The sequence below is a fragment of the Zootoca vivipara genome, chromosome Z, assembly GCF_963506605.1.
Source record: "Zootoca vivipara chromosome Z, rZooViv1.1, whole genome shotgun sequence".
NCBI classification, from domain to species: Eukaryota; Metazoa; Chordata; class Lepidosauria; order Squamata; family Lacertidae; genus Zootoca; species Zootoca vivipara.
Window position 1 is genome coordinate 47,422,977 of NC_083294.1, and position 144,179 is coordinate 47,567,155.

Sequence of the window (144,179 nt, forward strand, 5' to 3'; positions counted from 1 at the left end):
CCCCCCACATCCTGTTTTCTCTCTGTGGTGACCTTCAAGTCGGGATGGCAGCCACAATAACAGATGGTCAATATGTGGACATAATAAAACTGATGCAAGAAAACAAGCAGGAATTAAAAGCATGTACTTCTGAAGTTAAAAAACTTGGTGACTGTTTTAAAGGCTTCAAAGTGAACTTTGAAGAAAAAATGGATACAGAAGAAAAACAGCAAGAAATGGACAATGGAAGGGAGGACGCAGAGGTCAAGAAAGTTGATGACTGTTTCAAAAACTTTAAAGTGAACTTTGAAAAAAATGGCTTTAGAAGAAAATAAGCAAAAACTGCAAATGAAAGACTGTGCTTTCAATGAAGAAAGAAAAGTGTATTTTCAGTTGAGAAGAAAAGAAGAATGGGCAAGGGAAATAGGAAGGGGCTCTGTCAGGAGTGGGTTGGAAAGAATAGAGGTTTGGCAGGGGAGGTGGCGACGGGAGGAGAACAGGAATGAGGGGGAGACGAGACATTGGAGAATGGGAGTGGGGTGAAATATGTGAATATTAATGTGTTAATTGGGAGAAAGTAATTTGTAGTTATGAAGAGGATGGATAAAATTGGAAATAGTCTGAAGGGAATTTAATCATATATACTAAAATTTAGTGAATATGAAAGAAATTTGGAAGTGATGTACTGTATAGGCTAAAGGAAGAAAATATTTTTAAGATTGTGTAAATGAAAAGGAAAAAATAGGTAATAAATTAGAATAGAATAGATTAATTATGGTATTAGGGAATAATGGAGTTCCCTTGTGTCCCTACTCTTCACCCCTCGTCTTGGACCTTCTGGTGGTGGGGTGTGTGTGCTGGGATGAGGGATGGGGTGGGGGTGGGGGTTCAATGAGAAAAAGGACTGCCTTCTCCTCCGTCCTACTACACCTGAGGATTCCTTGGTGGGAGGGGGATCTTTGGGAAGGGGGTGGGGGAGAGGGAGTATAATACATGTAAGAAAAATTGAGTTAAGGATTGGAAAATTTTGATAAAAGATATTGCTAAAGAAGGTTATAAATTGAAGATCAGAAAGGGGGAAGAGGGGAAGTCTACAAGATAATGATTTGAAAAATGTATGTTTTAAAGTTTGTTTTTTCTTTTTTTCTGTTTTTTCTATTTTCTATGTATGTGTTTGTTGGTGTATTTGTTATATTGTATGTTTATTTGCTTAATTGTTTTTTAAAAATCCAATAAAAATTTGTATTTAAAAAAAGAGTGTGGTGGAGTCTCCCTCTTTGGAGGTCTTTAAGCAGAGGCTTGACAGCCATATGTCAGGAATGCTTTGATGGTGTTTCCAGCTTGGCAGGGGGTTGGACTGGATGGCCCTTGTGGTCTCCTCCAACTCTATGATTCTAGTTTCTGAGATCAGATGAAATCAGGGTCATGTGGCCATAAAATTTCTGCATCAGTTGTGGTATTTAGTTGTTGCTGTTAGAAAAAGGCCTCACAAAAATCGGCAGCCCTTTAGGATGCTATACTCCTGATAGGTACAGTTTGCACATGCAATTTTGCCTAATACAGTGGTACCTCAATTGCCGAACGTAATCCGTTCCAGAAGACTGTTCGACTTCTGAAACGTTTGACAACCAAGGTGCAAAGGGCAGTCGGTAAAGTCAATGGTGAAAATTGGGGGGGGGGGAATGCAGTGGAAGCTGTTTAACTTCCAAGGCATGTTCAAAAACGGAAGCATTTACTTCCACGTTTTTGGTGTTTGAAAACCGAAAAGTTCGGCTTCCGAGATGCTCAAAAACTGAGGTACCACTGTATGAACATTTTTGCAAGATTTTTTTCTGATACAAAGTACTTTTGTACATTATTTTCAGCAATATACCCATTTTTAATGCAGAATACTCACCAATATACAGTATGCATTTTTGTACACTTTATTTTATTGGCTAGAGAATTGCATTGCAAAATTTGGAGAGGTGCAAGTTGTTTTTCATACTTTGGGGAAACATGAATTAGGCATACACAAATTAACATGCCTCAAATTACTCAAATTAACATGCCTCAAATTACTCAAATTAAGATGCCTATTTTGCTTTCCAGTATTTTAAAACCCAACTGCTACAAATCACAGCTGCATTTCACTCATGCCCCTCACTCCTTCCTTGGCTGCAATAAATCCAGCAGAAAGCATGAACTACAGTGCCTATTGGAAAGTCAAAATCCAAAGAGGCAAATGGGTATCACAGCTGAGGAAGCCCCAAAAAGGAAGCAACAAGGAAAAAACACAAGCTGTGTGTCATGCCGATTGTCGGCAAAACACTTGGAAGTGGAAATCTGGAGCTTTGAAGCCTTGCATCTGTCGTTGAAGATAAAATGAGGGGTTGGAAATGCCTTGATGGAAATCAAGTGCAACAGTGGCAAACATAGGCAAATGACAAATAAGTGTGAAAATGGACCATAGCTCTTAACCAACACTTCTAACTCCTCTGGGTAGAGGCTGTAGCTCAGTGGTAGAGCACCTGCTTGCAGAAGATCCTAGGTTCGATCCCTGGCATCTCCAGGTAGCGATGGGAGTGTCACCTGCCTGACACTCTGAAGAGCTACCATACCTTGCCTCTGAAGCAAATTCAGAAACCACTGCTTAGGGGAGGCATTCCATGGTAGAACATCTATTTTGCATGCAGAAGGTCCCAGATTTAATCCTTGATGACATCCCCAGGTTGGACTGGGAAATACTGCCTGCCTGAAACCATTGAGAGCCACTGCCATTTGGTGTATCGTTTCCTCAAACTTGGGTCCCCAGCTGTTGTCCCTATCACCCATGACTACTTGTTCCACTAACTATGGTTGATGGGAGCTGTAGTCCAACAACAAATGGAGACCCAAGTTTGAGAAACACTGCTAGGTAATACTGAGCCAGATGGGCCAATGGTCTGAGTTAGTATGAGGCAGCTTCCTCTGTGCTTATGAGACTCATCTTTGAGTCTTTCTGCTGTAATGACCACACCACAAACCACCCCAGGCCACCAGAGTGTGTGCTTTCCTTTTTTTAAAATCCAAAGCATATGTTGTGGACTGGTTGGACCAGAGAAATGGTGGGAGGCACCAGTTGGGGAACCACGAAGGGAAGAAAGGCTCAGAGCCTGGGAGTGGTGGTGGGACAACAATGAGAAGCCTGGAAGGAGGAGGTGTTGGAAGCTGAAGAGGCAACGGGATTTAGCAAGCTGGGAGACTCTGTGGCAGAGGAAGAAGCTGGCTGATGAGTCAGGCTGGTGAAGAGACAATGGTGTCTCATCCTCCTGCTGCAACAAGCTCCCCTCCTCCTGGTTTCCCAGAACCAGAAGAGGCATGAAAAGGACAGAGGAGAGGATGGCTGCACACAGCCACTGTCTCCAATTGCTTGGGAAAGGCCCTGGAGAGGAGAGGTTGTGAGGAGGTAGGGACTTTCAGTCTCAGCAACTGATTTTAAAGGAATAAGGCTACTGGGGATGAGCTGCTCTGTTCATTGGGCCCGCCACTCAACCAAGTCTGTGGAGATAATGTTTTGCTAATAATTAGTTAACTCCAACTTTGAACTGTGTGATTACTGATTAGCACACTCCTGTGACAGCAGTCTTCCTCAACCTGCTGGCTTCTAGATGTTTGTTTGACTCTTACTCCTGTCAGCCCAAGCCAGTTTTAGCAAGGATGATGTTAGTTCAGAGTCCCCCAGTTTGGAAAAGGATGCTCTAAGATAAAGAACTTGCTTTCCTATCAGCCAGGGCTTCACATCCAGCCAGCATGACCAAGGGTAAGGAATGATGACAGCTGGTGTCTAAAGCCATGAACAAGCTAGGCTTCACATTGTGGTTTGTTGGCACTAAATAAGCCACATTTAAGCCTCTGCGGAAGGTTTGGATGATCAAACAAAATAAACCGTAGCTCAGTGTACTTTGTGAACCAGACTGTTTTCCCTATTGATTTATTTGCTCTCTTCTCTCTCTCTCTCTCTCTCTCTCTCTCTCTCTCTCTCTCTCTCTCTCTCTCTCTCTCTCTCTCTCACACACACACACACACACACACAGCTTTAACTCAATTGTGTTTGACACTTACTGAGTCATGGATTTCAAGTTCAAGAGGCCTGAGGGTAAACATTATTAACACTTTTGTGCTACGTTGTAATATCATAAAACTCATCCTTAAGGGACAGTTAATATACAGTGGTACCTCTTCTTACGAATTTAATGCGTTCCAAACGCACATTTGTAAGTAGAAAAAATGTGTAAGTCGAATCCCATAGGAATGCATAGGGAGAAAAAAATTGTAAGTAGAAACAATCCTATCTAAACCGCATCCAAGATGGCGGACAGAGCTCCATTCGTAAGTAGAAACATTCGTAAGTAGAGTTATTCGTAAGTAGAGGTACCACTGTAGTTGCATTTCCCCTCTTTAAAAAATCAATTTAAAGTGAAACAATCCCGCTTTTAACTTTTTTTTCTAATTAAGCAAAAGCAGCATCCAAAGAGTCACGATATGGCGTAGGACTACAATTCTAATCATCCCTAATGGTAGGCCATCTTGGCTAGAGCTGATGGGAGTTGCAGTCCAACAAGATCAGGGGTGGACACAGGTATTCCTCATTCCTCAAATTACTAGATGCAGCCAAACCCGGGAAATTTCATAGAGAGCCAGTGTGGTGTAGTGGTTAGAGCAGGCACCCCCAAACTTTGGCCCTCCAGATGTTTTGGACTGAAATTCCCATCTTCCCTGACCACTGGTCCTGTTAGCTAGGGATCATGGGAGTTGTAGGCCAAAACATCTGGAGGGCCACAGTTTGGGGATGCCTGGGTTAGAGTGTCAAATGAAGGACTGGGAGACTAGGGTTCAAATCCCCACTCAGCCATGATGCTCATTGGGCAACTCTGGGCCAATCACTGCCCTTCAGCCTAACCTACCTCACAGGGCTGTTGTAGGGATTAATTGAAGAAGAGGAGAACCATGCGCGCCACCTTGAGCTCCTTGAAAAAAAGGTGGAATAGAAATGCAATAAACGAGTAATGAATAAAATATTTTTTGCTGCCTAAGGCAATGGAAATGATGGTACTTCCCCGTTCAATTTACTGAAACCAACTGAACTCGCAGCTGAATTGTAATTTGGCACTGGTCGTGAAAGGCTTGCTTGGAGGGTACAGGACACAGAGCTCTGTTCTCCAATCAGAGGGGAACAACAAAAGTCTCAGGAGGAATGGTGGGAAGGGGTGGACACATCCACCTGTGCTCCTTTCCTTACCAATCAGCCCACTCTGCCAAACTGTACAACTAACTCTAGACATAGCTCTGTTTTGGATATTGGTGGAATTGAAGACCAACACTATCCCATTCCAGGTAGGAAATACGTGACACACCAACAAGTGAATGAAGGTTGAAGCAAAGCTGTAAAACCCACTTGGCTGCACCCCATTCTGTCAAATAAAAAACAAGCAAACCTGGATGTCTGCACATTCCCCATGTGTTCAAAATGGAAGACCAGCTACCAGCATGCAAATCCCATCATTCCTGACTACTGGCCATGCTTGGGTGGGGCTGTTGGGAGTTGGAGTCCAAGAACATCTCTGGAAAACACAGGTCCTCTCACTCCTGCTTAAGTGCCTCTTTGCACCTAATATTTATCACTGCCCACCTTAAGCTGCTTAAAATTGTAGCAGCTGAATGTGCCAAACACCTGAATGCTCCTCAGGGGAATGAGGATTGAATGATGACAGGCAACCTGGATTTGCCCTCGGAAACATGTGAAAATGGTGAAAGGCTGACTTTGGCAAGGATGCCCAAGATACCCCTTCCTAACAAGAGTGCTGAATCCATAACCCACTCAAGAGATTCCCTGTTCAGTTCTTGCCAATGGTTCAGTACTAATACAATTGACTCCAACTGTGTAAGCCAACAGTTAGTTTTTATCTGCTGCTCTCTGTACCTCACCATCTATTAATTAACATACTTATTTAATTAGTCCTTCAGGAATTGCGCGCTACAGAAAACATTAAAGGATGTCAAATGCAAGTTGTCCATTAGTGCAAGACATTACCAAAAAAAAAAAAAAAAGAAGAAGAAGAGAAGGTTAAATGATAAACACTGCGGAGGGCAGTGACTTAATTGACTTGGGCTGCTGATGTAATGGGCTCATGGCACTGACTGACACAATTTATGTTAACATATTAAAAAAGGGGAGGGAGAGGCTTTTGAGAAGAACATGGTGTCCGAGCAAATGCTTGATGCAGAAAATGCTTAATTGACTTCATTAGACTCAACAGAAGAGAACTAGATTTCCTTGTGCAAAGTGGAGCATCACTAGAAGCAAATTATGTTCTCCAGGATAATGGTTTTCAAGTGGGGAAACAAGCCCCCCACTCCCTTGCATAATGGAATATGTTCAGAGATGCACACTTTTAGGTCAGGTAGGGGGGGAAACCATCTCTCTCTCTCTGTGTTAAGCATTTTTGCTTATTAATAGTTTTGTAGCAAAGTAATTTTAGACCAGGGGACCCAGGTGGCGCTGTGGGCAAATCCACAGAGTCTAGGGCTTGCTGATCAGAAGGTCGGCGGTTCGAATCCCTGCAGCGGGGTGAGCTCCCGTTGCTCGGTCCCAGCTCCTGCCAACTTAGCAGTTCGAAAGCACATCAAAGTGCAAGTAGATAAATAGGTACTGCGACAGCGGGAAGGTAAACGGCGTTTCCGTGCGCTGCTCTGGTTCGCCAGAAGCAGCTTTGTCATGCTGGCCACATGACCCGGAAGCTGTCTGCGGACAAACGCCGGCTCCCTCGGCCTATAGAGCGAGATGAGCGCCGCAACCCCAGAGTCGGACACGACTGGACCTGATGGTCAGGGGCCCCTTTACCTTTACCTAATTTTAGACCAGGCTTCCTCAAACTTGGCCCCCCAGATGTTTTTGGTCTACAACTCCCATGATCCCTAGCTAGCAGGACCAGTGGTCAGGGATAATCGGAATTCTAGTCTCAAAACATCTGGAAGGCCGAGTTTGAGAAAGCCTGTTTTAGATCCTGGACTTTAGTGGCCCTGCAGAGGGTGTGGAGCATTTCTGAAGCACACAATTTGCATATCTCTCCTTTCATCCAGCCTGTCCCCAGTTCTACATTCCAGGTAAAAGGTAAAGGTAAAGGGACCCCTGACCATTAGGTCCAGTCATGACCGACTCTGGGGTTGCGCGCTCATCTCGCATTATTGGCCGAGGGAGCCGGCGTATAGCTTCCAGGTCATGTGGCCAGCATGACAAAGCCGCTTCTGGCAAATCAGAGCAGCACATGGAAACGCCGTTTGCCTTCCCGCTGTAGTGGTCCCTATTTATCTACTTGCATTTTGACGTGCTTTCGAACTGCTAGGTTGGCAGGAGCTGGGACCGTGCAACGGGAGCTCACCCCATCACAGGGATTTGAACCGCCGACCTTCTGATCAGCAAGCCCTAGCCTCAGTGGTTTAACCACAGCGCCACCTGTCCCCACTTCTACATTCCAGGTACGTCACAGCAAAAGGATCAAGAAAAGAAAGAAAAGAAAAACAGCTTGCCAATCCAGATTTTTGTTTTTTAAAAGAAAGGTATGTGCACTTTGGCATTTTAATCTCATACAAATCATAGCACCATCATCACTAACGGAAGAAAAACAGGTTTGCTATAGATGCTAAGCACATTTATTGGGGAATAAGCCCCATCCCGTTGTGGAAAAGGCTAATAAGTTCTTAAAGTAAGAATAACAAAATCAGAATCTGTAACCATGTATGTACCCAGCCTCTGGCTACAATCTTCTTTTTAAAGGAAGGGAGGGAGGATGTTGTGCCAACCAGTGCTGGTCCAATTGAGCATTGCCATGCCTAGGCTAGCTCTGGTGCTAAGGCTGGCTAGTTTGCCACTGCCGCATCACCAGCTGCTCTCTAGTTGGTCACCTGAGACCTCCCTAGCCCAAGGGATCCTGGACTTCTCTCCAAAGTCCAGCAATCAGTGCAATTCAAAGTGTTCTAGGATCTCAAGCCATTCACAGCTATCTTGGGAGACACATCACTTTCGTATAGCCAGCGCTAGCTGTTACTTGTGTGATTGATCACTAACCATACTGAGCATAGTTAATGTTCTACAAGCTTAGGTCCCCAGACGTTATTGTTGGACCCCAACTTCCATAATTCCTAGCCAGCTTAGCTGATGATTGGGGTTGTCAAAGTGAAGGGACAGTGGTAGCTAGGGATGGGTGAATACATATGTTTCTGTTATTTTCTGTTTTTTCCAACTTTTTCTCTCCATATTTCTGCATCGGATTGCATTTCTTTGTTTTTAACTCATCATGAATACCTATTAGCATTTAGGGGCAAATTTCTGCCATACACATTTTTATATGCAATCTACCTAATATACACATTTTTCCAAAGCAATTTCCCCTAGTTATAATGCATCCTTGTATGCTATTTTTTACTAACACATACATTTATATGCCCACTGTGTTCTTGTATGTGCATTTTTGTACACATTGTTTGACTGGAGAACTCAATGCAAAATTCAGAGAAGTGTGACTTTCAAAGGATAGTTGTGTTTTGCTTTGATTTGGAAAAGGCAAATTTTCAAAGTTAGTCTTTAACTGTGAACTGAACTGAACTTTCCCCTCATTCCCTAGTGGTAGAGCACCTGTTTTGCATGCAGAAGATTCCATGCTCAATCCCTGGTTTTCCCATATATAGCTGGAAAAGACATGGCTCTGGAACTCTGGAGAGTCACTGCAAGTCGATGTCAGTGAGTCTTCCTCAACATGGTGCCCTCCAGAGGTTCCTGACTACAAGTCCCATTTGCCTCCAGCCAGCACAGGAAATGGCCAGGGGTGAGGTGGGGCAGAGGACCAGAAGCATCTGAAGGATACCAAACTGGAGGCTGGCTTGGGCCCTGACAGACACTGGAAGAATTCAATCTTAACAAAAGGTAGCACATGGTGTTGAAAGGAAGAGGCTGTTTTTAATATTCTTTTTCCTATTCTCTTTCAGATGGCTTTCTTGTAAAACAGGGGTCCCCAAACTTACCCGGCTTTGGGTCGGAGGGCAGGGGAACACACTCCCAAACGTGCGCGCACTCACTTTTTCTGGTGTGGCGCGGCACCGGAAATGGCTTCTGGGCATGCGCAGTTGTCATTTCCGGTGCATTTCTGGGTTGGCGCGGCACCAGAAATAGCTTGTGCATGTGCGTATGGGAGTGCGTTCCTCCGCCCTCTGGCCTGCGTGTGTGCACAAGCTATTTCTGGTGCCGTGCCGACCCGGAGGTGGGCAACCACACCGAAGCGCGATGGTAAGAGCGGGCGGTGGCGGGGGTTGTTGGGGGCTGCACAATTGACTTGCGTGGGCTGCATCCGGCCCCCGGGCCTTAGTTTGGGGACCTTTGTTGTAAAAGATGCTGCAGTCCTATAAGGTTTTAACTGTCTGTAATGTTTTACAAATCTTAGGTAGTTTTATTGAACAATCTTTGCGGGTTTAATTTACTCTTTTATTATTCCAGCAAGTTATTTGGCTTTAAATTTTTTGGGGTGCAGTATGATGATTTTGTAAGATGTTTACTTTTATTTGGTGTGAGTTTTGTAGATTTATTTGCACTTAGATATTGTATAGAAGCACTTTGAGAGGGACACACACACACACACACACACATCTCCCAAGTGGTGAGAGATTTCAGAGGTACCAGGCACTTACCAAGGATTTGGTGATTTCCCAGAAATGAAGGTTAATGGAGACTGTGCTGTCTTTAGGGTATATTAGTTTATTTATATCTACAACCTAAGCTTAGGGTGGAGTGTCTCATTGAACTGACATAGAACAGATCTTGTCTCCCTCATTAGGTTCCCAGGGAAACCCCCATGTCGTAGCTTTTTGGGTCCAGCACAGAAGCATGACAAGCCTCTATGTATCCAGATCCCAATAGCCAAAACCTACATGCACACAGACCCCTTTGGCCTATGGCTCTCCATCTTAGGACAATGTGGCATCCAGCCAAGTGAGGTGTGAAAAGGACAATGTGGCATCCAGCCAAGTGAGGTGTGAAAAGGCTCACTCATTTGCCCCTATGGCAGAAGAACAACATCTTTAAGATGCTGATGGTGGATACTTGGCTGAGCAGCTAAGACGAAAGGAACTGGTTTGACTGGTTCAGCAGGATGCCTCTTCTGGATTCTAACTTCAGAGGTTCAGGTCATGGGCAACTGTGAATGGTGCATACACAGCTGTCAGTTCATTCAGGCTCCAGCACAGTGTCGTCTACACTGACTGGTAGTGGGCCCCAGGGTTTCAGGCTGAAGTCTCTTAGCCTTTTCTTCTCCCAAAGATATCCCACAAGGCAGTGGAGGTTTAGGATCAGAGCTTTCCTTCTCCTAGGTGGGCTCCCTTCCCTGGTACTGGTAGATGAGCCTCATCTGCCCCTCACTTCCCTCTACAGTGCAGTAACTGCCTTCTTCACTATTGGGCCCACTATAGGTATCACCCACTCAAATGCTGGAGCCTGTCTTGCATGCAGGGGAAATTCCTAGCTCACCAGGATTTGAGACCCATCAGCTCTCCTCACCTGGTTTACCCAGTCACTCAAAGCCATTTTCCAGGGTGTAGCTTCTGGGAGCCCCAGCTGAGAGCTGAGTGTGTGTATGTGTGTGTGTGTGGGGGGGCAGAAGGAGCATGATTTGTCCCCCCACCAGAGGAACTTGTTTGGGATTGGGATGTAGACTGATCTTCTCCAATCCTCTGGCCACTGCTGAGATTTCCAAACTTGCTGGCATATTGAGTGTAGCACTTTAACAGTATCATCTTTTACAATTTTCAATAGTTCAGCTGGAATACCTATTGTAGAAGCATACAATTAGCATTCATTCTTCCAGCCACTTTGGCCTCTGGCCCTGCTCACCATTGGCATGCAAACTCTGATGGTTGCTGAGAAGTGAACATGGCCATCAGGCTGAAAAAGTTTCCCCAGGTTCCAGAGATTGAACTTGAGACCTTCTGCTTGCAAAATGGATGCTCTGCCACAGAGCTTTAGCAGTCAGGGTGAACCCTTGTCCAACAGTTGCACATTACAAGGATTTTGGCCCCTGAAACATTTCCTGGGAAGCAGCTTGTCTTTCAGAGCTGAATCTCACCTTTTGAAAGCTGCTTTTCATTTTATTGAATGCCCTCCTGCAAACATATTTTCTTCACCATTTGCCCACATCTCCTCCTCACCACCACCCCACCACCCTACCTCTAGCACTTTTCTCTCTCTATCAAATCAGTATATAAAATCCAGAAGACATCATTTCACATAGAAACCCCTCACACCCTGTGAGCAGACTTTTTGAAGGCAAAGGCCATGTTATTTCTGTTGGGAACAGCTGGAGGAAATGTTCAGAGCTGAAACAAAATGAAAGGCTCCTGCTGGAATCTTTGGGTCATGCTGCTAGGCTTTGAAACAGGAGGGTGCTGAAGGGAATGAGGTGGAGATTGGAGTGGCCTCGTTTCTCCAAACCGCCCCCTTCTCCTCCACCACCTCCTCCAGCACAAGCCCCCAAGCAACAATGCTACAGCTGGTGAAGGAGAATGACCATAGCATTTCAGCTCTCTGTGTTGTGACATTTTAAATGCTGCCATGTTGTATATGGGATGTTAGGAGAGGGGTAGTTCCTCTGAGAACTCCCAGAAGTGCAAGCTGGATTTTGAAGGGGCAGAGGAACCAGAGACCAAATTGCAAACATGTGCTGGATTATGGAGAAAGCTAGAGAGTTCCAGAAAAACATCTACTTCTGCTTCATTGACTACACAAAAGCATTTGACTGTGTCGACCACAGCAAACTACGGCAAGCTCTTAAAGAAATGGGAGTGCCTGATCACCTCATCTGTCTCCTGAGAAATCTCTACAGTTAGAACTGGATACGGAATAACTAACTGATTGGTTCAAAATTGGGAAAGGAGTATGACAAGGCTGTATTTGACTTATACGCAGAATTCATCATGCGAAAGGCTGGACTGGATGAATCGGAAGCCAGAATTAAGATTGCCAGAAGAAATATCAACAACCTCAGATATGCAGATGACACAACCTTGATGGCAGAAAGTGAGGAGGAATTAAAGAACCTTTTAATGAGGGTGAAAGAGGAGAGCACAATATATGGTCTGAAGCTCAACATCAAAAAAACTAAGATCATGGCCTTTGGTCCCATCACCTTCTGACAAATAGAAGGGGAATAAATGGAGGCAGTGATAGATTTTACTTTCTTGGGTTCCATGATCACTGCAGATGGTGACAGCAGTAATGAAATTAAAAGATGCCTGTTTCTTGGGAGAAAAGCAATGACAAACCTAGACAGCATCTTAAAAAGCAGAGACATCACCTTGACGACAAAGGTCCATATAGTTAAAGCTAGGGACCCATATAGTTAAAGCTAGGGTTAAGCTATAGTCCATATAGTTAAAGCTAGGGTTAAACCACTGAGCCTAGGGCTTGCTGATCAGAAGGTCGGCGGTTCGAATCCCTGTGACGGGGTGAGCTCCCGTTGCTTGGTCCCAGCTCCTGCCAACCTAGCAGTTCGAAAGCATGTCAAAGTGCAAGTAGATAAATAGGAACCGCTACAGCGGGAAGGTAAACGGTGTTTCCATGTGCTGCTCTGGTTCTCCAGAAGCAGCTTTGTCATGCTGGCCACATGACCTGGAAGCTATACGCCGGCTCCCTCGGCCAATAATGCGAGATGAGCGCGCAACCCCAGAGTCGGTCACGACTGGACCTAATGGTCAGGGGTCCCTTTACCTTTACCTTTATGGTTTTCCCAGTAGTGATGTATGGAAGTGAGAGCTGGACCGTAAAGAAGGCTGATCGCCGAAGAATTGATGCTTTTGAATTATGGTGCTGGAGGAGACTCTTGAGAGTCCCATGGACTGCAAGAAGATCAAACCTATCCATTCTGAAGGAATCAGCCCTGAGTGCTCACTGGAAGGACAGATCCCGAAGCTGAGGCTCCAGTACTTTGGCCACCTCATGAGAAGAGAAGACTCCCTGGAAAAGACCCTGATGTTGGGAAAGATGGAGGGCACAAGGAGAAGGGGACAACAGAGGATGAGATGGTTGGACAGTGTTCTCGAAACTACCAACATGTGTCTGACCAAACTGCGGGAGGCAGTGCAAGACAGGAGTGCCTTGTGTGCTGTGGTCCATGGGGTCACGAAGAGTCGGACACGACTAAATGACTAAAGAACAACACACAAGGCTAACTTCTGCACACACATTTTTCTATCCTCTGCCCAGGGGAGCAAGAGGCATGATCAAAGCTCAAAGACACATCTCAGTCAGGCAAAACCACTCAAGGAAGGTGCAAGGCTGGACAGAGGGATCTGGGGGCCAGAGGGATCTGGCCAGATCTGGGGGCCAGACAGAGAGACTTGAAAGAGCCACACTCCTGAGTCTTTTGCACCTCAGTATTTATCCAGGTTCCAGGGCCTCAAGGCAGAGAAAAGCCTTTTTAATCACCTATGACTTGAGACCCTTTTAGCTAGAGAAGCAGCTCAGAGATGCAATTTTCAATGTTAATTATTCCACACAGAGATTCACCAGCAGCCACCCACACAAGCCCAGGTGCATGAATACTTCAAGACACAATGGGCATTAAGGGGCCTCTTAATGTCTCCATTGGAATTAAGAGGCTGTTATTCAAAGTTGGAGGTCGGCTGGCAATTTCCTTTACCGCAGATGTTGGACCAAATGCATTTTGGTTCAGAGAGGGACAGGTATCAAAGGGCTTGCTTAGGATTTATTACTGCTGCTGTTGTTTTACAGGTCTCCGCTTCTAATGGGTTTGTCCCAGGCCACCATACAGGACTGAGAAAGTTTATCCACATAGGAAAGTTTATCCTATGCTGGTTCCTTTAAGACAGGATTATTGCAGTACCCTCTATGTGGGGCTTCCCTCATAGCTGCAGTTAGTGCAGAATACTGCAGCACGATAGCTGACAGGAGGAAGGCCCTCTTAACACGTGCTCAGATATCAGCACTGGCTGCTGCTTTGCTACTGGGCCCTATTCCAGTTGCTTCTATTAGCATATGAAGCCATTAACAACTTGGGACCGGTTCACCTATGAGATCTCCTTATCCCCACATGTGCCCAATTGGCTGCTTCACTTAGTGGAATCTATCAGTGTGACAGTACCTCAATTTGGAATTCCCTGCCTATCGACATCAGGAAGAAATCTTCACTGTACTCTTTTTGACACATTTTTGTTTAGAGAGGGTCTACATAGATATCTAGAATACTAATATGTCTTTAGTTTATTCCCAAGTTTTAATTTTCTGAACATTTTAATTGCTTTTACTAATGATTTTTGTTGTTTTTGTAAACCATTTTGAGGTTGTTGGGTTTTGTTTTTTTGTTTGTAATAATCAAGTGGTATGTAAATTTTATGAAATAAAAAACAATCTCATTTTGAACATACAAATGAAAGTGACACTCTTGAGCATGTGCAAAGTGTTTTCCCTTGCTGCAGTGGATGTCCAGATACCCTCTAAGCATATGATTAGGAGGGGGCTTGCACTGAAAGCGGGACTGAACTCTCCACACAACAGCTGATGGATGAAGATTCCAGCCCTACTTTCTTCATGGATTGGCTGTGTGACATATGATGTCAGGTGGATGGCAGGTGAGTACTGTGAGGAGTTTCAGAGCTTATAGGGTTAAACAGCTCTGCTATGACGCCTGGAGGGACCCAGGTGGCGCTGTGGTTAAACCACTGAGCCTAGGGCTTGTTGATCAGAAGGTCGGCGGTTTGAATCCCTGTGACGGGGTGAGCTCCCGTTGCTTGGTCCCAGCTCCTGCCAACCTAGCAGTTCGAAAGCACGTCAAAATGCAAGTAGATAAATAGGGACCACTACAGCGGGAAGGTAAACGGCGTTTCCGTGTGCTGCTCTGGTTTGCCAGAAGCGGCTTTGTCATGCTGGCCACATGACCTGGAAGCTATACGCCGGCTCCCTCGGCCAATAATGCGAGATGAGCGCGCAACCCCAGAGTTGGTCACGACTGGACCTGATGGTCAGGGGTCCCTTTACCTTTACCTTTATGACGCCTGGACACTGGGGGAGGTCCTATATACGGGATCTTGTTTTGTTCCTTTGTTACACTGTTAGTTTCGTTTTTGAGCCGGGAGGATGCAATGGCACCGTGTTCGCCTGGTGAAGGATTTATTGCTTTGTAAATAATCATGTTAGCTTAGAACAGGCATCCCCAAACTTTGGCCCTCCAGATGTTTTGGGCTACAATTCTCGTCATCCCTAACCACTGGTTCTGTTAGCTAGGGATCATGGGAGTTGTAGGCCAAAACAACTGGAGGGCCGCAGTTTGGGGATGCCTGGCTTAGAAAGAAGCTGCGTTGCTGTGATTTATTACCCTGTTGTCCCTGGGATCTGGCAAGCTGATCGCTGCGCACGGATCTCTGCTATATTTCTGGGAGCTACTGAAGGCGACACAGCAAGAAAGGGAAGCGTTGTCGGACCCGGTAATCTTCATGATTTATGGGACACTTCAACCCAATAAATCCTACAAGTACTGTACAGTCTTAGGGAAATGGCCTTGCGGGGCAAAGGAGGAGGCCTGTTAAGCCTGCATGGTGGAGGCACCTCACCCCCGCACCTAAGACAAAGCCTGTGACCTCCAATGAGACCCCACCCTTCTCTTCCTATATACATAAAAAGGCTGTCACTATGCAGTCCCCCTTGGAGGATCTGTGGTGCCATGTCACAATTCTTTATTTGCATGAGGAAATGGCACTGGGAATAAGGAAAGTGAGCTTAGTAGATGCATGGGGTGGCAAGGGGAAAGTTAATATTGGGGACACAGCAGTTGGATTTGTGAGCAACATCAGCAATGGTATAGGCCCATATTCTTTCACTGCATCTAACACCTATGCCTGCAGAACACTCCAAAGGTTCCAAAAGTTGTTTTTTCTTTTAAGGGTGAATTATAGTTTTGCCCTGGATAAAGATTGGGGGGGGGCACATCTGTGTAATTTTCTGTATGTGGTTCATGCTTTGGAGCTGTGGGTTTTATAGTCTCCATGTGGGCAGGAGCGTTGGAGTTCCTTCTTAGGGTGGCATTCTTGGGAACAATAGGGATCATAAAGCAGTATCCAAGCTTCTTAAGCCTGCTGTGCTCTCCCTAGGGAGAAGCGTGAGTTGTTCCAGCAGCAGCTGGGACACAAGAGCCGCAGTAGGTAAGTACATCCCCGCAAAGCGGTAGCTTGGGGTTTTTGGGATGGGGGGTGGAGGACTTATTTCATTGGAACAGTAAATGTCCAGACCATGTCAAAAGCTCACTTTTTAAACATCACTACCTCCCCAAATTTCAAAGCACAGCACCAGGGTGCCTTGGTGGGTGGGTGGGGTGGGGTGTAGTGCTTATAGAAATGCATGCTCAGTGTTCTGCAGGGTGGTGCTTTGGATGCTGGCCAAAAGGGATTGGGAAGCTGCATTCCATCAAGAACTTGGCAGTGTGCAGATCAGAGTGAGATCACTCTATGGCACCCTGCCAAATGAGGTTAGCTAAGGGGAGGAGGGGAAGAATTTCACGATGAGTCCTGGAGTGTGAGAGTTCATGGCCAGAGCAGAACAGGCTCATTAACTGGACTGTGCTGGTGTTGTGACCCATGGTTCAGGGACTTTGCACTGCATAGCAGGGGTATTCAGATGAGATCCAGCTATTCCTCAGAGAGAGGACCACCATAATTGTGCTCAAACCCCTCCCAGCTGGAGAACACAGCCCTACCACCATGCTCTGGCTCAGAAGATGTGCGAATCTTAGTAAAGAAGGCAAAAGCAATGAATCAAGGCCAGGGCCAGCCAACTCTTCCATCCAGCCTACCCAATGCTATGGTTGGCTACTATAGCCTGAGCAGGGCTCCTTGGAGCTGTCCAAGGTCCTGTGCACTTTCTCTGGGAGCTGTCCAAGCTGCATGCTCTCTCTGACTCAATATTGCCTGCCCTCCCTAGGAACCTCTAGCACCCACACAACAGCACACTTGACCCTAGGTTGTAGAGAGCTCCTAAACACAATGCCTTCAGTAGGAGGCCCTCCTCAGTGAGCCAATCTCCTCCCTGATGGCACCCCATGGCCTGTTTCCTGAGGAGAGTGCAAAATAAATGAAGGCTGCTGCTCTCTCCTCACCCATGTTCCTGCTTGCATGCTTAGAAAAGGGCATGTGAACAGGCAGTGATGGCACAGCAAGGAGGCTCGGGGGGTGGTGGTTGATGGTGGTCTTGGAGGACACTGTGGGGTTTGGCAAGTGCTCAGGGATTCCTGTCTTGAATAGAACCCTCATCATCAGTGTGGTGGAGTCTCCTCCTTTGGAGGTCTTTAAGCAGAGGCTTGACAGCCATCTGTCAGGAATGCTTTGATGGTGTTTCCTGCTTGGCAGGGGGTTGGACTGGATGGCCCTTGTGGTCTCTTCCAACTCTATGGTTCTATGATTCCATCCTTTCTGAATGATGAGATTTTTTTATTGAAGTTTTCATAATACAATAAAATAGCTGCTACAAAAAATGCAAGTAGAATACAGAGTCCTGTCTTAAAAGTAATTCTTAGCCGTCCCCACCTACAGAAGAAAGACAGTAACTCCTCCCAGCTCTCACTTGGAGACCGGCATTTCCATGTCTCTCACCCAGGGTGCTTCATCAACAGTTTACCATCCCCATGAATATATACTCTGGACCTTAATAAAGCCCACAAACATGGACTTCAGAGAAAGAAAAGAAAGAAAGAAAGAAAAAAGAGAGAATGAAAGGAACAATAAGAAGAGAAGAGAGAGAGGAAGGACGGAAGGAAGGAAGGAAGGAAGGAAGGAAGGAAGGAAAGAAAGAAAGAAAATAAAACGACAAAAAGACAAAAGAAACTAGAGAAAGCTACCAAAAAGTCCTTCCAATTTTCCATCTGCTACCGTAGTTACATTAAACAAAAAGTTACATTAAACAAAAAATGATTATTGAAGACATTCAGTCCATGCTAACACCCATCTTCTCCACTTCTATTAAACAACATTTCTTTCAAGTCAAGGTGTTTTAGAATCATTCATTTCTTTTTCCCATGAAAAGTCCAAGAGGGGTTCCCAAATTGTTGTTATTATTGGTAAATGTCAACCATATTTTCCCTTTAATATTAACTTTACCTCCATTAATTCCCACCATTGTAACTCCACACTGAGTGATAGTAAATTCTTCCCTCCATGTAAATAATAATAATAATAATAATAATAATAATAATAATAATAATAATAATATATTTTTTATATCCCGCCCATCTGGCTGGGTTTCCCCAGCCACTCTGGGCAGCTTCCAACAGAAGAATAAAATGATCGATTAAAGATTAAAAGCCTCCCTAAACAGGGCTGCCTTCAGATGTCTTCTAAAAATCTGGTAGCTGTTTTTCTCTTTGACATCTGATGGGAGGTCATTCCACAGGGCGGGGGTCACTACCAAGAAGGCCCTCTGCCTGGTTCCCTGCAACTTGGCTTCTCACAACGAGGGAACCGCCAGAAGGCCCTCGGCACTGGACCTCAGTGTACGGGCAGAACGATGGGGGTGGAGACGCTCCTTCAGGTATACTGGACCGAGGCCATTTAGGGCTTTAAAGGTCAGCACCAACTCTTTGAATTGTGCTTGTAAATGTACTGGCAGCCAATGTAGATCTTTCAAGACCGGAGTTATGTGGTCTCAGCGGCCACACCCAGTCACCAGTCTAGCTGCTGCATTCTGGATTAGTTGTAGTTTCCGGGTCACCTTCAAAGGTAACCCCAAGTAGAGCGCATTGCAGTAGTCCAAGTGGGAGATAACTAGAGCATGCCACCACTCTGGCGAGACAGTCTGCAGGCAGGTAGGGTCTCAGCCTACGTACCAGATGGAGCTGATAGACAGCTGCCCTGGACACAGAAATTACCTACGGCTCCATGGACAGCTGTGAGTCCAAAATGATTCCCAGGCTGTGCACCTGGTCCTTCAGGGGCATAGTTACCCCATTCAGGACCAGGGAGTCCTCCACACCTGCCCGCTTCCTGTCCCCCACAAACAGTACTTCTGTCTTGCCAGGATTCAACCTCAATCTGTTAGCTGCCATCCATCCTCCAACCGCCTCCAGGCACTCACGCAGGACCTTCACAGCCTTCACTGGTTCTGATTTGAAAGAGAGGTAGAGCTGGGTATCATCCACATACTGATGAACACCCAGCCCAAACCCCCTGCTGATCTCTCCCAGCGGCTACATGTAGATGTTAAAAAGCATGGGGGAGAGGACAGAACCCTGAGGCACCCCACAAGTGAGAGCTCAGGGGTCTGAACACTCATCCCCCACCACCACTTTCTGAACATGGCGCAGGAGGAAGGAGAGGAACCACTGTGTGACAGTGCCCCCAGCTCCCAACCCCTCTAGATGGTCCAGAAGGATGTCATGGTCGATGGTGTCAAAAGCCGCTGAGAGATCCAGCAGAACTAGGAAACAGGTTCTCACCTTTGTCCTTAGCCCACCGGAGATCATCAACCAGTGCGACCAAGGCAGTTTCAGTCCCATGATGAGGCCTGAATCCCGACTGGAAGGGATCCAAATGGTCCGCTTCTTCCAGGCGTGCCTGGAGTTGTTCAGCAACCACTCGCTCAATCACCTTGCCCAAGAATGGAAGATTTGAGACTGGGTGATAGTTGGCCATATTGGCCACATCTAAAGATGGTTTTTTAAGAAGCGGTTTAATAACCGCCTCTTTCAGCGGGTCTGGGAAGGCTCCCTCACAGAGAGAAGCATTCACCAACCTGCGAAGCCCATCGCCCAGCCCTTCCCAGCTAGCTTTTATAAGCCAGGATGGGCAAGGATCAAGGAAGGTTTCACTCGTCCAAGCAGCCTGTCCACATCTTCGGAGGTAACAGATTGAAAGTGATCCCATGCAACTTGACTAGACAGACCTCTAGCACTCCCTCGCCCCGCCCCTGCTCCCACGGTGGAGTCTACCTTGTCCCGCAACTGAACGACTTTATCTGCAAAAAACTTTGCAAAATCGTTGTAGGAGATCATGTGGCCCGTACTGGGCCCTGATGGAGCAGGTGGTTCCACTAAACTGCGAACCACCTGAAAAAGTCTCCTGCTGCTGTTTTCTGCAGATGCAATAGAGGCGGTGAAGAAAGTCTTCTTCGCCGTCACTACCGCCACTTGGTAGGCTTGACATTGAGCTCTAACACATGCCAGGTCAAGTCCTCCATCCACGATCAAGTCATGGATAGCAGTGGTCTTATTGACCTGGTATTGCACAGCAGTTGACCTGGTATTGCACAGCAGTACCTTCAGGTTGTGTGGGTATCCCTTGCTGATGCGAGTATCCATCCGGTCAGGACCAGACCCGGAGGCAGGGATATTCCTCAGACAATGACTAAGCCTGCCTCCTTGGTAATGACATGGTCTGGTCTTAGCGTAACTCCTCCTCCTACCCATGATCACTAGTTGTCCCAGTGCCACTCCCCCTGTGGAACCTGCCCCAGCCATTTTATTGGCTGGGACCCACTCCCAGGCAGTCCTGAACCCTCCCCCTAAGAACAAATTAAAACACAAAAAACCCAATAGAACAATACACCCCCATTATTTTTTTTTTACAAAAGTAGCAAAATTAAACAAATTCCGAAACCCAACTAAACATCCAACCCCCCCCCCAATGTGTTTAAAATGCTAAAAAGAAATTTTTAAAACATTTTAAAAAGAGTCCTCCTGGACAGCAACAGCGATGGGGGCAACAGTCCCCAGGAGGCCCGAAAGGCCCTGCCCTGGACCAGGTGGTGAGTGGCAGGAACGGGGCCCTCAGGCACTCACACAGGGGAGTCCTCCTGGGCAGCAGCATTAAAAAATCTCTCCACTCTGATCACATACTGGGATAATACTCCATAATTGTTTTTTTATTATATATCTGCATATTCACATTTCATTTCCTGTTGTATTTCCATTTCTATGCCTAGCTTGATGCCAACCCTGTGACCAGGGCCAACTGAACTACCTGCAGGCATCAACGCGCAGATACGAAGCGTCCTCATATTTAACCAAACCCTTGCCCCACCTCCTCCAGTAATGTCCATTCTACCTGAGAACCTGGAGGGCTGTGCCCAGAAAAGGTGGGGAACTTTCTATGGCTCTAAGACCACAGCAGTGACATCAACAGTCTGCTGTAATTCTGAGGAATGCTAGAGGGCAGCACCGATCAGCAGAAATGCTAAAGAAGGCAAAGTGTGATTTATAGCAGAAATACTCCCCCATCCCACAAATCCTGACATCTCAGTTTTTTTAAAAAAAACAATTTCCACCTCTCAAGACATTCTGTGTCTTTAGGGACATTCAAGCCACTCTCCTCCCCACCTTGCTTCATTGTGCACTTTCCATTTGGTTCATAGCAAGATGTCAAGGTCATCCTACTGAAGGCTGGTCCATTAAGGCACCCATCTTAGCCTGCCCCACCTCACCTGCCTCCTTATACTTACAGCTGGTCAGTGGGTGGCTCTTGCTTGTCATTTTGCTCTGGCTTCACTTGCAGTTGGTCTCATTGTCTTCCACACTCCTAGCCCAATAGTCAGTCAGACCCAGAGGTGCTACCCAAGAGGTGTGGGCTGAGTTGATGCATGCAGAGGAAAGGGGTGGGAGAGTCCTGAGGTGGCAGAGTGCACTTCAGACTCTAGCCCTGATGGCTGTTTTACCCCTGCTGCCAGAGGCGTTGTACTTGGAATCACAAGAGGGGAGAGTGCTGTTGCACTCAAGTCATGCTCATTGGGCTTCTGGTTGGCCACTGTGAGAAAAGGATGTTGGACTAGATGGGGCATTGGCCTGATCCAGTAGTGATCACATTCAGGAATGTTCACCTAGGTCAAGAAAACTAGCCCAAACTACCTTGCCTTGCAAGTAAAATAACTAGTTAAAGCCTTTCTCTTTGATGGGCTGTCTTCCTAGCTACAGGGAGCTTCCACACTGAGGAGCAACTTTTACCTGCAGCCCAGCATCGCACATATTAGCACCTCCTGCAGCCCACCTAGAGAAGAAATGAATCCCTCAGCCCTTGAGATGCTGCTGTACTGCAACTCTCATTACCCTCAGCAAGAAGGCCAATGGTCAAGGATGTACTCCAACATCACTTTAAGGGAACCACATTGGCTTGTAGCATCCATTTGTCTCAAGAAACAATGGAGTGCACCTCCAGGGGTGAAGTCAAACTGCTGTGTTAGCAGAACCAAAGTGACCTCCCCAAGGTGCAAGCCTAGGCAATCTGTATGGTGATCCTGGGCTGCCCAGATGACAAGACCCCTCTCTCGCTCTTGCTGAGGTGGTTCAAAGAAAAGCAGAGCAATACATTTGGCACCAGCTTGGCTGCAGGAGTTGCCAGAAGGTGCCAGAAGGTACAAGGCGCCATCCAACCGTCTTAGGGACTCCACTCTGGATTTGTGTATGGTTTACTCCTAAACCTTTTCTTCTCCTGAAGATATATCACAAGCCAGTGGAAATTTAGGATCAGAGCTTTCCTTCTCCTAGATGAAGTACCTTTCCAGGTTGATGAGCCCCATCTGCCCCTCACTTCCCTCTACAGTACACGCAGAAACCACTTTCTTGATTGTTGGACCCATTAGTGGTCTCATCCACTCAATCTTCCAGAGCCTGTCTTGGCATGCAAGGGAAATCCCTAACCCATTGACTCCCATTGGCTCCCCTCACCTGGTTTAGCCAGCAGTCGAAGTCCTTCCTGGAGTGTAGCTGCTGTCACATGCTGATAGCTTCTGGGAGCCCCAGGTGAGAGCTGAGTGCAGGGTGGGACAAAAGGTGGACAAACTACCCTAGAAGGAGCACAATATGTCCCCCACCAAAGGCACTACCCTTCCCCTAACACCTCACACACCCAAATTGGCCACTCCTGCTCTAATCTATTAGGTTCAATGTGCTTCAGTTAATAACTTCATCAGGGCTTCTGTAAAGCAGGAATAACCATTGCTGCCTGCACAGAGCAGGTCTTTTACCTGCAGAAATCAGAGGAGTCAGAAAAGGCTTTAAAAATCCACCTGCTGTCCAGTTAAGGGCTATGTCCTCCCACTCCATCTGGCTTCAACTTGAACAAAGGCAGTGACTTACCGTAAAGAATGGTGATGAGGGAAACTGGCATGACAAGGATGCCCACCAGCATGTCTGCCACTGCCAAGGACATCAGGAAGTAGTTGGTGGCATTTTGGAGCTTCTTCTCCAAGGAGACTGCCATGATGACCAGAATGTTCCCTCCAATGGTCAGTAGGATAATGATCAGGATGAGGAGGGCAGGCCAGTTCTTGTCCCCGATGGACTTCCGAGGGGCTGCTGCCCCCTCAGAGACATTCAGAGGATCGGACGTTGGTGAAGTCTGATTCAGAGTCAAATTGTGGCTCAGTGGCCCGGACATCAGGCCACTATGTGGGCTAAAGTCCAGTGGGACTGACACTGTTGTAAGACCAACAAGAACCCCAGCCCCATTAGTGGCACTCATTATTCATGCCAGTAATTGCCCCCTCTCCTTAAGAGCCCCTCAGTGTTAATCCCTTTTTCATTGGGAATAAGGTCCAAGGCAATAACTGGATCTCATGGCACCAGGGCCTCCAAGGTATTTGGCCTTCCATAGTGGATGAAAGCTTGTAGAAGCCACAGCGGAGTTCTTCCGGGATACCGTGAAGGCAGGACCCCGTGGCTTGAGAGGACCAATGGGCAAGAGGCAACGGGATCTTTGCAAGAACATCCAACTCATACTCAAGGTCAGCATTCTGCAAAGGAAAGACAGAGGCACCCTCATTTTTGCAGCAATCAGAGCAGAGCCAGGGCTGGATCACACATGAGCATTCCATCCTACCAAGCCAGGTGCAGCCCGCAAGCCACATCTCCCAGCTGACACTCAACGATCCCACCTCCTCCTTTTTGCAGTCCCAGGAAGGCAGTGATCAAAAGGTCGATCATGCTTCTGTTGGGTCTCCATCCCTGGCTGAGGAGCTATGTTCAGCACACAACTTCTGCAGGTTAGCCGATGAGCCATGCGTAATTTGAAGAGGACCTCTCTGGTTTTATTCATGTCAAGAGCTCTATCTGGCCCAGGAAACCTTCTGCCAAAATGAACCCGCTGGTCTTCCAAGACCTTCTGCTGTTTCTACAGCAGCAGACTGAACATGCCTGCCACCCCTATGGAATTCTACCCATGGCAGGCAGATTTCCCAAGCCAATTTTGAAAAGGAAGGCAAAAAATAGGCCACTGCCCTAAATGGAAGTGTCCAGGCCCATTTTACACATCTTGGCATGAAGCAGGAGAACTATAAATAAAAGCAAGTGGTTCAGACACATGCTGTCCTGGGGACTGAACTTTGGATAATTTGAATTTGAGAAATAAGCAAACCGAGAAAAGAAAGAAAAACTAGACTTTGGGTGTATTGCATGTTATTTCCTTAAAAGACACAACAACCTTTCCCCCCCTAAACTAAAAGCCCCCCCTTAAGATGGGTCAGAGGGAATTCTATGCTATATAAATTATACATGGTATGGTGAAAGAGGGTATGGGGGTGGGATCTCCTTTTGTCCTATGGCTCATCTAGCCCAGCAGCATGTTCTCAGAGTGGCCAACCAGATGCCTCAGGAAAGCCCCCAGACAGACCAGAGCACTAGAGCCTTCTCCTTTCCTGTGGTTTCCAGCAACTGGTATTCAGAAGCATTACTGCCTCCAGCTGTGGACATTGTAGCCAGAGAGACTTCAGTTGCAGACACAGGTGACACAATTTTAGCCATGGTTGGCAACCCCAAACTTCGCCCCTCCAGATGTTTTGGACTACAATTCCCATCATCCCTGACCACCGGTCCTGTTAGCTAGGGATCATGGGAATTGAAGGCCAAAACATCTGGAGGGCCACAGTTTGGGGATGCCTGGTTTAATTCATCCTGCTTTTGGCCATTGCTGTGTTCAAAAGGAATAGTTCAGCTGCAGTGCTGTGTTTAAAAAAGAGCTCAGCACTTCCAGAGATGAGCAACTGACTACAGCAAGGAAGTTGCTTTCAAGGCACTTGCTGCAACCTGTGTATGTTTAACTGGCCCAGGTAGCCCACAATGCTACACAAAAGATGCCCATTCAGTTCTCTCCCAATCCATCACCCTCTTTATGTCGTTTCACTTGTCTGCAGCCAGAAGCACACACATAATTATAGTCAGAGGGGTGGCCTGGCTGCAGAATGCCAGAGCCCTAATCAATGACAGCATCTGAGCAGCAACAATAAACAATTAACCCCACCCCCCTATTTCCAGGTATGCAGTGGAAGGAAAGAATAATAATTCTTCCCAAACCTGGCACAGCCAGACACTTACTAAGAAGAAGGAAGCCAGGTAGAGAAGTCATTATTAGCTCCAGGTGAAAGTTGCAGGACAATGTCGTCAGAGCAGAAGGGGATCTATTGAAGTAGTAAAAACTCCAAGGGAACTGAAATACATTGATGAGGGTTTATTAAGGCTCAATTACAGAGCTGCTGTTCAGACCTGCCAGATATATTCTTGTGAGGGCTGTGAAAGTGAAACAGCCACATTTACTGGAGAAAGAGAGTAAAAAGACAGGAGGGGGAGCAGATAAATGAAAGAGCTTTCTGAAGACAAAACAGGAATAGAAAATCCAGCATGCTAAATAGCTTTCAGAGCATTTTATGTGGGTGACAGCTCTCTCTCTTCACATACCAGGTACCGGAATGCTGAATGTTTCTGATCTCCCACACAGTTTGTTCCTGTCGGCTTCTGTATTGCTTGCAGTCCATGTGAAAGACGGAACGAGAATTAAGACTCAAGGTGGTGATTGCTGAGGGTTTTTTTCTTTGTAAAAGCAACAACAAAGCACTTCCCATCACCTATTCTGCACTAAGAAAATTCACAAAGAGTGCATTTTAAGAAATGTAGAAAATGCATATATTCTGCACGTGTCAACTAAATTCACATGCATAGTGCACAATCTACATTTGGACCTTATGAAATTCATCTTCTCTCTGAACAGCAATACTTCACCTTGTGGTAAACTATTTATTATTTATTCATTCATTCATTGTTTATATCCCAGCATTTTTTCCCTCCAAGGAGCTCAAGGTAGTGCATGTGGTTCTCGCGCTTCTCATTTAATCCCCACAACAACCCTGTGAGGTAGGCTAGGCAGAGAAGTGTGGGGATTCGAACCCTGGTTTCCCAGGTCCTAGTCGGACACTCTCACCACTACACCACACTGACTCTGATCAAGATTATATATTGCTATCTGCCACACCAATCTTGGAGTAGGGTCCACGCACCTATAAGAGGTTCATGTTTCCTTTGGAAATGAGGTACAGCGGAGACTGTGTCTTTATGATATATGATTTACTGGTACATGTATATACAACCAGAGACTATGATGGCAGAGTTCACAGCATTCACACCCCAAGAGGGTCTTGCTTCTCACATAGACACAGCAGCCATGGATGCAAAAACACACTAGCCTTGGCTCCGCCTCCCTTTAGCTTGCCGCGTTTTACAGACCAACTATTTTCTCCAGCTCACATCATCCCATAACTGCGATCCTAAACACAACTCTGCTTTCAACTCACAACTCATAACAACAGCCCCTAGTATTTTGTACTAGGGGCTACCACCCCTGCTTGCTCCGCTCATCAACCATGTCTATCCCTTTTCCCTTCTCCCACACCTAACCAAACACCCTCCCTTTATCCCTCACCCCCCACCCACTCACAAGAGCAGGCCAGCAGTAAATCCCACCATGTAAGTTGGAGTTAACTCTTTATTAGCAAAACCACAATCAACACAGGAGTGTCACGTCTAATGAGCACAGCAATCATCACCAAGAGGTGTTGTCCCCGTGATAAAGGTAAAGGGTAAGGGGTAAAGGGGCCCCTGACCATCAGGTCCAGTCGTGTCCGACTCTGGGGTTGCGGCGCTCATCTCGCTCTATAGGCCGAGGGAGCCGGCATACAGCTTCCAGGTCATGTGGCCAGCATGACAAAGCTGCTTCTGGCAAACCAGAGCAGCACACAGAAACGCCGTTTACCTTCCCGCCGGAGCGGTCCCTATTTATCTACTTGCACTTTGATGTGCTTTCGAACTGCTAGGTGGGCAGGAGCTGGGACCGTGCAACGGGAGCTCACCCCGTTGCAGGGATTCGAACTACCGACCTTCTAATCAGCAAGCCCTAGGCTTTGTGGTTTAACCCACAGCGCCACCTGGGTCCCATGAAGCAGTTGCTAAAGGTCTCACAGCTGTCTCTCCAGGGCCTTTTTTAAGCAATCAGAGATTAAGCCTGCATGCAACCAACCTCTCCTCTGCCCTTTTCATGCCTCTTCTGGTTTTGGGAGAAGTGGGCAGGGAATCTTTTTGCAGCAGGAGGGGGAGACACCCATGACTCTGTACCAGCCTGACTCATCCCTGCCTCTGGACATCCTGCTCTCCTGCTTCAGCTTCTGCCTCTGATTCTGTTGCAATAGTGGAAGAGAAGTTTAATGCCAGGGTATCAAATGCCAGCATCTCACTTGACCTTCAGTACAATGCTCTGTACATACTCAGTAGAACAGGCTGAACTCAGTAAATTAAAGGAACAAATATTAACGTCTCTTGTAATAAAAGCATGAATTATGCATACATCGCCTCTGCTAGCTGTGAATTCTTAGCTTCTGTTTCATCCTCCCTGGACCGTAAGCCTCCCCTTCCTTTCACTAATATCCAGCCCAATGACTTTTCAATTCATTTTGGATTTAATATGTGGCAGAACTCCGGCAATTAGTTCAGAGCAAGCAAGGGCCCTGCAACAAAATGTTGTGAGGTATTCCTGGTGTGTAGGTGCTACCTGAGGTTGCGGCTGAGAGTGAATCACAAAAGTTAGCATCAGAGATGGGAGTTGCTGCTCTAACTTGGGCCTTCCCTTCTTTGCAAAACATTATTTTAGTATTCTTGATTTTTGAACATTTAACAGTGCAGCCAGGCAAGTCAGTGGAGCACCAGGCTTTTGCTTGTAACTGGGGCCTCTTCCACGCTTCTGTTTGGTCCCTGTTTTATTCCACTTGTTCTGTACTTTCTATGCAGGGGTCTGATGGGCTTTTCATTTGACATCCCCCCCAATTTTTCCAGGGAAACTCACTGTTTACACCTGAATCAGAACAAATATCAATCCACAGTAAACTCAGTTAATCATAGAATGATAGAGTTGGAAGAGACCACAAGGGCCATCCAGTCCAACCCCCTGCCAAGCAGGAAACACCATCAAAGCATTCCTGACATATGGCTGTCAAGCCTCTGCTTAAAGACCTCCAAAGGAGGAGACTCCACCACACTTCTTGGCAGCAAATTCCACTGTCGAAGAGCTCTTACTGTCAGGAAGTTCTTCCTAATGTTTAGGCCGCATCTTCTTTCTTGTAGCTTGAATCCATTGCTCCATGTCTGCTTCTCTGGAGCAGCAGAAAACAACCTTTCTCCCTCCTCTATATGACATCCTTTTATATATTTTAACATGGCTATCATATCACCCCTTAACCTTCTCTTTTCCAGGCTAAACATACCCAGCTCCCTAAGCCGTTCCTTATAAGGCATTGTTTCCAGGCCTTTGACCATTTTGGTTACCCTCCTCTGGACACATTCCAGCTTGTCAGTATCCTTCTTGAACTGTGGTGCCCAGAACTGGACACAGTACTCCAGGTGAGGTCTGACCAGCAGGGCCGGCCCTACGGCGAGCCTGGGGGGCGCAGGGCGACAGGGCGCCTGCCCGCCCGCCTCGGAGCCGCGCCTGCCCATCCGCTGCGCTGTGCGCTGCACCTGCCCGTGCACCTCCGGCCGCCCGCCGCGCTGGGAAACGGGGCAGGGTGGGGGTGCCGGAGGGATCCGTCGCACCACAACGCCAGGGTGCCAAATATACTTAAGACGGCCCTGCTGACCAGAGCAGAATACAGTGGTACTATTACTTCCCTTGATCTAGATGCTATACTCCTATTGATGCAGCCCAGAATTGCATTGGCTTTTTTTTGCTGCTGCGTCACACTGTTGACTCATGTCAAGTTTGTGGTCTACCAAGACTCCTAGATCCTTTTCACATGTACTGCTCTCAAGCCAGGTGTCACCCATCCTGTATTTGTGCCTTTCATTATTTTTGCCCAAGTGTAGTACTTTACATTTCTCCTTGTTAAAATTCATCTTGTTTGCTTTGGCCCAGTTGTCTAATCTGTTAAGGTCATTTTGAAGTGTGATCCTGTCCTCTGGGGTATTAGCCACCCCTCCCAATTTGGTGTCATCTGCAAACTTGCTCAGGATGCCCTCAAGCCCATCATCCAAGTCATTGATGAAGATGTTGAATAAGACTGGGCCCAAGACAGAACCCTGTGGCACCCCACTAGTCACTTCTCTCCAGGATGAAGAGGAGCCATTGATGAGCACCCTTTGGGTTCGGTCAGTCTGCCAGTTACAAATCCATTGAATGGTAGCATTGTCTAGCCCGCATTTTACTAGCTTCTTTACAAGAATATCATGGGGCATCTTGTCAAAGGCCCTGCTGAAATAAAGATAGGCCACACCCACAGCATTCCCTTCATCTAACAGGCTTGTAATTCTCTCAAAAAACAATGTTTGTTATGATTCCGAGGTAAACAGTGGACTCATGCCGAGAAAACATGGTACAAGCAGAAGTGTGGACGAGGCCCAAGTGCTGGATTTGGCTAGCGAAGAGTGATTGAAGTGTTGCCAATACTGAAGCAGATGCACCAGTGTATAAGTCAGCTCTCCTATGCCCTGAGAAAGTGGGGATCTACAAGTCCCTCCCTTGCATCCACCCTGCCATGCCATGCCCATAATACCTTCCTTTTATTCCACCTGCACAAACTCCTCCTATATGCCATGATAGCTAAAAGGATCCTCCATATTCAGGCAGAGTATACCTCTAAATACAAGATTATGGAATCCACAGTGACAGAAAGTCACTGTGTTGACTGATATGGTTTGCAACCACCCCTGCAGTTCACCATTATAGTTGCAAGCTGGCAGGCTGTGCTGAGAGAGAGAGAGAGAGAGAGAGAGAGAGAGAGAGAGAGAGAGCTTACAGGAACCCTGCAATATGGTTCACTGTGGGATGAGGTGGTTTGGATCCCTGGCCAAAAATTCCCCATATGTCTCAGGATTGCAGCAAATACCAGTCTACTAAAATTGCTACCCTCAGACCTCCTCCCAAATCAAATCAAGCACTCGAGTCCCTACAGGCTGCCTTGCTTTGGAAGAAAACTGAATCCTGAAGGACTGTTTTGAATAAACAGCCCAAACACTCCCATACAGGGGGGCCAATTTGAATAAAATATTGAGGGGGGGGCAGGTAAGCCCTGCTAATCAATCACATGGTGTGGTGTACACATCCCATTTGAATGGCAATGTCTATTAGCTTTGGGGCCCCTGGCCTCTCAAATATTGTATGGGGGGGGCAGAGTGACCACAGCTACTAGGAGTTGGCACCTATGTTCCCATATGGGCAGTTTGAGAATCTTTAGTTTTTTGGGGGGAATGTGTGGCGGGGGGGACTCTTATCCACAAAAGGCAAAGGTGATAAACTATTTAGGAAATGAGGGGAGATCTTGCAAGCAGCAGAAACTGGCTGTTCTGTCACCCCATTGTTGCATGGCAAGGCAATTGTTCTGAGGCGTTGATCACACTGACTGCAACAAGGCACAAAGACACTGCAGGTCAACAGGCACCGAACACTGAAGTGACACTCCATGAACCAAATGGCAGGAAAAAAAATATGAAACAAGCAAGGAGTCCAAGTTGAGCATGCCTGTCCACTAGGCATTTCCCCCCCACACACACCATTTCCCCCCCCCTACATTGCCTCACATTTTGTCAGGGAGGTGGTAGTAATGTGGATAGCTGAAAGTTAGCAGACAGGATAAAAAGAAAGGGGTGGATTCCTATTGCCAGGCTTTAAGATATACTATGAAGCGTCATGTCTGACCTGTTTAAGGGATTGGATGAAATTAGAAAATACAGATGTATTGGATTTAGAAGGTTGTGGTAACAGATTTGGGTGGCATGCATATCTATGGCATGACAAAGTTAAAGTTCATAGAGGTTTTTTTGAACTACACTATAAGAAAACTACTTTATGAGGTATGGACAAGATACAAAGATCTATTAGAGCGGAAAACACCATGGTGGATATTACCAGTACAAGCAATATCAGTTAAAAGATTAAACATGAAAGGTAATTGGCCTACATATAGGGAGTTGCTAACAGAAATGGATAATGAGTTAAAAATGAAGCCATATGATGAAATGAGTGATGAAATGAGTTAGCAGGTTGGTTGCAATATCATCAAATAAATGATATATTTAAAAAAAGATAAGAGGAAGAATGGCTTTGAGACTTTAGATCGATGCTAGAAACCGACCTGTTGGAAGGTAAAACAAAAATCTTATAAAAAATGTATGATTTACTTTTAGCATGGTATACAAAAGAAGATGAGGTTAAAAAAGTAATGATAAAAAGGGCAAAGTATATTGGGCACAACATTCAATTTGAAAACTGGTCAAAACAATGGAATGTCGAAATGAAATTCACCACATGTATGGCATTGAAAGAAAATATAATGAAAATGATGTATAGATGGTACTTGACACAAAATGAATTACCAGTAGCAAAAATGTATAGAATGAGAAATAAGAATTGTTGGAAATGTAATGTTAAAGAAGGAGATTTTTAACCTATGATAAAGTTAAAGTATTTTGGGAAAGTATTTACAATGAAATTTTAAAAAAATGTTTAGGTACACCTTCCCAAAAAACCCAGAAGTTTTCTTGCTAGGAATGATAGGAGTGGAAATATCAAAAGCAGTTCAAAAACTGTTTATGTATGCCACAATGGCAGCTAGAACCTTAATAGGCCAAAAATGGAAACAGCAGGAGTTACTAACGGTTGAAGAATGTCAGATGAAGATGATGGACTATGTATGTGGAACTGGCAAAGCTGACCGGGAAAATTCAAAACCAGAGTGACCAAGCATTCCAGAGAGTGTGGAGTAAATTTATACAATACATTGAGAATCATTGTTCACATATAGAGACACTAGCAGGACTGAGATAAAACTCATAACGTTGAAAAGAAGAAGGATTCTATTTGTGATTAAGGTTGGTTAATAAGTTAAGATATTTATATAGAATTGAGATGTTATAAATGTGTGAAGATAATATTGTGTTATAAGAAAACCAGAAGGCGGGTGGAGGGAAGTCAAGAGATTGGCAGAACAAAATATTTTATAAAAAGTGTTAAGATGTATAAAATTGTTAAAAATGGAAAATCAATAAAATATTATTTTTGTGGTTTTTTTTTTTAAATGAAAGTTAGCAGCACTGTCATTTTGATGGTGAAGAAACACAGTGTGGGATTGTTGTTTGTGAAGCAAATGAGAATTATTTCTTCAGCGGGAGAGGGGGAAATATTTCAGCAGAAGCCAGAGATGCATCCCATGTATGACTCAATGATGAAACACACACACACACACACACACACACACACACACACACACACACACACACACAGAGAGAGAGAGCACATATCCCAGGCAGAGAAAGGAATGGGGAAGAGTTAGCCTAATGAGTGAAAGGCCTAGTATACTCAATGGTGTGGTAGAAATAAAATTGAGATACATAAGCTTATCAAGTCCATAAGCTTATCAAGACAATGCCAGCTTCTTCTGTTAAGCAAGAAGCCCAGAAACAGTCCTACATGAAAATATTTTGTATGCGTGTGTAGAATTGCAGCAAAATAATTCCCCTCTTAACTACCATTTTTGTGCCATAATTCTCTGATCTTCCTGTGAAGTTTTCCCACCATACATTACTCAAAAATCTTTTTTTTTTTAAAAAAAGCAATGCTAGCCTAAGAGCCTGATTCCCCAGGGGTGCTTCTTATTTTTGGGAGAGCCACAGCTTTTTGAAGTGGTATTACATTGGTTTAAATGCACAGAGTGGATGTAACCTTAGTCACTGTCCATTAACTCCAGTGCAAAGGAAACACATATACAAATGTGTAGTTGCTTTTATAATGAAAAGAAGAACAGCAAGTGCAAATCAGTGAATTCTGCTCCTGATTTCATTTCTGCCAGAACACCTGCATTATCCAGTATCCCCGGACTGACACCAACGCTCCCTCTTCTCCCACCAAATTAAGTTCGTCAGGTGCAGTTTGAGAAAGTGTTGGATGTCTCCTAGATTTGGAGACTGCTTGTCTCTCCTTCCATGCTATCAGTGGAAGCTGTGGGTGCCCAGCATGAGACTATTTGCTGCCCCACATCATCTCTTTTTCTCTTCTTTTCTATTTTCCCAAGCAGAAGAGGTGGTTGTCCCAGTTACGAGATGAATCAGTCCTTCAAGTTAACAATGACTCAGGAGCGGGAGGTTTATTTTATTTCATTCCCCCTCCCCACCCCATGGTTCCAGCAGGCTCCGTCTCAATAGGGCGCTGCCGATGAAATCACAGTGATCCCCCCCAAACACCTCTCCTTAATGCCAAAAATACAGCCCTTTATCCAGTCCCAACAATGAAGCTAATGATGGGGAGAAGAAACAGCCGCGATCAGAAAACCTCAGCCAGCTTGTGATGCCTTGTGAATCCTCAATGAAGTTGCAGGCTCCATAGGGGTGCTTCCCCCCCCCATATGCATTCTGTGCTTGAACAATGTCCCTCCTCCCACATGGCCTCTCCAGAAGAATGACAGCTGAATTAGATTCATATTTCCGTCAGGGCTCTTGTACAGAAAAACCTTTTTACCTGCTGCTTTGTGGAAGGACCCTGGGGCCAGGATGTGGGTCTCCCTTTGTCCAATCCATAGACCATCCTAGATAGCTGCCTTAAGTGCAGAAGTCCTAGGAATGTACGAAGAGCCTTGGAAGCAGATCAGGCCAAAGGGGCTCCTGGACTAGACAGGCTATGGGTAGGCTTGCCATATGTCCATAAAATTCCTGACATGTTCTGGTCTTCAGGTGATGGTGTCAGGGGAGAATTTGGCTGAATCAGCAAAATGTCAGGGGAAACCCAGATGTATGGCAACGTGATAGAAAAAGCAGTGGAAACAGCCCCAGAAGCTTAAAATCACTATTATCAACAATTTTGGGGTCTTCCAAAAAAAGGGGGGGAAGGCACAACTTTGCAGGTGTCAGGAATTTGAAATATGGCGACCCTAGAATGGGCCTGATCCAGCAGGGCTCTTTTTGTGCAACATCAGCACTCTGCTGAAGGTCTGGGGAGAGAACAGGGCTATGAATGGATACTAGTCACCAGAGGTATCATCTTGAATAAAATATTGGGTTCTCCCCCTCCCCAAGTAAGCCCTGCCCTGCATAATCGATCACATGATGTAGTGCACAGACATAATTTGAAAGACAATGGCCATCAAGTCTAGGGGGGGGGTGCCCACAGCAAATATTTTATGGGGGGGCAAAGACCTCTTGACCCCTAGGAATTGGCTCCTATGCTAGTCACAATGGCAAGCAGCGGCACACAACAACACAGAGCCATTTGGGCTAGTAGTTATTGACAATCTTGTCCCCTGAATGGTAGTAATTCTCCAAGCTCTCAGGATGATGCTGTAATGTAATCAGTTGGAGAGCAAATTCGGTGTGTTGAATTGGCAGTACAGGACACACACACCCCAAGCAATTCATGCAAATATGCCTTTATACCTGTAGAATCCAAATGGAGGCCTATGCAAATACCAAGAGACTTTGGGCTATAAAACTCTTGAACTTTGCTTCACTCCAACAGTTTTAATCACTTGCCAAAGTCATTTGTTGCCTCATGTCCTCCCTGTATATGCTGCTGCTTAAAATATATTTACAAATGTATCCACTTTACCTGACAATGTTGTTGAAGCCCTGCAGGGTGCTAATTCCTGCATACATGGATTGTTCACATTTTGTTAGTTCATTTCTGCAGCATCCTCAAATCCTAGAGCATCGAACTCAAGACCTTGGCGTCATCAGCACCATGCTCTAGCCAACTGTGCTAACTGCCAAACCCTTTGCCAACCTGATGCCCTCCAGATGTTTCAGACTACAACCCCCATTAATTCCATCTTTGCTGAGGCTGATGGGAGTTATCATCAAAAGAATGTGGAGGGCACAAGATTGGGAAAGGCTACAGCAGCTACTGTTCCTCCTACTGTAAAGTCTGGGATGGAAAATACATAAAAACTTTCTCTCTCAAAGCAAGTTATCTTGGAGCCAGGTTCCTTTGTTTCAAAAACCCTTTTATTTATTTATATCCCATTTATCCTCCAAAGAACTAAACATAGTGCACAAGGTTTTATCCTCACAGCAACCTTGTGGGGTCACAGGTAGGTAGCCATGTTGGTCTGACGCAGTCAAAACAAAATAAAAAAAATCCTTCCAGTAGCACCTTAGAGACCAACTACGTTTGTCATAGGTATGAGCTTTCGTGTGCATGCACACTTCTTCTGTGTGTATCTGAAGAAGTGTGCATGCACACGAAAGCACACACCTATGACAAACTTAGTTGGTCTCTAAGGTGCTACTGGAAGGATTTTTTAAAATTTTGTTTTGACTTGTGGGGTCAGTTAGGGTGAGAGTTGGTGACTGGCCCAAGGTCACCCTGTGAGCTTCCTGGCCAAGTGGGGATTTGAACCTGGTCTCTCCTAGTTCAGCACTCTAACTACACCACATTTGGCCCCTTCAATAAAAGATTTGGTGTGATGCCTAGAAAGCCACGTGGGCAATACCCAGGTCCCGATCCTCCCTTCTGATTTAATCTTGTTGCAATACTTAATCAACCACTCTGTGGCTCCACCCCCCAGTCCATTTAAGGGGGAGCTCAATGCAACTTACTCTTATGTAAGTGGACAGAGAACTGCAGGCCACATACATCATTCACCAAAGTAAAACCATAGCAATTTTCCCACTGACATATAGTGAGCTTCATGGCTGAGTGAAGTTTTGTTTTGAACCCAGGTCTCCCAAGGCCCTTTGTTGTTGACATCTGTCTGTCCTGAGAAACAATGGAGTGCACCTCCAGGGGTGAAGTCAAACCTCTGTGTTAGATGCAGCACAAGCCTGGGCAGTGTGCATGAAGATCCTGGTCTGCCCAGACAACCAGACCCCCTCCCTCTCAGGTTCACTGATGAGGTCCAAAGGAGAGCAGAGCATACATTTGGCATCAGCTTGGCTGCAGAGGTTGCTGGAAGGATGCGTACAAGTCACCATCCAACCGTCTCAGGGATCTGTGTAGGATTTGCTCTATGGCCTTTTCTTCTCCTGAATATATCCTGCAAGGCAGCAGAGGTTTAGGATCAGAGTTTGCCTTCTCCTAGATGGGCTCCCTTCCCAGGGGGACGAGCCCAATCTGCCCCTCACTTCCCTCTCAAGCATGTGCAGAAACCACCTTCTTAACCATTGGACCCACTCTTGGTCTCACCCACTCCATCTGCTGGAGCCTGTCATTGCATGCTGGGGAAGTCCTTAACTCACTGAGGGTTTGAGACCCATCGGCTCCCCTCACCTGGTTTAGCCGGCCAGTCAAAGCTGTTTCCTGGGGTGTGGCCACAGTGGCCTGCTGACACCTTCTAGGAGCCCCAGGTTGTTGCAGAAGTGCCTCAGGGTGAGAGCTGAGCACAGCGTGAGGATCAAAGGTGGACAAATCACCCCAGAAGGAGCACCATGTGCCCCATACCAGAGGTACAACCCCCCCCTAACACCCCATACACCCTCCCAGGTCCTATCCAACAGTCTTTAGCTGCAATTCCTGCACTACAGGGGGTTAGTCTATATGGCCTCCACTTAATTTTTTTGAAAATTGTATCTTTATCAAAAAACTAAGGGCAATCCACAATACAAAAAAATCCGAGAAATGGCAACAAAACAAATCTTAACTGAACAAAGCTGTAGTAAATAAAATCTGAAATCAACAGCAAATTTAAAGGTCAAAATGCAGCAATAAAATAAAATTGACAGATTCTCTTCACAAAATGCTGACTGAAAATTTATAGATTTATTTTGATATTTATTAAAGGAAACTTCAGAATTTTGTGGGAGGGGTTCAAGTGGATACAATAGGCATTTAGGTTTGTGCAATTAAAATAGATTAAAATGCAGGAAACTGGCTTTTTGCAGTTCAGCTACTGACAGGAAAATCCATTTAAAAGTGTGAAATGAATGGATGATTAATGGAAAGATGCATGTATAAACACTCTGAAAACAAACAAGAATGAAGGCCCAATAAAGACAGGACACAATCTAACATCTATGTCAGCTCCTTGCAAGCGTATCAGGATTAATGCTCAATAAACAAAAACCTGCCTTAAGCTAAATTTATATTCATGTCTTAACCTAAATTTCTGTTTTATGAGTGCCTTGGGAGGGCTTGGGTTCAAAAGGTGTGTGTGTGTGGAAAAATAACTTAATAAACAATATACTAACCACCCTGAGTGGTTGGGGAGGCCTGGCCAGATGGGTGGGGTATAAGTAATAAATTATTTTTATTAAATTATTATTATTATATATTTTGGGAAAGAGGTTTGTAGACCTTTTAAGATATCCTAACAAAACTGTTCATGGTGGTTCCTGAGCTCAAGGAATAGGTTTTCGTGTTGAACCAAGATGGCGGACTGAACCTTAATAAACTGTTTTTTGTTTCTGAAACTTGATGAGCAGTGCTGGGTATGAGACCTGTTGTAATAAATTAGATGGAAAGCCCTTCATTTTTGCAGGGTAGTTAAATGCCAACGAGGATGGGGCTACAATGAGTTGCTGAACCAGCTGAATAGATCCATTCTTCTGGCAATGGGGAGGAAAAGTATTCTAATAGTCAACAGTTGTTGGGAGGTTTTTTACCCCCAGTGAGAAAACAAACTTACTGCTGAAACTTCTAAAACGCTCATCAGATCAGCTTGTCACAATCATTTGTGTTTGCTGAGTTCTCTACACAGCAATTCCTGCATAGTTCTCTGTCTTCAGCAGATGTGAATGACATCTTCTCAATCCTGTGCCTTTCATTACATATGTGATTGGCATTGCTTTGGGGGATGGTGCAGCTAAATGAACATAGTCATTGTTCACTTGTAATTATGACCCACCCACCCCACGCAAGATGGAGATGCTTTGCTACAGTTTCCAGGCACCCTCCACCTGTAGGGCTGTTCAGTCCAAGCCCATTTTAAAGATTAAAGACCCCCAAGGAAGGTGCCTCAAAGCTGAGTGCCGACTGCCTTCCTCATTATGAAGAAATATATTGCATTTCCATCTCAATTGTAGTAAAGGTAAAGGTAAAGGGACCCCTGACCATTAGGTCCAATCGTGACTGACTTTGGGGTTGCCGCGCTCATCTCACGTTATTGGCTGAGGGAGCCAGCGTACAGCTTCCAGATCATGTGGCCAGCATGACAAATCCGCTTCTGGAGAACCAGAGCAGCACACGGAAATGCCATTTACCTTCCTGCTGTAGCGGTACCTATTTATCTACTTGCACTTTGACGTGCTTTTGAACTGCTAGGTTGGCAGGAGCAGGGACCGAACAACGGGAGCTCATCCCGTTGCAGGGATTCGAACCACCGACCTTCTGATCTGCAAGCCCTAGGCTCTGTGGTTTAACCCACAGCGCCACCTGCGTCCCATCTCAATCGTAGTAATAATTTCTAAATTTGCCTACAGACACACAAGAGCTGTAGTTCAGCAGTGGAGCATCTGCTTTTAATAATAATAATAATAATAATAATAATAATAATAATAATTTTTATTTATGCTGAATATTAAATTATTTCCCCAGCCACTCCGAGCAGCTTCCAACAGAAAAATGAAATTAAATAATCTATTAAACATTAAAAGCCTCCCTAAACAGGGCTGCCGTCAGATGTCTTCTAAAAACCTGGTAGCTGTTTTTCTCTTTGACATCTGATGGGAGGGCATTCTACAGGGTGGGCGCCACCACCAAGAAGGCCCTCTGCCTGGTTCCCTGCAACCTGGCTTCTTGCAATGAGGGAACCACCAGAGGCCCTCAGTGCTGGACCTCAGTGTCTGGGCAGAATGATGGGGTGGAGACGCTCCTTCAGGTATACTGGACCGAGGCCATTTAGGGCTTTAAAGGTCAGCACCAACACTTTGAACTGTGCTCGGAAATGTACTGGGAGCCAATGTAGAGCTTTCAAGACCGGTGTTATGTGGTCTTGGTGGTCGCTACCTGTGAGGGACAGGGGATATCGCGAAGTCCCTCCCCTCCTGAGTTCAAGCCCATCCCCGAGCACAGGGGAAAGCAGAGAGAGTTCCGATTCCAGTGGGGAAGCAGGAAGTCGTGTCCGAGGCTCAGGCAAGGTAGCGGAGCCAGGGTCCCAGGTGGGACAGGAAGGGGCAAATAAGGGGGGGAGACCCATCCCCCCAACTCCGGAATTGCGCAGAAAGCGGAGAGGAAAGAGGATGGGTCTACCCAGGCTTTTGTGTTGGAGAAAGACGCGCCAAAAGCCATTCGGAGGTTCTGAACCCGACTGAACACATAGCTCCGTGTAAATAGCAATGACTTCAGCACTGTAAATACGCAGCACCAATAAAAGAATAAAATGCAGAGCTGTGTAGAGTCGTTACTCTGAAGTAGCCCGCTCCGGCCACTGTGACAGCAACCTCCGAATCTTTTTTTGGGCTACTTTGGAGTTGCCGGGATGAGTGCGTCAGAGGCGGAGAAATGGCGGCAGATCGCGGAGAAAGCCCAACAGGACCTGCAGCAACTGGCGCTGCAGGCACAGGGGGAATTAAAGGCAGCTAAAGAAGAAACCAAAAAGGTCCAGGAGGACCGGCTACAACTTGTGGAACAGGTGAGAGCGCTTCAGGAAAAAGAGCAGCAATTAAGGGCGGTGGCGGTAGAGCTCCAAAACAAGTTGGATGCCGAGAAAAACAAGGCGGGAGGGGCCCCCCAACTCCAAGTGCTGCCAGGAAGGAGAGCGGGGACCCTAGTAAGCAAGTTCAATGGAGACCCGAGGGAATATCATGGCTTTGAGACTGAGATCGTGTATGCTCTTGAGCTGCACCACGATGAGTTCCCTGATGATGAGCACAGGGTAGCGTTTATTGTGGAACACCTTACAGGGGCAGCCAGGGAGTGGCTAAGACCGTTAATCGCGACAAAAAATCCTTGCATGAAGAATGTCAAACTATTTCTAGAGGCTTTAAAAACTATGTATGCGTCCGATAGCCATATGGACCAGACCAAGGAGGAACTGCATAATTTAAGGCAAAGAACAATGACAGTTCGCGAATATTGGGCGAGGTTCACCATGCTAGTGCACAGACTGGGGTGGGAACTGCACTCGCCTCCGATGGAAGCGGCGTTCTACCTGGGGTTGAATGAGGATGTGAAAGATGAGCTCTCGAGAGGTCCAAAGCCCAGTAATATGGATCAGCTGAGCAAAGCGGCTCTGGCGGTGGGGGTGAGACAGGAATCCCGGTGGAACGACAAGCAAGCAACGCGCGCAAAGCGGGCTTGGTTCCCACGGTCGCAGGAGAAGCCACTCCCCCAACAACCCTTCCAAGCCACGCCTGGGGCCAGCCAGGACCAGGAACCCATGCAAATTGATAGCGCGCGCGCGGGCTTTTCAAACCCCAGCGGCGACAAGACGCAAGGAGGGAAGGGGCGGGAATTGCTTTCTCTGCAACTCCCCCCAGCATCTCGTCAGAGACTGCCCACATCGCAGAGAGTGGCAAGGAAAGGCGGGAACGGTTGTGCCCTCCCCCACTGACGCAGCACCACAGCAGGGAAACGGGAAAGCCTGGTTGCAGGAGACAAGGGAAAGCAGCCAGGCGCAGTCAGCAGACAACAGCCCCAGCCCGCCCACCCGCACAGCGCGGAGCAGAGCCAGCCCACCCCTCCCAGAGCAGGAGTGGTTCTAGAAGTGACGCTAACGCTCCCAAATGGCTATCCCCTGACGGTCCTCGCCTTAATTGACAGTGGTGCATCAGCCAACTTCTTCTCGAGAAACTTTGCAGAAGAGCACCAGATCCAGCTTCTGCAGCTGGACTTTCCCCTGCACGTAGCCACCATTGACGGCAGGGAGTTGCTGGGAGGGGCCATCACTCATCAAACCCCCCCCCCCATGAGAATGACGGTGGGAAGACACTCAGAGACACTGGCATTCAACGTCACCACCATCTCAGACCCCCCCATCGTCTTGGGCATGAGCTGGCTGGTGCGCCACGACCCCTCCATCAGTTGGCACCAGAGATGCATCACGTTTGGGTCGGACTTTTGTCTGGAACATTGCATGCAGCACCAACCAGGGGAGGGGCCTCCAATAGCCACGGTGGCCACCATGCACGTCAAAGGGGGTGAGGCGATACCCAAACCATACTGGGACCTGCAGGAGGTCTTCAGCGAAGCGGAGTCCGACCACCTACCCCCACACAGGTCTTTTGACTGCCAGATCAACCTGGTGCCAGGGGCAACGATACCCCCAGCCAAGCTGTACGCCATGTCAGATCAGGAACTGGAGGATCTGCGTGCGTTTATAGACAAGAACCTCAAACGGGGGTTCATCAGAGAAAGCAAGGCAGCAGGGGGCAGCCCGGTCTTCTGGGTGGACAAGAAAGACACGCAACAGCGCCGTCTTGTGGTGGATTTTAGACGGCTCAATTCAGTGACAGAGCCAGTGGCTTTCCCCATGCCCAGAGTGGACGATCTCCTGACAGCGGCACGCAGGGGCAAGATTTTCACCAAGCTAGACCTGAGGGGGGCGTACAACTTGATCAGGATCCGGGAAGGCGATGAGTGGAAAACCACGATGTTCACGCCTCTGGGCTCTTTTGAATATCTGGTGATGCCCTTCGGGTTGCAAGGGGGCTCAGCATGCTTCCAGGCCTTCATGCACCACGTCCTGGGGTCCCTCCTCTTCAAGAACTGCTTGGTCTTCCTGGATGACATCCTTATCTATTCCAATGACCCAGTGCAACAGGTGAAGGATGTCAGGGAGGTGTTGCAGCGCCTGAAGGAGAACCACCTGTATGTGAAGCTGGAGAAGTGCAAGTTTCACACCAAAGAGGTGGACTTCCTGGGCTACAAACTGTCAGACAAGGGGCTGGCGATGGACAAGGACAAGGTGCAGGCCATCCTGGACTGGCACAGCCCCAGGACGCGCAAAGATGCCCAACGCCTCCTAGGCTTCGCCAACTTCTACAGGAAATTCATCAAGAACTTCTCGCGTGTTACGGCTCCCATCACGGACTGCCTGAGAGGCAAGCAGAAGTTCAGGTGGACACCAGAGGCGCAAGCAGCGTTCGAAAGCCTCAAGAGGGTGTTCACTTCAGACCAAAACCTGTTCCACGTGGTGCAGGATGCGCCCCTACGCGTGGAAACGGATGCTTCAGACAGGGCTTTGGGAGCGATCCTGTTGCAACTGGATGCCAACAGAGAGTGGAGACCTTGTGCCTTCTTCTCCAGGAAGCTGACCCAGCCGGAGCGCAACTACACGGTGTTTGATAGGGAACTTCTTGCGATCCACGCTGCTTTCCAGCACTGGCGACATTTCCTGGTGGGCGCCAAGCACCCCATCCAGGTGTGCACAGACCACAAGAACCTGGAGTTCTGGAGAACAGCCAGGGTGCTCAACCAGCGGCAGATATGGTGGGCAGAGTTCTTCTCGAACTTCAACTTCTCCATCCACTACATCCCGGGGGAGCAGAATGTCAGGGCGGATGCCCTCTCCCACAAACCAGAGTACATGGAGCAGGAGTTGCCACCAGCACCCAGGCACATTTCCCCCCCATCAGCATGGTCCTGCGGAGCAGCAGTGGTGAGCGAGGCAGAACTCACAGCACTGACGGCAGCTGATGAGTTTGCCACCCGCATCTTCAGAGAACTGAGAGGGGGGAGGGAGCAGGCAAAAGACTTTGCAGAACGCAGGGGGCTGCTTTTCTACAAGGGGGCACTGTACCTGCCCACCACCCAGCTTAGACGTAAGGTCCTCAAGCAGATGCACGACAACCCAACGGCGGGTCATTTTGGAAGGGACAAAACCGCTCACCTAGTCATGAGACACTTCTGGTGGCCAGGGGTGCGGGAAGATGTTAGAGACTATGTACGGGGCTGTGACACCTGCCAGCGGGCAAAGGTAGTCAGGGCAGCCCCAGCAGGATTGCTGGAGCCCTTAGCCACACCACACAGGCCGTGGGAAGTGGTGTCCATGGACTTCATCACGGACCTGCCTGCGTCCAGGGGCAAGACCGCAGTGTTGGTGGTGGTGGACCTCATGTCCAAAATGTGCCACTTTATACCGTGTGCCAGGGCGGTCTCTGCAGAAGAGACAGCCAAACTGTTTGTTGACCACGTATTCAGACTGCATGGATTACCTTTAAGGGTTATTTCGGATCGTGGCCGCCAATTTGTTTCCAGGTTCTGGAGGCGGCTCATGAACCTCCTGCAGGTGGAGGTCAGCTTATCGACGGCTAGACACCCGCAGACCAACGGACAGGCGGAGAGGGTCAACGCCATTCTGCAGCAGTACCTAAGATGCTACGTCAGCCAGAGACAAACGGACTAGGTGGATCGCCTGCCACTGGCGGAATTTGCCTACAATAATGCAGTGCACGTCTCCACAGGGGTGTCGCCCTTTAAGGCCAATTATGGGCGCGACCTCAGTTCTTTCCCGGAGAGGGAGGGGGAGGAGGAGGAGGAGGGCCCACTAGCAGAGGATTGGGCAGAGGAACTGGAGACGGTGCACCAGCAGCTCAGAGAACACTTGGAGAGGGCCAAGGAAGCGTACAAGAAGGGGGCAGATCGCCACAGGCGACAAGGGGAGGTCATCAGGGTGGGGGACAAGGTTTGGTTGTCCTCGGAGGGCCTTCCCATTAGAGGGAGGTGCAAAAAGCTGGCGCCCAGACGGCTGGGCCCCTTCACGGTCACGCAACAGGTCAATCCGGTGGCCTTCAGATTGGCACTACCAGAGGACATGAGGGTGCATCCTGTGTTTCATAGATCGCTGCTGTCGCCGTACAGGGAAAGCAGCAGGCTCCGAGACAGCGAACAAACCCCCGAGGGAGGGGGGGAGAGGGAAGGCAGGGAGCAACTCAATGAGGCCACGGCCATCCTTGATTCACGGAGAGGGGTGGGGGGCCTGGAGTACCTCATGGCATGGGAGGATGCTCCACCGTCACAGAATAAATGGGTCCCAGCCACTCAGATACAGGAGGAATTCTTGGTGGAAGAATTTCACGCCCTCTTTCCCCACAGACCCAAGCCCTGGCACATGGAAAGGGAGGGGGAGGGGGAGGGGGAGGAAGTACTGGAGAGCAGTTCACCATGGGGATGGGAAGCGGAGTTTGAGGAACCAGAGGAAGAAGTATGGGCATCGCCGAGATCCACCCAGTCAGAGGAAGAAGCAGACTGGCAGCACATTTTTACCCCCACCAGCTCTGACGCCACGGACTTTTTGGGATTCCAGTCCTCCCAGGCGGAAGGGGGGGCTCGCAGGACTGGGGGGAGGTGTTCACACCAACGGGCTCGGAAAGTACTGAGTTCTTAGGCTTCCAGTCGTCACCGACACCTGGGGGGGGACCTGGGGAGGGGAGAAGGGGAGCTTGGGAGGGGGGTGGATGTGAGGGACAGGGGATATCGCGAAGTCCCTCCCCTCCTGAGTTCAAGCCCATCCCGAGCACAGGGGAAAGCAGAGAGAGTTCCGATTCCAGTGGGGAAGCAGGAAGTCGTGTCCGAGGCTCAGGCAAGGTAGCGGAGCCAGGGTCCCAGGTGGGACAGGAAGGGGCAAATAAGGGGGGGAGACCCATCCCCCCAACTCCGGAATTGCGCAGAAAGCGGAGAGGAAAGAGGATGGGTCTACCCAGGCTTTTGTGTTGGAGAAAGACGCGCCAAAAGCCATTCGGAGGTTCTGAACCCGACTGAACACATAGCTCCGTGTAAATAGCAATGACTTCAGCACTGTAAATACGCAGCACCAATAAAAGAATAAAATGCAGAGCTGTGTAGAGTCGTTACTCTGAAGTAGCCCGCTCCGGCCACTGTGACACTACCAGTCACCAGTCTAGCTGCCGTATTCTGTATTAGTTGCGGTTTCTGGGTCACCTTCAAAGGTAGCCCCACGTAGAGCGCATTGCAGTAGTCCAAGCGGGAGATAACTAGAGCATGCACCACTCTGGCGAGACAGTCTGCAGGAAGGTAGGGTCTCAGCCTGCGTACCAGATGGAGCTGATAAACAGCTGCCCTGGACACAGAATTGACCTGTGCCTCCATGGACAGCTGTGAGTCCAGAATGACTCCCAGGCTGCACACTTGGTCCTTCAGGGGCACAGTTACCCCATCCAGGACCAGGGAGTCCGCCACACCTGCCCGCTTCCTGTCCCCCACAAACAGTACTTCTGTCTTGTCAGGATTCAATCTGAATCTGTTAGCCGCCATCCATCCTCCAACCGCCTCCAGGACACAGGACCTTCACTGGTTCTGATTTAAAAGAGAGGTAGAGCTGGGTATCATCCGCATACTGATGAACACCCAGCCCAAACCCCCTGGTGATCTCTCCCAGCAGCTGCATGTAGATGTTAAAAAGCATGGGGGAGAGGACAGAACCCTGAGGCAACCCACAAGTGAGAGCCCAGGGGTCTGAACACTCATCACCCACCACCACTCTCTGAACACGGCCCAGGAGGAAGGAGCAGAACCACTGTAGGACAGTGCCCCCAGCTCCCAACCCCTCTAGACGGTCCAGAAGGATGTTATGGTTGATGGTGTCAAAAGCCGCTGAGAGATCCAGCAGAACTAGGAAGCAGCTCTCACCTTTGTCCCTAGCCAGCCGGAGATCATCAACCCCACCCCTCTCCATCCTCCACCCAGGGAAGCTAGAGGCATTATTGGAGTTTGAGGTCACATTCCAGCAAGGCAAAATTACTCCAGCAGGATTTGATGCAAAGCTAGTGGCCAGTGAAGGGTGTTGCCTAGACATCATCTCAAGGGCCAAACAGAGAGGTTGGCGTGTGTGTGTTTGTGTGTGTGTGTGTCCCCAACCTCTGGATATGAGGTACCCTACTCTTTCCACAGAGTGACAATGAACAACTGAGCACCTCAGTATTAAAATGGGCTGAACCCAGTCCTGCTGCTTTGGGTGGAATAGCTTGGAGGCAATCTTGAGGGCACCTGAATCCACTGAATCCATGGTCATGCTCATTTCATGGATTTGCTATGCAGTTCTGCAGAGGTCAACCACATCTTTCTGCAGCTGCCACATTGTTCAGTGTGCCAGTCTGAATGCTGGCCACTTGGTTTAATTTCATGAAAAATCCGTCCCATCCACCTATTGTCTCTCCCTTGTTTAAAATGTACCGGATGCTTCTGAAAAATTATTTCCAAGTTTGGAATGACTGGGTACATTCTGAATAGACCCATTGTCTCATTGTAGCACCACTGAAACTTACAAGTTTTGAATGTTTCAGCAGAAGCAAATAGGACAGGTATGGCACTACTCAGTTGCTTAGGAAATGCTCAATATAAATATCTGCCCTTATTATAAAAGGGCCTGACCTTCTTCGAGATGACCTTGAGAATGGAATAGGCAGCGCAGCTAAGAAATTTCAGCACAAAACAGGTGGACAGCATTGGCCTTCCAAGTAATAAAATCCATTGCTGCAGAAATCTGATGGGGGACAATGTCTGGTGGTGCTAATGCTGTGAACCAGGGCTGGCTCAAGACATTTTGCCTACCAGAGGCAAATAAGAAAACGGTGCTGCTCCCCCTGGGAATCCTAGTTGGTTAAAGGTGCTTCAGGGAGCAGTGGCAGGAGCAGCACTGGTGGCAGCTGGCATATCTCGGTGGGAAGGCCAGGAACTGGCATGGCCAAGCCAGTGCCTGAGGGGGGCAGGCCCATGTACCCCACTTCTGCTCCCACCTCCTCTTCCTCTGCCATTGCCCCATGGTGGTGTCTGGGGAGAAGCTGCAGCTTGAGGTGGAGGGTTGGCCGTGGCAATGTCCTCATGGCCCCCCATCCACAGTCAAAGGGAGTGCCTGAGGATATGCCTCTCCCTCCTGACCTGCTGTCCCTTTCAGCTCTCCCCAGCCTGTGGTTGGAGGGAACTGCCTCAGTGAGGTTAGTGAGTAGGCTGGCCCTTCTGTGAAACTTCCCTCTCATGTTCTACATCTATGTGTGCGTTAGAGATGGGTGGCAGCCACCGGAGTCAGTGGGTTGTGTTCAAACTGATGTGTTGCCTGGGGCACAGGCCCTTTTGTAGCCTGTGGGTAAATCCTGGTGCGACTCATTCCCCTCCACCCGTAAGCAGGGCACCCTGAGCACCTATTTTCTTCCATGATTGCATCCTGCCTGCCCTCTGAATTAGCTCTCATTTGCCACTCCAAACAGTTGCCCTGCAGCAAGTCTGATCCCCAGGATCAGCCTCGTTCTGCTCCTCCTCCCTCTATTCAGCAAGCAGGAATCTGTTCAACGGGACTCATTCTGCCTCCCCCTCACTTTCCCCACCACAACCACCACACCGACCAACCACTGATGGAAACAAGCAAATCAGGTTTGTTTAGAACAATATGCCCAATTACAAAAACAAATCCCCCTCTTCATTAAATCATTAGGCAAGTTAAGTTGGTGACTAATTCCCCGAAATTCTAATATGCTCAAGAAATGACATATTATTAGCAAGGGAAACACAAGCTGGCAATAAAATGCATTTATGTAGATGTAACCCTTTTAATTTAAATAAAGTTTCATTATTATTATTATTTTTAAAAAATAGCAGATTGTGTGATTGGGGAGGGGGGCACCCTGACAGGGGAAATTAAATTCAAACACTCGAACCTCCTCCTGATGATGGTGGCACATATTTTTTGTAGATGACCAACAACGCAGATGCTGGTTCCAAATTGGCAAGATAAGCCAATCTTGGAGATAATATATGCTGCCTCAGAGAAAAGCAGAGGGGCTGGCGGTGATCCAATGCACAGCTATGCACGCTTAAGCGTCACTAAAATCAATGAGATTTAAACATGCATAATGGCAGCATGGGATGGCTGGAGTTCAATGCTCTGTCATAAAATCCCTGCCTACTCTCTTACCCCATTAGGCTTTCCAAGATAAATTGAACAGCTTGAAATAGGGGCAGGGGACAAAAAGGTTTCTCTCCAAATGGGTTTCTGACATCCACCCATCATATCGGGCCATATGGGAAGAAAAGCGGCCATCTGCTTCAAAGTCACAGGTTCAATCCTGGGCACCTCTCCAGAATGAGCCAAGTGTGGTGTAGAGGTTAGAGTGTTGTTTTCAGACCAGGGTTCAAATCCTCCTCTCAGCCATGAAGCTGACTGTGTGATGTTGGATCAGTTGCAGAGTCTATCAACCTAACTCACCTCACATGTGTGTGGTGGGAATAAAATTGGGGAAGGGGAGCCACTTTAAGCTCTCTGTAGGAAAGTGGGTTAGAAATGAAATAAGTAAGTAAATAAAAACCTCCAGTTAAATTTCTAGGTGACAGGTGCTGGAAAGGGCCATTTCCTGCCAGGAGCTCTAGAGAGTAGCTACCAGTCAGGGTGGAATTGATGGCTGGTCTATTAGGGTGATTGGGGCAGTCTCAGCCAGCCCCCACCTGCCTGTCTTTTTACTTACAACATCTAAGGGTCTTAGTAGACCACATGCTTAACATGAGTCAACAGTATGATACAGCAGCAACAAAGGCTAATGCTATCCTAGGCTGCATCAACAGAAATCCAGATCAAGGGAAATAATAGTACCACTCAATTTTGTCTTAGTCAGGCCACACCTTGAATACTGGGTCCAATTCTGGGTGCCACAATTTAAGAAGAATGATGACAAGCTGGAATGTGTACAGAGGAGGGTGACCGAGATGATCAAGGGCCTGGAAACTAAGCCAGTTGGAGGAACTGGGTATGTTTAGCCTGAAAGAGAGGAGACTGAGAGGAGATATGATGTCCATCTTCAAATACCTCAAGGGCTGTTACATGGAAAAGGGAACAAGCTTGTTTCCTGGTGCTCTGGAGGGTAGGACTTGAACCAATGACTTCAAGTTACAAGAAAGGAGATTCCGACTTAACATTTGGAAAAACCTTCTGACGGTAAGAGCTGTTAGACAGTGAAAAGACTCACAGGAGAGATGGTGGACTCTCCTTCCTTGGAGGTTTTTAAAGAGAGGTTGGATGACCATCTGTCATGGAAGCTTTAGTTGAGGTTCCTGCATTGCAGGGGGTTGGACTAGATTACTCTTGGGTTTCCTTCCAACTCTACAATTCTATGATTCCTAAGTGAAACCCATAAGCAGAACCTAAGCACAAAAGCCTTCTCCCTCCCTGTGGTTTCCAGGAACTGTTACTCAAAAGCATTTAATGCCTCCCACCATGGAGGCAGAGCATAGCAATCGATAGCCCTCTCCTCCTCCACGAATCTCTCTAACACTCTTTGAAAGTGTTGGTGGCCATCATTGCCTCCTTGTGGGAGTGAGACCCATAGTTTAACTATGCATTTCATGGAGAAATACTTCATTTATACTTCTGATTCTTGCAGCGTTCAGCTTCATTGGCTAGCCATGTGTGATGGATAGGGCTGGCTTGAGTAGAACTCCAGGTTGTTAAGTGTTAAACCCAGCCTCTTAGTTGATTGACACATTCCATTCCAGGAGGGGTGGGACTGCCACTAGTTTAAAGGGGATGGGGGACCATTAATTCGGTTGAGAGAGGGTTTTGGGAGCGTGAGCGTGTGGGTGGTAGTGGAGAGTGGAGTGTTGGAGAGGTTTGTATGATTTGTGTTAACTAGTCTGAGTTATATGTAGAGAAGATGATGAACAAAGAGTTTATACAGATGAAACCATAAAGAATTATACATGTCCTCTTGTTAAATAAAGCTTTCTTTTATGTTGTGTTAAATCAGATGTTCCTCCTTATTCCAGCAAAGTATCTAAACTCAAAAGGGTGGTGACTGAAGAGGGGAGGTAAAACTAAGCCTGAGGAAGTAGGCGATTAGTTTACATCTCAAAGTCACGCACAGAGGAGGCAAGTGAAAGGGAAAGGGTGCCACAAAGTAGCTAGAGTGCTGAGGCAAACAGCTGCTGAGGTGAACCTGAGGTGAGAGGGAAACCTTACTGAGGGCACAATAAAATTCCTGTAACATTTGCCTGGAGTTATTAAGGATACTGAGCCACGTTACTTGGAAAGCTGGAACTGTACTCTAGGTACTAACAAACCCATATAAAGTCAGGGAGTTTATTTGGGAGAGAGAAGGAATAATGGGTTGTTTAAACAATAACTTAATTCCTTTTGCACACTGCTAGTAAAGAGAAGGGAGGTACATCGCATATTTGTTGGCAGCAGTGTGTGATCGTCGCATATTTGGTAGCGGCGTGTGATCGTCGCACCATGAGTTCTAGTGCAATGAGAAAGGGAGAAAAACCTTTATATCTATCTATTTTCTCTGTGCTATGCATCTTTCTCTAAATTTCCATCATGTCACCTCTTACCAGCCTTCTCTCTAAACTAAAAAGTCTCAAACGCTGCAACCTTTCGTCATAGAGAAGTCTCTTCATCCTCTTGATAATTTTGCTTGCCCTTTTCTGAACCTTTTCCAACTCTACAATATCCTTACAAGGTCCATTTATCTTCAAAGCAGTCATGAGCTGCCCACCTTCAAATGGAGGACTGCAAAGCAGGCCACATGGAATTGTTCTGGCAAAACTCCCTCAACAATGGCATGATATTCTTAACATCATTAACATTGCTCTCGTGCATCCCTTAGTTGTTCCTGCAAATGTCCAACATGTCACCCCTCTTTGCCAGAGACCAGAAGCTGAACTCCATCACACAATTGCCACAACAGCTTTATCTATACCCACAGGTAAGGAAGCAGGCCAACATCTTGGCTTTAAAACCAACTCCTGCACCCAATAGCTGTGATTTCTGCATTGCAGCAGCAGGTTGGACTAGATGGTCCTTTGGGTCCCTTCCAACTCTACAGTTCAATGATTCTGTAGATTCTACAGGGCTTTGGCTGAGCTGGCTTGAGAAAGTGATGCTTTGCAGAGAAGATCAGGTGGTGAATAAAGCACTTGTCATTTGAGCTGGCTCAAAATCCCTCAATACATCGAAAAAAAGGTTTCCTGGAAAAGCAGAGATAAGCAGAATGGAGATTTAAGCTCTGCTGAACCAGTTGCTGTGCATGGACTTGGAGGCAGAATTATTTGACAAAATGCTGGCAGGGCAGCCTCTAATATATAGAGGCCCATGTGCACCTGGAAGGCTGTAGTTAAAGCCAGATGACAGACAAATCTGAGAAGAAATACAGTTGGTCCAGATGACATAAAATAGAGGGAACAATAGATGCCTGGTTTGGGGGTAACTCACTGTGATGCCCTGCAAGTGGCACTAGAATTCAGTCCCCATCATCCCTGACCATTAACTCTGCTCCCCAGGGTTATAGTCAAACAACATAATGAGAACACCCCATTGGCTAACACTTCCATGGTTCAATGCACTTCAGCTTTCTGTAGTGGACAGTAGTACTGCTCCTCACTCCAACATCTGGCTGAGGAAAAGAAATTGAACTAAGGTCAGTCAAAGGGAATCCTGGGAGCCGTAGTTTGTTGAGAATGCTGGGAAAAGTAGTCCTGTGGGGTCAGCAGCTTTAGCAAACTACAACTTCCAGGATTCATTGGCAGGAAACCAAGGCTTATACAGTGGTACGAGAGTGCCTTAAATGTATGTTGTGGATATGACCTAAATATACAATGTGTTTATAGTATAGGAGATATCATACTGTTTACTATATCCTTGAGGTCTCATAATAGGTCTAATTCTTTTGGAAAGGTTGACTTCCAAAACATATATATTCCCTGCATGAGCACACCAGCAGAGCCAACCCAGTACTCTTGTTAGTGCAACTGCTCGGTTTCAACCCTGCCACTGGCCTTGCCCTATCCATGTGAGCTACTGTGACACTGATGGCAGGAGGATGGCTCAGCCCCATCACAATGGCTGCAACTGCTACAACTCCCATAATCAGTGCCATGATGACTGGGGCTGATGGGAGTTGTTCTTCAAAACATCAGGTTGGTGAGGGCTCTAGTGGACATTGCCAGTGTTTACATGTAGTGCACAGATGGGCAACAGCAACCCTTGGATTTACATGCAGTCTTCCTATCCTCTTCTGGAATAGCCACAAGGAGGAGTTTGGGAGCTCCAACCCTTTTAAACTAATCACAGTTTGTTGTGACATCCAAATCTGGACCAGCTGGACAAGTCTTAACTATGATTAACTTCAAACTTCAACCTTTTATGTGGACTGACATTCAGATAGTGTCAGGCGGCAGAGGAACCAACCCCCACGGCAGGTTGCCAGGAATGGATACGACAAGGAAAAGTACTTACCAACTGCTTTTTATTCAATATTTACAGACAGGGGCTTGGGAATGCAGCCTCTTGGAATAATGGCCTTGTCCCAAGTAAATTTCCACCCCTCTTCTCTTCCACTTCATTCGTCAGTAGCACCACCCCCTCTATGGCTGCCACTTAGGGCCGTCTGTCTTCAAGCTCTTTGCTCTCCTACTTTTAAGGCTCACCGGGTTCTGGGAGATGGTGGGTCTAGAATGCTTTCTAGTGATAATGTGTCAGCCAGCTGCTCCTGCTCTGCCTCCTCCTCTCCCATTATTTCCCAACTTTCCCCCTCATTATCCTCTTAGCTGTAAACTCCCTCAAACCCATGTTGTAATTCTGAACTGTCTTCTTCTCTGGAAGGGTCAGGCTGGGGAGGTGGTCTCCACCATTCCTCCTCCGCCCAGTCCCTGACAGATAGCAGCTGAAGGCAGACAGAAAACATGGCCTGTTTTCACAAACCATAGTTGAAATCAACCACAGTTTAGGGGTTGGATGACACACTAAGCTGTGGTCAATCTACAATGGAAGCAGAAGCTTCTGATCTCTTCTTTACAGGAATGCTGGGGAAGGGGAGGGGAGGGGAGGGGAGGGGAGGGGAGGGGAGGGGAGGGAGCAGCATCTGACCCCAGGCTTGCTGTGGCTTTGCTTCATCCTTTATTTTGGCTACTGAGGAATCCAAGTAGTTCCTGCAACACAGTTGTGAAAGCCACTGCTCAGCATTGTAAAAGGATGTGATGACTGAGCAATCTGAGGAACTCATAGAGCTGGGTTGTCGAGAGCAGAAATTTTGCATGAGCCACACACTGAATGTAAACAAGTCTTGCAGTGGATATCTTCTGATAAACATGCCAGTGGAACTAGCTCCAAGGTGGCTTCCACCCAAATCTCATTTCTAGGTATTCACCTCCCCAAATAAACTTAAATTAAATCTGAAGAAATTGTACCATAAAATTAGATTTCTGTAAGCCTTCCTTCTTTGCTCCCAAGATGCCCATTTCTCAGACTGCACAAATGTGTGTGTGTGTGTGTACCTGTCTCATTTGATTGCAACTTTGCAAAATATTACATTCACTTTTGACCTTTATTATTATTATTATCTCAAAACAAGCAGTGTGAAGCAAACACAGCAGTTGCAGAGTGAAGTAGAAAGCCCACAAGAGAGGACTATGTATTTTTAGCAGAGCAATGTGATAATAATAACAATAATACCAAAAATTCACAGGGACACAACACAAGCCAACTATAAATCATTAGAGTCAGGAAAGACAAAGAGGCTAATTAAAAGTTGCAAGGAGTCAAAAGCAATAAAGGGCAATGAAGTATTTAATTGGCTTAAGATTGCAGCAAACACTACTTAGCAGAAATCTTATTTGAGGAAATTGGCTGGAAAAGATATGGGAAAATGTGGAGGACTCATCCTTCCTAACATAGGCCAAGAGAGGCTCACTGCAGTAAGTAGATCCATTTTTGTTGTAGGAGAAAGTGCATACAGTATTTATCTGGTTCAGATTATGAATTTCTCCACCTCATGGTGCTTGAATTCAACACCACACCGCCAGTGTTATCTGGATCAGGGAGTTAGCTGAGCTTCTTTGTATGCAAACTCTCCTAAGCCTGATGACACCTTCCTCTGAGGTGCGAGTGCTTCTGTTTGGTGACATACTGTAAGCAATGGTGCTCATGCCCAAGCACCAATGATAAAGCACGGCTGCTTGGGGAGCTTTGACTACCAGATTACACCTTTTTTCACTAGGAAGTAAAGACCCACGAATCATGGATCCCAGCAGGCTTGCAATGCTTCTTGGAAGTCCAGTTGCAAGAGACTCTTCCATGCACCTGCCTTGCATATTCCATTTCTCCTATGGAGATATCTATGTTTGGTTATTTATTGGTTCTGAATGGTTATTGAACTGAATTATATTATGAACTGTTGGGATGCTGTTAGTCTGGTTTTATGTATCACTCTGTTGTGGCTGATTTTGCTTTTGTTGAAATGTGTTTGTTGAATGAATGATTATTGTATTGAACAGTAGTTATGAAATGAAGGATTGCTGAATTTGTTTGAAACACAAGAGCTGCATCCATTATAGGTGGCTGCCTGAGAGTTGCTGCTGTTTAGCCTGCAGTAAACTACCTCGAGCACGATGCTATTGTGGAAAGATGGTGCATGAACGAATTGACAGATTGATCTTGCATGACTCTAGTAACAGTTTAGGAACTAGAACAAATCAAGAGGTTGGATGATGATGATGATGATGCGTTTCATATACATTATCCCAGTAATCCTTAGCAACTACCCTGTAAAATAGGCCAGTATTATTATTTACATATTGAAGATTAGTAGGGAGGGAACTTGAGATGCAGCTTACCTAAGCTTGGAATGGGAAACCTGGTGTCCTCCATCTCCTAAGTCCTGTCAGCCCCAGCCAGCATGACCAGTGGTCAAGGGCAGTGGAGTCCAAGAAAGGTTTCCCATCCAATGAAGCTGAGTGTTGGAAGATTCAGGACAGACAAAATGAAGTACTTCTTCATGCAGCACATAGTAAAACTTTGCTCCCACGGGGGACAGTGATGGCAACCAGCTTGGATGGCTTTGAAAGAGGACTTGGCAGATTCACAGAGAAGTCATCTATCAATGACTACTAGCTATGATGGCTCTAAGAAGTGGAGGCAGTAACACTTCTGAATACCAGTTGGGGAAACCACAGGGAGGGGAGGGCACTTGTGTGCTTGGGGTGCTTGAGAGATGTATAAGGGCTTGATCATGAAACAGATCATCCCTTCCCCTGCAGGGAGCCAAATCCCATCCACCTGAAGTTGCCAACACGGCACACAACCCAAAGCTTTCTTCCTCCAGGGGTGTAACTCTCACACTAATTCCTGAATGGTCTCTTAATTGGACTCAACAGGAAAAACGATAAGGCTGGCAATATTGGCCTCAAACTCTAATCCATTTTTGAAAAGCTTAAGCAAACACCATAAATATTTAAATTATATATAAGCTGCATCTGTGCTGTGATCTTAATTAAGAATTAAGATGACATTCTAAAGGAAAAAATGTGTGGACGTTCCCAGTACACTTGATATCAAGGGTAATGCTGCAGTGTCTAAGATGAGGAGCCATTGATTGCAATAAGGATTTTAATCTACTGTCTTGGGCAGAGTTAAGCCTTCTGTTTGATCTTCGAGTCTCAAGAGAACTTCCATGCATAAATATATAATCAAGATGCAGAGCTTGGTCGGTGAAGAAAGAGCTGTGAAAACAGAAAACTTGGGTTGGGCTTTGACACTGGACAGAAAACTTGGGTTGGGCTTTGACACTGGGAGAGAAATCCAATTCAGTTCATATTTACAGGTGACTCTACTTCTTCGTCACTTTCTGAAACAATACATAAACCAAAACTCAGCCATCCTTCAAAATTCTGCAATGCAGATATCCAACCAAGTAAGGTGTACAAAAATTCCCATGTCAGGTAGGTCAGCGTTTCTCAACCGCTGTTCCTGGTGTGTTCCTGTTCCAGACGCTGGCTGGTGTGCCGTGACGTGCAGCGACGAGAAGGGCGATTTGCATTGTCACGTGCCTGGCGGCCACCAATAATTAACACTAACCCGCCGGAAAGGAAGCCGGCCAGGTCACGACGCGGGGCGAGCGCAGCTCTCAACAGCCGCCACCACCACGGGAGGGTGATTTTAGACAAACTTAAAGAAGCTGGCTGGATGAGGTCAACCTGAAACTTGCTGAGCAAAGGATTGTGCTGGCAGAGAAATCAGCGGCTTGTGAAGCCTTATTACAGGAGATTGCAACCAACACAGCAATTGGCAAGTGTTTCTTACAGTCATAATTATATAGTCAATATAGGGCGGCACAGAGTTAATTTTTTTAACTTTTTTAATGGTGGTGTGCCTCGTGATTTTTTTCATGGAACAAGTGTGCCTTGGCCCAAAAAAGGTTGAGAAACACTGAGGTAGGTAACATGTATATAACAATGCATATATTAGTGATAATAACATACAAATATGCATTATATAAGGGGAAATTGCTTGCAAAGATGTGTATATTAGGCTAAAGAGCATACAATCATGTGCATATTGGGAGGAAATTGCACCACAATGCTGAAGAATTTCAACTGAGGACTTTAAAAAAGAATTTGCAAGCTGATGTGGAAATATCACGAACTGAACTTGATCTTGGGAAAATGAGAAACTGAAATTGAGACATACACCCACCCCTTCTTCAAAGGTTTACTGTTGCAGCCTCTTACCCATTTTGTTTAGATTCCCTTCCCTTCCCACCCCACCCCACCCCCAAGAAATCTTGCATTAATGAATTTGCCATTTGCTTGAGAGATTTGCAAAAAGTGCCAGACATTTTTTTTTTTTGGGGGGGGGGAGAACTTGTGGTTGGGAACCTAACCACTGCATATCCACTGGTGGTCAGCTAGTGAAGTATAGATGCTGGAGAGTCTGATGTGGTGCGGGGAGACCTCAGTTTAAATTTTACTCACCCCTGATTTTCACTGATTGACTTCAGGCCAGGTATGTTATGGAGACACAAACACAGAGTCTGTATTTTATGCCTCTTTCGGAAACACTCCAACAGATTTCCCCAACCTGGTGCCTCCAAATATTTTGGGCTAGAATTCCCATCAGTCAATGGCTATGCTGACTGGGGCTGCTGGGTGCTGTAGTCTGAATCATCTGGAAGACACCAGAGGGGGAAAGATTGCACTCCAGATTTTGCCCCCAAAGATCACCATGAAAGAGATTCTATGGAATAGATTTAAATTTAATGGTGCTGCAAGCAGGAAAACATTAGATAGTGACAAATTGGATACCCTCCAGCCCAAGGGAGAGATCTGGAACAATATACATGCTTTAATTAGTGCAACTTCTGTTAGGGCAGACTGCAGCTCTTTGATGCAAGGCTTAATAAGCTAATGTTGTTAATGGCTGTATATTAGGAAGGATAATATAGAATAGATAAAGATCTCACAAAAAGGCTAAAGTAGGGGAGAAATGGTTCAGTGATGGCCCTGGAAATAAAGCAGTGCTGCAAATAATCACATCTTGTTCCACATGAATTAAAAAGGCATCACTTGCTACACTGGTCCCAGGAAATGAAGGGGGTTGTTACTCTAATCTGTTCAAATAAGATCTTGCAGGATGCTATTATTCCAGGCAGAAAACTGTCTTTGCATTTGAGAAATCCCAAGGAGTGCTAGGTTAATCAAGACACCCCAGAGAGTTGTTGCCATCCATGTAGGTAATACTGAGCTAGGTAGACACTGTACCATCTTCCTCTGGCTACCAGGGAGAAGAGAGGAAGTTGTCTCATGTCATGATTTCCAAAGCTCAGTACTTTCCAATCTGATTGGCAGCAGCTGTCCAGAATCTCAGGCAGAGAAGGGTCTTTCCAACATCATCTCCTCCCTGATCATTGTCCCCATGCCCCTTTGCCTTTCATTGGAAAGGACAGATTTTGTATGACATCAAAACCCTGTTTCCTTGCATGGCACCACATGCATTGCCAGGAGCAAGCTTCTATCCAATGCATCCTTGCAGGTTGTTTTCAGCAATGCATGCATTTTTATGTACACTTCCCTCTGATATATGCATTCTTGTAAGCTCCCTCCACCCCAATTTGGTTGGAAGACTGCATCACAAGATTTGTTTGTTTGTTTGTTTTTACTTTTTAAATTAGTTTTCAAATAATTGTGGAGCCACAGACAAAAGAAAACAATAACAAAATTTCAATAATATATCAAACTAAAGGCAGGGCATACAAAATCTAAACATATACACTAATAGCACCCAGTCTGAAGTCATGATAACCATATTTCTCTATGGGGAGAAATTCCAGAAAATTGGGCACTAAGTTGTATTAAATAAAATAACACCATACTAAATAGTAATTATCAAGATCTTCCTGTCCCTTAGAAACTATATTTTTGTACCATGATATTTTTGTACCATGAGAACACAGTCAGTTTTCTTAGAGATTTCCGCTGTTGTGCTGGAAGAGTGAGAAGTGTGAATTCTGAAGGAATTCACTCTTTGCTTCAAGGAGTGAGGATGAGGTAAAAGGTAAAGGACCCCCTGACCATTAGGTCCAGTCGTGACCGACTCTAGGGTTGTGGCGCTCATCTCGTGTTATTGGCTGAGGGAGCCGGCGTACAGCTTCCAGGTCATGTGGCCAGTATGACAAAGCCACTTCTGCCGAACCAGAGCAGCACACAAAAATGCTGTTTACCTTCCTGCTGTAGCGGTACCTATTTATCTACCGTACTTGCACTTTGACGTGATTTCGAACTGCTAGGTTGGCAGGAGCTGGGGCCGAACAACGGGAGCTCACCCCGTCGCGGGGATTCGAACCGCCGACCGATCGGCAAGTCCTAGTCTCTGTGGTTTAACCCACAGTGCCACCCGCATCTCGAGAATGAGGTAGATCCTCATTAAAATGTGAATAGCACCCCCCAATCTCTAATTTGGTGGCACTACGGTAGTCCCCAGACTTTCTGTTTCATGGAGCAAAACTAAAACAGTATAGTATTGTTATAGAGGTTGTGTACCACCCCCAACCTCTAACAAGAGGTAGCAAAATTCCAGGTGTTTCCAGACACTCACTGAGGCATATGCTTCCACTGGGAAAAATCAAATCACAGTGGAGGCTAGTGAGATATGCTTTATTGTACACTTATGGAGTGGCTCATCAGCAGCACCCCAGAATGCACCAGCTTATTTTATTGCAGCATTACCAACATCATTTTTGCTGGTGTACATACATGTCTAGTTGTCCTTCTCCTGGCCTCTATGATTGCATCCCTCCACCCCTAACTCCATAGCTTCTCTTCCAGCCCAAGTTCTGGTCTCCTTTTGTAGCCCAAGGGGAAGTTTCCTCCTTTGACCTGCTAACTGGCTCTTTACCTCAAAAGGGGATTAGCTTTTCACACCTATTGACACTTACAATTTTGCTGCTTTGAGCTTCAAATGGCCTAACCCTTCCAATTGGGCACCTCACAAGGAACCCTGCTTGACTTCATTAAAGCTTGAGCCCATGCTGATCTGGCTAGGATTACAATATTCAGTCCATAACCCAGGAAGTGTGCCTACTAGGTAAAAAGGTAAAGGTAAAGGACCCCTGGGTGGTTAAGTTCAAAAGTGACTATGGGGTGTGGCACTCATCTCCTCTTTCAGGCCAAGGGAGCTGGCGTTTGTCTGCAGACAGCTTTCTGGGTCATGTGGCCAGCATGACTAAACTGCTTCTGGCGCAACGGAACACTGTGACAGAAACCAGAGTGCATGGAAACACTGTTTACCTTCCCACCACAACTCCCCAGCTTTTTATCTACTTGCACTGATATGCTTTTGAACTGCTAGGTTGGCAGAAGCTGGGACAGAGCAATGGGAGCTTACCACCATCAGATGGATTAGAACTGCTGACTTTCTGATTGGCAAGCCCAAGAGGCTCAGTGGTTTAGACCACAGTGCCACCTGCATCCCTTGTGGTGCCTACTTAACTAGTTTTGCATGTGTTAATTGCAGAGGCTGACCAGTGAGTGCACCATATCTCTAATACACATTGGGACTGGCCATTTCCTAGTTGTAACATACCAGTTCTAATTAAATCCTTATATTTACCAAACCTTATCAAGTACTACAGATCTATTACAACATTGTAACTGAGTTTTTTTTTGGGGGGGGGGAAGTCTAGAGGAGGGTTGTGGTCAGTCTTTATGTGTCCCTTCCAAACCTCTGATCCTGTGTATGTAAGGTTACAAGTTACAAGAGGAAATATGGTGAATTTGTCAAAACAGTTCCTTTGTTAAGGTAATGATCTTAGCTGCCCAGTTAAGTCTTGCCATTTACTTGTCCAAAGAGGTTGCCCTCTTGCTATAGAGACAAATGGGTGGGGCTTTTTCCCACCTCACCTGGCTGGATGCCCCTTCATCCTAGGAGGAAAAACAGTAAGCCAAGAGTATTTCTATTGCTGTATGAGTTTTTGGCTGATGCTAGAAGCTGGAGACACAGAGGCATGTCTTGCTCTGTGCTGGACTTGGGGATCCCCCAGAAACCTAATGGGGAGGTAAGATCTGCTGAAGTCTTAATGCTGTGTGTCCCTTCCATCCTATGCTCAGGTTGTATATAGGTGTAAATAAAACCATGTATCCAAAAGGCACCATAGTCTCCTCTGAATTTCCAAGGAAAATGAACCTTGGATAAGTGTGGGCATGCCTGGAGCCTCTCACCGCTCAGAGAGTGGGGTGCATACAACAACATAACATATTTCCACGCTAAGCTTGATATTCATATTCTGTCTAAAGCAGTGACACTTCCCGAGTGGGAGCTAATTTTGTGTGTTTTCTCCCACATAGCCCAGCCTTCCCAGCTGACCCAGGAGTTGTTACTTGCCTCGCTGAATCAGTGCTCTGCCTCCTCCCCCCTGCATTCTGGGATGTTTAGACCTATCCTCTCCAGAGCGAACAGGGCAGTTGAAAAGCAGTCCCTGCACCTCGGGGGAGGCTTCTCCCTCTGACACTGCCTTGGCTTTAATTAGCATTCTGGTCCATTACTTCACACATCACCCCCAGTAATTTTTAGCACTGCCATCCACTTCTCCCTCTAACGAGAGGGAAGGTTAATGAAGGATTCTGTTGCTTTAACTCTGCAATGCCCAAACATGATGCAAGGCATGGGTTTGTGAAACGTGGGGGTAGACACCAGTGGGGCCAGAAGGGCACGAAGGCCATCGTCAGGAACAGCCACCCCACAGCAATGCTAGATCCTCATAATCCGATGTTCCATGATCCAAATTAGATGGTAAAAATTGCTGCAGGCAGCTGCTTCTAGGACATAAGAACATAGGACCATAAGAAGAGCCTGGATGGATCAGAACAATGGCCCATCTAGCCCAGCATCCTGTTTTCACAGTGGCCAACCAGGTGCCCCAATGGGAAGTTTGCAAGCAGGACCTGAGGGCAACATCATTCTCCCCATTTGAGATTCCCAGCAGCTGGTACTCGGAGCCCACACCAGGTGTGGATCAACCATGGAGGCACAGCATGGGCACCATTACCAGTAGGCATGGATAGCCCTCTCTTCCATGAATTCATCACATCCTTTTTAGAAATCATCTGTGTTGGTGGCCATCACCTCATCCTGCGGAAGTGAATCCCAGAGTTTAACTATGCACTATGTGAATAAGTTCCTTTTTCCTTTTCTGTTCTGAATCTTCCAGTGTTCTACTCCATTGGATGACCCTCTTTGGGTTCTTGTATTGTGAGAGAGGGAGAAAAACATATTATGACCCACTTGCTTCAAAGCATGTATGATCTTTCATACCTCTATCATTTCTGAAATCTCAAGGGGAAATATGTAGCAGGGTTGTAACAGCATCTTCTCAGGAGTTAGTCTTACCAGCCTAGAGAGCCCTTGGTAGAAGAACCACCAGGAGTGCCTACCCTGTGCAAGTCCCACCAAGGTGAATGAAAGCTGTATAACAGCATTATTATTACATTGATTCCCATTCATTCTAAAGGAATGGGCCCAGCCAGAATTCCCAGCTGACTGTGCGGATCTCCATCTCATTATAAACAAAACGAGAAATCTACATGGGATGGTGGGAGAGGTGCAAAAATCTTCTGAGAAACTTTACTGCTTATAGGATCACTCTTTTAAGTTCCCCCATATGTCAGTCCAACTGAGCAATCACAAACTGATATTGTGCATATAAATATATATACAGTGGTACCTTGACTTATGAATGCCTCGACTTCTGAAGGTTTCGACTTCCAAAGTCCGCAAACCCTGAAGTATTTCTGCCGCGCTTTTTTCCCCTGCGCATGCGCAGAAGCGGGGTGCGCAGTCTGTGCATGCACAAAATGGACCCTTCAACTTACGAAGGATTCGACTTCCGAAGAGCGCCACAGAATGGATCGCCTTCGTAAGTTGAGGTACCACTGTGGTGTGTGTGTGTGTGTATAAATATAAAAGCTGGCCCAGCCACACGTTGCTGTGGCTCATCCCTGTGATTGCCCCCACCCTGTTCTGACCCATGACCTATTCTGCTCCCCCCTCCCCCCACCCCTGGCTCATCCCTGTGATTGGCCCCACCCTATCCCAACCCATGACTTTTCTGCACACAGGTTTCTACGTACATCCAGACACCCCCTCTATATCCTTAATCCAACCAAGCAGGAAGCATTATAAGTTTCCATATCAATTTACAAATAAATAAATAAAAATCCTTGTGAAAATTCATCAGCATTTAAATGTGATTTTCTCCTAATTTGACATGTCATCATTATTATTTTTTGCAAAGTATATTGTTCCTAACATTTATATATCCCCTAACACAATTCATTATGTGTGTGTTATATTCACTAATATATGCATTAGTATACACATTTTATCTTCTTGGTATATGCAATTTTGGTGCATGTTACTCGGCTGGAGAACGGCGTGGCAAAATCCAGAGGTGTAAATAACAGCTGGCAGACTCAGGCACCCACTCGACTATATCAAGGAACCCAGGCCAGATAGCAAATTCCATCAGTTTCTGGAGCAGTGTTTCTCAACCTTTTTTGGGCCAAGGCACACTTGTTCCATGAAAAAAATCACGAGGCACACCACCATTAAAAAAGTTAAAAAATTTAACTCTGTGCCGCCCTATATTGACTATAATTATGACTGTAAGAAACACTTGCCAATTGCTGTGTTGGTTGCAATCTCCTGTAATAAGGCTTCACAAGCCGCTGATTTCTCTGCCAGCACAATCCTTTGCTCAGCAAGTTCCAGGTTGAGCTCATCCAGCCAGCTTCTTTAAGTTTGTCTAAAACCACCCTCCCGTGGTGGTGGCGGCTGTTGAGAGCTGCGCTCGCCCCGCGTCGTGACCCGGCCGGCTTCCTTTCCGGCGGGTTAGTGTTAATTATTGGCGGCCGCCAGGCACGTGACAATGCAAATCGCCCTTCTCGTCGCTGCACGTCGCGGCACACCAGCCAGCGTCTCGCGGCACACTAGTGTGCCGCGGAACAGCGGTTGAGAAACGCTGTTCTGGAGGATCCTTTTATTGCTTGAGGTAAATGCTGGGGCAGCTCCTTGGCTACATTCTGAGGGTGGGGGTAATTTAGAAAGACCTGCGTGTCCCAAAAGAAGGCAGAAACGAGGAAGGCCAGGCCAGGGAGCTTGCTCATGACATTACCTCCTGAAACCGATCTGAGAATATACTGTTGCATTGGCTGTGAGACGGTGTGGCTCCTGAAGGTGTGTCTCTACCCCCATCTCTCAGTCTGGATACTGAGGTCCTCCTCCGAGGGTCTTCTGCTGGTTCCCTCATGGAAAGAAGCAAAGTAACAGGGAACCGAGCAGAGGGCAATGTTGGTAGTGATGCCCTCCCTGTGGATGTCAAGGAGATAAAAGAACTGCACAACTTTTAGAAGACATATGAAGGCAGCCCTATATTGGGAAGTTTTTAATGTTTGATGTTTTATTATGTTTCTATATATGCTGAAAGCTGCCCAGAGTGGCTGGGGAAACCAAGCCAGATGGGCAGCTATCATCATCATCATCATCAACAAGCATAGCCCCATTTATATTATGCATTTAAAGCAAAATTCTGAGTATAATATAGGGCAGTAACCTCAAAATGAGCATTTTTCTGCCGCCGTCCCTGTTTCAAGGAATGCCCTTTCCTTTGCCAGACTCAAAGCAGACACCAATAGTTACTTCCACTGTCTTGCAATGACGTATCGTTTTGCCCATCTCCCTGACCCTTAAGATTGTGCCCTGTTTTATGTGTTGAATCTTCGGAATCTGTTTAAATTTTTTTAGATGCTTTCATACAGTTTTGTTGATTTCAGACTATATTTTTAATGTATGTTGTTTTCATATTGCAGGTAGTGTACAATGCCTAGAGATTTTAAAAATATTAAGTAGTTTAGAAATGCTTCTAAGTCAAACAAAATAAGGTGATGGCAATCACTATGGCAGAAGGTGATGGTTGTTTTAATCCCAAGGGTTATTAACAACTCTCATTTCCCACAGGTGAGTCCTGAATCCAAGCTGATTTATTATGTCAGCACTTATGCCTTTAACTTAAACCATCTATTCATTGATTTGGACATTGTTGGGTGCCGTATTTGTAGTGCTGCATCACATTGGAGAAATGCCCAGCATCTGTTGGCGTGACGAGTAGCCTGAACATAGCAACAAAAAAATTACCTTTAAAAGAACAGTGTGCTACATTACCAATTCTCCCAGGGCTCTTTAGTATTGGGTTGTGTGGTGTTTTTTGTTTGGTATTGTCTCAGATTTCTATGCTGTTTGATTGTCTCCCATTTGCCATAACCCGCTCCATTGTTTTAAGATAGAAATGTGGGGGTAGGAATAAAACAATAATAGTAATAATAATCCCTTCAACACCTCAGAGAGGAAAACATTCCACCACCACCCTTTAAATAACATTTAAGAGGGTTTACTTGGGAGGCTTAAACTCAGCTAAAATAAACAAATACCATTGGGAGAAATAATAATAATAATAATAATAATAATAATAATAATAATAATAATGCAAAATAACCCCTGAAGATATCTACCCCAAAAATCTTGTAGATAAAGGAGGAAACTGCATTGCTGGGATATTGGACTAGATGACCCTTAGGGATCCCTTCCAACTCTATGTTTCTTTGATTCTATGCTGCTATGATTCTAAACGTCTGGACAGGCTTGCCTAAACAAAAGTGTTTTCAGCTGGTGCCCAAAAGAACACAGCAAAGACACCTGCCTGATTCCAGGGATTTACAAAGTCTAGGAGCTGCCACACTAAAAGATCATTTTCTCACAAGTGCAGAACAATTATCATGTGGCAGCTGTACCTGTGCCCGTTCCACAGATCCAAGCAGTCAAGTGGGCAGGTAAGGTGATCCTATAAGTAAACTAGTCCTAAGCTGTTAAGGGCTTTATATAGAGGAACACCTTGAAGGCCCTATGGAACATAGATTGGACGATTGGCTCCAATATCACCAGATAACTGAAGTTTTTAAAATAGATAGGTTACTTGGTTTTCAACTCGAGAAGTCAAAGTTGGAAACAGAATTGATAGAGCCAAGGAGAGAAATACATTCCAGAATGTACAAACTGCTGCTCGAGTGGCATACGAAAGATGAGCAAACGAAAAATGTTATGATCTTGTGGGCTAAGGATGTTGGGCAAAATATTATGATAAAGGACTGGGAAAAACTGTGGCATGAGAATATTAAATTTACTGCGTGTAGTCTACTAAGGGAAAATATAATGAAGATGGTGTATAGATGGTATCTTACACCAGTAAAATTGGCTAAAATTTACCACAATCATGATAACAAATGTTGGAGATGTAAGAAAGAAGAAGGTTCCTTTTACCACATGTGGTGGACATGTCCACTAGTAAGTGACTTCTGGAATAAGATTTATAATGAACTCAAGAAAGTGTTGAAAAACACATTTGTTAAAAAAACCAGAAGCATTTCTAGTGGGCATTATTGGAAATGAGATACCAAAGAAAAATGTGTCTTTTTTTATGTATGCGACGGCGGCGGCAAGAATTTTAATTGCGAAGAACTGGAAACTACCAACACTACCAACGATTGACGACTGGCAGATGAAGATGATGGAGTTTATGGAACTGGCTGAGATGACCGGGAGAATCCACAACCGGGGTGAGGAAGCGATGGAAGAAGAATGGAAAGATTTTAAGTTATATCTTAAAAAATATGCAAAAGTGATATATCAAGAATAGAATTAGGTTGCAAATAAACTGTGGAAAATATGAATATGTCAATGGAGAATTAAAATTTGATTATATGAGGTGATTAAAATGGGTTAGAATTTGCTAAAATAGAAATGTGACTAAGAACCACAGGGGAAGGGATCTCGAGGGGGTCTACATATGCAATGTAAATACCCAAAGAATTAATTGTTTTTAATTTTTATGTTTTTTTTATTCTGTATTTTTCCTTTTTCTGTCTTTTTACCCTTTTTGTAATGCTTTTTTGTTCTTCTTTTGTTCTGGAAAAACCTAATAAAAATATTATATATATAAAAAATGAAGGCCCTATGAAAACCTTGCTTTGCTTCCTTTCTAGGGGCTTGAAAGCTCTGCTCATGGAAGGTGAGCTCTGTTTATCAGAATCCACCTTCACGCATTTTAGCATGTGTCCATGTGGGGTATTGAAGAAGCAGGATCTGCCCCCAGCTGCCATATATTTATTAGAATACCCGTAGAACAATGTCCGGAGAGCACCACAGGTTGAGAGCACAGCCGCATGCTGTGATCCTGCTCCCCTTTCTGTCCCCATGCACATAAATTAAACTGTGTATAAGGAACTGTGCACTAATCCTGGAGAACTGCTGCCAGTCAGGGTAGGCCAGGGGTCCTCAAACCTTTTCAGCAGGGGGACAGTTCACTGTCCCTCAGACCTTGTGGGGGGCTGAACTATATTTTGGAGAGAGAGAAAAGGAATGAATTCCTATGCACACTGCACATATTTTATTTGCTGGCACCAATCAAAGCCCAGCCCCCTTCCTCTTGGCTCTAGGCAGGGCGGGGAGAAGTCAGGAGGAGGGAGGGAAGAGGAAAGAAAGCTGCTGGCACCAATGAGAGGGAAACAATGCTGCTGACACCAATCAAAGCCCAGCCCCTTTCCTCTGCAGGGCGATGAAGTCAGGAGGAGGGAGGGAGGAGGCACTGCGACCGCTGCCATGTGAGGGAGAGGGAAAGAATGCGCCCACTGGTGCAGCCCGAACAATCAGATCCACGCCAATTTCTGGACAATCCGTGGGCTAGATTTAGAAGGCTATTGGGCCAGATCCAGCCCCTGGGCCTTAGTTTGTTGACCCATGGTGTAGGCAATAGTGAGTTAGATAGACCAAAGTTCTTATTCAGTATAAGGCAGCACTCTATGTTCCTATGTTGAGGATTCATCCTAATTTGTTTGTGTACAATTTGCAGGGAGGCTGGTCAATTTCAGCTATTTCCCCATCACTATCCTCATTGCAAAAAAGTTCAATCTTTTCTGGAGTATTGGGGTGGGGGCGTTTTTCTCATTTTCTCAAACCTCTATTGGAATTTAGACAGAATTCTATGAAGGTTCAGTACTATAAAATCACTCAGCAAAATCTGCATCTAACAATTAAAATAATGTTATGCAACATTCATGAATCCTCAAAGAGTGTGGCAGAAACCTGACTACTATCTCCATCTTATCCCCATCCTGAAAATGGGGGCGGGGGGGGCGGGGACTGGTTTTCTGAGCAAGAATGGCAGATCAAATTTAATTTCACAATCTGAGTTTGAGTCCCACCCAAAATTACCTACACTCCCGAAGCTTCCACAGTTAATTCACATTGCAAGAATGGTGCATTTGCCTAGCAATATTTGTAACCTCCAAATTAACTCAAAGTGGAAAGCTAAGCATGCACTAATGGGAAGCAGCAGGAGCTGCAGAGTGGCAAAGGAGTTTAGTACACTGCAAGGTACATTCTGGAAGAAGAAGAGGAAGAAAAAGAAGAAGAAGAGGAGGAGGAGGAGGAGGGGGAGGAGGAGTTTGGATTTGATATCCCACTTTATCACTACCCTAAGGAGTCTCAGGTTTACCACTCAGGAGCGGGTGGCGCTGTGGGTTAAACCACAGCGCCTAGGGCTTTCTGATCAGAAGGTTGGCGGTTCAAATCCCCATGATGGGGTGAGCTCCCGTTGCTTGGTCCCAGCTCCTGCCAACCTAGCAGTTCAAAAGCACGTCAAAGTGCAAGTAGATAAATAGGTACTGCTACAGCAGGAAGGTAAATGGCATTTCCGTGTGCTGCTCTGGTTCACCAGAAGCGGCTTTGTCATGCTGGCCACATGACCTGGAAGCTGTATGCCGGCTCCCTCGGCCAATAACGCGAGATGAGCACCGCAACCCCAGAGTCGGTCACAACTCGACCAAATGGTCAGGGGTCCCTTTACCTTTAAGGAGTCTCAAAGCGGCTAACAACCTCCTTTCCCTTCCTCCTCCACAACATACACTCTGTGAGGTGAGTGGGGCTGAGAGACTTCAGAAAAGTGTGACTAGCCCAAGGTCACTACACCACACTGGCTCTGGAAGTAACTGAAGTGGAGGGAAGAAGGAGTTCAACCACTCAGAATCATCACTGTGCAGAGTTCATTCGCTCATTTCAAATGGGGCTTGCATAGAATTCCCAATATATTTCTACAATTTATCTCCAAGACGGCAGCCTGATTGATCACACACACTTCCGTTTGACAGCTCTTAAAGAATTGCCAATATAGGCTCTCTGCACAGTATATAACACTCCTTCAAGTTTTCAGTGGAATATTGCTTTTGCAACCCTCCCTTTTGATAATTAATCTCAATTTATGTCCCCTGCCATGCACACTCAGGGTTGTGGTCTGCATGCTAATTCTTCCAAGGCAGCGAGGTCTGAACCCCCTTGGGGGGAATGCAATGGCTGCTGGAAAATGTAAGGCTTGATCTCTTTAATTAACAAAGGTCTCATTTGAGTTCTGTCTTGTGAAATTCACTGCCGTTCGCCTGGTGCTGCCTTGCCTCGTTGTTCTAGATGTCCTCGATACAAAGTCAGGGGCTTTTTGGGGGTGGGGAGAGGACTGCTTTAATTGCTAATCCCACCATGGTGTGCCTTTGTGTGAGAGAGAAAAGATACTTCTTGATGCATCATTATTTGAAAAACCAGGTACTTAAGTCTTAAATGACACCAGGGATGTGGATAGCTGTAGGGACGAGCAAGTCAATCTGCTTCTGATCCTCTGCACTTTATCACAGCCTATAAGCCCATTCTGTCCTGATTCTGCATTAGTCTGGTGTTTGTATTATTTTTTAAAAATGAAAATGTGTATTTAAATGCAGATATTGGGAGACAGGGTTTGGCCTGGGGCAGCATCACTGAGCAAGGTAGAAACTCAAAAAAAACCAAGAGCCTTACAAGTAGATCAGGCAGTGGCCAACCTAGTCCAGCATCCTATTATCACAGCTGCCACCAGATGCCCACTATGGGAAGAAGGAGGAGGAGGAGGAGGAGGAGGAGGAGGAGGAGGAGGAGGAGGTAGTGATATCCTGCTTTATCACTACCCGAAGGAGTCTCAAAGCGGCTAACAATCCCCTTTCCCTTTCCCCCCCACAACAAACACCCTGTGAGGTGGGTGGAGCTGAGAGACTTCAAAGAAGTGTGACTAGCCCAAGGTCACCCAGCAGCTGCATGTGGAGGAGCGGAGACGCAAACCCAGATTATGAGTCTACTGCTCCTAACCACTACACCATGCTGGCCTCACAATCAGAGCCTGAGTACAACAGTGGCAGCAGCAATCCTCATTTGTGATTCCCAGTAGCTGGTATTCAGAGAGCATACTGGCTTCAATGACTGAGGTAGAATGTAGTCATCGTGGCTAGTATCCTCCATAGCCTTACCCTCCTGTCTCCTGAGTGCTCCTCAGACCCTTGGCAGAGTTCTAATATTTAAGAACACAAGAAAAGCTTGTCTGGATCAGGCCAATGGAGTTCAGCTTCCTGATCTCACAGGGACCAACCAGATGCCTATTATGGGAAGCCCACAAGCAGGAGTTCAACAACTGTGTCTTCATATGTGATCCCCAGCAACTGATACTTAGAGGTGTGCTATCTTCAACACCACAAGATAAACAACCACTGTGGCCTAATAACCATATAGGTAAGGCACACGGGAAGGCGGTTTCCTTGAGCAGGGGAGAGGGGATTATAGTACCTTTGGAGTTGAGTGCCTTTCTCTGGGTGTCTGATGTGGGGTAATGGAGTTGATGAATTGCAGGAGTGCCTTCAAATTCCCTCCTTGTGCTCTACTGTGTCAATCCGTTACACCAGTGATCCACCTAGTCCAGCATCCTGTTCTCACAGTGGCAAAGCTCCCCTCCTGCACTTTCCAGCAGCTGACCTTCAGAAGCATGCTACCAAGAAATACCACTCCAGTTAGGATGACTTTATATAAGAGTGCAAAGTTCTATGAAATGATTTGGTATTCCTTCCTTCCTTCCTTCCTTCCTTCCTTCCTTCCTTCCTTCCTTCCTTCCTTCCTTCCTTCCTTCCTTCCTTCCTTCCTTCCTTCCTTCCTTCCTTTTTATTATTATAAAAAAACGCTCTTTGGGTAAGGCATATTATATCAAATAAAAACAAAGGAATGAAATATTAGGGAAGTTAAAAGGATGAAACAGGCTTGACATCCACTTGGTTCCAAAGTTTTTTTTGGTCTCTTTCTCCCTACCCAACCCCTCCATTCATACTATTAGTGAATGAATTAACTATAAGGTATTCCATTCTATTTTAAAAATGAGCTCGTTCATTATAGTTTCCCTACTTGGCATCCCTACTTATGTGGCTTTGTAAGATTTACTCTAATCCAGTTAACAATTATATAGTTGAAACAATAGGCATCTATGGTTAAATACTATGTTTTCTCTCTCTTCCTCTCCCCACACATACCCCCACTGCAGGAGGCTGGACTAGATGACCCTCACGATTCCACCCAACTCTACCAATCTATGATATGATGAAATACCATACAACATATGTGTCTGTGTGTTTGTGTGTATTTTATGAAATTTATACACTGCTTGATTGTTAAAAAAACAAAACAAAAAACAAAGTGGTGTCCAAAAGACAATCCAGTAAAAACAAGAAAAAATTACAATCCTACTTTAAAATGTACACAAGTAAAAATATTAAAACTGATAAAAATTACCTCAACTTTCTAAGCATCTGGGTAAAGGTAAAGAGACCCCTGACCATTAGGTCCAGTCGTGACCGACTCTGGGGTTGCGGCACTCATCTCGCTTTACTGGCCGAGGGAGTCAGCGTAAAGCTTCCAGGTCATGTGGCCAGCATGACAAAGCCACTTCTGGCAAACCAGAGCAGCACACGGAAACGCCGTTTACCTTCCCACTGTAGGTAATTTATCTACTTGCACTTTGACATGCTTTTGAACTGCTAGGTTGGCAGGAGCTGGGACCAAGCAACGGGAGCTCACCCCATCACGCGGATTTGAACCGCTGACCTTCTGATCAGCAAGCCCTAGGCTCTGTGGTTTAACCCACAGCGCCACCCATGTCAAACCTAGCATCTGGGTAGGTTTGTCTAAATAAGAATGTTTTTAAACAGGGACAGAAAAGAGAACTGTGAATATATGTGTGTGTGCATATACAGATGTGTGCCTTTCTCAAATTTGAATCACCAGGTGTTGTTGCACTACCACTCCCATCATCCCTAGCTAGTAGGACTAGTGGTCAGGGATGATGGGAATTGTAGCTCAACAACACCTGAAGGCTGACGTGTGGGGCTGGTATATTCCAGGTTTCCCCCTTTGAGCCGCTGGGCCCCAGCTAGGAGCACCCATCTCTCTCCCCCCCTCCCAGCTGGGAGCCAGCAGGAGCACCCATCTCTCTCTCCCGCTTCCCTCCAGCTACTCACTCAGGACGCCAGCAAACCTTCCAAGAATGCCGTGGGAGTCAGGGAGACGGAGCCTCGAGGGGAGGAAGGAGCAAGGGATCAGGTGCGTGGGACCGCAGGCTTTTCCTGTGCCCAGGGGCAGGGCCAGCTGGGGCAGAAAGCTCTGTGGGGCCTCCAGGGCACTTTATGAGTAGCACCTGTGCCTCTCTTGCTCCTGAACTGAATGAGCCACCCGCAGCAGAAGAGCTGTGCTCTGTTCGGCTCTCAGCTCTTTCCCTGAGTCCCGGACGACTCCAACTCAGCCCAGACGCCCAACCAGGTGCCCTCCAGAGCTTTTGCGCCCTGACAGCTGTGAGCCCTGCCATTAGGCAAAGTGAGGTGGCTGCCTCAGGTGGCAGATGCAGCAAGAATGTGTTGGGAGGACAGAGCTGTCTGTACAGTGCAGCTCCAGGATGGTGGAGGAGGTGGTCCTGACACCAGTGCTGGAGCAAGATCCAGCTGCCTGGCCAGCTGCCTTCTATATGTGAAATGTGGGGGGGGGGGGTGCCATCTTGCCCTTTGCAGCAGCCTGTCTTGGGCTGCCTTAGTCAAATGGGGTCCAGCCAGTTTGGGGCAGCAGAACCAAGATACCATGCTAATTTTGTTTCCCTCAGTGCAAGCCAACATTTTGAGTCATTATTACTCTGAAGCCAGGCTAAAAAGTTTCTCCAGCTGTGTTTCCTTCCAAGATTAGCACCTAGACTTCCAGAGTTTATCACTTCAAAAGGTGATTAAGATAAGGAAAGGGAAAGTGTTTGGGGCCAGGGATGATTATTTTGAATTGGAATGGCATCTCAAGCAAACAATTTGCACAGCACAGGATGTTTGGCAATTACTTTGAAATCAGTCTTTCCTGGAAGTGAATGAATGAATTTATTAATTTTAGTCACAGACCAGTTCCAGCTCACGTACAATATCATAAAACACAATAGGAATACATTTGAATTTGCAGTTGGGTATAACAGGGACAATACAGATATAGGACCAGTTAAAAATATATAAGTTAAATTTTAATCACTAAAATATAACCTAAAATTGTCTTAGTCAACCTAAAAGGCCTTAGTCATTATGGTAGCATAGCTTGTTCCCTAAGTTTTATGGCAGTTGCACAGAATTTGACCACCCTTAGCGTGATCACCAAAGAATTGATGCTTTTGAATTATGGTGCTGGAGGAGACTCTTGAGAGTCCCATGGACTGCTAGAAGATCAAACCTATCCATTCTGAAGGAAATCAGCCCTGAGTGCTCACTGGAAGGACAGATCCTGAAGCTGAGGCTCCAATACTTTGGCCACCTCATGAAAAGAGAAGACTCCCTGGAAAAGACCATGATGTTGGGAAAGATGGAGGGCACAAGGAGAAGGGGATGACAGAAGACAAGATGGTTGGACAGTGTTCTCGAAGCTACCAACATGAGTTTGACCAAACTGCGGGAGGCAGTGGAAGACAGAAGTGCCTGGCGTGCTATGGTCCATGGGGTCACGAAGAGTCGGACACGACTAAACGACTAAACAACAAAAGTGTGATCTCTGGATCCTTGTCCTCTATTTTAGACATTGAAGTTTGGACCCATTTGGAGATTTTTGTATAGCAGGGATGATAAATGCCAAGTGTATATCCCTGTAGAAACGACAGCATAACAAGGCATGAGAGACAGTTTCTACCTCCATCAGGCCCTTTCCTGGACATGCTGCTGCTGTGCTCCACAAAGCTTTCACCTTCTCCTCATGGCCTGCACTGATGCAGGCAGGGTGGGGATTTGTAAAGGGCTCTGCAGGGGGCAGGGAAAGAAAATGGCACAATAAAGACCTCTTTCCACCATCAGGAAAACCAGCAACACACTGTAACAGCGCTGGCTCTTTGTTCAAGCCTAATTTCAGGAGGATAAGGGTTGGAGGTGGCAGGGAGGAGCCTGTGGGCACAAGGGAAGGTCTTTCTGGGTACATGCATGCCATGTGGATGACCTGTGTCCTAGGGAGATGCTCCAAACTGTAGCCCTCTAGCAGTCATGCACAGTCAAGGGGCTCCTGGAGTACCTTTCTTAAATCCTAGCCAGAAATGGGAGTTTCCCAGTCCAATGCTATATGTTCCAAAGAGTAACAAAATAAAAAAAAATCCTTCCAGTAGCACCTTGGAGACCAACTAAGTTTGTCATTGGTATGAGCTTTCGTGTGCATGCACACTTCTTCGTGCATGCACACGAAAGCACATACCAATGACAAACTTAGTTGGTCTCTAAGGTGCTACTGGAAGGAATTTTTGTTTGTTTGTTTCGACTACGTCAGACCAACACGGCTACCTACCTGTAACTGTTCCAAAGTGAGTTCCTGAAAGATAAGTATGGGCCATTGCTCAGTGCTTATAATATCTGTTTTATCTGCCCAGAGCCCCGAATTCAATCCTTGGTATCTCCAGGTAAAGTTGGGAGAGGCTGCCATCTGAAATCCCTGAGAGCCACTGCCAGTCATTGTAGACTAGTGAGAGCTAGATCTGCCTCAGGATGAAGCAGCTTCTTATGCTCTCATGGACCCTAGAGCTTAGGAGTTCCTGCTTGGTCAATATTTATGTCAGGCGTAGTTTCAGAAACTTCATTTTGCCCAGCTATCACAGGGACCAATGTCACAAAATCCCTGCTTCCTAAGTGCCCCAGGTCTCAGGTAGCAAACTAGTGTTAGTTCCTATCCTGCAGTCAAAAAGCAGGAATGCTCTATAAGTGTACATGCTCCTCCATCCCCAAAGAGTAAACTCAGACCTTCCAAGTGTCCCTATTTTCCAGGGACATTTCCAGATTTATAGAAGCCGTCCGACTTTCTGATTTGATCCCATAATGTCCCGCTTTTCCTTAGAACATCCCTATTTTCTCTGAAGAAATGTTGGAGGGTATGGAGCCAAGGAGATAACCTTCAGAACCTTCAGAAGACATCTGAAGGTAGCCCTGTATAGGGAAGTTTTCTAATGTTTAATGTTTTGTTATGTTTTGATATATGTTGGAAGCTGCCCAGAGTAGCTGGGGCAACCCTGTCAGATAAATATTGTTATGAATATGATTATTATGATTTCTGAATAGGATACTCCTATTTTCAATAGAGAAATGTTGGAGGGTATGTAAACTCCCAAATGGTTATTATAAGCAGAGGTGGTGGGGATTTTAAATTCTTTAGGGCCACATTCCCCCATGGGGCGAATGGCAGGTGTTAATAGTAGGTGGAGCCAGAGGGGAAAGTGGGTGGGGCAGCACAGGTGTCTTTTCCTCCTTACAGGAGGTTACATTCCAGCCACATAAACATGAGAATTTCCTGCAGCCACATCCTGGCAGACAGACTTCACTGAGGCATACAGTTCAAGAACACAGGACATCCTAGTAACAAAGCACTCAAGGATGATACAGTACAGGGGTGTGGTCTGAGGGGGTGGGGAGGAAAAGGCTGGGCTGAAAGTTTAACACCACCGACCCTGGCAATATTGGCTACAGCTATTAGAAGGGACTCGAACTGCTGCCTAGAAATTCATTGCAACTTCCTCAAATAAACTGGTCCTTTGGCAGATCTCTCCTGCTCAGTTTGAATCAAGCCCACCTCATTTAATTTTGGAAACAGCACTAGAATAGCTCAGTCAGCCTTTGCAGTGTGAAAGTGAATCACAAACAGAAAAATTTAGCAACTGTTACTAAATATATATGTGCAGCAGAACTCCCTCACCTCTCTCCCTCCCCAAGCTAGAAATCTCTCTGCCTCCAACATCACATGGTCACAATCAGCTGTTGCTGCTGGTGCTCAGCAGGGCCGGCTCTAGGCCTGCCACGCGCAGGGGCGTCGCAACAGGGGGCGGGCATGCTTAGGACGGCCCTGGTGCTCAACAGCAGGGTTCTTTGAAACAGGCCTTCACCATTGTTGGTTTTTGTCACCAGATTCTCCTGTGCGAGTGGTCCAATGTGATCTCTCAGCTAGCATACCCTAAAACATTTCTCTATTGAAAATAGGGATGTCCTATTCAATAACAACAACAACATTTATACCCCATCTCTGGGTGCCTTCCAACACACATAAAAACATAATAAAACATTTAACATTAACAATGTAACAATACTTATCTATACAGGGCTGCCTTTATATGTCTTCTAAAGGTTGTATATTTACTTATCTCCTTGGCCCGGGGGGGGGGGTGTCACATAACTGAGCCATGCTCTCCTACATTTCTCTGATGAAAATAGGGATGTCCTAAGGAAAAGCAGAACATTCTGGGATCAAATAAGAAACCAGGATAGCTTCTGTAAATCCAGGACTGTCCCTGGAAAAGAGGGACACCTGGAGGGTCTGAGCTAGGGACGTGTGGGAAATTCAGTTCAGGTTGAATTTTAAGATGAATCTACCTAATCTGCACTTGTGAGTCAAGGACCCACCCAGTGCTTGAAGATAAGAAAGACACGAGGACACAATGTATTTAGGTTAATGGGCTAAAGAAGGCCACAACTTTTATTGGTTACAGCATGTGAGTGGTATTGGCTTAGGCACTGGATCAAACAAACTATATATGACTCTACCCCGCTCAACGGGGAGTCATTCAAGGGATAACAACCAGAAGGTGGAGCTTGTTGATGCAAATGTGACTGGAAGCTCCCCCTGATGTCACCGGGGGTCGTGCCATGGCCCTAGCCACCAGCAGGGAATCAGACAGGATCCATGACTGCCGGATCCCTTTAATGGAATACCCAATAAGTGGAGGGATAGGCGATGGCCACAACCAGACCTGTAATACACCACACATTTTCCAATGCGTAACTGCCAATACCTGAAAAGTTGTGACGATTTGCTATGAGGTAGGCAAAAAACCAAGAGGCGGAGCCAATTTGCCAAATGGATAAAAATTCCTACCAGGCCCCTTGGGCAACCAAGGCGACCAACCAAAGTCCATAGCAATGTCAAAAACATAGAAATTACCTAAAGGGAGGGTGGGCGGATGATCCGATGAAAACCAGGAGCACAATGAGGGCTCCGCACTGCCGAGGCCGCTTAAGTGTGGCTAAACCCCACCCCCAAGCCAACCTGATTGGCTGGTTGCAGGGGGAGTGGCATGACAGCTGGAACAGCTGATGCAGGGGGCCAAAATGCCCCCCTGCTGCCGCAGGAAACGGCTCCCTCTCACAACCCCTCCCTTCTGGGAGGAGGAGAGGCTTTACTAAAATATTATTTGAAGCAAAATACAACCATCCTTAGAAATTCATGCATCTCCAAATTTTACACTGCCATTCTGCAGCCAAGTAATGCGTTTATCAAGAATGCATATACAGAACACATATATTCTGCAATACATACAGAAATGTATATATCAAGGTGAAGGGTCTGTAAAAATGCATCTATTAGTGAAAATAACACCAAAAAAGGCACCAGGGAAAATTGCATATCAAAACGTGCCCATTAGGAGAATTTTGCACTAAGATGCTGATGAATTTTCACAGGGACTTAAAGAAAAAACTGATATGGAAATGGTGAGATTGGAAAAAATGGGAATCTGAAATTGATACATTCATCCATCTCTACCCACTTCCCCCCACCATCAGCAAAAGCGATAAGAAAGTGACAGAAATATGTACTGGGAAATATGGGATTGCAATAGCTTGATGCAACATCATCTCAGCTCCCCACAAACAAATCAGAATAAATAGCTGACCTTGTCTAACCTCCCCACATACTTTGTGTAAACAAATCAGAATGAACAGTTGATGTGCAGGTCACTGGAAGCAACCTTAGCAACAAATCTGCAGGCTGGATGGAGAACAATATACTTCTAAGTATTCCATTCTCTCTGTCTCTCTACAATGGTCAGAATTTTAGACTGGTACCTCTATTTCTTATAATGGGGGGGGGGGAGCAGCTCTGCTTCCCCAGAGGATGTTCTGTCTTCCTCTCTTCATACAATTTTGTAAGTTGGAAAACGTTGAGAAAAGGGCAACCGAAATTACGAAGGAGATTAAGCAACTCCCCCAAGAGGAATGTTTGCAGCATGTGGGGTGCTTTAGTTTAGATAACAGGTCAGTAAGGGGTGACATGATAGCAGTACAGTGGACGCTCGTGTTGCAAATGTGATCCTTGCAGGAGGCACATTCGCAACTCGCAGCTTTGGCAACCTGCAGTGCTGCACAAGCATGATTTAGTGCTTCTGCACATGTGCAAGTGCCAAAACTTGGAAGTAACCCGTTCGGGTACTTCCGGATTCGCGTGGTGCGCAACTCGAAAAGACACAACCTGAAGCATCTGTAACCCAAGGTATGTAGGGATCATGTAGTGACTGCATCTCAGGGATTACATTGGGAATCATGCATTCATAACTTTATGTGTGGTTTGAGGGGAATGTTCTTGAGCTGGTGGCTCCACCTGAACAGACTACTCCCGCCTGGGTTATGGAATGTGGCTGTATTTCATCTGGAAGAAGGATTGATGGGGACGGAGCGATAAGGGAAGTGAGTTTTTTTTAATTTTTCTTCATATGAGTTACTTCGTACCTTCCCAGACGCGATGTCCTGGCTTGTTTGGAGTGAAAGAGAAGCAAAAGACTGTGTGAGTTGAACTTTATAAACTGTTGTTACTGAGCATATTTTTTAAAGATGTGGAGTTGCCGATGAGAAAAGCCCCCCCCCTAGTCGAACGGAAGGAGTCCTGGACGCGTTCGGAGGATTTATGAGCTGTGACGCACTTTGAATTGGAGCAGCGACCTGAAGCTAAGTTCAGCTATAGGGCAAGGAGATCCATTAATTTACCAAGAGTTTATGGTTTGATGTTTGGGTCTTCTGCCTGGAAAAGCTGTAAATTTTATATGAGAGAAAACGAAAGTGATTTGAGCTTTTTAAGATGGCGCTGCTTCGACGCAACAGGGAGCTCCAGACTAAGAAGATTTATGGGGAGGCTGGACTGATTAACCCACACAGGAGAAAGAACATCTGTGAAACCTTGTTTGATATTTATCTCAGCAGCTGGGAAACAATCGGTTGAAAGTGGAAAACATCTATGTGACTGTAAGGGGAAGATCTGGATTATTATGAACTTGGAGAGACGATTTGAACTTTAGAAAAAAGACGGCAGTGGACGGTTGCGAGGAATCCCCAATTTCTTGAAGCATGGGAACCCCAAAAAAAAAATTCTCTAGAAGATTTGGCATAACATTCAGTTTGATTGATATATATATGTGTATAATTTGAAATAATGAATGTGATATAATTGGTTTTAATTGGAAAATTAATAAAAATATATTTTTAAAAAGAGAGCTGACATGACAAAAATGTTCCATAGTGTGACACCCTTAGAGTCTGGTGCATATGCAGGGGGCTGTAGCTTAGTGGTAGAACACCTGCACTGCATGCAGAAGGTCCCAGCTTCGATCCCCAATTACATTTCCTGATGGGGCTGTGAGGGACCCCTGCCAGAAACCCTAGAGGGCCACTACCACTCCCTCAGTGTACAATATTAAGTGAGATGGACCCAAGGCCTGGCTCAGCCTAAGGCGGCTTCATACCGTATGTCCTATAAGGCCACTTTCATATGGCTGTTCCTTCAGTGAAGAGCAGGTGGGGGATGCAGAGAGCATCACAATTCCTTACACAGTGATTGTAAATTTGTGCATCGTAAGCTGTAACATTTCAAACATTTCAAACATTTCAAACTTTATGTTCTTCATTGGAAGCAATACACCACTTGATATAACCATTTCTATTAAGACTGTCTTTTTCTTTTATTTCTCTTCTTATTTTGCTTTCCTGGGATCTTTAATTCTTGTTTTCTTTCTATTAATTCCACCCATATTTATGCTTTGCCTTTTGATGTTCCCTATATTGGATTACTGAAGATACACACAGGAAGGTGATGGACAGAGGATGAAGGGCCCTGTGTGAGGAGCAGGGGAGAGAGGATATGCCAGGGTGGGAGGCTGGGGGAAGTTCCCAGGTGAGAAGCCCCTGGGATGGGTTCACTCTCCTGCGTGTGAAATAAGTCTTAAGATATAATTACAACAGAGGATTTTATGCTTTCCTTCTTCTTCTTCTTCTTCTTCTTCTTCTTCTTCTTCTTCTTCTTCTTCTTCTTCTTCTTCTTCTTCTCCTTCTCCTTCTCCTTCTCCTTCTCCTTCTCCTTCTCCTTCTCCTTCTCCTTCTCCTCCTCCTCCTCCTCCTCCTCCTCCTCCGCTTCTGTCCTATTTATTTTCTTTAGATTGGTTTGGCTTTTATTGAATTTCATATTGAAAATTCTAAATAAAAATGGTTTTTTATATATCTATAAAGTGTGATAGATAGATAGATATCCTTTTAAGTTGCCAGAATATCTCTTTAAAGGGGTAGGGTGTATGCTTTTTCAGCCTGCGGGCCATATCTTTTAATAAGAATAATTTATTTTTTTGTACCCCACCCATCTGACTGGGTTGCCCAAGCCACTCCGGGGGCGCCTTCCTACAAAATATACAAAAACATAACAAAAGAAAACATAGGCCACATACCTGGTTGGTGTGGCAAAAGTGGCTGTTTTCAGGAAAAGATATCAGAGTTCAATATCACTGGAGGAGGGAAGGAAGCTGGCTTGCTGAGGGCATGGTCTACTCAGGGTCCCAAGCAGCAGAAAGAGTGGTCTAGATGTCTACAGGCTGCTCTCTACATAGCTTGGTGACTAAAAAGCTGTGTGCAAGACACTCTCAGGCAGGCTTGTATGGAAGCATTTTAAGGGCAGTGGAAACTGAGGGTCCAGTTCCGTTTGCTTTTTATCTGTTTGGCTGCTGCAAATTAGAGAACAGACATCTGAAAGCAAGAAGCAAAATATTCTCTGGATCAATATCTTCGTCTTGAATGTGTCAACAACTCTGGGTAGAAAAGTGTCAAGTTTTCACTTGCAGTTGTAGTGTACTGCGAACTTTGATCCAGCCTCCGGTAGTGTGGGGGGGGGCATTTTAGATATACCCAGCAGATAATGCTAACTTTTGAATGAGACAGACCTTAGCAGGAACACTCAGGACGGAACAAAATCTGTCAAGTTGACCACATGTGTTACACACACATCTTAAGCAAAAAGGGGAGGAAACATGAACTGAAGGTTGCCAATTCAACTGGAAAGAGGCAGGGTGGTGTAGTGGTTGTAGTGCAGGTCCTGGTCATCAGGGCTTGCCTAGTGCTGTGCACAGAATGTTGAAGAATGCCTGATGACCAGCTGATTGCTGGAGCTTCTGTGCACAGCGCTATGCAAAAGCAATTATCCAACACCAGGGAGTTGCTGCATGATTGACGGGTGGACGGCCCACCCACCTGTCATACCTGTCTCAACGGGGAATAATAGAATCATAGAGTTGGAAGGGACCACGAGGGAGATAAGGATCCAGCCCAAGTTTGATCCAGTTCCTCCCCACTCAGAACAGGGTGCAAATTCCCACTCAGCCATGAAGTTAAACTATGGAACTTGATCCGGGGGGGGGGGCAATGGCAGCCGCCAACTTGGACGGCTTTAATAGAGGACTGAACAAATTCACAGTGGCCTTGCCTCCACAGTCATAGGCAGCAATGCTTCTGAATACCAGCTGCAGGAAACCACAGGATAGGAGAGTTCTTGCCTTCGGATTCTACTGCTGCTGTCCCAGAGGTGTCTGGGTAGCAACTGCAGTTACAAGATACTGGACTAGATGTCCATGGGCCTGATCTATCAGGACTCTTATGCTCTTATGGGTGTCTCTTTTGACCTTACCGACTTCACAGGATTGTTGTTAAGATGAAATGGAGGAGCAGGAGAAGCATTCATGCCACTTTTGAGCTTCTTGGAGGAAAGATAGGATAGAAATGTAATGAATGAAATAGATAAAGACAGAACAAGGGCCAGCCAAAGGGCAACATACAGGTCCACTTGGTTGGGGATGTGAAGTGGGTATAGAAGCAGACTGGGCCAACCTTCCTTCTCCGCTTCCTGCTGCATGGGTTCTCATCCCCCTCCAGACTCTAGCACAGATGAAAACCACAAATTCAGATCAAATAGACAAACTGGTGGGGCAGACCATGTGCCACAAAGCTGGCAGATGAATTTCTTGCCTGTGAGTCATCAACGGCATCATGGTATCTTCTGCCATTTCTACAACAGGACGCAGAAATTCTTATTTCCCTATCACGCACGTGCTTTCTCTCTCCCTCTCTCAACAGAAAAAGAGGGACAAAGCGGGAAAATGCAAAGCAATGCCAATACCCAGATGGCTATGGGATGTGTCAGCGCTGTCATGAGGTTGACAAACAAGCCAGATATGACAGTTTGCTAGAAGGCAGAGGCTGCATATGAATGCTCCATCCATGATGCCAGAACACAGTGAAGGAAAAAGAGAATCCTGGTATCAGAGCGGCTGTGCAGGAATCCCACCAAGGGGACAGAATAGAGCTGAGGCTGTCTTGGTCTGTTGACTCAACTGTTAAAACTATAATGGAACTTGGTTAGCAGGGAACAGCTAACACAATAACACTAGAAGAGGCTGCTGGAACCAGGCCAGTGGCCCATCTAGTCCAGCATCCTGTTCTCAGGTAGCCAACCATGTGCTCCTCTGGGAAACCTGCAAGCAGGACTCAAGTACAATAGCCCACTCCCTTCCTGCGGTTTCTAGCAACTGTATCATAGAATCATAGAATCATAGAATCATAGAGTTGGAAGAGACCACGAGGGCCATCCAGTCCAACCCCCTGCCAAGCAGGAAACGCCATCAAAGCATTCTTGACATATGGCTGTCAAGCCTCTGCTTAAAGACCTCCAAAGAAGGAGACTCCACTACACTCCGTGGTAGCAAATTCCACTGCCTAACAGCTCTTACTGTCAGGAAGTTCTTCCTAATGTTTAGGTGGAATCTTCTTTCTTGAAGTTTGAATCCATTGCTCCGTGTCCGCTTCTCTGGAGCAACAGAAAACAATCCTTCTCCTTCCTCCATATGATATCCTTTCATATATTTGAACATGGCTATCATATCACCCCTTCACCTTCTCTTCTCCAGGCTAAACATACCCAGCTCCCTAAGCCGTTCCTCATAAGGCATCGTTTCCAGGCCTTTGACCATTTTGGTTGCCCTCTTCTGGACACGTTCCAGCTTGTCAGTATCCTTCTTGAACTGTGGTGCCCAGAACTGGACACAGTACTCCAGGTGAGGTCTGACCAGAGCAGAATACAGTGGTACTATTACTTCCCTAGATCTAGACGCTATACTCCTATTGATGCAGCCCAGAATTGCATTGGCTTTTTTAGCTGCTGCATCACACTGCTGTATTCAGAAGCATGGCTGCCTCCAACTGTGGAAGCAGAGCAGAGCCATTGTAGTCACTGATAGCCCTCTCCTTCATGAATTGGTCAAATATTTTTTTCAAAGCCATCTAGACTAGTGGCCACCACGGCCTCCTGTGGGAGCAATTTCTGGACTGCCCAATACCAAGTGTCACATGAGTGACAGACAAAAATAAAAACCAGAAATCATCTTGTGGCACTTACAGATTGAACAAAATTTATTAGGACACAAACTTTCATGGGCTATACTTCTCCTTCATCCGATGGAAGAAAATAAGAATATACTTGCTGGATGAGACCAAGGACAATAGCATTCTGTTATGCAAGTCCATAAGCATGACAGCATAAGAAGAGCCCTGCAGCTGGATGAGGCCAAAGGCCCATCTAGTTCAGCATCCCATTCTGAAAATGGAAAGCCCTGATGGGAAGCCCACAACAAGCAGGACCTGAGTGCAACACACTCTCCCCACTTGCAATTCCCAAGAACTGGGATTCAGGGGCATGCTTCCTCTTAAAACAAATAAAAGCTGAGAATCTAGGAGTTATGGTTCATCCAGATGGAGGGGGCAACTTCCCCCTTTGCCTGTTCTCCTAGTGGATGCCTACACAACCTGATGATTAAGACCCAGTTTTAGTGCAGTACTTGGGTTTGACCCTTGGGTAACCCTGGAGCTCACTATTCTGATTTTATATATTGCAAGCTGTGTCCCAGAGACAGTGACATACTTATGTACATTCTACATAGAAACACATCCATGGAGTTTAAGGCAAGGTTGCTCTACAGGGCTGCAATTGGGGGTGGTAATCTTTGTGAGCCAAGATTTATTTTCTTTAATCGACCACATAGACAGGGATCTCTCATTATGAAATATGGTGCTTATGGCTAAAAACATGCACATTTCTCTGATATCCTTCTGATGAAATTGTATTCATCCTGCACTGCAAAAGTCAATTTATCTGATGATGTAGCAGCAGGAAATAATGGGTGGAGCTGACAAACAGGTAGGCTTGGAAAATTAATTTTTCTCTGCTCTCCAAATACTGTAAGCATATTGCTTTGATGCCAAGTTGCATCAATATTGCAGTCTTTTCTTTTTTTGCTTCTTTCACATATTACCGGTTCCTTTGGTTTCTGCAGTTACAGCTTGATGGGCAACCAATGAATCTACCAACCTGTTTTCAGCACTAATTGATCATGGTTTGCCATTCCACTTGCTCCTTCCACTCCATTTGCCTGTTTAATACCCACTTCAGGCATGAGAAATATTCTCCGAGTCTCTGAGGCTTGCTGACAAAAGGACCATCAGCTTATACATGACTGAGGCTTTTCAACTTTCCCATTAAACCTCTGTGCAGAACCAAAAAGGCTGCAGACCTGCAAAAGGCTAGAGCACTAAGAGGGATGACGAGAGGCAGAAACAGAATGTCCCCACCACCAGCACTGCCTTGGCTCACTGTAAGTTCTTAGGAAGTAAGAGGGTGGAGAGAGGAGGTTGGGAATGGGAGTGGGTGCTGGCTTTGGTGCATATGGCATGCTCTGGGACCGGTAGATCATTCTTCCATTAATGGCAAAGCCTATTTTTACTATTTTTGCCTTCTGTGCTCAAATCAAGCAGCTCCAACACCAGGAGGACTGACTGCATCACAAGCTTCTGGTAAAGAACAGCCATCAAGGTGCACTCTCTCTCTTTAGCCTTCTTGGTGGAAAAGGATGTCACAACATGCAAAGGGGGAGCTCAGCCTGCACCATGGCAAGACTAATGGAAAGAGTTTGTTCACCCAATCTGTCATGACCCTGGAGTAGGGTTGCCAGACTCAATGGAGGATAGGACTTCTGTGCCTTTAATTGCCCTGCTCTCTTTTGAGTCTGGAAACCTTAAAGAGAAACCAGCAGACCCTTTGTTTCATTTCCAAGCTTTTATAGAGGCTGGCTCAAACAATGTAGCAAACATAACTCAAAGTTCCCGTCTAAAGTTCCCGCCTAAAACAACTGACAAGGACCTGAGGGGAAACTCCAATACACAACACTTAACATGCCATGTTTTCTATATACAGGGAGCATTTTACATGGAGGAGCATTCAGGGCTTTTCCACACTTATCTTTCGTCTACATTTTCTAGGCACATTTTGTGCTTTAAAGCTACATGTCCAAGTATCCCTTTATTGCTCCAGGGCTTCCTCCATGAAAACTCACTCTTTACTGCTAGATTGGAGCAAACAGCAGTCCATGGAAAACCTGTGCAATTGGTTGAACTTTAGCTTTAAAGACCAGGTTTTTGCAGGGAAGCTCTTGGTTGCAACAACAACAACAAAAGCCCTCTGACACAGAGCTTTAAAGCAAAGTGCTATGTCTGGAAAGTGCTATGTGGCTAAGCCCACAGACAAGCAAACCCATTTCCGTCCCCAGTGATTCAGCCCAATAGGAGTTGAGTCATATGATTCCCTTAGTTCCTTACGTACAGAACAACCAGTTCTATCAGAACTCCAGTCCTGTGGATCATATTCACCACGAGTGCATTGCAGAGAGCATTCCCATGCAATCCCCTCCCCATTTAATTAAAAGCAGCCACAGAGGCATGAATAAAGCAATCCCATTAACAAATTCCAAAGCTGGGGCTGTGCAAATGAGGAGAATTTGCGAAGTTAAAATATAAGCAACATAAGAAAAATGTCAGAAAAAACCCAACAATTTTTCATTTCTGCAGCCGGGTCATTTATTGGAAATGTTAAGTATGGCTTGCAGATGATAACTAATTGGACTGCCCTTTGTGGCATTCCCTCCTTTGCCCCTTGGTGCCCCAAATTTGCATTTTAGTACAGTTTAAGAAAATCACTCGAAAATGAATCTCATTTGACTTTGGAAGAAGAAACACGAATGGGCATGGCCTCATTTGCTGAAGTCTCCATTGCAATAAAGCTATGAAGAGGGGACCGTGCTGGAAGGATCATTTGGAGCTGAAGATCAAAGGTGCAAGAGAGGTTGAGTGGCGCCTTTATGACAAAGCTGTAAAACTGTCAACAGGCAACTCTGCCAGATCACTGCCCCACTTGACGAAACATGCCTACTTTAGCACAAACAACCCCTCCAGACCTCCACTGTTAATATTAGGAAAATGTGAGGTCATACAAAGCTGCCTTCAAAGGAGTCAGGCTACTGGATCCATCTTGCCAAGATGGGCTACTCCAGCCTTCACCAACCTGGAGCCTGCAAGTGTGGTGTCATTGTTATAGTGCTGGACTAGAACCTGGAATACCTGGGTTCAAGTCCTCACTCAGCCCACAAAGCTCACTGGGTGACCTTGGGGGATAAAATGTAGACGAGAAGAAGTTTGCATGCGACCTTGAGCTCCTTGTGGTAAAGGTGCAATATAAATTCAATAAATTATAATAAATAAATGTTTTTGGATTACAGCTTCCACCACCCTCACCAGCGGTTGTGCTGACTAGAGCTGATGGGAACTGCACAGTCCAAAACACCTGGTGAGCACCAGGTTGGGGAAGGCTGCTCTTAATATAATAACAGCCCCTGACAGTTTGGCGACACAGAAACTATTTTACAGTCTTTTGCAAATACCTTTGATTCTCTGCGGCGGACATCCAGCCACAATAGAAGCCAGCCGAGTGCAGAGGGGCAAGCCTAGTAGAAGGAAAAGCTACGTAGGAAAAGAAAGGCCTTCTGGTGTTATTACTTCTATGATTATCATATATATTAGTATTTATGTCACAGAGTAGCATAAGAAAGAAGCAGGTTGCTGCCCTGATGAATGTACAACCTAAATTTAGAACATGTTTGTGTGCATCTACAATCAAAAAGGGAAAGAAAGGAGAACCAAGGGTAAGAAGAGATGAATCAATGAAAGTCGGTGCAGTTTCATGTATTTAAAAGAACACAAATCATTTTTCTTTTCCAGTTGTAGAGTAGGACTAAGGGAGCCTTTGCCAACGTGGTGCCTTCTAGACATTGTATACTTTTTAATTTTATTTGTCCATTTCTATCCCACTTTTCCTCCTAGGAGCTCAAGATGGTGTACGTGGTACTCCCCCTCCCCATTTTATTTGTGAGTCAGGCTGGGCTGAAGACAGTGAGCTTTGTGGCTAAGTGGGGATATGAACCCTGGTTTCCCAGGTCCTAGTTCAACACTATAACCACCGCATCACACAGGATTTCAGTGCTGGTTATGGCAGATGGGAACTGTAGTCCAAACACCCAGAAGGCACCTGGTTGGCAAGGGCTCAAATAAGGGAAGAATCCATGGGAGGATTTGAGGAAGGATGTGAAGGAGAGGAAATATGTGGCCCTTAGAGTTGGTCTTGGAAGGATTTCCAAACAGAAGGATCTAGGAGGGCTATTGGGTGGGAGAGAACCCACTCCCATACCCTCCAACACACCACCAAGTGAAATCAGGACATGTGTCTTCTGGGGCCACAGTCCTGCATGAGTCACATGACTCATGCAAGAGCATAGCCCCCCCTCCCACCCAAATATGTATCTTTAGGGGCCATGCTCTTATGGGAGCCAAGTGACTCATGCAAGAGCATGACCCCCTAAAATGGGCGTCTTTGGAGCCCATGCTCTCATGCAAGACACCCCAGGAGCTAATCAGAAGCCAATATGGCTCCTGTAAATCCTGATGTCCTACTTAAAGTAGTATGCAGTCCCATGGCTTTCACCCTGGTAAGCGTGCCAAGACCCTTGGCTCATCTAGATCGCAATTGGGCCTGCTTCAAATATCTGGGTTTGAGGCTTACCTTGCCGTGATCTAGGTCCCACGAAGGTCACTCACACCCCAGTCCCTTGAATGCAGAGGTGCCTGCCAAAAAGGCAAACCTAGGCACTAGCACCTGGCCCCAGGATGAGATGAAAGTTCTAGCTGCAGGAAGGAAAGAGGAAGACACCTCAGTAAGTTCAGAAAACTCTTTGTAAGGCAAAAAGTTTGGGGAGAGAAAGGGAGAGATTTGTCCTCCATTCTCCCTCCTGTTCATTTTTTGACTGGATTCTCATGCATGTCCCACACATTTCAGAACCACCATAAATTCTCTCCCCATTAGCTGGCAAAAAAGCCACCTGGAAGCCACAAAACAAAGGCTTAGTCCCATCACCAGTTGCAGTCACCACTTATTTATTTTGCTTCATAACCAAGCCAGGTAAATGAAATGCTCAGTTTTCATAGATGATGTTGTGCACAAAAGGAGAGGGGCTTTACCTCATCTCCCTTTGCAGCACATGCAGAAGCTGCTTTCTTGACCGTTGGACCCACTATTAGTCTTGACAGCTCAATCTGTCAGAGCCTGTCTTTGCATGCAGGGGAAGTCTATAACTCAACCCAGGGGTTGAGACCCATTGGCTCCCCTCATCTGGTTTAGTTGGCTGGTGGAAGCCATTCTGAGGGTGTGACCACTGGGTGCAGGCTGGGGACCAAAAGTGGGCAAACCACCCCAGAAGGAGGAACTACTCTTCCCCTAACACTTCTTAAACCCCAAATAAAAACAGTAACAATCCATTAGTTTCTAAAACAAAAATTATGGCCTTTGAGCCTGCCCGTTCATTGTACTCTTTAATCTGGATGTCATCATGCCACCTCAAGGGACCAGTTTGCACATTTAATTTATTTCAGGAAGGTACTTTTAAGGCTGCCTTTTCCAATAGTTTGTTCAAGGTGGTGTCTAATAAGAAAATAAAGTATGAGCAAACCATCCAACCTCATTAACAATGTATGAATTAACATGACAGAACAGCTACAGCACAGAGATCTATCCACCCAAAGGCAAGTCTGTAAATACGGAGTTTAAAGTATGCATTCTAAAAGGAAAGGAAGATGCAAAGAAAACCTTTAACTTGTGCCTGGAATCTGACATGGGAAGGCTCTTCAAGCCCCCATGCTGGATGCAGCTGCTGGAGCTGGGAGATCCTGTGTGTTCAGATAACATACAGGTGAAACTAGGAAAATTAGAATATCGTCGAAAAGTGCATTTATTTCAGTAATGTAACTTTTTTTTTTTAGTTACAATAATACAAAAATAAACATTGCTATTACATTTCATTAATTACATTCCATTTATAATTGACCCACCAAACAACAAATAATTACAATTACAACAAATAAAGGCTTGACATATCTTGCTTTGCATGTCATGCATCTATCTCATACATTGGTTTCAGCTTTTAAGTTTCATGACTGAAATAAATGCACTTTTCGATGATATTCTAATTTTCCGAGTTTCACCTGTAATTATAAGAGCCTCTTCAGGATTTCTGATACCACATATTGTAATCACACAAGGGAGGGGGCTGTGGAGACAAGAGCATGAGCTGTGTCTACACACACACACACACACACACACACACACACACACCAGTGTAGAGTGGGTTGCCAATGCTGCTGCCACCCCACTGAAGCCAAGCAGGGCCAGGCTGTGCCACCTGCTCCAGGGCCCAGAGACCCTCAGCAGCAGGCAGGGAGGGAAGGACAGGGAGCCAGGTATGAGGCCTGCCAGGATGTGCCTCTCTCCAGTGTTCTAGAATCACTCAATCAGCATGAAAAGGGAGCTTTTTTAGCCACTGAGAAGACGTCTTCTCACCCTGCATGCTGATGGGAATCAATCAAGGTGGAAGGAGGAGAGTCAGTCACTGAGGATGGGCTCCCAGAGTCACTCTGGAGAAGGTGCACAGGAAGACCGCTGAGGAGGAGTTGTTCTCTGTGCTCCAAAGCCAGGGGTGTCTTGCCCATAGAGGCAAGTGGCGTGGGGAACCAAGGCGCCAAGTTTGTGCCGAGTTCTAGGAGGGCGCCTGGGAAGAGGCGGAGGCTAGACGTGGCATCCGCTCACTGCCCTCGCCCATCGCACTGAAGCAGCGCCGTGCCCGGAGCCTCCACCTCTTCCCCACCGGAGGAGCCGCCCTCCAGCCACTGCCCCGCAAAGCTGCCGGCAGCACTGTAAAAAGCAACTCTGGGAAACGGGGGGGGGGGGGGGCGCAGCGCTGGAGATCCACTCTGAACCACGGCACTGGAAAGGCTTAAGACAGCCCTGTCCAAAGCTGAGCATTTAGGAACACTGAAAACATAAGGTTCTTTCAGTTTCAAGAGAATAGTGTGCAAGTTAAAAGAGTGGCAAAAGCTGTAATGGGATGCAATCTCAAAAATGACAGAATGATCTCGATACGAATCCAAGGCAGACCTTTTAACATCACAGTAATCCAGGTTTATGCACCAACTACCGGTGCTGAAGAAAGTGAAATTGACCAATTCTATGAAGACCTACAACACCTTCTAGAAATGACACCAAAGAAGGATGTTCTTCTCATTACAGGGGATTGGAATGCTAAAGTAGGGAATCAAGAGATAAAAGGAACAACTGGCAAGTTTGGCCTTGGAGTTCAAAATGAAGCTGGGCAAAGGCTAATAGAGTTCTGTCAAGAGAACAAGCTGGTCATCACAAACACTCTCTTCCAACAACACAAGAGACGACTCTACACATGGATATCACCAAATGGGCAGCATCGAAATCAGATTGATTATATTCTCTGCAGCCAAAGATGGAGAAGCTCTATACAGTCAGCAAAAACAAGACCTGGAGCTGACTGTAACTCAGATCATCAGCTTCTTATAGCAAAATTCCAGCTTAAACTGAAGAAAGTAGGAAAAACCACTGGGCCAGTAAGATACAATCTGAATCAAATCCCTTATGAATACACAGTGGAAGTGAGGAACAGGTTTAAGGATTTAGATTTGGTGGACAGAGTGCCTGAAGAACTATGGATGGAGGCTCGTAACATTATACAGGAGGCAGCAACGAAAACCATCCCAAGGAAAAGGAAATGCAAGAAAGCAAAATAGCTGTCCAATGAGGCCTTACAAATAGCGGAGGAGAGGAGGCAAGCAAAATGCAAGGGAGATAGGGAAAGATACAGGAAACTGAATGCAGATTTCCAAAAAACAGCAAGGAGAGACAAGAGGGTCTTCTTAAATGAGCAATGCAAAGAAATAGAGGAAAACAATAGAATGGGGAAAACCAGAGATCTGTTCAAGAAAATTGGAGATATGAAAGGAACATTTCGTACAAAGATTACCATGATCAAGGACAAAAGTGGTAAGGACCTAACAGAAGCAGAAGACATCAAGAAGAGGTGGCAGGAATACACAGAGGAATTATACCAGAAAGATATGGAGGTCTCGTACACCCCAGGTAGTGTGGTTGCTGACCTTGAGCCAGACATCTTGGAGAGTGAAGTCAAATGGGCCTTAGAAAGCACTGCTAATAACAAAGCCAGTGGAAGTGATGATATTTTAGCTGAACTATTTAAAATTTTAAAAGATGATGCTGTTAAGGTGCTACACCCAATATGCCAGCAAGTTTGGAAAACTCAGCAATGGCCAGAGGATTGGAGAAGATCAGTCTACATCCCAATTCCAAAGAAGGGCAGTGCCAAAGAATGCTCCAACTACCGCACAATTGCGCTCATTTCACACGCTAGCAAGGTTATGCTTAAAATTCTACAAGGCAGGCTTAGGCAGTATGTGGACCGAGAACTCCCAGAAGTGCAAGCTGGATTTCGAAAGGGCAGAGGAACCAGAGACCAAATAGCAAACATGCGCTGGATTATGGAGAAAGCTAGAGAGTTCCAGAAAAACGTCTACTTCTGCTTCATTGACTATGCAAAAGCCTTTGACTGTGTCGACCACAGCAAACTTTGGCAAGTTGTTAAAGAAATGGGAGTGCCTGATCACCTCATCTGTCTCCTGAGAAATCTCTATGTGGGACAAGAAGCTACAGTTAGAACTGGATATGGAACAACTGATTGGTTCAAAATTGGGAAAGGAGTACGACAAGGTTGTATATTGTCTCCCTGCTTATTTAACTTATATGCAGAATTCATCATGCGAAAGGCTGGACTAGATGAATCCCAAGCCGGAATTAAGATTGCCGGAAGAAATATCAACAACCTCAGATATGCAGATGACACAACCTTGATGGCAGAAAGCGAGGAGGAATTAAAGAACCTTTTAATGAGGGTGAAAGAGGAGAGCGCAAAATATGGTCTGAAGCTCAACATCAAAAAAACCAAGATCATGGCCACTGGTCCCATCACCTCCTGGCAAATAGAAGGGGAAGAAATGGAGGCAGTGAGAGATTTTACTTTCTTGGGCTCCTTGATCACTGCAGATGGTGACAGCAGTCACGAAATTAAAAGACGCCTGCTTCTTGGGAGAAAAGCAATAACAAACCTAGACAGCATCTTAAAAAGCAGAGACATCACCTTGCCGACAAAGGTCCGTATAGTTAAAGCTATGGTTTTCCCAGTAGTGATGTATGGAAGTGAGAGCTGGACCATAAAGAAGGCTGATCGCCGAAGAATTGATGCTTTTGAATTATGGTGCTGGAGGAGACTCTTGAGAGTCCCATGGACTGCAAGAAGATCAAACCTATCCATTCTTAAGGAAATCAGCCCTGAGTGCTCCCTGGAAGGACAGATCGTGAAGCTGAGGCTCCAATACTTTGGCCACCTCATGAGAAGAGAAGAATCCTTGGAAAAGACCGTGATGTTGGGAAAGATTGAGGGCACTAGGAGAAGGGGACGACAGAGGACAAGATGGTTGGACAGTGTTCTCGAAGCTACGAACATGAGTTTGACCAAACTGCGGGAGGCAGTGCAAGACAGGAGTGCCTGGCGTGCTATGGTCCATGGGGTCACGAAGAGTCGGACACGACTAAACGACTAAACAACAACAACAACAAGTGTGCAAGTTATGTTATGTACAAAGGAGCTTCAAGGAAAACACAACTTGGCTTATCACTCTGAAAAGAAGATATTAGAGCACTCAAAATCATTTCCCCATGTACAGGCACAGAAAATAGATCTAGCTGAAAGGCAACACATGGAGATCTGTACTGATCATTGCAATGCATCTATTATTATTAATAATAATTAATTATTATTATTATTCTGCATAATCTTAGACGGTTGTATAATCTTAGAATGGGACTCTCACAGGAGCATGCCTGCCAATAATCACACAGGTCAAAGATGGAGTTAACTTTTTCATAGGAAAAAGATGAACTCCACAGACTTGGTGTCAGGCCTAATGAGAAGAGCAGCTCATGCCCAGTGGTCTTCCTCCATGAAAATCAGTTGCCAATACCGAAAGTCCCTGCCTCCTTACCAGGGCTTTCCTCAAGCAACTGGAGACTCCACCTGCAAGCAACTAACCTCTCTTCTGCCCTTTTCATGCCTCTTCTGGTTCTGGGAGACAAGGGAGCAGGGGAGCTCATCACAGCAGGAGTCACTTGTGACTCTTCACCAGCCTGACTCATCTCTGCCTCTTGGCTTCCCTCAACCTACTCTCCTGCTTCTGCTTCTGCTTCTGCCTCTGAATGGGAGGGGTGGCTAATACCCCAGAGGACAGGATCACACTTTAAAATGAGCTTAACAGATTAGACAACTGGGCCAAAGCAAACAAGATGAATTTTAACAGGGAGAAATGTAAAGTACTACACTAGGGCAAAAATAAAATAAAAATGAAATAAAAATGAAAGGCACAAAAAGGATGGGTGACACCTGGCTTGAGAGCAGTACATGCGAAAAGGATCTAGGAGTCCTGGTAGACCACAAACTTGACATGAGTCAACAGTGTGATGCAGCAGCTAAAAAAGCCAATGCAATTCTGGGCTGCATCAACAGGAGTATAGCATCTAGATCAAGGGAAGTAATAGTACCACTGTATTCTGCTCTGGTCAGACCTCACCTGGAGTACTGTGTCCAGTTCTGGGTACCACAGTTCAAGAAGGATACTGACAAGCTGGAATGTGTCCAGAGGAGGGCAACCAAAATGGTCAAAGGCCTGGAAACGATGTCTTATGAGGAAGGGCTTAGGGAGCTGGGTATGTTTAGCCTGGAGAAGAGAAGGTTAAGGGGTGATATGATAGCCATGTTCAAATATATTAGAGGATGCCATATAGAGGAGGGAGAAAGGTTGTTTTCTGCTGCTCCAGAGAAGTGGACACGGAGCAATGGATTCAAACTACGAGAAAAAAGAAGATTTCACCTAAACATTAGGAAGAACTTCCTGACAGTAAGAGCTGTTCGACAGTGGAATTCGCTGCCAAGGAGTGTGGTGGAGTCTCCTTCTTTGGAGGTCTTTAAGCAGAGGTTTGACAGCCATCTGTCAGGAATGCTTTGATTCTATGATTCTGGACTTCTCTCTGCCACAGACTCTCCCTGTTCACTAAGCCCTGTTACCCTCTTCCCAGTCTTCCCTCTCATCTCCCTCTGACCACTCAGCATTGTGCCGCCACCACTCCTTGGCCTCTGAGCCTTCTCGCCTTGAAGGTTCCCCAACTGGTTCTTCCTACCATTCTTCTGCATCCAACTAGTTCATGACAGGGACATGGCTGCAAGGGGGAGTGGGTGGAGTATCATGAAGAGATCCTGCACTTCTGAATTTGCCAGTGCACCACTGTACCACACCTGAGGGTGAAACCCTCCCCTTTTTGTTTTGCACCCAATTTTCAAAATAGCCACACAGATGTGTAAAATTTTGCATGCTCCTTTAAAACCCACAGAAGCAGCAACTGGGAAATGCCACACATTTCATCTGTGCTTCCTCTTTCAACTTGATAGCATTCATGTGTGGTTTTTTATGTTCAGAAAGACAGAAACATAAAGGAGGAGAGCCTTCGCCCTTCACCCGAGGGTACAGATTGATATTTGCTTATAGGGAGTGAATCTCTGAACTGGTAAAAGCAAAGGTTTAATTAATTAACGATAAAAGCTGGCAGAGATATTTAAGAAGAGGCAATTATAAGAGTGGGAGCAATATTGTAGAAGAAAGTATATAGAAGAGAATTTGCATAAAACTTTTCTTTCTCTCTCTTTAAAAGCAGCATCTTGGAAATGAGCCCACAGAATGATAACTCCTTTGCGGGCACTTTCACAGGAAGCAGAGCCATTTCTTGGGGTATTGATACCTCTGGGCTTGGAAGCACCTTACATATGCATTTTTAAAAAAGAAAAAATCAGTGATGGCCTGGATGGTTGCTTTACTCCAACCATATATCCCCCATCCATTTTCTAGACAAGTCATAATAAGGCTGGCATTTCAAGAAGACATACTCCCAGGCATTTAAGATTAGCACTATCAGCCGGCTAGGACAGCATAGCAAAGAGGATGTATTTCATAACCAGAAGGGGGTGGACTATGACCTTATGACCCCTCCCGACTCTACAATTCTATGGTTCTATGACTTGCAACGTGACATAAAATCAGCCCCAGACATATTTTTAACTTGGATTCCGAACTTCACCTACCGAGTGGCAGTGTAGGTGTCTTGAACCAAGTTCTTGGCACAGCAGCCATGTTTCAATGCCTTCCCCTCAGTTCCCCCCCCCCAAGTTTAGCAGACAGAGCTCAATGTTTGGAGGGCAACACCTCCATCAGCTGACCCTCAAGGGCCACCCTGAGGCCTCTGGACCCTCTAAAGCAGCAGCTGCCCTCTTTGCTGCTGCTCAGGTGATTCCTGTTCAACTGAAATGGGGAGGGGAAGATGAGAGGGAGGACAATTTTAGTCCTGCAGGAGCCAGCCAAAGGACCATCAAATCCAGCATCCTGTTCTTACAGGGGCCAACAAGACACCTAGGGGGAACCTGCAAGCACAAGAGCCTTCTCCCCCCTTGTCATTCCCAGCATTCAGAAGGCACAATGCAGTTGGGGATAACCTTATTCTCCAGGAATTTGTCCACGCAAGCCGGCAACCACCATTATCTGTTGTGGGAGCGAGTTCCGCATGTGATATGCAAAGAAGTACTTTCTTTTCTCTGTCCTCCTGAATCTTCTAACCTCCTGCTTCATTGGGTGGCCCCAAGTTCTAGTGTTATGAGGGAGGGAGGAAAACTTTTCTCTATCCACTTTATCCACACATTGCCTAATTTTTTTTTTACATCTCTATCATTTCCCCTCTTACTTGTCTTTTCTCTAAACTAAAAAAAGCCCCAAATCTTATAACCTTTCATCTGAGGGGAGCTTTGCAGCTGTACAATATCCTCTTTTTTGAGCTGAGGTGACTAGAACTGTACACAGTACTTTCAAGTGCTGTCACACCACAGACTTGTATAACAGCATTATGATATTATAACATTCCCCTGGGTGATCTTCTCCCCCTCCACCAGCAGATCAGGACAGGAATGGAGCTAGAGGGTGTAGGGGGAGGGACGCCCCAGGTTCCACTCGGGGGGGGGGGGTGACAGTCGGTGCCCCACCCAGCGACTCCCAAGGTGAGCCCCTCCAGGGCTATTTACCTGGAGCCTGGACGCTCCATTTAGGCTCCGTTTAGAAGTCACGGGGGGCGCAATCCCCCTCTACGTAGCATGCATGTGCAGCGGGATACTGCACATGCATACAATGTAGAGGGGATTGCACCCCCCCGCGACTTCAAAACGTAGCCTAAATGAAGCGTCCAGGCTCCAGGCAGATAGCCCGCTGCGCCAGTAATGAAAAGTGGATTAATCCGTTCCAGATAGGTCCGCAGAGTACTTAAACTGACCTATTGTTTTCCATCCTAGGTTGATGTGGCATCCAGCCAAGTGAGGTGGAAAAAGGCCATGCCCATTTGTCTCTATGGCAACTTCTTTGGACATGTAAATAGTAGCATTTAACTGGATAGCCAAGGCTGGTTCAGTAGCCTCTTCTACTGGATTCTAAACTTTGTTAGATACAGGATCACAAGCCTGGAAGGAACCCACAGATATCATCCACACCAACCCTCACACCTATAACAATGATATGAAGAGAGGCACTGAGCAACATCCCATATTACAGTCTGCTATCGTATCTTTGAACACCAGAGCTGATTAGGGTTCAGAGTCCCTCCCATCCCTATATCACACCAATTTCCTTTTGTTTCAAAACCCTTGCTGGTTTCAGAAATGGTGCTTGAAGTTGAAAGTCACTTTCCCACAGCCAAACCTACCACACAGTTATCATGGTAAAAAATGTGACCACCAGTCCTACATTCCACAACTACTACTCTGAGGTATTTTGTAGGAAGGCTGGGGAGGCACGTAAATCTTTAAATAAAACATCTATGCCCGGGGTAACCAAATGAATAGCTCCACAAAGTGCTAATATTCAGGTCAGGGCAATACAAAATTAAAGAAAACTAATCACAATGGATTGAATCCAGACTATATTAGTTGAACTCAGATCCTTGAAATCAATTAGACAAGTTGGTCATCATCATGACTTAACTCTCTTTGATTTTGATGGAGACACAGTTTGGCTGATTTAGTCTGGATCCAACCTCTCTCTAAAGCCTCTCTCTAAAAGCAAAGCCTATCATTTTATGTTTCATCCCCCCCCCCTAAAAAAATCAGGACAAAGCAAAAGTATGATGGGTGGCACAATATGGAGGAAAATGCAATGTGTTTACAAGAGAATAAGTCAACTTTTAGATGAAGATGAACCCCCATGATGGATGAGAGAAATTTTACATCAGGAGAGCTTTTACATGGAAAGAGTAACAGATAGGTTTATCAGGTCCTTCAGCTGATTTAGCAGAATATTTTAATATCTAAGACTGAGTAATATTTCATTCTTTCTTCTAATATGAACATAGTCCTTTGACTCCAAAGTATCCCTGCTAAGCAAAACAGACATGCCCTATAGTTAAGTGGGTAGATTTGATTGTAGCTTTTCTTTCTATCCAAGAGCCTATGATTTAGGTTTATGTTGCCTGCTAGTATCTTTCGGAGTACAGTGCCTAGGAAACAAAGCTATGAACTTCAAATGTTGTCAGCAGCATTGGGGCTGATCTGAAAGGGAGGAATCCCCCAGACCCAAGACTTTAAACAGCTGGAATTAATTTTTTGGGAGGGTATAAAAGCATTCACCCATTCAGAGTGAGGAGAGATAAGTTGCTGTCACTCTGAACTGGTATCGTTTTCATGACCAAATATGAATTTATTCTGTAGCATTATGTTAGCATTGCTCCAGAATCACTTCCAGTGAAGAAGCAGTCCCAGTTACTGATCAGGATGTAGTGCAGTGGAAAGCAGTAATGTTGATGGTGGGCGGGTGGGAAAATATGTTTCCCTCTCACCAAAAGCCTTATTTGCCCAACCAGGGCAGGAGGATTGTTGCAAGAAAGACACAGCAGGATGGAATTGCTTAACCCCTCTCCCACTAGAGGTGAGCAAATTTCAGTTTAGTGCAAATTTGGCCCAACAAACATAAAACAATTTCCCATTATATTGTACAGTTCTACATTTATATGCACACTTTCCCTTAATATATACATTTCCACAGACTTCACCAGGCTGGAGGGCTGCATTGCAAAATTCAGAAGCAAGTGAAAATTTGGCTGCCTTTCAGTTCACATCTTGTTTTGGGATGTGTGTATTAGGTAAATGCAACCTGCATCAAATCTATCCTGTGCCCATATATCCCTCCATCCCATTAGTTCTCCACTACAGACTCCTACAAACACATACACCAGGCAATTTTAATAATGTTGCCTCACCTCAACCAGACTCAGAAATTGGAAATAAACACAACTTCAGCAGGGAGTGGGGTTAACTGCTTCAGCAGAGGTCCTTTGCAATGGAGAAAGGTGCAATAGGGATGATGCTAATTTAGCCTCCTCCCCGCTTCCACCCCAGATACGTTCATCTCACAACAGACTGCAGCACATTTCAAGAGACAGCAGCAAAAGATGGGAGAAATCTTAAGATACTGCTGTCCATGCCAGACTTTGCAACTGCAAAAGTGGTGGGTAGCCTGCTTCTTCCCAGCAAAGGAGTCAAATAATTTGGATATTTAGGGTTGGTGTACAGGCCTACAGTTTCTTGTTTTTTATTTAAAACATCAAGAACATTATGCACAACCACCTGCCCTTCACACCAAGCCCATTTTTCGAGAGAAGGATTTACACCTCACAGGCATTATATTTGGCAGTAATCAAAATGCAAGCCACGGACAGCCAGCCACAGGCAAAGAAAGAATAGAAAATATGCCAGATGTATTAGAGACAGGGAAAACTTAACTGACAAGGCAGAGAGATATGGGTGGTGGTGGTGGGAAAGAACTGACAGCATGGATGAAGGAAATGCCAATGAGACTGGAGGATGGTTGTCAATCAGCCGAAAAGTTCTACTCAAGCCAACCTCAGTTCACACAAATGTCAGCCTTTAAATAAAGTTAGTCTTCCACTCTCACTTCACAAACTAGGAAGAGCATAGTTAGTGCTGACCTTTAAAGCCCTAAACGGCCTTGACCCTGTATACCTGAAAGGACATATTCATTGTTTAGCCCAGACACTGAGGTCCAGCTCTGAGGGCCTTCTGGCAGCTCCCCATTACGAGGTTATAGGGAACCAGCCAGAGGGCCTTCTCAGTTTTGGAGCCCACCCTGTGGAATGACCTCCCATCAGTTATCAAGGAGATAACAATCATATGACTTTCTGAAGACATCTGAAAGCAGCCCTGTATCGGGAAGTTTTTTAAATGTTTGGTGTGTCTTTATATTATGCTGGAATCCACCTAGAATGGCTTGGGCAACCCAGTCAGATGGCCAGGCTGCTGCTGCTGCTGCTGTTGTTATTATTATTATTATTAGCTCAGTTGATGCCTTATGCCTTAATACCTTGTGCTCCCCACAGACATCTACTCAGACCCAACAGTCATACCTGAGGCCCTTCTTCATGTACCCTTTTGAGGAAAGTGAAGAGGGTGGTTACTGGGTTCAATAGCATCCATATTTATATAAAGCAATTAAGCCTGCAACTGAGGGGGTATTCTTAGCCAGAAGAAGAAAGGGCATGATCCTTACTCCAGGGAGATCCTACTGGGGTGTAGGGAAATTGCACTAAAGGGTCGCCAGTGACTGCCAGGACAATCAACAGTGAAAAATATGGTTCCTTGGGATTGTTTGAGAAATTTTGCACATGAAGAGAGAATGCCACCAATATTTGGGACTGGAAAATTTCTGAAAGAACTTTAGCCTTAGCTCAATTTTAAAACAGGCCTTGATAGCAAATGGTGGGAGACTATAAAAATGCAACAAGTTGACAGTTATTTAGCCTATTATTACATTTTTACAACCATGGAAAGGATTATTTTGATTTATTTTGATTTATTAATATACATATTTCCTCAAACAATGGGTTTTGTTCTTAAGGAGACCCTCCTATGCATTTGTTCACAGCAAATCAGAGTACATAATGTAAAGTGAGAATTGGTCCTTGCTTGCCAAGCAAAACAATAAATTCTAGATCTTTAGTGTCGGCCCAAGACATTTCTGATAGCTGAGGGACATTCAACAATACTCTGACGCTGTGGGGCATCCTTGGCTAAATTTTTATCTATTACCCAAAGAACCACAAATCAGCAGATTAGACTCGTTTGGATTTCATAATAAATAATAACTGTTTGTGCTCATAAATAAATTCTGGGAGATGAACAGATATGAACAATCCTGCCCTCTGTCCTTAGTATCAAATTCTGCCTCTGGAATGAGCAACCAGTAACAACTAGGATAAGAAGAGGACCTTTACATGACAGTCACGTACCCCACAGGCAGCAGACATCCTGATAACTGCAAAGTTCTAGTTGTAACAGTGGCGTAGCAAGAGGGGTAAGTGGCGGGCCATCCTGGGTGCCACCCTGGAGGGGGTGAAACTTGCCCCCCCCCCCGCGAGAGAGCGAGCAGCCAGCCACCACCCAGTAAAAAGCCTCACTTGGCAGCTGGCTGCTCGCTCACTTTCTTGGCCGGTGAGCTTTGCTTCTTCCTGCTGGGGCGGAGGCAAGGGGTGGGCCAGAGAGGGGTGTCAGCAGCTTACACAAGTGAGGAAGCTGCAGAGCGAGAGTTTTTAAAAAACCTTGTTCCACGACTTGCTCGCAGTTTGCCGCCGGCATCCTGCTCCGTAGCGCACTTTGCTTCTTCCTGCTCAGGCAGAGGTGAGGGGCGGGCCAGGGAGGGGCGTCAGCAGCTGCCTCTCTGACATCCCTCCCTGGCCCATCCATCACCTCTGCTTGAGCGCACCTAGCAGGTGAGCAAGCAAGCTGCAGAGCGAGGCTTTATATAAAAAAACCTCGCTCCACGGCTTGCTCGCTGTTTGCCAGCGGTGCCACTCTAGCATCCCGGCAGCACCGCTCTAGCATCAGGATCCTCGAGGATCTATACAAGTGAGGATCCATCCTGACACATGCGTTGTTACGTAGTGACGTTGCACGTGCACGCTCCATAGCGATGCTGTGCATGCGCTCTACGGAGCAGGTTGCCGCCCCAGGTGACCAAGTGGCTCCATATGCCGCTGGATTTAAAGCTCCCTTTGAGGTCCTGTTGCAGTTTTAGCTCCTTGTCCAAAGAAGAAGCCGAGGAGCAAACCCTATTCAAATCCAGAGTGGAGTCCCTGAGTCATTTAGAACTATGTTAACTTGCCTTTCAGGAGTGGGGGAAAGGAAACTGTGTTGGGTGTGTGTGGAAATATTGTGGATAGGCTTCCGGTTGACCGCGCCATCTTTGCTCAGACGGGGGTCCGATCAGCGGAGCGGACCTCGGTGCTTCAGAGGTGGAGGGAATCGTTCCAGCGAAGCGAAACCTCCTTAAAAGCCCCAAATCGAGCTTTTTGGGGACGGATTTTGCCTGGCGGCGCCAAAAGCGGGCTCTCTCCTCCCCGGATCGGCTTTGTTTAAGCCCCCGAGAGCGAGGAGGTGAACCGCGGCGGACAGGCTGACACTGCTGCTCTGAGAGCGTGAAGCTGCGAGTCTGGGAAGTGGAGGCGGCCAATTCTTTCAAGAATACTCAGCAAATGAATAGACTGTGAGTAATTTGGATTCTTTGGAATGTAAATTAGGCAACAATTTGGACCTGGGAGAGAGGTGAAAAGAGGAAGCCACCCCCCCCTACGGTAACATAAGAGACAGTAAACAGAAACCCGAAGCCGTAAACAGAAGATTCTAACTTAAAAGGATCCCTCAAAGGCATCAAAGAGAATCTCCCCTAAATGCAGGGTAAAAGGGGAGAGAGACTGTGGTTGTGAATGCCCTGCAGAAGGGGGTTAAGACTAAGAAAGACCTTTCTTTTCCTCGGGAGCCGGCAGCCCAGACAACCCAGTGAGCTGATCAGGATTTATAGTTAAATTTTATTTCTATCTTTATTTCTGGACTTTTTGGAAATTCTTTTTTGGTCTATATGCTTTTGAAATGTGAGTTCGAACTTTATTTTTAAGAATGCAGCCAGCTTGTTAAAATGGAGTCGAGAAAATAGACTGCGATCATATTCCACCCCATGTGACAAGTTTTGACCTTGACAGGATTGAACTATGTCAACAAAAAGGTACCCGCCTGAGTTTCAGCGGACTGTTTTGACCTTAATGTGGGAAGCAAGAATAGAACTATGTCAAGAGGAGACACAACGGCAAGAGTTACAGCAACATTTCCAGATGGTGATGGCAGAATATGATTTCTTAGAAGATGAAGCTTTTGAAACTGAAGAAGACGAATGTGAGAATGACAATGATGGTGACTGTGACTTGGAAGGAAAAAATGAAGATGAGGACTGTGATGATTTAATACAAAATGAAGCCCACCACGAAAAAAATGATGATTTTACTCTACAAAAAGTTGGATGGAGTGCCTCACCTTCGAGGGGGGCACGATTGGATTTACTGGAACTCCAGAATGACCACAGGGAAGAAGGAAAAATTAAGCAGAGAAGAGAAGAAGCTCAGGGGTCTGATAGGGAGGCCTGGATGGCAAAAGACTGTAAACAGGGGGTGGGGTGAAGGGAAAGTGAAGTTGTGATTATAAGGATGGATTAATAGGATTATAACTGGACTGCTGACTATGGAACTTGCTGGATTGGTGGGGTGGAGCCGGTACTTGGGGGGTGTAAGGCTAGTTTGGGAATAGTTATAGGTTTAAAGAGTGAATTGATTCTGGAAAAAGGTGAAAATATGGAGGCCTATAGAGGGGGTAAAAATTAGGCACGGGAAGAAAAAATGGGAGTTTGATTTTTTAGTGATTGGACATTAGGCGAAAATGATAATAGTTAGTTTAAAAGTGGTATAAGATATAAAGGTGTATGTTATAAAATATGAATTATGAAACTGTTGAAGATGATAAATAAGGGAGGAAAACCGGGGAAGGGGGGAGGGTGGGGAAGCCCACAAAATATGGTTTAGCAATTATGAATTTAACAATTATGATGAATTTTTTTTTCTGTTTTTGTCTTTTTTTCCTTTTTGTCTTTTTTTCTTCTTCTCTTTTTTCTCTTTTTCTCTTTTTGTATTTTCTTTTTTTGGGTATGATAATAGATGGTTGGATGGATGAACTCCTGCGTACTGCCCTGGTTCACTGGAGCTCCCTGGTGGCAGGGGGGGGCTTCGGGGGCAGGGGAGGGGGAGGAGGACAGAAATCCAATCATAAAATGGACCACTTCTGACTGTTCACCTGCGTGGGATACTTCTGTGGCAGGGGAGGACTCATGGAGGGGGGTGGGAAGAAGGTGGAAAAGGTGTTTATGTATGTACCATTCTTTGTAATTTGTAAAATCAATAAAAATTATGTTAAAAAAAATGGAAATATTGTGGATAAAACATTGTCACCTGACAGTAATTTTGTTGAAAGGGGTACTCCTAGCAAAACAGAAAGCAAATTGCCCAAAGGTGCCAAAAGCCTGCAATGAACATGGCAATATTTTCCTAAGAACAAGGACAGCTGTCAGAACCATAAAATGGATAGGATCTCTTAAGGCATCTCTAGAGAATTACGGATTTCAAAAATAAAAACTATAGTAAATCACAGGGTGTACTATTAAAATTAAGAATGCAGTCAAGGTGATGAACTGGGGCAGTAAGTACAGAGATGGCTAATGGAATTCACAGGAGTGAGATGAATAATGTTGAGTTATTACACCCATTTTCACTCTTTCTGGTTTCCTGCTCTGGAGAAGCCAGAGCTCCAAGGAAAATATCAACATGCAAGGTAATCAGACTCAAAAGTATTTGGGTGACACCTAATGAACTGTAAACATGGGTGCACCAGATTAGGGGTGGATAGTTTGACCTGACCATGGCACAATTTAACAATCATCAAATGCTGAACTGCTCCTGCGGTGGCAAGATCCTCAGTCCCCAACATGTCATCAGGCTCCAACTTTGAATTCTCAAAGGTTTTGTTAAATGAATTCTCCAGCCCTTATTTGTGACTGAAAGGCCCATTAGCGCCATTGATGTCTGGACATGTAGCACATATTACACAGGGGCTACAAAACCTCGAGCCCAGGGGTCAACTGTGGCCCTCCAGGTCTCTCTGTCTGGCCCTCAGAATGCTCACCAGGCCACATCCCTCACTGGTGCTGCTTCAAACCAAAGTGTTGGTTGGAATTTGTCCTTAATTCTGATGGTGCCTTGTCTCTGGATGGGGGATAAAGAGTGGTGTGGGGTGTGCAGAAACTAGCCTATGGCACAATGACTGAAACTGCATTAGTTGTTCCACCCACTTTTCCTTCTGGCCCCAAGCACCACTGTCAATCGGAAATAGTTCCCCCCACTGTTGTGTTACACTTTGCTGATCACAGGTCTCAGAAAGGCAGAGCACATGCTTCATGTGCAGAAAGATACATGTTTCAATCCATGGCATCTCCAGGGATGGGGAGCAGATCTTAGGCATCAGGTCTGAAAGAGGACATTCTACCTCTGCCTCTGTGTTCAGGACCTTGGAGAGCAGCTCCAGCCTGTTTTGATAGATCAATGGTGTGATTTTACATAAGGTAGAGTTATATTTTGGGACGTGGGGGGTGCTGTGGGTTAAACCACAGAGCCTAGGGCTTGCCGATCAGAAGGTCGGCGGTTCAAATCCCCGTGATGTAGTGAGCTCCCATTGCTCGGTCCCAGCTCCTGCCAACCTAGCAGTTTGAAAGCACGTCAAAGTGCAAGTAGATAAATAGGTACAGCTCCAGCGGGAAGGTAAATGACATTTCCGTGTGCTGGTTTGCCAGAAGCGGCTTTGTCATGCTGGCCACATGCTGGCTCCCTCGGCGAATAACGCAAGATGAGCACTGCAACCCCAGAGTCGGTCACGACTGGACCTCATGGTCAGGGGTCCCTTTACCTTTTAGAGTTACTGTATATTCTTGCATTTGGGGAAGAAGTGTAGCTGATGAACAGTACCTGTTTGGCATGTAGGAGAGCCTGAAGTTCAACCCCTGGTTTCTCCACTTTAAAAGGCATTTCAGGGAAGTTGTGGGGCGGGGTGGTGGCAAGGAACAATCACCACAATACATTTTAAAAGGTGCTCCCAAGAGAGGACCAGAGTGAGATCATTGAAGCATAAAGAACCATTCCAATACATCTGTGAAGTAATTAATGACACCTGTTAGTGGGTGTTTAGCAATTGCCTCTGCACCCACCAGGAGCAAAGAGTTTATCCTACCCTTCCAATACAGCCTTTTTATTTTTTATTTTTTTAAAAAGAATACAGCAAAGGCATTCATTGCTACCAATTCATTGTATAAATTTAAAATGATAAAAAGAGAATGGACAGTATATTTCCATTTCCTACAGACACAGTGCTTCCTATCAGATAAAATACTCTCTCTAAAGTACTGAAATCTTCACCATTCAGCTGGGATTTGGCACCGAGCATCTATTAATTAACTAGAGGGATGATAACAAGGTTTACATAATGGGTTCTCTCAGTCTTGGAGGCTGGCAGGGAGGCCCCCACAAAAGCTGAGCAGATTTCAGCCCCCAGGTGTTTGGCAAGCGAGATTCTCAGCTTCACTCTTCACAGATTCACAGGCACTCACTGTGTCTGACTTAGTAACAGACCCTCTAAATCTTCCAAGGTTGACACACTGATAACAAATTCCCGTAATCGCATCAAAAATGTTCTGAGCTGTTTTTACAAAGAGGAAATTCTACACACACACACACCTAACTTTCAGGTAACTATGACTATGTCAAGTCATCTTCCATTCCCTTACTAATTCCTGTCAGTAGCTGCCATTTGCTCAGCTGCATGGTGAAATCCCAGGGTATGGTAACCATGGAAATTGGACTTCAGGAAAACCAAGCTGTATTGGCCAGCCTCACTCCTTACAACTCCATCACCAATGGACACTTTCTGGGATTCTCAAAGACACTGAACGTATCTCTGCTTTCACCTACCGGTATGTGCCCACAGCCAACTTTCCACACCCCTTAAAGTAGCTCTAGTCATGTGTCCCAAGGGCAAAGCACAAGGAAGAGGGCTGCAGCTCAGTGGCAGAGTACCTGCCTTGCATGCAGATTCATTCCCCACCATATCCAGGTCAGCCTGGGAGAGACCCCTGAGTGAAAACTTGGAGAGCCAATGACAGTCAGTGTAGATGAAGATGGACCAATGGTCTGACTTGGTGTAAGTCTGCTTTCTATATTCTCAGAACGTCCCCTTAAAGAACCTCTAATTACAAGGCTAGGAAAAAGCTTGGCCTGAGACCATGAAGAGTTGCTGGCAGCTTATGCTACACATAAATATCCAAGAAGGACCCAGAGCTCAGTGGCAGAGCAGATGCTTTGCATGCAGCTGTGCTAATCTTCTGTCCCTTCCATCTAGGGCTGGTGGAAAGATCATTCTTTACCAAAGACAGGGCTGGCTAACCATTTGTTCTCCGGTTGTTCCCAATTTCCCTGGCCACTGGCTGCGATGGCTAGGATTGATGGGAGTTGGAGTCCAACAACATCTGGAGGACCACAAGTTCCATAACTTAAAGTTCCAGCCTTAGACCTTGGAAAGTAAACAGTTATTAGTGCCTGAAGAGGTGGTTCATGAAAACATCAGGCTAAGCACTAAGTATAATGGCCAACCAGGTAGGAAGCTCACAAGCAGGACCTAAGCCCTGTAAAAACATAGGAAGCTATGTTATGCAAAGTCAGATAATGAGAAGAAGCTTACAATTAAGCAATCAAAATATCATTACAATCGCAAAGTGTACATTTCAGCAAAGCTTATAAAGAACCATAAAGCATAAAAATAGTTTTTATTGTATTGAAGGATACTAGAAGCAGCTGACAATAGGCAGGCTTCCAGATAAGGTCCTGTTTTGAATGTCTTCCTCAGGTGATAACACAGCCCTAACTGCGTTCATATCTCCCAATAAGCTCCTTGATTCCAGTAAGATAACACCAGTGGAAAGGTTCAAAATTTTAGGCTGGTATCAGTATTAACTGATTTGACTGTAAGTGGTTCTCCAGAATTCAGCCCTACCTGATTCAGCAGCAGGCTCCTATCATGTTCTTAGTGTTGACAAGCCACCAAGGAAACTGGGTCAACTGGCAGGCCCCCAGCTGGCTCCAGCCCCACCAGCTGAACGTGCCAGGCGAACTTCGTCCGTGGTGCAGCATAAATAATGCGACTCAGACATCAGATGCCTGAGCCTGCTATTGCAGTAGAACGCAACAGAAGTGGCACCGAGAGGCTTGTGTAAGCATATCTACAAGCAGTTTATTAAAGCGAGTCAGAACAGAAGGAAAACATGTCTGATCACCTTCGTGTTCAAGCCAAAACAGAAAGTATACACAAACGGAAGTTCCCAGCATGCAATGCTGGTGTGTCTGACAGACATGTGACACACAACAGTCCCACATCTGCCTTAAGGTGGAATGGAATATCCCAACACTTAGAATCTGGAGGATGCAGGGGCCTTCATCCAATTCAACTGAATGGCAGAAGATGTTTGAAGTCATACCCCTTCCAGGATGGTCTTTTAGCCTGTTCTTTTGCTTTCGGGTTGCCCCTTGAAGCCTATGGGTTCATGGTGTCCAGTCATAGCCACAAACAGGGAAAGCAAGAACTGGCTCAAGGTTTTCTCTAACTATTGCAATGAGAGGGAGTCTGGAATGCCAGTGTGTGCTAAAAAGTCTGTCGCAGAGAGATTTGAAATCCGTTTGCTAGTTCAAAGTGGTTGGTGCTCCACACAACCTTTTACTTTGCCAATCAGAAAGTGTTCCTTGTCTGTCCTGCTTGCATTAGAATGGTTTGCCTGCCCTGAAAGCAGCACTTAAAAGAAGCTTGCTACATGGATCTTCTTCATGCAAGATGCTACAGTCCCCATGACAGGAGAATCAAGGTAATCTGCAGATGAGCCTTGACATTTTCAGGACCACATTAGCAACATGGTTTGTATTTTAATGGGTCATTGGTCAGTTTTCTCTCTCTCTTATGAGCTTTCTTTTATACCAGTGGTGGGAGAATCTCAGGCCTGGGTGCCAAATGTGACCCTCTAGTCCTCTCTATTTGGCAACCAGAACTCGGCTTCTGGGCCTGCCCACCAGAGGCATTCCCACATGGGAAATGCAACTCCTCTCAAATATAATTATACTAGTAGGCTGTTTTCCTCTGGTGCTGCTGTGTTCATACTGCTGTTTCTGGGGTGTGTGAATACCATTTGCTGGAAACCATAGGAGAGAAGTGCTCTTGTGAGCTCAGGTCCTGCTTTCAGGCTTTCCACTGAGGAATCTGAGCAGCCACTAGGAGAACAGGATTCTGGGCTAGATGGACCAATGGATGTTCTTCTTATGTTCAAAAGATGTGAAGGCAATAGCTTTTCCCATTCCTTGGCTCCAGAGCCTGCAATATAGGAAGAGTCCGAGCGGTCCGTTTCCATTGCGTGTCAGTTTCACATGTGTTTACTCAAAAGCCTTTCTGCATTAATCTGCTATTATTATTCTTTTAAAAATCCACCCTTTTTAAGAACAAGCAATCAGAAGTGCACATAGGACTCCAAATCTGGCCTTACCATGGTTTTGCATAACAGCATCCTTTGTGTTGTCTTACAGGTCCCATGAGGTAAGAAGTCATTACATGGCCGCAACTGCAGACTGTGAGGAAACATGTATTTTGAGCGTCATTCACAAGCCAATAACTGAATTAGTAGCTGCCCTTTCCCCACCAAAGCAGCCACCTCAGCACATGAAGGCTAGGTCAGCTATCCCAAGTCATCACAGACTGCCTAATTTCTACTTGCAAGGGGTGGGTGGGATCTAAAGTTAGATGATGTAATTAATGGGCAAGAATAACTTAGACCCATTAATTTCAACAGGTGTTCACTGTATACAACCTTCAATATCCCACATACCAGGGTGTTTGTTAAGGTTAACTGTCTGACAAGACTAAATGTGAATATGAAATACAAAATCACAGCTGCTAAAATCCAAAGTAAGAACTAGCATTCATTCAGATACTTTGCCACCTGCTCACTAAAGCAATTGATTGATCCCCTCTGGGAAGATGCTCAGTGAAGAGTCTTTAAAGATTAAGCGGAAAACTGTCTCATAAGATGATATATATTCTTTTCAGCCCTTGAATTTTCTTAAACAACAACAAAAAACAAACTACAGTAGAAGAAAGCCCTTTTTGACCTCTGAGTGACCACACGGAGTGACCATGTTCTTTGCTATCCTTGGGACGTTAGGCTCCATTAGTTTATGCTTTTGATAGCAAGGAATTGTCTGTAAGTTTTAATCTTGAGGGAAATCTATTCCAGATATTTAATAGAGAGGTTGGATATACATTTTGAAAATAAATAAATAACTCTGGAGCTGTGCTGCATTGAATAACTTAGTGGGATAGCTGAAAGATGGGGGGGGGAGTGGGGGGAGTTCCACAGGAGCAACCAATCGAATGCAATCATTTTGTGAATTGCCTTTCTAACAAGACTAATTCCTTTGTTCCAGTTTGATGGATTTCAACCATTATGAGATCCTTTGAAGACCAGAGGAGCATGTGGAAGCAGGAAAGGAGGTGGGGAGAGCTTGATAACACCATTTACTGCTTGCTATTCTGAGAGAGTCTTTGCTTCTTCCTGTTAAGCGGATTATTACAAAAAGAAAGCCTAATGGCTCTGGTGCCCCGTCTTAACTCATCATGCCACAGTGGATTTAGCTTTCCAAGGGCCTGGGAAGTGTGAAATGAAAGCATTAGGTGGTGAGTTTATTTATATTGCTTTGTCTTGAGTCAAGACAGCTAGGCCTCCAGCAGCCCACCTGAAGGCTATTGTAATATTACAAGCAGGCTATTGTAATATTACAAGCAGGCTATTGTAATATTACAAGCAGTTGCAAAACTATCTTGAGCAGAAATACATATTTAATATATGCCAGTGGAAATTTCTCCCCAGCTCTAGGGTTGCCAGACTCGATAGAGGACAGAACCTCTGTGCTTTTAATTGCCCTGCTCTCTTTTGAGTCTGGAAACCTTTAGGTTTCCAGACTCAAAAGAGAGCAGGGCAATTAAAGGCACAGAAGTCCTGTCCTCTATTGAGTCTGGCAACCCTACCCAGCTCCAATATCATTTCCAAAGCCCAGAGCTTCTTCAAAATGGAAATCCTTAAAGTTGACAAATGAGATGGATGGAACTTGTCATACTGGAAATTATGCACAATGCACCAGGATAAGCAAGATTTTGCATACTTGAGATCACCTATGAACTTCTGAAAGTTCTGAATAAAAAGTGAGGGGTGGCGGTAGAACACTTCTATTCAGCAGAATTTGAAGAAGTTCCGGCATTCATATGCCACAAATAAAATATAGATGAAAAAGCAAAGAAAGGAGAAGGCTACCACGGCAACTTGCTCAACAAAATGGGTGAGTGCAAAATGTAGCTAAGGGGGGTGAAATGTGGATTTAAATTGGTAGATGAAAAAAAATACACAGAAGAATGCAGTATCAGGGGCATGAGTTCTAGAATGGGTTGGGTCTTAAACCAGGCTCCCAGACATCAAACTCTAGATGCCTTATCTCCTGAGCCACCAATGTTCTGTACCTCCAGGGCACCACTTAGCCTGAAGTACCTGTCTGTCAGAACATTCCATCAGCTGACATACACACCCAGGGCCAATCCCTGTCCCCCAGGCTCTGAGCTTGCTCCTCCAACTTATTTTTGATATGAGGAATCTTGACCTCTGCTTGGTATTGACTATGCACCTGCCTTTGGCCCCTTGATCCACATTTGTTGCCTGAAATGCCTGGGCCATACTTCTTCCTGTACTCTGCTTGGTCAACAGCTAGCTTCTCTGGGTCATGGAGCCTAACACCCTGAAACCTGACCTTTGCCAAGGTCTGATTGTCCCTCAAGTCTGGACAAGGGTATTTCTTGTTCCTCTTCTTCCTATACCTAGGAGCAGAATGGCTTGTGGGCTTCCTATTGGAGCACCTGGTTGGCCACTGTGGGAACAGTATACTCTCTAACCAGGGCATTATATGAAGTGGTCACCATGGCTGTCAGTCTCCCTGCCTCACATCAATGGCTGATGAGGAGACACACAGTACAGTAAGGACATAAGGTTGATCATGCCAGTGGCCCATCTAGTCTACCATCCTTCTCTCACAGTGGCCAACCAGATGCTTATGGGAAGTCCACAACCAGGACCACGATTCCCAACATCGTTTAACAACTAACCCCTCTTCAGGCTTGGCTCTAGGTGTAGTCCTGGTGGCGTGGGGTGCCAGGGCGCCGGGCCGGTGGGGGGGCACTCGTGGCGGAGCCGCGTGGAAGCTGTGCTGCGCGCTGCGAGGGCAGGGGCGTTGGAGCGATCTCAGCGCCTCAGCGCCAGGGCGCCCAACCTGCTTGAGACAGCCCTGCCCCTCTTCACAGGAAACTCTGGGCATCATGGCTCTGAGATAGGGTTGCCAGACTTAATAGAGGACAAGACTTCTGTGCCTTTAATTGCCCTGCTCTCTTTTGAGTCTGGAAAGCTTAAAGAGAAACCAGCAGACCCTTTGTTTAATTTCCAATTAAAGGCACAGAACTCCTATCCTCTATTGAGTCTGGCAACCCTACTCTGAGATGGGAATAGTGGTTTCCAAACAACTTTCAGGACCTTTAACGAAGTACTACTTCCAGAATTATTTGGGGAAAGCCATGATTGTTTGACGTGTGCCAGGTGTACCTTTGTGGGGGATAAAATCCATAGGAAATTTACAGCTTAGGGGCTGCCACAGATAAAGTCCATGGAACTACCAACATGGCATTTAAAGGGAAATCACACTGGGTTTAGCATCCTCAACCTGACTCCTGCTGTGCAATATCCACAACAGATGTAAATACTAGCATGATGGATAACAGGTTACTGTTCCATTTTACCTCAGAACCACTCTTCGGTTCTTGCCCTTTTAATGATCAGCATCACTATTGGCATGTACATTCTATTCATTGATACACTTACTATTAAAAAAGAGAGAGAAGGTAACATTAATTGTTACAAAACTGGGATCAGGAGAAAGTGGTGCATCAGAAGCAGAGCCTCCCCCAGTCTGAGGGAACCTTCCAAATGTTGCGAACTACAACTCCCATCACCCCCAACCAGCATAGCCAATGGTCAGGGATGATGGGACTCAAAGGTGAAAATATCTGCCTACCCTTATATCTGATCAACAGGCCCGCATTTTATAAAACAGTGGATCCTTCTGCCAGCTAGGAGTGACAGCACTCCATTTGCCCCATGTGTACAATGAGAAGGGGACCTGGTTTCCAACCTTCCCTGAGCATTCTCACTATAAAGCTATTTTAAAAGTATTTAGTTGGCTATTTATGTCTTGTTTGGCAGGACTACTGCCAGAAGCAGCCAACACCAATGAAAAAGAAAATACATTGACTAGAACTCTATAAAAACACCAGCCATTAAACCAACACCACATTAAGAAGTCTCTAAAACCAACATGTACCAGGTAAATTGCAGCACTCAATAATCATCTATAATTAGAACCTCATCTAAAGCCACTCTGGGCGGCTTCCAACTGGATATTAAAAACAGTGCAGCATCAAATATTAAAAACTTCCCTAAAGGTATACAGGACCGAGGCCGTTTAGGGCTTTAATCTTCCTTAAAGATTAAAAGCTTCCCTAAACAGGGCTGCCTTCAGATGTCCTCTAAAAGTCTGGTAGTTGTTGTTGTTTTTTTTACATCTGATGGGAGAGCGTTCCACAGGGCGGGTGCCACTCCCAAGAAGGCCCTCTGCCTGGTTCCCTGTAACTTGGCTTCTCGCAGCGAGGGAACTGCCAGAAGGCCCTCAGCACTGGACCTCAGTGTCCGGGCAGAGCGATGGAGGCGGAGACGCTACTTCAGGTATACTGGGCCGAGGCCATTTAGGGCTTTAAAGGTCAGCACCAACACTTTGAATTGTGCTTGGAAATGTACTGGGAGCCAATGCAGGTCTTGCAATGCAGGTTATGTGGTCTTGATGGCTGCTCCCAGTCACCAGTCTAGCTGCCGCATTCTGGATTAATTGCAGTTTCCGGGTCATCTTCAAAGGTAGCCCCAAGTAGAGTGCATGGCAGTAGTCCAAGCAGGAGATAACCAGAGCATGCACCACTCTGGCGAGACAGTCCGCGGGCAGGTAGGGTCTCAGCCTGCATACCAGATGGAGCTGGTAGTCAGCCGCCCTGGACACAGAATTGACTGCGCCTCCATGGACAGCTGTGAGTCCAAAATGACTCCTAGGCTGCGCACCTGGTCCTTCAGGGGCACAGTTACCCCATTCAAGACCAGGGAATCCTCCACACTTGCCTGTCTCCTGTCCCCCTCAAAACAGTACTTCTGTCTTGTCAGGATTCAACTTCAATCCATTAGCCACCATCCATCCTCCAACCGCCTCCATGCACTCACACAGGACATTCACTGCCTTCACTGGTTCTGATTTAAAAGAAAGGTAGAGCTGGGTGTCATCTGCATACTGAAGAACACCCAGCCCAAACCCCCTGATGATCTCTCCCAGCAGCTTCATATAGATATTAAATAGCATAGGGGAGAGAACAGAACCCTGAGGCACCCACAAGTGAGTGTCCAGTGGTCTGAACACTCATTCCCCCCCCCACTTTCTGAACACGGCCCAGGAGGAAGGAGCGGAACCACTGTATGACAGTGCCCCCAGCTCCCAGCCCCTCTAGACGGCCCAGAAGGCTGTTATGGTCGATGGTGTCAAAGGCCGCTGAGAGATCCAGCAGAACTAGGAAACAGCTCTCACCTTTGTCCCTAGCTCACCAGAGATCATCGACCAGCGCGACCAAGGCAGTTTCAGTCCCATGGTGAGGCCTGAATCCCAATTGGAAGGGATCCAAATGGTCCGCTTCTTCCAGGCATGCTTGGAGCTGTTCAGACTGGGTGATATTTGGCCGGGTCTAAAGATTTTTTTTAAGAAGCGGTTTAATGACCGCCTCTTTCAGTGGGTCTGGGAAGGCTCCCTCGTGGAGGGAAGCATTCACCATCCCATGGAGCCCATCGCCCAGCCCTTCCCGGCTCGCTTTTATTAGCCAGGATGGGCAAGGATCAAGGAGACAGCTGGTCGGTTTCACTCGTCCAAGCAGCCTGTCCACATCCTCGGAGGTAACAGATTGGAATTGATCCCATATAACATGACTAGACAGGGCTCTAGCACTCTCCCGCCCTGGCCCTGCTCCCATGGTGGAGTCTACCTCCTTCCGAATCTGAGCAACTTTATCTGCAAAAAACATTGCAAAAGCATTGCAGGAGATCTTGGGGTCCCTACCAGGCCCCGATGATAAAGGTGCTTCCAATAAATTGTGAACCACCTGAAAAAGTCTCCTGCTGCTGTTTTCTGCAGATGCAATAGAAACTGTGAAGAAAGTCCTCTTCGCCGTTGCCATTGCCACTTGGTAGGCTCGATGTTGAGCTCTAACCCGTGTCCGGTCTGATTCAGAATTAGTTTTCCACCACCGGTACTCTAGCTGTCTCAACGATTGTTTCATCACCCTCAGCTCTGGGGAAAACCACGGAGCTGTCCGGGCTCCATGCAATCGGAGAGGGCACTTCGGAGCCAGACACTCAATAGCCCTGGTTAACTCCACATTCCAGCAGGCCACCAGGGAATTGGCTGAAAGGCCATCAACATGGGATAAAGCATCCCCTACCATTCTCTGGAAACCATTTGGATCCATTAAGTTGTGGGGGCGGACCATCCGAATAGGTCCCACCTCCCTGCAGAGGGGAAGGGTCGTGGAGAAGTCCAGTTGCACCAAGTAGTGATCTGCCCATGGCACTTCGTTAGTTTCGCTTTTACTTAGTGTCAGATCACCAACATCCATAGAGGTAAACACCAGGTCCAAGGCATGTCCTATGAGTTGCGCCAGACTTATTCAGGGACAGCCCCATGACGGCCATGCTTTCCACGAAGTCCCGAGCGGCCCCTTCAAGAGATCTCAAGACTCATAGTTGTACCCCAGCTTTCATTTAAGCAGCTCAGTGTGACATTTTATCATCCTACTGCAAACCTTCCAGGTTGTCATGGGCCAGGAGTCGGCTTCACTAGCTGAGCAGAAGTGACCACCTGCTGCTGATCAGCCTTCGTGCTACTGATGAGAACCAGCTGGCTCCAGCATTCTTAAGCACTGCAGGGTTCCAGCCTCAGTCAGTTGCTGGAAACAACACTAGTTGTTCCTGGACCCTTGCCTTTCTTGACCCCCAGATCGTCTGACTATGTGAACTGCGATTCTCCTGGCCTTAGGACAGGACTGAACCTTGTATATGGACTCTGCCTCCAGGCAAGTACCCCCCTGAGACTTGGTTGGTTGGCTGGGTTGGCTGGTTTCTCCCTCCACTATGCTCTTCAGTGGCTGGCAGAACAGGACTACCATACAGGTACATTAGCAACTCTGTCCATGGCCAATCATTGAGCATTCATAGCCAGCTGGAGAGCTGAATGAGAATTCTCCCAAGATCCAACCCCAACCCCTGCAAACCCCTGTATAACAAAGGCCCTGTTGAGTGCAGCTACAGCTACATAAACACAACTAGCCATACTGATTTTTTTCTGCCTACATTGTTGGAGGCACTATGCTTCTGTATAACAGTTAGGCTTGCCAGACTCAATAGAGGACAGGACTTCTGTGCCTTTAGTTGCCCTGCTCTCTTTTGAGTCTGGAAACCTTAAAGAAAAATCAGCAGACCCGTTGTTTAATTTCCAAGCAAAGGGTCTGTCTGCTGGTTTCTCTTTAAGGTTTCCAGACTCAAAAGAGAGCAGGGCAACTAAAGGCACAGAAGTCCTGTCCTCTATTGAGTCTGGCAACCCTAATAACAGTTTCTGGAAATTACAAGTAAGGAGAAAGCTATTATGCTCTTGCCCTGCTTCTGTGCTTCCCACTGGAGCCCCCTGTTGGCCACGGTGAGAACAGCATGCTGTACTAGAGGGACCCTTGGCCTAATCCAGGCATCCCCAAACTGCGGCCCTCCAGATGTTTTGGCCTTCAATTCCCATGATCCCTAGCTAACAGGACCAGTGGTCAGGGAAGATGGGAATTGTAGTCCAAAACATCTGGAGGTCTGAAGTTTGAGGATGCCTGGCCTAATCCTTGCACACACCAGCACCGATAACATCCCACACATTTTCCAGGACATTCTGCTGGCCATGCTCTCCTCATAAAAGATCACTTTTGAACAACTGTTGCTGAGAAAACTGATCATCACAAAAACAATACAAGATAGACATCACAGAAAGAAGAAGTTAAAATAGGAATAAGGGAGGAGATGCCTTGTGTGAAAGCCTGCTACATGTTCTCAACTCTCTGCTTCCCTTCCAACCCAGGCTCCCTGGTCTGCAGGCTGTTATTTGAAGATAACTACACTACTTACCAGTGCCTCTCCAGTTGGCACAACTATTAAGTATGTTCTGACTTTGAAAACTGGGCATGTGCCAACCACCTCCTCAATTCAAAGTCAGCCTCTCAACACTCACTGTCTCATTCTTGACCCATTCATAACTGGGAACAACCCAGAAAAGCCATTAATTTAAATTATGTTTTGAAGTATTTTTTAACCCATTCAGGGTGTGGGTTTTTTAATCGTTTCTGTCTTTTTGATTTGCAATTGAGAGGAAAAATGCTAAACTGGAACATGCTAGAAAATTGTTCTCGTGAAAACTCTTTAAAAACAAACAAACCTGTAATACTAACAGTGAAACTCTGTATATACACCCATACATATCAGACCAGTGCCATCACTATTGTCTACTAAAGACCTCCCCCCCAAAAAAAGCATTTAAAGGAGAGATTTGATTTTTTTAAATCCTAGTTGGTATCTGTACTGGATTTGGAACTGGATTATTATAGCTGATTTTTTTAAAAAGATCATTAATCACTTTGACATGTTGCCTTGGGAAGCAATTCATTATTATTATTATTATTTATTATTATTATTATTTATTATTATTATTATTATTATTATTATTATTTAAAAAATGCCTACACAGAAGTAAGCACTACTGAGCTAAATTGGACTTGCTCCCAGGTAAGTTTGTAAAGTAGGGATGGGCCCTCCAGACATTACTGAACCCCAGCCAGGCCAGTGAGGGGGAAAGTATTTGATCCCCTGCTAAATTTGCCCGTTTTCCCTCTGACGAAGAAATGACCAGTCCATAATTTTAATGGTAGATTTACTGTAGCTGTGAGAGACAGAATAACAACAGGGAAAACCCCCAGAAACCCAGAAGACAAAAGTCAGAGATTGATGTGCATTATAATGAGTGAAATAAGTATTTGATCCCCTATCAACCAGCCAGGCGTCAGGCTACCTGGTATATTCACTGTATGTAACGAGCTGAGATTAGAAGCTGTAAGGGAGAGGTCTTACCTGTAATCCCAGCTCGTTACTGTACCTGTACAAAAGACACCTGTCAACAGAAGCAATCAATCCAGCAGATTCCAAAGTAGCCACCATGACCAAGACCAAAGAGCTGTCCAAGGATGTCAGGGACAAGACTGTAGACCTGCACAAGGCTGGACTGGGCTACAAGACTATTGCCAAGCAGCTTGGTGAGAAGGTGACAACAGTTGGTGCAATAATTCACAAATGGAAGAAACACAAAATAACTGTCAACCTCCCTCCATCTTGTGGAGTTGCAATGATCAGGAGAACAATGATGAAGCAGCCCAGAACTACATGGGGGGAACTTGTCAATGATCTCAGGGCAGCTGGGACCATAGTCACCATGAAAACAGTTGGTAACACACTATGCCGTGATTGACTGAGATCTTGCAGAGCCCGCAAGGTCCCCTTGCTCAAGACAGCACATGTACAGGCCAGTCTGCAGTTTGCCAATGCACATCTGAATGACCCAGAGGAGAACTGGGTGAAAGTGTTGTGGTCAGATGAGACCAAAATTGAGCTCTTTGGCATCAATTCAATTCGCCATGTTTGGAGGGGGAGGAATGTTGCCTACGACCCCAAGAACACCATCCCACCATCAAACATGGAGGGGGACATATTATGTTTTGGGGGTGTTTTTCTGCTAAGGGGACAGGACACCTTCACCACATTGAAGGGATGATGGACGGGACCATGAATCATCAAATCTTGGGTGAGCATCTCCTTCCTTCAGCCAGGGCATTGAAAATGGGTTGAGAATGGGTATTCCAGCATGACAGTGACCCAAAACACATGGCCAAGGCAACAAAGGAGTGGCTCAAGAAGAAGCACATTAAGGTCCTGGAGTGGCTTAGCCAGTCTCCAGATCTTAATCATCCTAAAGGACAAAATACCTCCCGAGATGTGTGCAAACCTGGTGGCCACCTACAAGAAACGTCTGACCTCTGTAATTGCCAACAAGGGTTTTGCCACCAAGTACTACGTGATCTTTTGCAAAGGGATCAAATACTTACTTCACTCATTATAATGCACATCAATCTCTGACTTTTGTCTTCTGGGATTCTGGGGGTTTTCTTGTCTCTCACAGCTACAATAAAATTACCATTAAAATTATGGGCTGGTCATTTCTTCATCAGAGGGCAAACGGGCAAATTTAGCAGGGGATCAAATACTTCCCCCCCTCACTGTAATTACTTTTCTTTTCTCTGAAATGAATGTTAGGTTCCATAAATAGTTGCATAGCTTACATAACTTACATTAAGTAGAAGACAGTCGGGTAACTATTGTAGCATTTGGTGGAAGCTGAACTGCAGAGGAACAGAAACAGCATTGATTGTGAGCAATACATGTTGGAATGGAAATTGCTGACTTCATACAGCGGTGAAGGGAGCTGTAGTCCATCAACTTTGGGAGGCCAACAGATGCCTCACCTGTGTTGTGTAGGGTTAAGGAGCATAAGTGAATATTGGGGGGGGGGGATATAAAAAGGGAGCTACATACTATTATCGTCTCTTCACATTCCAGAGCTGGGTTTCATAATAACACATTTGCTGATGTAAGTCTAGCTGCCCTTTTAATCAGTGATAAAATATGCCACGAGTTCTCCATGGATTTATGGTCTTCTGTTACCTTTGCCTTTTTCATAGTTACAGTCACAGGGGAAAAAAGAGGAACTTTTTTTTTAAAAAAAGAAGAATTTCAAATGCATGCCAGTTTCAAGTTTCTTTTCACTTGCTACATGGCAGATTTTGGCCGCTTGATGGCCAAAACTGAACAGCCAAAGAAAAATCTACCTTTGAAGATAATTAAAGAAATTCAACTGTGAAATGAAACTACCAACTATCTTTTGACTGGAGCCAATATATCTGTCTCTCACTCCCTGCTGAATTTCAGCCTCAGATAGAAAAGCTCCAGTCAAATATGATCGTCAGAAGGTTCTTTAAAAATCCCATGTAGATATTTGGGGATTTGCGTAATTTCTAAATTTGGTAAAAACAGCATTACTTATAAAAGCCAATTAAGGAAATGTTTTGGTTTCTTTAAAAAATGTGAAGTGCCTTTCAGTGATTATGTTCACCTCTGCAAACAGCAACCCAGTGCTGTTGTCCTCATTTTACAGATAGGCAAAGAGGATGGAGACTAATGAGTCTAGGGTGAAGTAGAGGATTGAACCCTAGTGTCACAGATGCAACTATTCATCCTAGCATTGCTCAGTTTTGCAGTCAGCCAGCTTCCTGACAAGCTGCCTTGCTTAGTATTATCCTGCTCAAGAGATGCCTGGCTATGCTAGAAGGGGTTAACCTGGGTCAGCAAGATTGAAATTGAAATACTTTGTTGTCACTTGTACAACTTGTATACAGTGAGATTACATGGGCACCCCCACTCAGCTCTCTTAGTCTTAATTCCCCTTGTTTACTGACACACACACACACACACACCAAACTGGACTAGACGGGGTTTTTGTATACAAACATGTTAAATTGGGAGAAATTCACATTGAGGTGCTGAAGAATAGTCATGGGGAAGCTTTTTTTTTTTAAAGGAAACTGATGTGAAAATGTGGAAAATAGGAAAGTGGAAAAATGAAAAGCCATGGGAAGTTGAAATTGACAGATTTGTTTGTCCTTAGGGTCACACACTTCTCCTGCTTCACAGTGGACATGGTGTTGTGGGGATTCAACTGTGTGTATCACACACTGACACAACTGGGAGCATGCACACATGAGAACAACTTGTGGAACGCCTCTCATGTCTGGGGAATCCAAATTGTTAACTTTCAAAACTACTGTTCTACACGACAGTTAACAGAGACAATCTTAAAAACCTGCAAGGTGACAGCTGCCTTTGAAACCAAGAGAATCTTTTCATGAGCAATTCATATTTTACCCTCCTCTAAACCTACAAAAAGAGATAGAGAGAGACTAATACACTATCTCACCAAATGCAGGCTTGGGAACTCTTAAAAGTGTGAGAAACAATTAAGAGCTCTTTTTATTGCTTACTATAAAATAATCGGAGTGTTTTGTCTCCTTGGTTACCTTAACACAAAAATAAGGATGGAGAGATTTGTACGTTAGCATGACTGAATCTAAGTTGCTCCTGCAAAGATGAGTATTTTGAAGACACTAGGGGGCTGGGAGAATTAAAGATTTGGTTCCTGCTTTTTGTTTTTAATATTCATTTTTATTGTTTTTCCATCTACAAAGCAAAACACCTGGAAGAAAGTATCACAAAAATTCCAAAAAAATGAACAAGTCCATTTCGTACAAATATTATCATAGTACCGTAGTACAATCAAATATATCCAAATGTTCTGCTGAACATGACTTCCTTCCTTCCTCTCACTTGGTTTTCCATTTTCTTCCCATCCTTTATGCGCTTTCTCCATTTTATCCCTGTCTTTCGCTTAAATAGGTCTTATTTTATTCAAAGACATGGCTTTCTGTCTTTTATGTTTGCAGTTTTTATGTTAATCCTACCAGTGTTTTCACATTTTTACAATGTTCCTTTAAATAATCTACAAATTGGCTCCATTCCTTTTGGAACCTCTGGTCTTTTTGTTCCCTTATTCTTCCCTTCAACCTTGCAAATTCTGAGTATTCCATCAATTTAGCCCGCCACTCATCTACTGTTGGAATTTCTGTTGTTTTCCCCTTACATCAGCTGGTCGATGCTCTCCGGCGAGCTAGGGACAAAGGTGAGAGCTGTTTCCTAGTTCTGCTGGATCTCTCAGCGGCCTTTGACACCATCGACCATAACATCCTTCTGGGCCGTCTAGAGGGGCTGGGAGCTGGGGGCACTGTCATGCAGTGGTTCCGCTCCTTCCTCCTGGGCCGTGTTCAGAAAGTGGTGGTGGTGGGGGGTGAGTGTTCAGACCCCTGGGCACTCACTTGTGGGGTGCCTCAGGGTTCTGTCCTCTCCCCTATGCTTTTAAACATCTATATGAAGCTGCTGGGAGAGATCATCAGGGGGTTTGGGCTGGGTGTTCATCAGTATGCGGATGATACCCAGCTCTACCTCTCTTTTAAATCGGAACCAGTGAAGGCTGTGTGAGTGCCTGGAGGCGGTTGGAGGATGGATGGCGGCTAACGGATTGAAGTTGAATCCTGACAAGACAGAAGTACTATTTTTGGGGGACAGGAGGCGGGCAGGTGTGGAGGACTCCCTGGTCTTGAATGGGGTAACTGTGCCCCTGAAGGACCAGGTGCGAAGCCTGGGAGTCATTTTGGACTCACAGCTGTCCATGGAGGCACAGGTTAATTCTGTGTCCAGGGCGGCTGTCTACCAGCTCCATCTGGTACGCAGGCTGAGACCCTACCTGTCCGCGGACTGTCTTGCCAGAGTGGTGCATGCTCTGGTTATCTCCCACTTGGATTCTGCAAGGCGCTCTACATGGGGCTACCTTTGAAGGTGACCCGGAAACTGCAATTAATCCAGAATGCGGCAGCTAGATTAGTGACTGGGAGTGGCCGCCGGGACCACATAACACTGGTCCTGAGAGATCTACACTGGCTCCCAGTACGTTTCTGAGCACAATTCAAAGTGTTGGTGCTGACCTTTAAAGCCCTAAATGGCCTCGGTCCTGTATACCTGAAGGAGCGTCTCCACCCCCACCATTCAGCCCGGACACTGAGATCCAGCACCGAGGGCCTTCTGGCGGTTCCCTCACTGCAAGAAGTGAGGTTAGAGGGAACCAGGCAGAGGGCCTTCTCGGTAGTGGCACCCATCCTGTGGAACGCCCTCCGAGCAGATGTCAAGGCAATAAGTAACTACAGTGGTGCCTCGCTAGAGAAATTTAATTCGTTCCACAGGTCTTTTCTTATAACGAAAAATTTGTCTAGAGAATCCCATAGGAATGCATTGATTTTTATTTTATTTTTTTTGCCCATAGGAACGCATTAATTGAATTTCAATGCATTCCTATGGGAAACCGCGATTCGTTGACAAATTTTTCGTAAAATGCATTCGTCTAGCGAGGCAAACTCCGCTAGAAAAAAACTTTCGTTAAGCGGAGATTTTGTTAAGCAGGGCATTCGTTAAGCAAGGCACCACTGTATTTTACTTTTAGAAGACAACTGAAGGCGGCCCTGTTTAGGAAAGTTTTTAATGTTTAATGCTGTACTGTTTTAGTATTTGGTTGGAAGCCACCCAGAGTGGTTGGGGAAACCCAGCCAGATGGGCGGGGTATAAATAAATTATTATTATTATTATTATTATTATTATTATTATTATTATTACATCAGGAGTGGTGGTGGCATACATAAATAATCTTTGATAATTTTTATTAATTTCACTTCCCATTAGCCCCAGCAGAAAGGCTTCCGGTTTTTTGGGGGAAGGTATATTTTAACATCCTTTTTATTTTGTTGTATATTGACTCCCAGAATATTTTCACTTTTTCACACAGCCACCACATATATTTCCCCATCCTTTTGGTGACATTTCCATCAATTTTTGTTTTTTAATCTATAAATTTTTGCCAGTTTGACTGGTGTTAGGTACCAACAGTAAATCATTTTCATGACATTTTCCTTTAATACCGTACATGCTGTGAACTTCATGTATTGATTCCATAATTTAAGCCACAGATCATATTCAATATTGTAGCCGAAATCAATCGCCTACTTTATCATGACTTCCTTTGTTTCCTCGTCTTTGGTGTTCCACTCCAAAAGGAAGTTGTACATTTTTGTCAGCAATTTGTTTTTCCCCTCCACCAGTTCAATTTGGAATTTAGATTTAATGCTTTCAAATCCATTGTTCTTTTTGTCTTCTCTAAACAAATTTATGTTTCATCCTTGGTAGTTTCCCCTGCCAAATGAATCTCGATATTGTTTTCCTCCATTCGTCAAATTGTCCCGTCCCCTTAACTATAGGTAACATTTGGGAAAGGAACAACATCCTCAGTAAGACGTTCATCTTGATGGTAGCTATTCTTCCCCATAGTGATAAATTCAGGCTATTCCAAGTCTCTAGATCATTCTTAATATTTTTCCAAATTACTACATAATTGTCATTAAATAAATTTATATTTTTAGGGGTCAGCCAGATTCCTAGATATTGTCCCTATTTTCAAAAAGGGGGAAAGGGAGGACCCAAACAATTACCGCCCAGTGAGCCTGACATCAATACCAGGAAAGATTCTAGAGCAGATCATTAAGCAAACGGTCTGTGAGCACCTAGAAAGGAACACTGTGATCACTAAAAGTCAGCATGGGTTTCTGAAAAATAAGTCATGTCAAACTAATCTGATCTCATTTTTTTGACAGAATTACAAGCCTGGTAGATGAAGGGAGTGCTGTGGATATAGCCTATCTTGATTTCAGCAAGGCCTTTGACAAGGTGCCCCATGATATTCTTGTAAAGAAGCTGGTAAAATGTGGGCTAGACAATGCTACCATTCAGTGGATTTGTAACTGGCTGGCTGACCGAACCCAAAGGGTCCTATTCTTCCTGGAGAGAAGTGACTAGTGGGGTGCCACAGGGTTCTGTCTTGGGCCCAGTCTTATTCAACATCTTTATTAATGACTTGGATGATGGGCTTGAGGGCATCCTGAGCAAGTTTGCAGATGACACCAAATTGGGATGGGTGGCTTATAGCCCAGAGGACAGGATCACACTTCAAAATGACCTTAACAGATTAAAAATGAAATGCTACAGGTTTTCTACCCCCAAAATACAGCCATCATGACTAACACACATTGAAAGTTTTTTATTATTGATAATAATGATGATGATAATAAATATTATTTCCGTTTATATCCCACCCACCCCCCCCCAAGTAGCTCAAATATCTTTATACATTTTTATCCTGCCTTTTGCCCAAGGAGCTGAAGGCAGCATACTGTTCATAATTTCCCCCAACCTCTCCATTTTAGCAACCCTGCGAGGTAGGTTAGTCTGAGAGTAGTGACCGGCCTAAGGTCATCCAGTGAACTTCATGGTCAAGTAGCCATTTGAACCCAGATCTCCCCAGCCTTAGTCCAATATTGTAACCACTATACTGCTCTGGCTCCAATACATCACTGTTAACACTAGACACCAGCCCACTGCTTACAAACAAACAAAAAATAGTTTGCCTTAGGAAGGAATACAGGAACCTGCATTATACTGAGTTCAGCCATTGGACTATCTAGCTCAATATTGTCTACACTGACTTGAAGTGGCTCTTTTCAAACTCTGCCTGGAGATTCCAGAGATTGAACCTGAGACTCTTGGCTTGCAAAGCAGGTGCTCTACCAGTGATCTTTTCTGAGGAGAGCATGACCAGCAGAATGTCCATTAAGCTACAGTTCTCCCCTCTATAAAGACTCTGTAAACTCACACCCCCTTCATTGAAGCCACCCTTTCTGAATTTTTCTGGTTCCAGCAAGGACAGTAACCAGTTTGAGTATCCAGAGTAACCAGAGTATCCAATTTGCCTCATGCAGATAGTTGCGCTAACAGCCTTGGAGCGAAACCAAAACATACATGGGCTGACTTCACCTGCAGGCAATGGCAGCATCAGGACATGAGCTTGGACTAGTCAGAAGGTGGCAACAGACCAAGTAATTAATGACAAACACTTAAGCAGACTTTCTGATAATGAACTGCATTTCTTGCATTAATGCTTCCAAGTTGCTTCTGCTCCAAGCAGTGGGCCTCTTTAATTATACTCAGCATATCACCGACTGAGCCAGATTCTCTCCACATGGTGGAAGCAACCCAGCCCTGGAAGCAGGATGTGGATGGGAATGAGTCCCACTGTACTGCCGAGTTCCACTTTCTCCACTAAACAAATTTACCAGGCCATGCTCAGCACTAAGGCTTGGCTCTGGTTCAAGGAATGACTCTGCCTTCACGTCTGCCATGTTGAGTCCAGACGAAATGCAAAGCACTTAAGAACATTATAGGCAAAGCCCTGTCCAGCCCAGGATCCTGTCCTCACAGTGCCCAACCAGGTACCTCTTCTGGGAAGCCCAAAAGCAGGACCAGTACTCCCCCCACCTGTAACTCCCAGCACCTGGTATTCAGAGGCAATCCTTAGCTAGATGAATGGATGGTCTGACTCAGGTTAATGTAGTTCCCTATGTCTTAAACCACCCTTCTGCATGGGGGTATTGCAGCCCATAAGACCCTGGTGGGTCAGGCCAATGGTCCAGATAGCCCAACATCCTGTTCTCACAGTGGCCAATCAGATGCCTGTGGGAAACCTACAAGCAGGACCTGAGTGCAACAGCAATTTCCCCAGCTTGCAATTCACAGCTACTGGTTTTCAGAGGCACACAGCCCCCAATAGTGGAAGAAGAACAAAGCTGTCACTGCATCCCATCTCTTACTGCCATTATATTCCAAAGCCGGTGCTTTATGTACATCAGAAGAGCCTGGTGGACCAGGCCAATGGCCCATTTAGACCACCATCCTGTTCTCACAGTTCTCATGACTGTAGCTATTTATAGCCTTCTCCTCCATCGATTTGTTTAAAATTCTTTTAAAGCCATGTAAGTTGGTTTCTACCACGGCTTCGCATGAGAGTGAATTCTATAGTTTAACTAGGTGCTCTGTGTGTAACACTTGAGAACTCCAGCTCCAGTCTAGATTAAAGGTAAAGGTAAAGGGACCCCTGACCATTATATATATATATATATATATATATATATATATATATATATATATATATATCTTAATTTTATAAAAGGAACAAAAACAATCAATTCACATTAATAATCCTCCCATACAAAATAGTTCACCAACACATAAAAAGAAAAAAGCACAAAAACAAACAACAATAGCAAAAATACAAAACAGGGGGGGGGGATATTACTCATAACTTTTTCATCACATTGTGGAATTCCTCAGATCTCCCTTCATTGGGTCCCTATTAAAATTAACCTTTAAGCAGTTTTCACAATATTTTACAATTCTCTCTATACCTTTCAATTCAATACCAAATCTATAAACCCCCAATTTGTATTATTAACATTCAAACATTTAATTCATATCTCTATATTTTTTCCAATATCTTGCTATTATTTCTCCCCTTAGCTTATATTTTTTACCAACAATGATTCACAATTTATAATACGACAACTTCTCTCATAATACCTTTAAACAAACTAAAAACAATTTCATTCCCCCCCCCCCTGGATCTAGATTTCCCGGGTGGATCAGCGAATTCTGTAATTCATTCCAGTGTTGGACCTTTCCAATCAATCCATCCTAACATCAAGTAATTAATTGTTTTAACCCACTCCCACCCTTTCCCGAAATCTGACTTTTTTCAGACAGCTTTGCTGTTTCTTCCCTTTTCCACCTGTTTCCCAACATCCTCCAACTACCTTCTCATTTTCCCAGAGTGTACACTGCCCTCCCTCTCTCACTAGGAGAGCAACAATATCCTCTGGTTCTCCCTCGAGGAGCCCTTGGTCCACTTCTAAATCCTGTTCCACATCTCCCACTTGTGGAGCATTCCAATCTTCTTCCTCCTCTTCTTTGCAACATTTAAATTCTTTGTTATTTGTGGCATTGTCTAAAGCTGGTAATTGCTCTTCATGTTCCTCTGCATGATCCAATACTGTCTCTTCTCCAAATTCAATGTCCAAGCAGTTCCTTTCACTTTCTTCACTTGGTTGTTTATTAGCTTCACGTAGCGGCTTGTTGTTCCTGACCAGTTCCTGTTTAATGTCCAAAAGTTCCAAAATAATCTTTTGCCACAGGTCTTGTGATGATGTTGAGTCTAGAGTCATTTTTGCTTTTTCAAATTCCATGGGAGAACAGCAGATAACAAAGCCGGAGATGACAGGAGTCATATTACCAAACCTCAAGCACCATTTTCATGTCCACTCTGGATATCTTTTCCCTTTTTAAATCTTGTGTTTATAACTCAAAATCTTAGTCCAAAATCATGTACACATCTTCAAATTCATTTTAAAGTTAACAGATCCAAGTTCAATAAAATAACCCACTCTTTATTAAATCTATATTGTAAGTCCATTCACTGATCCCTCCAGGCACTCAGATCCAGCTTCCTTAGAATTTTTTTCTTGAAGATTTGCAGGCACTTTAAAGCAATTTACACCTCTCCCCCTGAGCTGCTCCAGGAGAGAGTTTAAGAGTCAAATTCTTGGTAAATTGATTGTTTCCTTTCACCCTGTCAGCCAGGGGTCAAATTACTGCATCTCGTTTCACACAATGGAGGAGCCTGACTTCCTTTTAAAGCCTCCTGCCGTGACCAAATCTTTTACTTGAAAAATGAAGCTTTTTGAATCTCTTTTCTCATGGTGACCAATGTAGCCTGATCTTCTAATTGGAAAAATCCACTGCTCTCTGCCGCCGGCACGAAGCTTCACTTTGCGAGGGTGATAGTGACGCTCGAAAATGGCTCCCGCAACTACCACCCCACTCTCTCCAGGGCTCCTAATGGAGCTTGCCAGGGAGTAGGGGAGTCGCTTTTGGAGCTCCGCCAAGCACTTCGCCCCCAGAACGCTCAATCTGGGGCTCTTTCGGGGCCGTGTCGCTCTTGCGGCTCCCCCCCCTCGGAAATCTGGGCTCCCTCGGATCTCAAGGGAAACCCCGCCGGACGGCTCTGGTGATGAATCGAAAGTAAGCCAGGGACCCCTGACCATTAGGTCCAGTTGTGGCCGACTCTGGGGTTGCGGTGCTCATCTCACATTATTGGCTGAGGGAGCCAGCGTACAGATTCCAAGTCATGTGGCCAGCATGACAAAGCCGCTTCTGGCGAACCAGAGCAGCACATGGAAACACTGTTTACCTTCCCACTGTAGAGGTACCTATTTATCTACTTGCACTTTGACATGCTTTTGAACTGCTAGGTTGGCAGGAGCTGGGACCAAGCAACGGGAGCTCACCCCATCATGGGGATTCGAACCGCTGACCTTCTGATCGGCAAGTCATAGGTTCTGTGGTTTTTTAACTCCAGTGCCCCAAGGACTGCTTATGGCAAACACCACCCTCAGTATCAAGTAGCAGCTAAGTAGGATGGTGGGGGGAGAGGACAATCTTTAGCATAAAACCCACCAAGGACCCCCAATCCACATTCCAGTTCAGTGGGGTGTGTCCATGGCTGCTTTTTATCTAATGAAAGCAGTTGGGTTCAGCTGGCTTGTTTGAAACATGACAGATGTTACATGTCATTTGACCCCTGAGATCCAGAGCCAATAGAGCGAAATCTGAAGACATGCCAAAACAGCATGTCTAGTTCTGAGGCACAGAGTGGTGGCACTTTATCCAAAGAAAAATTCAAATAATTCTCAAATGACATGAATTCAACTTGCATGATTTCAGCTTTATGCACTTGGCGACCAGCCAACTGAAATCACACAGACTAATTGCATGGAAGGCAGAGAGTTTTAAAACTATTTTGTGCATTATTTTCCTGGCATGGAAAGAGCTTTTAAGTTCTCAGACCTGCTTAAAAGACTTTGGGAAGCTCTTGTGAAAAGAGTCTCAAAACTTAATTGAAAGGTCCTTACAAACCTCATTAAAAGCTCTCTGCCTTGCATGAGGGGTGGGGGGCAAGACCTGCTTGGCATGCCAACTGCAGGCTTCAGAAAGTTAGGGATAGTTTCAGCGGGGCATTTCCAGGGTTGTTCTGCAGGTTAACTTTGGTTTTACACACAATCCTCAGAATGTAACCCCCATGCAAGTTGCAAGTTACCTGTGAAGACTTGGTGCAAAATTCCAGCAAACTGGAGTGAATCACTCTCACAGTTTTGGCTTCTGTCAATCCCTTTCATTTCAGCAGTCGTCAATGGAAGCATTTTTATCTCTCCAGGCAAGGCTTTGCACCACCACCCCCGGCTCCCCCCCCCCCCAGCTTGACTCAGAATGCATGAAAGATTCAAAATGCTCCTTTATAAACATCTCATAATCCAACCAAGGAAATCTTCACAAGAGCAGTTGCTACCAGGGACAAGAACAGATATCACTCTCCAAGTGGGACATGATGCAGTGAGACAACACCTCCCCTGTGTAGGCAGGGTGTCTGAGATTCAGCACTCAGAAAAGGAGGGGGGACAGACAGAGAGACAGAAAGGATCTTTGCCAATCTGGCATCAATTCTGCTCCCAAGCAAACTGCTTCAAGGTGCCAACCCATTACCCAAAGCTTTGGTTTTTTTTTAGTGGAAAACTGATGCCCTAAAGAAGGGTGCTGGCCACCTTGTTCTCAACAACTTTTGCCATCCAAGTTCTAGAAACATCCTCTGATGATTCCCAGACCATCTGCGGGCCGGATTTATAAGGCGATTGGGCTGCATCTGGCCCCTGGTCTATTTTGGGGACCCCTGGTCTAGATCATAGAATCATAGAACTGTAGAGTTGTAAGGGTGTAAATAATAAATTATTTATTATTATTGTTATTATTATTATTGACTAGGATAGCCCTATTTTCACCAGAGAAGTGTTGGAGGGTATGGGGTAACCTTTTCGCAACAGAAATCAACTAGAAGAAGATTCAAGACTGTCAGAAAAAAAGACTTCTTCACAAAATGCATGGTTAAAACTGTGGAACTCACCACCATGAGTTCCACAGTTTTAACCATGCATTTAGTTAATTTGGATGAGGTGCTGGCCATGAACAGCTGGCTCCATCTTTCTCCCTCCCATTTTCCCCCTACTGCATGATGTCTAGTATGATTCTATCTGAGGCCTCTGCTTAAAGACCTCCAAAGAAGGAGACTCCACCACACTCCTTGGTAGCAAATTCCACTGCCGAACAGCTCTTACTGTCAGGAAGTTCTTCCTAATGTTCAGGTGGAATCTTCTTTCTTGTAGTTTGAATCCATTGCTCCGTGTCCGCTTCTCTGGAGCAGCAGAAAACAATCTCTCTCCCTCCTCTATATGACATCCTTTTATATATTTGAGCCCTTTTATATATTTGATAGTGTCTCATACAAAATGTATACAAACTGTGAAAAAGACTCTACAAATAAAAATGGAGATGCTGTACAAATGTACTTCCCCCTGTTTATTTGTTTGTTTTTTAACACAAGAAAACCTTTAATAAAAACTATTTTTAAAAAAGAAGGGTAGAACTTCAGCGGAGGAGGAGGAGGAGAAATGTGAGCAGCTATTAGGCATAAGAAATTAAATTAAGCCCCATTCAGTTTCCCTCTGAAGATTAGGTGATGGGAACTAGCAGTGGGGAAGGTGTTGTTGCATTCATTATTCTGCTTATGGGCTTTCCAATTATGCCTCTTCAGAAGCACAATGACAAGCTGGCAGTAATACTTTGGAATGCCAGTTGCTGGAAACAATAGAAGGAGAGGGTGCTCTTGTGCTTGGGTCTTGCTTATGGGTTTCCCAGAAACATATGGTTGGCCACTGTCAAAACAGGATGCTGGACTAGTTGGGCCATTGGCCTGATCCAGCAGGATCGTCTTAAGTTCCAAGGCTAGCAAAGCATGATCCTTGATCTGATCCAGTAGTTGTTGGTTTTTTTTTGGGGGGGGGGGTTCCTAAACCCTTCTTTCTGAGCAAACTCCTCCATAAATAGCCCTTCCATGAAACCCCTCTAAATTTCCTCTTATGTCAAGAAGATTTCAGCTTGCCTAGCATTTCTTACAGATTCAAAGGATATGCCCTTGTGTGCTATATTGACGTGCCATCTCCTCAGAAGCCGCTCCTACACTGTGTAGGAGATTTACAGTACTCCGAGCTCCCCCCCCCAAACCCCCCCACACTCAACTTCTTCACAAAGTCAACAAGCCATGCCCATAGACCAGAGGTGAAGGCAACAATAAATTCAGAAGTACATGTAGCCAGCTGCCCATATCAGTTTTAGATTATAGCCAGCCATATGCCACTCGCAGCTGCCAATCACAAGAAAGGAGGCCACATCAACAGAGAATCTTTTGCCTTCTCTAGATGAGAAAGATCCCTGCATGGTCTCTCTGGCACTGTGTGGCTGCTGTGTGGCTCCATAGGGTGAAAGACATATCCCAAGGTTTGTTCTGGGCATTCAACTCCACCACTCCTAGGAATGTGAAGGTCATGATACCTGGTGCCCATTGGGACTGGTAAAGCATAAAACAGGGTGACCAACAGCAGATGGAATTACAGCCAATGAGAGGCATAGCCAATGATACACAGAGTCAACTCATTCTGGTTTTGTCCCATAAGAACCTGAGAAGAGCCTTGCTGGATCATTTAGGCCAGTACTTTGCTTCTCACACTGGCCTGCCAGATGCCCATGGAAACCCACAAGCAGGACCCAAGTGCAAAATTTGTGCTGTAGGTTGTTGCTGCTGCTTCATCATAAGAGTATGTACCATATTTAAAGAAGATTAATAAATGAGTAAATTAAGATAATTTGGATACGAAGGAGATATTAAAAATAAATTTAAGGAACCACAGAATGAGGGGAAAGGAAGTCAAGCTATGAAATGTCACTGTTATACAGTGGTCCTGCTCCTTCCTCCTGGGCCATGTTCAGAAAGTGGTGGTGGGGGATGAGTGTTCAGACCCCTGGGCTCTCACTTGTGGGGTGCCTCAGGGTTCTGTCCTGTCCCCCATGCTTTTTAACATCTACATGCAGCCGCTGGGAGAGATCATGAGGGGGTTTGGGCTGGGTGTTCATCAGTATGCGGATGATACCCAGCTCTACCTCTCTTTCAAATCAGAGCCAGTGAAGGTGGTGAAGGTCCTGTGTGAGTGCCTGGAGGTGGTTGGAGGATGAATGGCAGCTAACAGATTGAGGTTGAATCCTGACAAGACAGAAGTACTGTTTTGGGGGGACAGGAGACAGGCAGATGTGGAGGACTCCCTGGTCCTGAATGGGGAAACTGTGCCCCTGAAGGACCAGGTGCACAGCCTGGGAGTCATTTTGGACTCACAGCTGTCCATGGAGGTGCAGGTCAATTCTGGTCCAGAGCAGCTGTTTACCAGCTCCATCTGGTATGCAGGCTGAGACCCTATCTGCCCATGGACTGTCTCGCTAGTGTGGTGCATGCTCTAGTTATATCTCACTTGGATTACTGCAATTCACTCTATGTGGGGCTACCTTTGAAGGTGAGCCAGAAACTACAACTAATCCAGAATGTGGCAGCTAGACTGGTGACTGGGAGCGGCCACCAAGACCACATAACACCGGTCTTGAAAGATCTACATTGGCTCCCAGTACGTTTCTGAGCACAATTCAAAGCGTTGGTGCTGACCTTTAAAGCCCTAAATGGCCTCGGTCCAGTATACCTGAAGGAGCGTCTCCACCCCCATTGTTCTGCCTGGACACTGAGGTCCAGCACCGAGGGCCTTCTCGCTTTTCCCTCTCTGTGAGAAGCCAAGTTGCAGGGAACCAGGCAGAGTGCTTTCTCGGTAGTGGCACCTGCCCCGTGGAATGCCCTCCCATCAGATGTCAAAGAGATAAACACTTACCAGATTTTTAGAAGACATCTGAAGGCAGCCCTGTTTAGGGAAGCTTTTAACAGACCATTGTATTTTAATATTTTGTTGGAAGCCGCCCAGAATGGCTGGGGAAACCCAGCCAGATTTTTTTTTGGGGGGGTATAAAAAATAGATGATGATGATGATGATTAAATTAGTGAAAAGTATAAATGACAAAAAGAGTGAATTTTGTGATGCAATTTTCCAACCAAAGCACACAAGAATGCATATATGGAGCATGGGGTGGAATATGCATAAAAACGAATGTATTGGTGAAAACAACATACAAAAATGTATTGCGTTAGGAATAAATTGCTTGGAAAATGTTTGTATCTTAGTTGAAAGAGCAGGCAAAAATTCTCATGGAAAAGGATGAAGAATTGAGGATTAAAATAGAAAGAAAGAAACCACAAGTTGCTGAAGAAACTTGAATTTAAGATTGGAAATATGTGAAACAGAGAGAACCAAAACTGACAGCTCCTTCCATCCCTGGTTGTAACCCACCCAGCTTCACCTCAGCATGGGAGGCAGTTTGGAGTGGCAGAGGATGTTGCAGTGTGTGGTGAGGGGGGCGAAGAATCGGCACAGCAACACCTCAGGCTTGGTAGAAGGCAACCCCTGTGCACCGCAACCCAGTCTGCACCATCTGTTCACGTTTTTCCAAACTGCTTGGGGAAATGCGGCAAAGACATTCAGTCAGGGGAGGAATATTTAAGTTGTTTGCGTTCCAGCACTTTTGAGTACAGGCTCCCGCTGTCAGGAACAATTTGTGCATACAGTGAAGTTCCCCTAGGCACAGGGAAAGGGAGGGGTGCCATCCTTTCACTCATGTTCCTCCCCAACTCTCTTGCACATATGTTTAATAAATATAAAGTAGATAAAGAAATGAAGAGGGTGGTTTTCTCTCTCTAGGTACACAATGAAATCAGAACAGCCTGCTGTGTGTCGGAGAAGGCTCTCTCCCTCCATCTCCCTCCATATCTCCCTCCATATCTCCCTCCATATCTCCCTCCATATCTCTCTCTCTCTCTCTCTCTCTCTCTCTCTCTCTCTCTCTCTCTCTCTCTCTCTCTCTCTCTCTCTCTCTCTCTCATACACACACATGCACATCCCTCCACAAAGCAGCTTCTTCCCTAGCAATAACTTTCTTAGAAACAAATAACCAAGAACTTAGCTTGGCTGCTTCTCCATTAGCCAGAAGTAGGAAATACTTCCCCCAAAAAAGCGGGCACAGTTTTCATCACACCTGTGCTCATTTATATGGATAGATGCATTTTTTTTAAAAAAAAAAGAGAGAAAATACTCTATTTAAATCAATATTTCTATATATACATCTGTATCTATATATTTGCAGATTTAATAAGGAAAGGGAAAGAGAGAGAAAATTAAAGAAGAGGGAAAGTATGGGGTGGGTGGGAGAATAATAGTGTTCAAATAATACTAACAGAAGACACATGATGACGATGATTACCTACCCTTCACCAGGAGGGTCTCAGGGCAGATTACAATGATTTACAATTCAGAATCAAATAAAGTTAAAACAGATTACACCCACAGGAATAGGATGGGCTCTAGAAACACACATCCCAGGTGTCAAAGAGCAGGATAAGAAGCTTCTTCTTCAGCAGTTCAAATTGTGGCTTCAGTGAACACCAGTACAAAAATCTTTAATTTTAAGATTTGTGTACTGATGTTCACTGATGCCACAATTTGAACTGCTGAAGTTCAACGTAAATTAATCTGAGCCTTCCGGATGTGAATTTCTCTAAATTAACTTGAAATCCCATCCATCTCATCACAGCGGGGGCAGGTGTGTGTGTGTGTGAGAGAGAGAGAGAGAGAGACCAGGCTGCCTATGCGCCTGCTCTGTTTCTTGCCCAGGTGCTAAGTTTTGATGGGCAGCTTTAAGGCTCTCCCTGCTCATATGGTTCATTATCTTTAAAAGCAGACTTGTGCAGGAAAAAACAACCATTTGGTGTATCAAAGGGAAAGGAGCACAGCAATTGGGGAGAACCCACAAGTATTTGGTACACTTCTTCCCCAGCACAGCTGCTCTTGTTCCAAGAGACTAGGGAGTGTGGGGCAATTGTATCTTCCCCTCAAGGCCTTCCTGTAACTCCTGAATTCAGGACAGTGGTACCTCAGTTTATGAACTTAATCCGTTACGAAAGTCCGTTCTTAAACCGAAACCATTCTTAAACCAAGGCGTGCTTTCCCTAATGAGACTTCCTGCCACCAGTGCCCTTCCACCATTTGGCTTCCGTTCTTAGACTGAGGTAAAGTTCACAAACCGGGACACTACTTTGTGTGTGAGGGCTGTTCTTAAATGGAGGTACTGTACCACTGTATTGCCTATTGCAGCCTTTTCACAACCAGTGCCCTTCAGATGTTTTGGACTACAGCTCCCACCAGCCCACCAGGCTTCTCTAGACCTGCCTCAGACACCACATTTGAAGTTTCCTGGCACAGAATTTGAAGTTTCTACAAAAACAAAAAAGCCACCCTAGCAATTACATGGAAGGCACACCCAATTTTCAATTCCTGGCTTAAACGTTGAAAGCATTTCCCGAGAGTCACCTCCTGGCTAGCTGACAAGGAGATGGCAAGCGGCCACTGGGGAGGACTGATAAGGTTCATAGGTCTTCCAACAATGACACACACACACACTCTGGATCCAAGCCAGGCAGCTGTACAGGAAACCCAGTGGTTTCCTGCTCGCCAATATTCACACCATTAGCCTGCCACTTGTAAAACCCCTCTGCCTTTCAGGCAGGCAGATATGTAAGAAGAGCTTTACTCATTGATGCATCTCCACTAGAATGAAAAACTGCACTTGGTGAACATTTGCCTGCTGGGCAGCTGTTAAAAGCACAGAAGACCTACCCTGAGTGAATGGATATTGCTACAGTCATACCTCGGGTTACAGACACCTCAGGTTGCGTCTTTTTGGGTTGCGCTCCGAGCTGAACCCGGAAGTACTGGAACGGGTTACTTCTGGGTTTTGGCACATGTGCATGCACAGAAGCACTAAATCGTGCTTTGCACATGCACAGAAACACCGAATCACGACCCGCGTGTGCGCAGACACGGGTTGCAAATGCTGCAGGTTGCGAATGTGCCTCCCGCACAGATCATGTTCACAACTCGAGCGTCCACTGAGAACTGTAAGACTTGGGCCAAACTTGTGTTCTCTACCACTCTCAAATTGGAGTCCTAGATCCACAAGATCATAAGAACATCAAAAGGCCCTGCAACTGGATCAGGCCAGTGGCCCATCTGTAATAATAACAAAATAGTAATTTATATGCCACTCCTCTGAGTGGGTTGCACCAGCCACTCTGGGCAGCTCCCAACAAAAACCAAAAAAGCAAAAACACAGTATCACACATTTAAAACTCCCCTGAACAGGGCTGCCTTCAGATGGTCCAGCATCCTGTTCTTATAGAGACCAACCAGATGCTGGTGGAAACCTCATAAGCAGGACCCAAGCACAGGAGCGCTCTCCTTCCTGTGGCATCTAGCAAAGGCTATTCAGAAGTATGCAGTCTCCAGCTGTGCAGAGCACAGAAGCTCAAGGGTGTGTATACCACAGATCAGCAAAGGTGCTACTAGCACCAAAAAGATGTCAGGGTCAAATTAGAGGCTATCAGCGTTGTTCTATCTGGAAAGGTGAGAAACTGAATAGGGGGTCTTTTACATTCACACACCAAGCTATACCACTGAGCTGAGGCAGCATTGCAACCTCTTTCTAGATCAGGGGTCAGCAAACTTTTTCAGCAGGGGGCCGGTCCACTGTCCCTCAGACCTTGTGGGGGGCTGGACTATATTTTGAAAAAAAATATGAACGAATTCCTATGCCCCACAAATAACCCAGAGATGCATTTTAAATAAAAGGACACATTCTACTCATCTAAAGACATAAGGCAGGCCCCACAAATAACCCAGAGATACATCTATATATATTAAAATGGTGAAGGTGCATGTATGTTATTCTCCACTTTTCGCTCTGAGACCAGGCTGCTCCCCAGGGACTCGCGCCTGCCCAGGAGATCACGTACCAGCGACCCCCTCCCTCCCTTCCAAGCCCACTCCACACACCCCCCACTGCACGGATCCCACCCCTGCCGATCCCGCCACCTCCCACGACCCCCTCCTGCCCTGAGCAAGCCCACTCCACACACACACCACCCTACGGATCCTGCCCCCTGATCCCTTAACCTCCCGTGACACCCCCCCCCCGAGGAAGCCCACTCTACACACCCCCACCCCACGGATCGCACCCCCGCTGATCTCGCCACCTCCCGGGACCCACCCCCACACCGGAGATCACACCAATCCACCCACCCACACCCACGGATCCTGCCGCCGATAACGCCACCGCCACGGACCAGGCCACCTCCACAAAAGCCCTAGGACTCTCCAAACTACCTCCCGCAACCCTCGACCCCCCGAACAAGACCACTCCACACACACACACACACACACACACACAAAATGGATCGCACCCCCGCTGATCCCGCCACCTCCCGGGACCCACCCCCACACCGGAGATCACCCTGATCTATCCCCCCCACCCCACGGATCCCCCCGCCGCCGATAACGCCACCCCCATGGACCAGGCTGCCTCCACAACAGCCCTGGGACTCTCCAAAAGACAAAAATAAATACATCACTTCAAAACATTAACTAACTTCTTCCTTTCTTCACAATTTCACACTTAGCCAAACAATTATTTAGCAAGCCTGACAGGCCACATTTAGAAAATTGTGGCCACTATGTTTCTTCCTTGGTCCTGCTGCTGCAGCACTACTAAAAACGTTTTACATGTCAACCTGGACTTTTGGTTTGTATCTCCCAAGCAAACCAAAAGAAGGAAACAAAACTTGCCTACTGTTTGTGGATTGTTTGGAACAAGACAAACCACAAGTCTGGGTTTGCACATATAATGGTAAGTCAAACCATGACTTAGCTTCTAATAGCAGCAGGAGCAGTGCAAAAATCCGGTTACAGGTTGGCTTAATAGAAACCCCGATATATGTCCTACAAATAAACACAAAATTGATCACGTTTTCCTGATACAGCAAAACTTTATATTGCAGGGGAAAGTTGTCATAATTCCAATCTCAAAAAAGGATGACCCAGGGGTGGTGGGAAGAGGGGGCATGATACATCTGGGATGAGACAGGTTGGGGGAAATCATAGGGAAAAGCCGGGGGTGGGGAGAGGAGGGGTGGGATATGTCATGGATCGACACAGGATGGTGGCAGTCACAGGGATTAGCCACAGCAACGCGTGGCAGGGCCAGCTAGTTTTAAATAAAAGGACACATTCTACTCATGTAAAAACATGCTGATTCCCAGACCATCTGCGGGCCAGATTTAGAATGTGATTGGGCTGCATCCGGCCCCCGGGCCTTAGTTTGGGGACTCCTAGAGCAACCCTTCACAGCACAAATCAGGGAAAGTTTAAGGAAGAAGAAGAAGAAGAAGAAGAAGAAGAAGAAGAAGAAGAAGAAGAAGAAGAAGAAGAAGAAGAAGAAGAAGAAGAAGAAGAAGAAGAAGAAGAAGGAAAAGAAGGAAAAGAAGAAGAATTCCCAAGCAAACTTTGGAGAGGGAATTGATGCATCAGATATGGAGAATGTTGGCAGGTCAGTCTGTTCTTATTGCATTCCTTGCACAGAATATCTCTCTCTCTCTCTCTCTCCCCTTGGGACTAAATTCTTGGATCATTGCAGCCATCGACCACTCCTTGTCAAGTAACACATTGCAACAGAATATCTGAGAGGCACAATTGCAGGGACGTAAGCCTCAACTTAACAGTTGTTCATCTGAGACCCCAACACAGCTCCGGCATTCATTTATTCCAACCCTTATCCAAGCCTATCAACCCAAGCACTGTATAACAAGCCAGACCGAAACCCTTTGGCTAAGGCCCCATTTGCACTACACATTTAAAGCAGTATAAAAAAACACTTTAAACAGTCATGGTTTCCTTGAAAAGAATTTTGGTAACTAAAGTTTGTTAAGGATGCTGAGAATGGTTAGGAGACCCCTATTGCCTTCATAGAGCTACAATTCCAGAGTGGTATAAGATCCAATCCCTCTTCCCAAGGAGCTTTGGGAACTGTAGCTTTGGTAGGGAATAGGTGCCTCCTAACCACTTCATAAAGGGATGCAGATGGCACTGTGGGTTAAACCACGGAGCCTAGGGCTTGCCGATCAGAAGGTCGGCGGTTCGAATACCCGTGATGGGGTGAGCTCCCATTGCTCGGTCCCAGCTCCTGCCAACCTAGCAGTTCAAAAGCACATCAAAGTGCAAGTATTCAGAAGCATTACTTGCCTCCACATGTGGAGGCAGAGCATAGCCTTCAATAGCTCTCTCCTCCATGAATTTATCTGATCCCCTTTCAAAGACATCATAGTTGGTGCCCATCCCTGTCTCCCATGGTAGAGAGTGTGCCTGTATTCAGTTTTAACTCTCTTACATAAACTAGCAAAGATTAACTTCTGGGTGCAAAAAAAGACGACTCCAAATTGGACTTTCTCCTACCTCCAGATCTGAAGAGAAATGACAGATCACCATTTTTTAAAAGAAGTGTTTGATACCACCTTCATCGAACTGGGAAGATCATTGCTGGGAACCCAATTGCTGCAAAATAAAATCCATAAACAGCATATTTGGGTTAGCTGAGCACCCTCCCCATTAAGCCCAAAGGCTCACCAGGCTCAGCATAGCCATGAAGCCTCACTGGTTGTCACAGATAAGCAAGAGTCCGCCTCTTCCTTTTTGTGATGCATTTGCCCCCTCCACAGTGCCACACAGGCAAGGCTATGCAAAAGGATGTCAGGTCAGCAGAGCTACTGCCAAAGACAGCTGGTGGGTAAATGAGTTTGCATTTCCTCCTCAAGTCCTGGTCTGAACAGATGGGTCTCTGAAAGGCTCTAAAGAAAGCCAGTTGTTGATTGATGACATTCCTATCCTACCTTTCCTCCAAGGGATTAAAATGTGGTATACCTGGCTTTTCTCCTTACCTTATTTATCCCTCACAACAATCCTGTGAGGTAGGTATATATTGTAATACTTGCCACCACACAGTGACATGGTAGAGTTTAATGAGTATATATTTCATTTATATATTGCGCTTCCATCAGAAAAAAATCGCAGAACAATTCATACAATGCAAACTATTAAATGCAACAATTTCAAAATCATGTAAACAGATACATCAAAGCACAAAACCAATGTGATGTGAACCTCCTTTTTTAATTGCTGCATTGCTTTATCATGCATTTTAATTATGACTGTTTGGTGTTTTAATGGGAGTGCTTTATTGTGCATTTTAACTATGAATATTTACCTTTTAATTTCTGGGTAACTGGTTTTTATATTTTGTAAACCATGTAAAAGCCTATTGTGGCATGAAGAAGAAGAAGAAGAGGAAGAACAAGAAGAAGAAGAAGAAGAAGAAGAAGAAGAAGAAGAAGAAGAAGAAGAAGAAGAAGAAGAAGAAGAAGAAAACAGCTACTATTAAATTGTCTTCAATGCTCACTCTACAAATCAGGTCCTCCCTGCAAGAGAGGGCACGTGTTGTGGTGGTTCCTGACAACCAGGTCTAGGTGTTGGGGTGGGGACAATTGGAGCAGCCACAACACCCTATTGGTGGTCCATCTGACAGGGTGCAATTGGGCTGAGGGCATGCCAATCAAAGAGTCAGACGGACCACTATTTAAGCGCTGCACGTGTCCGTAGAGAGCCTTCTTCTCCGGCATGGTGCATCGGAACAGACCTGCGTCTCCGCTGCCAGCCTGAGAGGAATTTGCAATCTTTTTTGGAAAGCGTCAAACAGTGAATCGTTCTCAGTTTTTTCTTACGTTACTCCCTGATTTAAGTTCTCATTTGTTACGTTTGTCCTGTACCCAGTTTTATTTTGTTTAAATTTTAATCCTCCCTTTACCTATTTTTTCCTACCCCCCTCCCTTACCCTTATCCCCCCCTTTTTTCCTGCCCTGTTGCGGTTTTTTAAAGGTGGGAGGAAATTTTAACTTACCACTAAGTTTTGGCTACTGAGGGGTTTTGTTTTGCCCGTGTAGCTCCTTGGGTGCTAGCTGCCTTTGCTTCATAGCGGGCTGGGTGGGCAGCGCTGCTTATCCACATTGTGGTCTGGCTCGCTGGAGTTGCTTTCGCAGCGAAGGGAGTTTGTAGCTTTAGCGGTTCCGGATAAGACTTTCCCATTGCGTCCCCTGTATTTAATTTACCGGTTTTGCATATTGCGTCATTGGAGCGGCATTGCTTACTGACTAAGGCCACTCGCGTGCTGTTTTTTCCCCTGCTTTGGTTCCAGTGGTTTTAGTCCGATCGGAACATGGGCTAGCTACCCAGTCGCTGCGTGTGGCAGGAGCGCCACTTCGCGTGTCTTTTTTCCCTGGGGAAATTCGAGCAGAATGCTTTTCTAACTTTGCTTAGTGCAATCAGAGACGTTCTCCCAAGTCACTGTGGCCATTTTATTTGGGTGGAAACGTCATATTGTGGCCTTAATTTTCCCAATGGGGTTAGTGAATCCAAGGACATCGTCCTAGCTTCCAGCAGCCATCTTGTTTTGGCGAGAACACCATCTTGGGGCCTGGTCTTCCCATTGGGGTAGTGGATGTAAGGACGTTGTCCTGGTTTCAGGTGGATTTTCCCTTATGCTGAATAGGCTTCCTCGCGAGAAAAAGGGAAACTTGGCAGCTTTGTCAGGTGGCCATCTTGTTTTGGCGGGAACGCCATCTTGTGGCCTAGTCCTTCTCCTTGGGGAGTCCTGAATCATCCTAATTTTAGGTGGCAATCTTGTTTGGGCAGGAACGCCATCTTGTGGCCTATTCCTTTACTGGGTGTTGCTGAATCATTTTGATTTCAGGCAGCCATTTTCTTTTGGCTGGAAAGCCATTTTGTGGCCGAGTCCTTTCCCTAGGGGGATAGTTTGACTAAGGGTGCCAGCTTAATTTTTTGCGGCTATTTTCTTTGTTGAAAGGCGATATACGCTTTCTCAATTACTTATACGTAGTTGAATTTCTTTGGTACACCATGCCTGGGAAACGCGGGGTTCGCCCGGCTGTTCAGGCAAAACAGCCCATTCGTGGCCCATCTCAGGCGCTCCGATCCCCTCACACTCACACACCACTGGCTTTGCTCCAGCATAACTCGGATTGTTTGGAGTCCATTATGGATGATGTGGGCACAGACCCCTCTGTCTTGGCCAGGCTTTCTGCGGAAATGGACTATCTGGCATAGCGCTTTACTGCCGGGCCATCTTCTTCCCAGCCAGGTCCTTCTGTGGCCACTGTCTATGACATTCAAGCTCCTTCTGAAAGTGAGGGCAGCGAGCATTTGGATCCTTCAGCGGCCCTGTTTTCTCAGAGCAGCCCCCCTTCTCAGATGGTGCCAGCCGGGCAACCCCCTCGGATGGGGAGGGTGGGCCTCCCTAGTGATGGCCCATTACCCACTGCTAGGTCTCGACCACAGTCAAACCCCCCCCCCCGATAGCTGGTCCTTCAGGGCCCCATGCGGGGCCAAGTGGGGGAGGCAGTTCTGGTTCAGGACAAAGTGGCTTGCACTCTTCTTTTTCTGCCTCTACACAGGTGCGCCCTCCACCACAAGGGGGTGTCTTTCAAGTTCAATCTTCGGATGAAGATTTGCTGGTACCAAGGGTGCCATCTTTGGGAGGCAAGTCACAAAAGTGGGCGTTCCTGGCACAGGGCCAAGAGACGAAAGGAAGGAGACAGTTCTACTTCCACTGCTATGTCTACAGAATCCTCATGGGCCTATAGTGGGCCATGGGGAAAGGGCTGCTGGCTTGCCCAAGTAGGCGTGGCTGCGCAGACCCAATTCTCATCGGAAACGATACGGTTTGCCTATGGAGTGTATGGATGGGGTCCCTGTAAGAGACACAATTGTATCTACCAACACAACTAAGGACCTCATCCCGGAGGCCCACCTCTTCTCTAGATGGCGTAATAGAATATGGTCGATATGTCAACATTTTAAAGCTATTGCCTCCTAGCGAGTGCCCTACAAAAGAAAAGTCGGTCACATCGGCAAAAGGAAAGGCCTCTGCTACTAAGACCCAGAAGACATTTGACAAATGGTTGGATGCTTTCCAGATCTTTGCAGGCATAGTTTCTGCTGCATACCCAAAATGCAGTTTGCACATCTGGATTTATTTATCCTTGGTGCGCAAGGCCTATACACTGGCTGGCCCTGAGCCCACCATTAAGTACAATGAGAAATTCTGCCATAGGGCATCCAAGATTCCTTCTGCACATTGGGACTGAAAGGATCTCGATGTTTGGACCACTCATGTGTCCCCACATTACGAATCTAAATCCTTGGACCAGGTGAAGGCCAAACCCGAGGTTAAAAGGCAAGGCAGGTACTTAGTTTGCTGGGAGTACAACAGAGGATCTTGCCTCTGCACGTATGCAGTAAATGTACAGGCAATCACCTTGCCACTTCCTGTGGTGTTAAGCAGCCCTTTCAGGGTGTGAAAGGGGGAACCAAACAGGAATCCAGGGGTTCCCCCTCGCAAGCTTCACATGATGCTAAATGAGCAATTGATTTCTTTGGCACACATCACCTATTAAACTCTATGTGTTAAGGAAGTGGCTAGCTGCATATCCAGATGTTGCAGCTGCAGATTATTTATTGCAAGCATTTTCCGTAGGCTTTAGAATTCCTGTGACGTTTTCGCCAATGTCTGCTAAAGTGGAAAACCAAAAATCAGTGCATACATTGCCCAATGTGGCAAGGCGCAAAATTAATAAGGACAGGATAGCTGGCCCTTTCAAGTCTCTTCCATACCCAGATTTGCACATATCACCTTTGGGTGTTGCGCCTAAAAAGTCCCCTGGGGAATTTCGCATGATACATAATTTTTCCAAGTGGTATGTCAGTAAATGACACTATCCGTCCTTAATTGGCATCAGTTAAATACACTACGTTTGAACAAGCTGTCAAGTTAATCAGGAGTTTTGGATCAGGCACCTTAATGGCGAA